The 128,888-nt window shown below is 41.7% G+C and overlaps 1 protein-coding gene and 1 non-coding gene across 3 annotated transcripts; one reads left to right on the forward strand and one right to left on the reverse strand.

The window, feature by feature from the left end:
* Nucleotides 1-1,816: 1,816 nt before the first annotated feature.
* Nucleotides 1,817-73,140, forward strand: KLHL14 (kelch like family member 14). Of its 2 annotated transcripts, XM_069960059.1 has the most exons (10): nt 1,817-2,073; nt 2,201-2,413; nt 5,129-6,050; nt 27,642-27,763; nt 59,209-59,298; nt 63,191-63,269; nt 65,303-65,493; nt 68,327-68,485; nt 70,198-70,355; nt 72,582-73,140. In XM_069960059.1, the coding sequence occupies exons 3-10, from the start codon at nt 5,161-5,163 to the stop codon at nt 72,720-72,722; spliced, it is 1,830 nt and encodes a 609-aa protein (XP_069816160.1). In that variant the 5' UTR covers nt 1,817-2,073; nt 2,201-2,413; nt 5,129-5,160; the 3' UTR covers nt 72,723-73,140. The 2 variants fall into 2 exon arrangements, with proteins under 2 accessions (XP_069816160.1, XP_069816159.1); XM_069960058.1 differs by having other exon boundaries at nt 1,817-2,413.
* On the reverse strand, nt 31,370-31,560 carry LOC138785078 (U2 spliceosomal RNA). The gene has a single exon (XR_011362053.1). It is a non-coding gene; the product is annotated as a U2 spliceosomal RNA (small nuclear RNA).
* Nucleotides 73,141-128,888: the final 55,748 nt, after the last annotated feature.

The raw sequence follows: 128,888 nt of genomic DNA on the forward strand, positions 1-128,888 counted from the left end.
TCCTATGTGTGAGATAGGCTTAAGCGATCGCAAAACGATTGCAAAACGAATTTTTCGTACAATATATCGTACCGTCTAAGCGCTGATCATTATGAAAGAAAAATCGTTACTCCGACATCGTTAATCGTACGATCGGGCCAATTATCGTTTCGTGTAAAGGCAGCATTAGAGAGTTGGATCAGCAAAGTATTCTTACAGAAAGTTTGCACAGTGTATTGGGATCATGACAGACATTGGGCTGTAATATCTCCTTAATGTGTGCAGAAGATCAGCAAAACTATAGATTCCCATAACAACTCTTCACAATGCATGGGGTGTTAATAAGGTGTCCTTATAAGTGTAGGAGGGCATTAGCAGATACTTCCAGGAAGTCTGCACAGTGCATGTGGTGCATGGCAGGGATGGGGTTAAAAGTCTTAAAGTGTAGAAGAGAAGATCAACACACAGCAAGTGTGTACGTTGCATGGGATAGATAGATAGATAGATAGATAGATAGATAGATAGATAGATAGATAGATAGATAGATAGATAGATAGATAGATAGATAGATAGAAAGTTTGCCCAGTGGCTGGGGTAGATAACAGGGATGGGGGCAGTAATAAGAAGCCTGTACTCTGTGCACTACTACACACCCCTCCAGAAAGTTTGCCCAGTGCCTGGGGTGGTTGACAGGGATGGGGGCAGTAATAAGAAGCCTGTACTCTGTGCACTACTACACATCCTTGCAGAAAGTTTACCCAGTGGCTGGGGTAGATAACAGGGATGGGGGCAGTAATAAGAAGCCTGTACTCTGTGCACTACTACACACCCCTCCAGAAGTTTGCCCAGTGGCTGGGGCAGATAACAGGGATGGGGGCAGTAATAAGAAGCCTGTACTCTGTGCACTACTACACATCCTTGCAGAAAGTTTGCCCAGTGGCTGGGGTAGATAACAGGGATGGGGGCAGTAATAAGAAGCCTGTACTCTGTGCACTACTACACACCCCTTCAGAAGTTTGCCCAGTGGCTGGGGCAGATAACAGGGATGGGGGCAGTAATAAGAAGCCTGTACTCTGTGCACTACTACACATCCTTGCAGAAAGTTTGCCCAGTGGCTGGGGTAGATAACAGGGATGGGGGCAGTAATAAGAAGCCTGTACTCTGTGCACTACTACACACCCCTTCAGAAGTTTGCCCAGTGGCTGGGGCAGATAACAGGGAAGGGGGCAGTAATAAGAAGCCTGTACTCTGTGCACTACTACACACCCCTCCAGAAAGTTTGCCCAGTGGCTGGGGTAGATAACAGGGAAGGGGGCAGTAATAAGAAGCCTGTACTCTGTGCACTACTACACACCCCTCCAGAAGTTTGCCCAGTGGCTGGGGTAGATAACAGGGATGGGGGCAGTAATAAGAAGCCTGTACTCTGTGCACTACTACACACCCCTCCAGAAAGTTTGCCCAGTGGCTGGGGCAGATAACAGGGATGGGGGCAGTAATAAGAAGCCTGTACTCTGTGCACTACTACACACCCCTCCAGAAGTTTGCCCAGTGCCTGGGGTGGCTGACAGGGATGGGGTGGTGGTAATATCTCCTCATCCTGTCAGGGGGGAGGAGGAGGGATAAGAGTTTATTTTTTGTCATAAGACAGCTACTCATTCATCCAGATCACAGCTAAAAAAAACTGGTGGCAGAAATGAGCAGTCTCGGCTCAGCAGCAGAGTCGCCCGCCTGTGAAGGCAGAGAGAAATTGACTAATTAGCAATGCGCACTAAAACTTGACGGTTCTTTATAGAGAGAGAGATGAGAGAGGGATGGGGAAAGGGAGGAGGAGGAGGAGGACAGGGGAGGGGAGGGCTTCGTTTCCCCCCTTTTCTTTCTTCCAAAGATGTTTGAAATCGCAGTCATTTACGCTCGACAATTTTTACAATAGCCTTGAGCCATAATTTTGCCCGGCTCCTCAGCATCCAGCCCCCTCGCATGGTCTCTCTCCACTGGCCATGCACGACCGTTTCTCTCCCCAACCGTGGATTTCCTATTACTCTCGTTACGACTCACTGAGCCCCAGGCCCAAGGATAATGATGTGTTGTTTCTTGGTAGCATAATTTGTCACACGTACATTTTTTTCCCTTCTTCTTCTTCTCCTTCTTCTCTTGCAGGAAGCTCTGCTCACTCTCCCTGTCTCCTCTTCTCCCTCTCTCCTTCTTCTGCCACTACTCCTAGGATTTCTCAGGCTCTCTTCTAATTCACCATGATCAAATGATGACCCACACCACCCACAGTGGACACTGAGTGCCTGGAGTTAGGGGACAGCAGGCTGCTGGGGTGTTTGGAGCTCAACCAGCTGCCTATCTTTGCCCAGGGAAGGAAGGAGTCTGATCCTTTTTGGGGTGGGAAGAGAAAGTCATCGTGTACTTTGGCATCCGGTGAAGGCAGGTAAGTTCCTGGCCTTGTGGTCTATGAGCATTTTCTATAGTGACACTATACAGGAGGTTTGCAATTGTTGATAGTAAACTCTGAATAGAGGGGTGAGAATAGGAGGATGGGAGGGGGAGAGTGACCAGGTCCAGCTGAAGAGGGAGATCCTCTTGCAAATGCAGCGTTTATCTCGCACATGCTGCTGAAGAGGGGGAAAGTAGCATGGGATACTATAAGTGCCCTTAACCCCTTCACTGCCAGGCTGGGGTAGCAGGGGGGCAGCACTGGCTTCTCCTGGGCAACATCTGCAAGGAGTTCTCATGCTTTCCCTTGTTTCCTCCAGGCACTGGGGCTCCTTAAAGGACACTAAGAAACATACTTATCATGTAGACTGGAGATAGGGAGCAATGTGAGTGATTTCTTTGTACACTGTTGTGGACTGTGTTGGTGCTATAAATGCTGATTTGTGTCTTGTGTAAGGAGCACAATGTTCCAGTAACAATGGTTAGTGGGAGCAAGGCTGCAATGTGGAGCACAGACTGGGATCTGCAGCGGGACCAGCCAGGCAGCTTCTCCAGAGGGTCTCTAAGATCCAGGGGATGATGGGATGATGGGGATCACTGCTGCTGCTGCTGCCCCTGACTCTTATCTTGGCTGCTGGCAATTATTGGAGTAATCCCTCTTTTCCTTTGGGAAATTAGCCCGACACTTTTTTATGTTTATTAAGTAAAATTTTGCAGATGGGTGTGTGATATGTGGGCTCTGGGCAAATCTGATAGAAGTGTGCCTGGCAAATCTCAGGATAGATGGGAAATCTCCGGATACATAAGATTGTGGCTTTCTGACTGTTGCAAACAACAATGTACAGCATGAAACAATGTAACAGTGTAATATAGAAACTATATGTATAGGACAAACAACATAAAATGTGCAACCTTTCTTTTCTGTGGTTGAATGTAGAATAAACTGGGAAAATTCATTGCTCTGGTCTAGTTACTGGGCCACTTTTGCAGTGACTGAGTGACTTCTGACAGGCGCGTATAGCTGAGGTGCGTACACTATCAGCAGGCACATGGTGTTCCAGCGAAAGTATCAAGGTGTCAGATGTGTCTCTGGGCAGCTCAGCATCATTCCTATGTGCTCAGACAGAATGGGAGGGACTGCCTCTGGGATGACTTCTAAAGTTAGCCCAGGATCTACAGTGACAGTACCTGAGATATCTGGTAAAACATCTCTGGTAGAGTCAGCATTGATGGATTTACATTATTACTAGCCCCAGGCTTTGGTCCTATTATAATTTAGTATGACATGTTTTGACAGCTCATCCATATTTTCCACAACAGGCAAGAAAAAAGTTTGACCAAGTTTAGAAACGTAATAACAATGCATAATAAGTTAATACTTACTGATAGAATCCCCATGGGTCTGTATATGCTGAATATTTCCTATGTGTATATTGTGCTTGTTGGTAAATTCACTATCCAGCCTGTAAAGTTAGGATCAGAGGATGCACAGCTGCAGTATACTATCTGTGCCTACCTGTAAAACCCATTTAAATTATCTGTATTGATTTTGCTTAGATGCAAATTACATAAAAAAAAAAGAAGCAGAATATGAAACATGAGCACTTTTTGTTGCTTTTTAAAGATTATTTTATACTGTACGTATAGTTGTGAACACACCTTTCCTCTGAAATAAACTAGGAGAAATTCTGCAATACAATTTATTATTGAAATTTAGGACAGTCCACAGGTGTTATAAAAAAAAAAAAAGGCATGGAGAAATAGAATCAGATCTGAAGAACCAATGTCCTGAGTATTATCATTACATGTAAGAATATGACAGATAGATAGATAGATAGATAGATAAGATGGATAGATAGATAGATAGATAGATAGATAGATAGATAGATAAGATGGATAGATAGATAGATAGATACTAGATAGATAAGAGATAGATAGATACTAGATAGATAAGAGATAGATAGATAGATAGATAGGAGATAGATTGATAGATAGATAGATAGATAGATATATGTAGAAATCCCCACAGCACTCCGGATTGGCAAAAACAAACGTGGTTTATTGCATGGTGAAACAGCACAAAATAGTCAGAAGCTTCTGACTATTTTGTGCTGTTTCACCATGCAATAAACCACGTTTGTTTTTGCCAATCCGGAGTGCTGTGGGGATTTCTACATATATTCAAGTTGAAGCCTTGGTCTCGGCCACCCGCTGGCACCCACTTCGGGACATCTGGTAGTGCTGCTCCTATATACAAGTTTTCTAGATAGATAGATAGATAGATAGATAGATAGATAGGAGATAGATTGATAGATATGATATAGATAGATGGTTGATAGATAATTGATAGATAATAGATAGATAGAGAGATAAGAGATAGAGAGATTGAGAGATTGAAGATAAGATAGAACCTTCCTATAATATGTTGTCTTAATATATGTCTTTGATCTCTCTCTTGGTTGCTATACAGCCCCTATGATACCATAACAGAAAGTAGGCATGGTAGTTAGGCATCTTGGAGCTATAGCATCTGCGTCAGCATCTACGATGTCTTTGGAACTTGGGTATTATTACTCTGTTCTCTGCTGAGATCCTGGTATACATGTGTCATAACATTTATTTATTAATTTTTTTACATTAGTCAATGCCATTCTTTACATAGTTTTCCCATGTAATGGGCAAGTTTTAAATGGTTTTTCATTTCTTGTAGGCTCCTGCAGAAATTTGCACTAGAGTCCCGCCATGTCCAGATCGGGGGACAGGACTTCCACCTTTGACCCGAGCCATAGTGATAATCTGCTCCATGGCCTGAACCTTCTGTGGAGGAAACAGCTCTTCTGTGATGTGACCTTGACTGCCCAAGGACAGCAGTTCCACTGCCACAAAGCTGTACTTGCATCCTGTTCTCAGTATTTTAGATCTCTGTTCTCCAGTCACCCTGGACAGGATGGCCTGTCGTCTGTTCCAAAGGACCAACAGCAACAATCAGATGAGCCTGGGACACCCTCCTCTTCTCCAGATGAGAAGATGCTGGTCAGCCCTAGGGCCATCAACAATCTGGTTTTGCAAGGATGCTCCTCAATAGGGCTTAGATTGGTCTTGGAGTACCTTTACACGGCCAATGTTACCTTGTCTCTAGACACAGTTGAGGAGGTCTTATCAGTCAGCAAGATCCTGCACATTCCTCAGGTGACAAAGCTTTGTGTACAGTTCCTCAATGATCAAATTTCTGTGCAGAACTATAAGCAGGTGTGCAAAATTGCAGCTCTTCATGGCCTGGAGGAGACAAAGAAGCTGGCCAATAAGTATCTGGTGGAGGATGTGTTGCTGCTCAACTTTGAAGAGATGCGTTCAATGCTGGACTCCTTACCACCTCCAGTGGAGTCTGAGCTAGCTCTCTTCCAGATGTCTGTACTTTGGCTGGAACACGACAGGGAAACACGCATGCAGTATGCCCCGGACTTGATGAAGAGACTTCGCTTTGCCCTTATCCCAGCTCCAGAGTTGGTAGAGCGGGTACAGTCAGTAGACTTCATGAGGTCTGACCCAGTATGCCAAAAGTTACTACTGGACGCTATGAATTATCACCTAATGCCTTTCAGACAGCATTGCAGGCAGAGCATGGCCAGCAGGTGAGCCAACACCATCCATAACTTCTCTTAGTTCTGTCATGTTCTCTTCTAGAGTTATCGCAGCTGACTTTCTTTTGATTTGCAGTGTATACCCAATAGGGTTAAACCTCATTGACAATCTACTTTTTCTAGAAGCTGATCACAAGGTATCCACCAGCTGTCATTTGTTATGGAAACTGGTGGCAATAGTTGAATTTCTCATCAGTAAGAAAGCATTCCATGGTGGTACTTATGCCTGTGTACCAGATGGACATGCTGGATCCTCCAAAGCTCTTTGCAGCTTTCTCCATCCATGCTAATTTATGGAGGTCCTAGATGATGGATCCCCCCTATCGGGACCTCTATCTTTGATTTTTGAAAATTTATTTTATAAATACAATGTCCCTTCAAAATGTAAGTTAAACCTTTTGTTATATACTAGTATATACTAGGGAACTACAACACCAGCTTCTAGCCAATGATTGATCACTTTACTTGGACCCATATCACATCCTCCAGGACTATATATGTCGTATTTGTAGAGGTTGCAATGTATTTAGTACCTTTAATTCATTACTTACCAGATGCTGATGTGCGGTCTGTACATGTTAATAGGAATTGTGCAATATTACTTTTCAAAAAGTAAAAGAACTAGCTCCAATAGCAAAAGTAGAGATAGATCCCCACCACCTACTTTACAGTAAAGTGAATTGTAGTACCATGTATGGGGGAGAGATTTTAAAAATTGTCAGGATTTTATGTACATGGAAATTGACCAGCAGTTGTGGATCTTTACAGTGAGTTTCACCTCTTACATTATAGAAGATAAAGCCCACCACAAATCTGTGGAATAAACCTCATGTTACTTACACATGCAGATTCTCCTTTAGATTTGCAAGTTTTTCCCCCCGCTATGCATGCACCTAGCCTAAAAGTTTGTTTTAAATAACTGCACAAGTTGCCAATCTATAAAATAATGTTATGATCATAAAGAATCCCTTTACAGGCAGGATCAATCTGATAATATCTTCGGGTTCTGTGGGGAATTTCGGGTTCCCTGAGCTCGCTCTGCAGCGCATAACAAAAGCCTGTGTCTGCAATGGATTGAGAGAATACAGGCTGCCGGCTGCTCCTTCCAGGCAAGTGGGGGAAACGTACAGCAGAAATGACAGATTATCCATTTCATCCTGCTTGGAAAGGAAGTGTTTCCAATATAAAAAATTACATTATGGTTAGCTTCAACTTACATTATTCTACAAATAGTTTACTTGTGACACGGGGAGCTTCCCTGACATGTATAGATGGCACATTGATGTAACCTATGAAGACAACCTCTGCCCATATGTCCTATTAGGGTTTATTGATATCATAATAGGGGGGTCCTACCGGTCAGGAGCTCCCGCAGTGGGCCAGGATATGAGTGTCCATGTGTTACATAGATGATGACCACTCATCTAAATGGCACCTATGCAATACTTTATTTTCTCTTCAACAGCTTCCTCCTTGCAGATCTCCATAGTAGCTTCCAAATAGAAAAAAGTTTTCTGTCTTGTCTGGAGAAACAACCTTTAACTTGTGATAAGAAACATGTTTGCTAATATACTAGTAGCTGGCTGCTAGCTTCTACATATATACGTGATTAAAAGAGAAGTCCGGTGAAAAAAGTTATTAAAGTATTGTATTGCCCCCCCCCCCCCCCCCAAAAAAAAAGAAATAAATAAAAAATTATACAAATCACCAATATACATTTATTACGGGAAATGCTTATAAAGTGCTTTTTTTCCTGCACTTACCACTGCATCAAGGCTTCACTTCCTGGATAACATGGTGATATCACGACCCGACTCCCAAAACTGTGTGGGCTGTGGCTGCTGGAGAGGATGATGGCAGGGGGACACTGAGGGACACAGGACACTGGAGGGACACTGAGCATCCCTCTGCCATCATCCTCTCCAGCAGCCACAGCCCGCACAGCTCTGGGAGTCGGGTCGTGACATCACCATTATATCCAGGAAGTGACATCACCATGTTATCCAGCAAATGAAGCCTTGATGCAGTAGTAAGTCCAGGGAAAAAAACACTTTATAAGCATTTCTCTTAATAAGTGTATATTGGTCATTTGTATAACTTTTGGGGGGCAGTACAATATTTCAATAAACATTTTTGCCTGACTTCTCCTTTGAGCATCTTTTCTTCGCTCTGCCAAAGCACAGAGTAATGGTGGTGGAATAATTCAGACTAAGTAGTATGCACTGGTTTCTTCTTCTATAAGTAGTACGCACTATTTTCTTCTTCTTTAAGTAGTATGCACTGGTTTATTCTTCTATACGTAGTAAGCACTGGTGTCTTCTTCTATAAGTATTATGCACTGGGTTCTTCTTCTTTACGTAGTATGCACTGGGTTCTTCTTCTATACGTAGTATGCACTGGGCTCTTCTTCTATAAGTAGTATGCACTGGTGTCTTCTTCTATAAGTAGTATTCACTGGTGTCTTCTTCTATAAGTAGTATACACTGGTGTCTTCTTCTATAAGTAGTATGCACTGGTGTCTCCTTCTATAAGTAGTATGCACTGGTGTCTTCTTCTATAAGTAGTATGCACTGGTGTCTTCTTCTATAAGTAGTATGCACTGGTGTCTTCTTCTCTAAGTAGTATGCACTGGTGTCTTCTTCTATACTTAGTATGCACTGGTTTCTTCTTCTACACGTAGTTTGCACTGGTTTCTTTTTCTATAAGTAGTATGCACTGGTTTCTTTTTCTATAAGTAGTATGCACTGGGTTCTTCTTCTATAAGTAGTATGCACTGGTGTCTTCTTCTATAAGTAGTATTCACTGGTGTCTTCTTCTATAAGTAGTATTCACTGGTGTCTTCTACACGTAGTATGCACTGGTGTCTTCTTCTATAAGTAGTATGCACTGGTTTCTTTTTCTATAAGTAGTATGCACTGGTTTCTACTTCTATAAGTAGTATGCACTGGTTTCTTTTTCTATAAGTAGTATGCACTGGTTTCTTTTTCTATAAGTAGTATGCACTGGTTTCTTTTTCTATAAGTACTATGCACTGGTTTCTTCTTCTATAAGTACTATGCACTGGTTTCTTCTTCTATACGTAGTATGCACTGGTTTCTTTTTCTATAAGTAGTATACACTGGTTTCTTTTTCTATAAGTAGTATACACTGTTTTTTTCCCTTTAAGTAGTATGCATTGGTTTCTTTTCCTTTAAAGGGGTACTTTAGCAGGGGGGCTATTTTGGGATCTGGCCGGGGTGGAGGTGGCTGAGAGAAAAGACGTCCACTCACCTCCCCGGATCCAGCGGCGGGTCTTGCATCTTGGCGCTCCAGTCCCCGGTTCCCGGCCGCTTCCTGGTGTCTGATGCGGGCTCGAGACGTGACAGAGCACAGAGGCGGGATCTGAGCGGACTTGAAACGAATCCCGCCTCTGTCACTGACTGGCTGAGCGGACTTAAGACGTCTCGAGCCCGCATCAGACACCAGGAATCGGCCAGGAACCGGGGACCGGAGCGCCACGATACGGGACACGCCGCTGCATCCGGGGAGGTGTTGCATTTGTTTCTTTTCCTTTAAGTAGTATGCACTGGTTTCTTTTCCTTTGAGTAGTATGCACTGGTTTCTTTTCCTTTAAGTAGTATACACTGGTTTCTTTTTCTCTGAGTAGTATACACTGGTTTCTTTTTCTCTGAGTAGTATACACTTGTTTCTTTTTCTCTGAGTAGTATACACTGGTTTCTTTTTCTCTGAGTAGTATGCACTGGTTTCTTTTTCTCTGAGTAGTATGCACTGGTTTCTTTTTCTCTGAGTAGTATACACTGGTTTCTTTTTCTCTGAGTAGTATACACTGGTTTCTTTTTCTCTGAGTAGTATACACTTGTTTCTTTTTCTCTGAGTAGTATGCACTGGTTTCTTTTTCTATAAGTACTATGCACTGGTTTCTTCTTCTATAAGTACTATGCACTGGTTTCTTTTCCTTTGAGTAGTATGCATTTGTTTCTTTTCCTTTAAGTAGTATGCACTGGTTTCTTTTCCTTTGAGTAGTATGCACTGGTTTCTTTTCCTTTAAGTAGTATGCACTGGTTTCTTTTTCTCTGAGTAGTATACACTGGTTTCTTTTTCTCTGAGTAGTATACACTGGTTTCTTTTTCTCTGAGTAGTATGCACTGGTTTCTTTTTCTCTGAGTAGTATACACTGGTTTCTTTTTCTCTGAGTAGTATGCACTGGTTTTTTTTTCTCTGAGTAGTATACACTGGTTTCTTTTTCTCTGAGTAGTATGCACTGGTTTCTTTTTCTCTGAGTAGTATACACTGGTTTCTTTTTCTCTGAGTAGTATGCACTGGTTTCTTTTTCTCTGAGTAGTATACACTGGTTTCTTTTTCTCTGAGTAGTATACACTGGTTTCTTTTTCTCTGTGTAGTATGCACTGGTTTCTTTTTCTCTGAGTAGTATGCACTGGTTTCTTTTTCTTTCTATCATATCTTTTCATTGCTTCCCATGGGAGAGACGTCTGTTTTGTATTTCTCCGCTAATGATGATAAACATACAACCACTTTACATGAGACTATGTGGCATTATATTGCTATTATCTACATTATATAACCAGGAACATCTAGCACTTACTATGTAAAAGGTTTGAGAAGGAAATTAGTGATAAAGTCAAAATGTATACATTTGGAGGAACTATGACAGCCAGCCCTCTCTGACACAGGATCATCTGCTTATCATACCAACAGGCCTTTAAGTGTTTAACTAATTAAATACATTATGCCACCTACTATAAAATGGTAAAAAATAGTAATTTTGATTATTTGCGATAATTAATGGGGAAGTCTGGCAAAAAAATATTTTTTAAATCAACTTGTACCAGAAAGGTAAATAGATTTGTAAATTACTTCATAAATAAAGTTTTCAAGTACTTAGCTGCTGTATGTCCTGTGTGATGTGGTGTATTCTTTCCAGACTGTCACAGGGCTCTTTGCTGCCACCTCTGTCCATGACAGGAACTGTTCAGGGCAGGAGAGGTTTTCTATAGGGATTTGCTACTACTCTGAACAGTTCCTGCTGGACATGCAGCAGCTGATAAGTACTGGAAGACTTACGATTTTCAAATAAAAGTAATTCACAAATCTGATTAACTTTCTACTACCAGATGATTTGAATTTTTTTTCCGCCAAAGTATCTCTTTAAGAGGTTTGTCCCAACTTCTCAACTTCTCTGCTTATTTCTTTACTTCTAGTAGGTCTCCTTTAATTGCTCTAAATGCTCATTAATATATAAATTTACAAATAGGAGGTACTTTCACTTTGTTACTCAGATTATATGAATTGTTATGTGTACCCTAACACTCAGGGCACTAAAAGGTTTATTAAGATCCATAAACAGCAGCTTGTTTACAGGTGCATGGTGACCGTGTACGGACATCAACACAAGATCTTATTTCTCCTAACCATGTCTAACTCCTTAGCGACCAGCTTCTTTCTTAAAGGGGAACTATCAGCAGGTGAGATCACAGGGAACACAACTTACTGCACCAGAACAGTGCTGAGGAGGAAGGTAAGACACATACCATCCTCCTCGGCGTCTCGTTTGCAGTAGGGACATATGAGCAGGTTGGATTCTTCTAACCTGCTGATAGTTTCCCCTTAAGAACTTTTGGTGATGTTTTTTTTCTAATTTTCCCTGCATAATCTATTTTTTAAAATAATCCTGAAAGTTTGCATTGTCCCTTTTCACTGCTGGACCTAAAACTAAGCTGAGACTTTCTGTTCAGCTATGTTATAATAAGAAGGCTGCTGGAAAGTGATCTGTACAGCACTAGGCTATGTTCACACAATGTATCTTTTCATTGAAATCAGCAACAACGGCCGTACTTTTTGCGAAAAGATACGCTGCCTATTTTTCTATGGGATCCCGACCGGAGCGTGTACACATAGTATACGCTCCGGCCGGGATCTCTCGCGGCGCCGCAAACAACTGACATGTCAGTTTTCTCTGGCAGCTATTCATTGAATAGCGGCCGTAGAAACCCTGTCAGTGCACACTATGGAGTGAGCGGATCCGGCTGCTCGCTCCATAGTGTGCTGTAGGGAGTTCTGATGCAGGCGCGCACGGATGCGCCCGCATCAGAACTCTTCAGCCCAAAAGATCATCCGGCAGGTACTGCAGTACCGGCCGGGATGATCTTTTCAGAGAACAGCCAGGCTCTTTCCGCTGTGGGAACATTGCCTTACCGTGAAAGATGACACTAGGAGACAATAGAGGAAGTTCACAGCTTAGCCTTCCTCTCCTTGTGGCATTACCTCTTCAAAGGTCACATAGTATGCCCAGTAACAATTCCTATTCACAATAATAGGACAGGCCCTGTCTATTGTAGCCTATTTCAATTGGGGCTTGCTGTAAAACATTAACAACAACCCAGACAGCATGGCTGTCACTATATCAATGCAAATAAAAAGTAAATAAAAAAACTAAAGAATTTAAACAAATTAGAAAAAAAGAACACGTTTTAGCACACAGTTCGAAACCGTAAAGAAAAATCTAGGGGATTGGCCAGTTATATAACAGTGATGCTAAATTGATTAGTTTTAGGTCTTTACCACTTTTGAACAATAAAATGTTTTTTTTTTTTGTCTATTATAATTTGTTTTTGTGTCTTCCTAACCTTTACATTTTTTTAACAGCTGAACTTTATTAGGGCTTGTTTTTTGCAGGATAGACTGAAGCTTTTATTGTCACCATTGGGGAGAAGATACAGCTTTTCCATCACTTTTTATTAAATTGCTTAGGAGGCAGATGACAAAAAAAACCCTGCTATTTATTCATTTTTTTTTTACTATGCAGTTGATAGCTTTGCTTTGTGTCCTAATTTTTTGCCAGATGTTGTATATAGATATACCTGGTGTTTATGTAACGCCTATATAACAGGCAGAGAGTGGTGAGCTCACAGCTTAAAACCAACGTGATAGAGTGGAGTAGAGATTCTGATTAACTATATTGGAGACACAAGCAAAATATCAGTAGAATGTGCTTTGAGCTACAAGACATTGCTACCATGCTAAGACTATTTTCTTGATCTATGGCACCTATTTTCTTGCTGTACAAAACAAAACCTTCTGTATTCCTGTGTACAGATTGAGCAGAAAACTTAGGGTATAACGTTATGGCTTTTATTTATCAAGTGGTAAGACTATTTTGCAGGCAGGCAAAATGCATCAATATCTCAGCTATCTGGTTGGGCTCAGTATTAAATTGAGCACTTTGAGAATATTTTTTTTCCGGGCGAAGTCGGGAAATAGCCATAGAGTTAAAACCCATGGCCTAGTAACGGCTGTGGCCTTCTATGCCGCATCACTGAGGATTTACCTGGTCAAAGTTTCCAAGGGCTTTATCTAATGATGTCTTCCAGCACCCTAGGGTGTCCCTAAAAACCACAAAGTTCAGATATCTTTGACTAGGAAAAACCTAATTCACAAACTCTGAAGAATGCATGCTTATGATATTATTATAGTAGCCAGAAACATACATATAATCTTCCTTTTCCAATAAGACAAATGCATACGGCAAGCTAGTTCACTTTAATGCAATCAACAATTTACACATGCCATCTGTATCCATAGATTTATCCCAGTATAGTAGTTCCAAGCCAATTTCAAATATAATGTAAGTTATTTATTAGCCATACATAAATCTAACCATAATTTCAATTTAAGAAGGGTAGTTCACAACAAAAAAATTCTTTCATATCAACTGGTGCCAGAAAGTGCCAAAAATTTCTTATTTATTTCGATTAAAAAATCTCAAGTCTTCCAGCACTTATAAGCTGCTGTATGTCCTGCAGGAAGTGGTAATATTTCCATTCTGGATAGCAGGAGAGCTTTTCTGTTTCAATATTTTTTTTATTAAAGATTTCTTATGTACTTAACAAATAATCATCCATAATACAATACTTATATTAACATAGGTCAAATGATTATTTGGTAGGAGAATAATAAATGAACTAGACAGTCCCAGATTTGCAGAATGCATTATGTCAGACTGGAAATAATATACCACTTTCTGAAGGGCAAATAGCAGCTGATAACTATGGGAAGACTTGAGATTTTTTAATAGAAGTAGATAACACTTTTTGGCTCTTTCTGGCACCAGTTGATTTGAAAGAAAAAAAAATTTGGTGAACAACTCTTTTACAGGACTGCTAGTGAAAGTATGAAAGTACTATAGTGCCATATTTCTGAATTATTATGTTATCTCAGGTTCCATGGAGACATTGTTTTGGGCTGGTTGAAGAACACTTTCCCTAAATATTCTGTATGCTGTTTTATGGCAGCTTGTACTTGCTGTTATGCGAAATATTCGAGTAGCATGTAAGGCTAAGTTTACACTGTGTTTTTGCATCCATTCCACTGTATCCATTTCAGTGCATTCAATTTTAATGTACAGAAAAACATGGCCAACAATGTTGTTGTGTATGTTAATTTAAAAGAAAAAAAAATAAAGCATCTGTTTTGATACCTTTTCCTTTTCATAATGTCAATGGAAAACGGATCCTGCAGAATGGCAAACAGCAGCATCCGTTTTTATAATCCGTTATTTTCCTTTAAAGTGACACTGTCACCCCCATTTTTCATTTTTCCATCTTTAAAAACGTTTAAATCACTAATTTTGCTCTATCCATACCTTATTTCACATGTTTAATCATGGTGCCAGTTGATGAGAAAACTGAACTTTGATGAGCTTGTTATTGCGGCACTGGGCGGGGCTTAGCCTCTGAAGCGCCACATCGCTGAATGTCTGAATGTCAGTTGGCATCCTGATGCCCCCTGAGCTCTCGCTGCGGCTGTGAAAGTTTCCTCACAGCCAGCAGCGAGGCGCTGAGTTAGTGCGCAGGCGCAGTGTGTGGCTGTCCTACTTGCGCCTGTGCACCAACTCAGTGCCTCGCTGCTGGCTGTGAGGAGACTTTCACAGCCGCAGCGAGATCTCAGGGGGCATCAGGACGCCGACTGACATTTAGACAGCCCCACCATGCCGGCGCCTGCTAAAATCCGCGGGCTGTGCGACCACACGCACAGCCCGGCTGTGGACAGACCCGACACTCACCCAGTGTGCCTGCGCGAGAAATGGCGGGGCCACACGCGCATTACGCTGGGTGATGTGGTTGCGCACGTCCCGACAGGCAGGTGAAGGCTGGGAGGGCCAAACAAGTAGGAGCAGTGGCCTGGAGAGATGATGTAGCCAAGGGGGCGTGGTCAACAGTGGTATAGTGGGCGGAGTGATGTAGCGCTTCAGAGGCTAAGCCCCGCCCAGTGGCGCAATAACAAGCTTGTCAAAGTTCAGTTTTCTCATCAACCAGCACCATGATTAAACATGTAAAATAAGGTATGGATAGATCAAAATTAGTGATTTACACATTTTTAAAGATGAAAAAATGAAAAATGGGGGTGACAGTGTCATTTTAACCCCTTAGCGACCCATGACGTATCTGATATGTCATGGTGCCGTGGGGGGGAGAACGGCGCCGCTTCTATTAGTCGACACGGGTCCCGTTGCCGTGCCGGCTAATTAAACCTCTAAATGCAGCTGTCAAACCTGACAGCTGCATTTAGAGGCTTTGCGCCGCACGTCCCTGGTCTCTAGTGGGTCAGATCTCCCCCCCGCGATGCGATTGCGGGGGGGGGGGGGGGGAGACCTGTCCTTCTGCCCGTGACGGGCCTCAGCGTTGCAATGACGCTGATCTCGGCTCGGCAATACATTACACTGGCCTGCAGCAGGCCAAAGCAATGTATCACCGATCTCACTGATCATTGCTGTGTATATACAAGTCCCCCAGGGGGACTTTTAGTTAATGTAAAAAAAAAGTAAAAATGTTTTTTTATTAATAAAAAATCCCCTACCATAATAAAAGCCCAAATCACCTTTTTTCCCATTTTATAAATATAAATAAATAAATAAATAAACAAATAAATAAACATGTTTGGTATTGCCTTGGGCGTAATCACCCGAACTATTAAATTATCATATTCCTGATCTCGCACGGTAAACGGCGTCAGCACAAAAAAAATTCAAAGTGCAAAATTGCGCATTTTTGGTCACATCAAATCCAGAAAAAATGTAATATAAAGCGATCAAAATGTCACATGTGCGCAATCAAGGTACCGATAAAAAGTACATGTCATGGCGCAAAAAATTACACCTGACACAGCCCCATAGACCAAAAGGATAAAAGCAGTATAAGCATGTTAATAGAGCGATTTTAAGGAACATATATTTGTTAACAATGGTTTGGATTTTTTAAAAGCCATCACATAAAATAAAAGTTATACATGTTACATATAGTCGTAATCGTAACAACTTCAGGAACATGCATAACAAGTCAGTTTTACCCCAGGGTGAACGGCGTAAACACGAAACTCCATGAAAACAAATTCCTTTTTTTTTTCAATTTGACAGCACAAATGATTTTTTTCCAGTTTTGCAGCATATTTTATGGGAAAATAAAGTCTGTCATTGCAAAGTACAATTGGTGTTGCAAAAAATAAGGGCTCATGTGGGTCTCTAGGTGAAAAAATGCAAGCGCTATGGCCTTTTAAACGTAAAGTGGAAAAAGCAAAAGCGCTTAAACGAAAATTGGCTTTGACCTGAAGGGGTTAAGCATATACTTTAAGTGGACAGAAAAATCCTAGTGTGAACCTAGCCTAACCGGTATAAAATATAAAATATATTCTCTTATATTTGACAGCAACATTACCAAAGAAAAATGCTTGACGTATGCATCTTTGCTAATGGATGAATTAATAAATGTTCATATCACCAACGGGAATTCCCAAAAGAGTGGAATTGTTATGTTTAAGACATCTATTCACATCTAAACAACATTACATCACTGTATGGCTATGTTTCCACTTGGGGTACATATCGGCAAATGCGCCATTTCGCTGAATAGACGGCTGATAATAAGGATCATGATGTTGCGAAATGGCTCCCAAAGTGGAAACATAGCCTATGCGTGCATCTCTTTGTATATTCAGTTTTGCTGCTATGACCAATACAGTATGTATAGTCTTTTCCATGATCCAGCTCAGCCATAACATCCTATGCTCCATGACCCCCCATCAGTATATTATCTATTGAAAGCACAGTACTCTCTGACTATATGTAAAAAGTTTGGACACACCTTTTTATTCATTGGTATTTGTAAATGTACATAATTATTTGCAGACTCTTGGTATTCTTTCAATCAGCTTCATGAGGTAACCACCCAGAATGTTTTTCCAACACTCTTAATGGGGTTCCCCAAGGTTCTAAGGTCAGGTGATTGTGGAGTCCAACACAAGCACTACACGTCCCAGCAGTATCTCAGTATTCAGACTCAATTCACATAAGGTGTCATGGTGCTCACCTGATTCCAAAAGACAGTCAATGCAATAAAAAATGCTTAAATCTCTAAAAGTAAATAGTCAGCAGGTTACACAAATCTCAAATATAAATATCGAATGTTACACAAATGTCCTTTTTGTGCATGGGGAGCTGAAGATGAAGGTAAGTTTCTTACCTTCCTTTTCTATTTGTTTTCTATAAGTTTTTTACCTTTATCCTCGGTGCTGTTTCAATGTAGTTTCTAGTTATATCCACAGGTTAATCGGTTGGATAGGAGCCCTGGGGGTGGGACTACCGCCCCCACAGCACCGATCCAGCTTGCCTCTGGCTGGCTTACTCTGTTAGTATACTGTTGGAGGGGCGGGCCGGCCGGGGGCGGATTGGTGCTCTAGGAGCAGTAGCCTAAGGATGTACAGTAACTACTAACTACACTTAAAAAACAGCGCTGAGGATGAAGGTAAGAAACTTACCTTCATCCTCAGTGCCTCGTGCACAAAAGGGACATATAAGCAGGTTAGATTCGGCTAACATGCTGATACTTTCCTTTTAATGGTTCAGGCGGTAAAGCTGCAAAAGTTTTACCTGTTTTTTTTCTGCAAATGACCAAAATTACTCTAAATATGATGTAAATGTTATAGCAGCTTGGTGACAAACAGTAAACAGAGCACTTTACCACACTATAGCCAATAGCAATCATAGAGTTCTCAGTTCTGTGTCCTATGGAGGCTGATACGGAACGTATCGCTTGACCAGTGAACTAACTCAACTGAGTGAACTACTGAACTACAATGCAGGGAGAAGGAATCAGGATAGTCTAGTTCAATCAGACAGATATGACTGAGCTCAACCGTGTGACACAGCTGAAAAGACCAAAAGAGTTGGCATATCTAGCAAGGTTGTGGGGGGGGGTAAAGAAAGTGTAAATAAAGGAGCAGAGCTGCTGCCAGTGCTAGTTTGAGAGAGCAGGTAGAGTCGGTGTGTTAGAGTGAGGGAAGCTGCTGCCAGTGTTAATGTGAGAGTGAGAGGAGCTTCTGCTAGCGTTGGTGTGAGAGTAAAGTGAGCCAAGCGGGTGTTAGCGTAATAGTGAGTGAACGGACCTGCTGCCAGTGTTAGTGTGAGAGTAAGCGATGCTATTGTGCTGTGTCACTACTCCTAACACTCACTTTAGATAAAGATAAAATAGTCTTTGCCAGGAATGTAAACTAGATGAGTTACTTCACTTAGAAGACTAGTTCATTTTGAACTGATTATTCCAGAACTACCCATCATTATTAGGATAACCCTTTCAGCAACCCCAAAATATATAGTAACAACACAGTGTCGCTGGTAGTTTATGTACCAACGTATTAAATATATGATATGTAGACTTTTCACATATACACATACTCACATACTTTTCCTGAAGGACTAAAGCTGAGAATTGGAAAGTGATCATATAATTTATTTTCAGTATAGATAATGCCTTGTATTTAGAGAGTTGTCTTATTATCATATGTAGGGCTGCTAAAAGTAGGAAATAGATGGCACAGACGTACAATGGTCTAAAAGCACAACTGTGTTCATGGTAGACAAGCACTTGCATTGTGATTCCCATGCTGCAAAAACTGCAGCAAGACTCCCCAAGGCCAGGTTCTGGCAGGCGGCTCTGCAGTGTGAGGCCAGACAACCCCCCCCCCCTTAAAACAACAAATATATTGCCGTTTCTGTGAAGCCGTATTCTCCTCATGGCTCTGTCTACATTGTCCTAATCTGTCCTTAACAAATGAAGCAGATCTAGACATTGTTATAAACTGTGAGTTTTGATGTAAAATCAAATCTCATTTTCTATCAAAATGTGAAAATAGTTGCAGGAGTAACAATGGAAAAAAAGAAGACATGCTCGGTTATAAACATGTCACACCTAATAAGCAATATTTTCTGCTCTGTTTTACTGACACTTTAGCCAATTTATTACTGCATTATTAAAAGTCCGATGCTCCCTCCAGTAAGGAACAGCATAAATATCAGTATAAATCTGACACCTTACTAACAGTGTAATAGAACACATGTTCCATGCCAGTGATTTTGAGGTTGTGAACCTCTTACCATAAAGCCATGAAGATTTTTTTCCCTCACGTATGCTATCTTTAATGGCTAATTGTAATGCAGCACGGTAAGAAGTAACACGCTCTGCCATTAAAAAAATAAAGATTTTAGTTATTTTTGCTAGGATGTGTACTGTGTGGTGACAGAGGTGGACGGACAGACAAAGATCTCATTCACAATGAACAGCGTACAGTATTGGAGGAATGAAATAATGCACATTTGTCCACTATTAAAAAAACCTTTTATTTGTGGTATTAGATGTATATACAACTCAAAATAGATATTTGTAGAACAACATTCTTTTCAGTCTGTGACATTTAAAATTTGAATTTACAAGCATAATGTTGTGTCTAGCATCATGCACACAATGGCCCATACAATACCACCTTGACTTGCACAGTATTGGACCTTCAATACTTTAATAGTTCCTCCTACTTTTGCCCCCTACACACACACACACACACACACACACACACACACACACTAAAGATGAACACAGTACAGATATTCTCTTAGTACCCCCTCCCACAGTAATAATACTCAGTGCCTACAACTGCATAACTGCATCATACCAGCCTGTGCCAGATAGTCCAGACAGTTTGTTAGCTACAGGACAATTTGGAGGCCTAGCTTACAAAACTCTTAGATGGGATTCCTGCCTAGGCTCAATGCAGTGATACCATTTTGACTTCCCATCTGGAGCCACCAGCAGCATAGGTCACAGAGTGAGTGGTAGAGCAGAGAAATGAAAGCTTCCTTTTCTACTGTTGTCAGCTAATCCTAAGACGCAGACACAGTTGAGGTCAGGACATGCGGCAGGTTGTGCAGGACCACTCCACTTTTTCTGGGATGGTTGGGAGGTATAATTATTACACAGTACAGGCATAGTGTACAAATTGGTGTCATATTGCAGTTACAGAGCAGGCAGGAGTGATGCAACAGTATTGACATAATGCACAGTGACATTTAGGTTACAAACCCACTTGGCGGGTCTGCAGCGAGTCTCCATGCTGCGTTTTTGCAGCGAGACTCGCTGCAGATCCCGGCCCTATGCTTTTAATGGCAGACAAACACGCAGCAGGGATGTACATCCCTGCTGCGAGTTTGTCTGCAGCCCTCCCCATTAACCCCCCGGCCGCCGGAGCTGATACTTCACCTGATCCCGGCTCCGGCAGTTCCCGATGTCTTCAGCAAGCCGGAGCGGGGACCAGGTGAAGTATATGCTTCAGCCAGCTGCCCGCAGCCCCGGCCGCCCGATCGCCCCCCCCCCCCCCCCCCCCCCGGCCGCCCGGCCGCCCCCCCCCCCCCCCCCGCAGCACCGATCGCACGCCCCCCCCGGAGCCCCGGCCGCCCGATCGCCCCCCCGCAGCCCCGGCTGCCCGATCGCCCCCCCCCCCGCAGCACCGATCGCACGCCCACCCGATCGAGCGGCCGCAGCTGCAGTGGGGCGTGTAAGCGATCGGTGCTGCGGGGGGGGCGTGCGATCAGTGCTGCGGGGGGGGCGATCGGGCGGCCGGGGCTGCGGGGGGGGGGCGATCGGGCGGCCGGGGCTGCAGGGGGGCGTGTAAGCGATCGGTGCTACGGGGGTGTGTGCGATCGGTGCTGCGGGGGGGCGATCGGGCGGCCGGGGCTGCGCGGGGGAGCGATCGGGCGGCCGGGGCTGCGCGGGGGGGGGCGATCGGGCGGCCGGGGCTGCGGGGGGGGCGATCGGGCGGCCGGGGCTGCGGGGGGGCGATCGGGCGGCCGGGACTGCGGGCGGCTGGCTGAAGCATATACTTCACCTGGTCCCCGCTCCGGCTTGCTGAAGACATCGGGAACCGCCGGAGCCGGGATCAGGTGAAGTATCAGCTCCGGCGGCTGGGGGGTTAATGGGGTGGGCTGCAGACAAACTCGCAGCAGGGATGTACATCCCTGCTGCGTGTTTGTCTGCCATTAAAAGCATAGGGCCGGGATCTGCAGCGAGTCTCGCTGCAAAAACGCAGCATGGAGACTCGCTGTAGACCCGCCAAGTGGGTTTGTAACCTAAAGCATATAAATGAAGTAAAATGTGATGTCATAGTGCTAGGATATGACACCATACAAAGGTTGGGCGCCCATTGAACTGCATTCAGTTATCTCTGTACCTGTCATTGTCTGTAGTCAACACTGACTGCAGAATTGGACCTCCATATGTGGTGTCCCACCACGGGTGTTGCTATTAGTTACATCCTTCGTAAAAGCCTGTACTTTTTCAGTGTAAGGGGTGATGTAGTAGTACCAGAGTTTTGCCACAAGATGTCGCTATTGCAAGTGTGTGTATTCAGTTATTGCACAGCTGTAGTATTTGGACCGTGGACCAGGAGAGACACAGTGCAGGACAGTATCCATAAGCAAGTAAAGGAACTGATCCGGGTAGAGAAAAGTTGCTAGAAGCCTATGAACTCTATCTCGCAGCGCTGGTGTAAGCAGGGAACCCTCAGCATTCCTCTATTTCTACCTCCGAAGTTCCAGGAGAGCACAGTACTACTTGGGTTGGGACTCTCACGACATCCTCCTCTCTGCTCTTCTGATCCTCTTTCGTACCTCTCAGCCCTCAACTCAGTCAGCATGACTGTACCACTCTCTATACTCTCACTACAGATCTGGATCCTAAAGTATCAAGTGTCTTATTAAGTGTAAAGCATTGTATCAATGCAAAGCTGTATGATCTGCTGCATACAAGTATTTCCAAAGTAAACAAGATTTTATTTATGGTTCCTCGTCAAGCACCGACGCAGTACACACAGACTCCTTGGGTCATCTTCCCTGTCTGTGGGTGGCAGTGCCAATAGTCCGGATGGGTCACTATTCCACTCCGGACCACTGTGATAAGTACCCAAGGAAGCCCGCAATGACCCGGCAGGTCACTGACCTTAGGGGAACAAGGTATAGGTGGCCCTTTAAAATAAAAGCAGGTGTGCCACCATACCTGTATGCCCAATTGGCACTGGCGTCACGACATAACATCACTGGGCCCGGCTATCTCGGCCAACCACCATAGAGCTGGCGTTACACTTCACCATCTGGCAAGTGACCGGCCATGTCACCTCTGCACGGTGGGAGGTATACCAGAGCGCAACTGCCACACATACATGCTGGGCAATTTCGGTTTACCTGGTAGTTAAGAACACTTAGGCAACACATTTTAGTGCTGTTGAACCTTAAATATTTTTGCTCCTGCCCTATATGCAAAAGATAGCACAATAGAGTGCTTTAACCCCTTAAAAACATAGCCCAAAATTACCCTAAGAACTGTGACAATTTACATCTTTGCATTTTCGTTTTTTCCTTCTCTTCCTCTAAAAGCTATAACTTTTATTTTTCCATCTACAGGGCCATGTGAGGTCTTGTTTTTTTTCAGGAAAAGGTGTACTTTGTAATGCAGCCTTTCAATCTACTTATCAAGTAATATTGTTTTGTTTTAATAGAGCGGACAATTACGCATGTTATGACATAAAATATGTTTATTTTATTACTTTTATGTGTTTTATTTATAAAATGGGAAAGGTGGGTGATTTAGACTTTTTTGGGGGGAGGGGCTTTGGGGCATTTTTAAAAACATTTATTTATTTATTTATTTTATTACACTTTTTAAGTCCCCCTATGGGACTTTTGCATACATATATTAGATTTCATACACTGATCACTGTCATAGCATAGCAGGAATTAGTGTTATCTGCGATCTTCTGGTAGAGCCTGCCTATGGCAGACTCTATCAGAAGACTGAAGACCTGACTGCACGGTCAGTAAGTGACCTGAGATGCTCCTGCCACTAACACTTAAACTTAAACGATTGCAGCATTTAAGGGGTTAATAGCGGACGGCCGCGCGATCGCTGCGGTCCGCCATTGAGGGTGAGGGTCTGGCTACTGATAGCAGCTGGTCCTCACCCGTTATGAAGTGAGCTCAGCTCCTGAGCTCGCTTCTCAGTGCAACCTCCGACAGGGCGTACATTTACGCCTTCCTGTGTTAAGGCACAGACTGCGGGGGCGGCAATTTATGCCCATGGTCGTTTAGGGGTTACGCTAATATTCTTTGTGTATTAACATTACAGAGGAAATTCTTTAGTTTAGTTAAACCATTTTTCTGTTTCTATTTTTTTATATATATATTTTCTCCTTAAGGCCCTTTTACATCTTATTTTGACCATACGTCTCTGGTATACATGTGCGTTTTTTTGCGGGTTTTGTCATGAAGAAAATTTGGTAAAATCGGATGTGAGAACAATTGTGCCATTTTAGTACAATAACCTACACCCCTGTGCTGCTTTTCTCCCCCATGGACCTGATCGCTTCCTGATTTCCTCTCCAAACTGTGTTCACATAATCCCCCTTGTTTATAGGCTCAGTGGAGACCAACTCCCAGTATTTCATGGAGATTGCAGTTGAACTGAGCATGTCTGGCCCACCTTAGTAGGTCATAGCCAGGGCAACAGTTTATGAAAACAATGCAGACACATGAAGGAGGGGTAGATTTATGTCTCTCAAACAGTACAGTTTCAGAAATGTTTGTCCATCAGAAATATATTTAATTTAACATAATGCATTAGACCCGGTCTTCTTGATGATACAATGATACAACCCCATTAATCGACTAAATGCCTACTATTGACTATGTTTGGTCTATTCCTTGCATGTATGCTATTTCTGGGGCAGGGCTGAGTAGCAGGCCACACATTTGAGTCCCACACAGAAACAGTATACCTTTAGGAAATTGACCTACAAAGTCACCAGTAGACTACACGGCCTCCCAGGAGTACCCAGCTGTAGATATCGGCAAGCCTTTTTGACAGGTTAAAGACATATACAGGCGACATCTTTGCAAAATGAGATGTGTATGAGCACTTATATTTCTATTATAATAATTGCATATACAATAGAAATAATTTCTCACACCTATAAAAATAAAACATTGAGACAAAAAGTCACTGGGTCATATTTATCAAAGCAGTTGTGCCAGAACAAGAAAGTGAACGCTGGCATAGGTCATGTCCAGGGGCGTAACTACCACTATAGCAGCCATAGCGGCTGCTATGGGGCCCGCCGCATCAGGGGGCCCCATGGCCTGCTCCTGCAATACACTGGGCCCCCTAAGCCGTCATCATTTGCAGCACCGGGTGGCCCTGCTGGTCTCCTGGGTTTTGCAAATGTCCCTTTAACTGCAAGCACTCCTGACCAGAGCTAGCAGTTATGTAGTTATGACTTCACTTGACCGTTTAGTGGTCAGTCAGGGGGGGGGGGGCAATCAAAAGTTTGCTATGGGGCCCAGCCATTTCTAGTTACGCCCCTGGTCATGTCATGAACTGTACTGATGAATACTGCATAGTAAAGCTGGCACTGGTGCTCCATCCAGTAGAACACACATATAAGTGAATATGCACCAACTATTCTCTGTATGTCTTTCTTGCTTCCCTCACCAGCTATATAATATAAGGGTGAAAGTTTAACCTTATATAATACCAGAGGGCAGACATGTTGGTTACTTTTTTTGCAGAATATATAGTATTTATTAGGGAAGGTCTCTACATCCCCATGACAAATACATACACTGTGGTTATTTCCATTAGCAGGTTATACTCTAAAGCTTTATAAACTATACAATCTATTGTAATATAGCAAGTCCTGCATTATAGAAAAAGCAAAAGGTACTCTATTTATATTTTGTAGCCATTCTTATTGTCTGTTATGGTCACCAAGGGGCACTTTTCCCCTTAGACAGGTTTGATACATGAGGCTCATTGAGTTTAATGTACTGTTATACTGCCATAACATGAGTGACTGGAGACTGGACACAAAGTTGACAACAGACGCTCAGTATTTGTTCTGTTGATCAGTGTACAAAAAAAAAAAACAACAACTTTACCATCATCAGTACATGAGAATGCATTGGTGATCTATCTAGTCTCTTACGAGAGGAAGAGACCAGCTGATCACCCAGGGCCCCATTCCTGGCACCCTGTCAAACAGCTGATTTTCCCAGGATAACAATTGGCTGGCCAGGCATTTACCTGTTGACTAAGGAACATAGAATTACATTATAGCCATAATGGCCATACCTATAATGCAGAGATGGTTTAAGATCACCAAAATAGGAACTCCTTGTACAGCGTTTACTCTTCCTTCTTACCACGATACGGATTTTTCTGGCTAACACGGTACCATACTATACATTTTTTTCTGCTTATAGAGGGAAATCTCGAGCAAGGGGACCCTCTCTATGAAATCCATATGCCCTCATAGCAGTCTCCTTAGACCTTGAATGTACAATCCCTGATTTACCTGAATAGTTCATTTTGGAGACTAATGATAACTCATTATTAGAGGGGAGGTTTACAGTACGTTATGGGCAACATCACATATTAGATCTTAACATCTTCCCTATGAGGGCAGTTACAATAGAAGATGCTACAGTGCTGGAAGAACTCTGCCTGAGTAAAGGACCTTGTGCAGAAACTTTGACCGGCTGCGTACCAGACATGCCTGAGCCACAGCTCACGTGGTGGGGTGGTGTTATCAACTGTGTCATTTCTGCACGCTACCATGTCTCGTATTAAAAGTAATGAGAGGTGTTTTTTAAAGTAAAACTGCATGGTTTTAAATGTGGAGTGTGGTACAGTGTCCATGTCAAAATCAGTGTGGTTTTTGCCCTTGTGAACAAGGCCTTACAGAGACATACAAAGTTAAATGGCAGTACAGTTGTTTTTCTTAACAGGTTTAGGCCACTGTTTAAGCTGTCTAAAGAAGCTGTTGTTTCCCACATTAAGATGTAACATGTGAAACATTGGGGGACATTTATCAAACTGGTGCAAATTAGAATTGTCTTAATTGCCCCTAGCAACCAATCAGATACCACCTTTCATTTTTCAAAGAATCTGTGAGAAATCAAAAGTGGAATCTGATTGGTTGCTAGGGGCAACTAAGACAATTCTACTTTACACTAGTTTGATAAATGCCCCCCCCCCCCTTGCTAATGTCTGGATGTACAAAAAAATGATTATATAGGGAACATTAAAGTTCTAAAAAATCCAAATATCTAACCCCACAAAATGCCCCATTAGATAGATAAATGGATGGATAATAATTAAAGGAACAGATTAGTCGTCAGGGTGTATAAAATCCAGTTATAATATTGTTCTTTTACCACAATCCTCAGATTTTGTCTAATAAGTCTACAGTTAAAAAAAACCAAACCCGGTCCGTAGCAGTGCATAGACTCTCAATTACCAGGCAGTCTTGAACCTTGAAGCTTGAGGGCATATTGGGAATCACAAGCATGGTTTGAAAAAAGAGAATTTCCTGCACTCAGTGGGTGGGTAGTCACACTGTTATATAGTTGCCCCCAAGGGAAGATGGCAGAACAAAATAGCAGAAGGATGGAATTAGAGTGACTTTAGCACAGATGAGCGGGTTTCTGCCGCTGGATCAGTGGAAATCACTGGCAGGGCCCGACTCCAGGGAGGCTTGCAGCTATATGACACATTCACCAGTCAATGTTTTAGCCACTAGTATGTGCCGGGGGGGGAAGGGGGGAGCAAAAACAGATATGATCAAGATCTATATGGTAAGAAGCCAAAATGTAGCCTGGAATGTACATGGTGGGACAATGCAATGAGCGGAGCCTGCTATCCTATCCTTGTATCCCTGCAGCTAATTACTCTGGAGGAACCTGTATATTCTAAGTGTTCTCAGAGCGGTGTCTCCCGTCTCCCAATATAACCTTTACCATTTTTCAAGGTTCTGTAGGTGTAAAACGACTTATAATAACGATCTGACTAATATGATTTTTGATGTGTAACTTTAATGCCTAACCTTATCACAACTGCAGGGCATTTCATGAGTGCTCAGCTGTAAAGAGCCATGATTTATAGGGATAACAGGAGAAAAAAAGATGTAATTCTGAAAGGAACCTTAAACAAATGGCATGAGAGGAGCTTTTTTTTTCCTTTTGACTAGTAAGGGATGTTCAGTTATTTTATGAGCACCATTCTGCGCAGGCCTCCCCTCCAACTTATTGTGACATGATTATGGGGAGATGCAAGATCCATTAAAGCAGATTACACCTGGATGCCGGCATGCTTGAAATATGACATGGTTCATTTTTCTTCTCTTCTGTTTTGGGTGAAGAATTCGATCCAACAAGAGGATGTTGTTATTAGTTGGAGGACTGCCTCCTGGACCAGACAGACTGCCCAGCAACCTGGTTCAGTACTATGATGACGAAAAGAAGACGTGGAAGATACTTACAAGTAAGTTATTTACTATCTTATACTTGTTGAATTTGTTCTGAAATCGATTACTGCATTATGATAACATAGATAAGATAATGCACAGGGTTTTACCTACAGTTCAATAACAAATCATATATTGTAGTTTGCTTATTTTTCTACTGTCAACCGTGCGGCAATTTGACAGCATAATTTTATTCTGTAAGTCATTACATTTGTAGGGTTTTCTATGGTTAGCTATTTGAAAACAATAAAAAATATATATTTTGGGGCAGAGTTATTTTTGTGAACCTTACTAAATTTAATTATGGCATTGGGCAGGACCTAATAAGCAAATTCTCATGGCAGACTTAAAGGCTTTTTGTTAGGCCCCAATTACCATAGTGCAGCATCATCTTATAACCACCCATCTAATGGTTCAAACAATCGACGATCAACTTTATAGGTCTCCAGTCAGTGCCTTTATGGTCAAGGCAATAGCACTGATTGGTTACCAATGATATGGCCTTTTTATATTGGCTATACAAACATTTATAAATTCTTAATTGTGTTATTTAAAGGGGTTGTCCAGAAAAAAAAACAAGTGTTAGCCTTTCCATAGGACACCTGCTGCAGATCAGCTGTCTGGTTAGCGTTGTTGCTTTGCACCTCTGGTTTCTTGAGTTCACATCCCACCAAGGACAAGGAGTTAGTATGTTTTCCCTGTGTGCATGCGTGGGATTCCTCTGTCTTCTCCGGTTTCTTCCCACAATCCCAAATCCTAAAACATACAGATAGGTGAATTTAGATTGTGGACCTTAAAGGGGACAGGAACCAATTGGAGGGATGACAAACTATTCACAGTGCTGCGGAAAAAGTTATTTGGGTATATTAATTATTTTTATAACAAGTTGAGATGGAAATACCCCTTTAACTCCCCCCGCCCCAATGATACTGAGATGATTCTCCTAATCTGGTGCCTGTATATTTTACAAAGTCACCTAGACATCAAGGGGGAGATCTGGTAAAAGAACAGAGGAGCTGTGATTGGTTGATGTGGCCAGTTTGCACCAGTCTAAATTTTACACTCTTTGATAAATCTCCCCCCAAGTCATCTAAAAACCAACAGACACCACGAAATATCAGCTTGTTGTGTCTGTCGGCCAGTATGAAATCTGCAATATTAAAAAAAAAATTTTCATAATCGCATTACAAGGTTGTAGAAGATACTAAAAAAATGTTTAGAAGAAAAAGTTGATCTGTCATTTACCATTTGATGGTATCCTCCCTTTAATTACAAACATATATGAATTTACAGGTTTTGCATTGTGTATATGCTGAGGTTTGGGCATATGTTGTACATGCAATAATATATGCTGTATAGGGTGGAATACAATGTTAAAAATACCTTTCTACTGTAAAATATGGAAGTGCTCGGGAATCCAGGTTTCAAGGTTGTAGTAGAAAAAAAAAATGCATGAAAATTCGCCTTTTTTTGTCTCCAATCTGCATGGATGTGCTTTGCTGGCTAGAAAGATGACACTTTCCCCTTGCTGCACACAGTGACATAGGAAAACCACAGAAACCAGGTGACTTTGAAATGTGAAATGTTACTTAAACCATAGGGACAACACTCACATTGACCACAGTGTTCTAGCAGTTGTTCTATAACTTGGAGCACTGGCCGCTCTTGTTCCCTGGGGATTAAATATCATCCTCCTTATGAGATCGGTAGAACACAGTGTCACTAGTAAGTGCTCCTTTTCTTGTAGGAAACAGAATAAATAATTGCAGCTCTCACTTTACACAGAAAAACTCTAAGCTAAAACACCCTTTGAACTTAGCCTAATTGAAGCAAATTCTATCTGTGTATAAGGAATAAATACAGATAGAATAAAGTATAAGGAATAAGTGCAGATAGTTATGTAAGGTTATTGTCCTCCATAAGTTTTTACCATGTATATGCAGGGCCGGATTTACAGCTGGTGCTGCCCTAGGCACTACACCTGAGGATGCCCTATCTTCACTCACCAATCAGCATCATGATTTTCTAGTTTCTGAACATCATATTGATATCTGATCAGTCTTAGGCTATGTTCACACAACGTATATTTTCGTAAAACCACGGCCGTGATTATTACGAGAATATATATTACCTTGCCTTCTATTGGATCCCGTAGTGTATGGGATATATACATGGTATACACTCCAAACGAGATCCCTAGCTGCGCCGCAAACAACTGACATGTCAGTTTTCTGCGGCTGCTATTCATTGAATATATTGGCCCCAGAAAACCATGTCAGTACACACTATGGAGTGAGCAGCCGGCATGATCTTTTCAGAGACCGTCCGTTCCGTGACCCGGCCGATCTCTTACTAAGTGGGAACATAGCCTTAGGCCGGGTTTCCACATTTACTGTACATCATCACATGCAGCAGATGCCTGACCCTCATGTGGTAATCAATAGGCGTATGGCCAATAACCCTGGTAACAGAACATGACTACTGAGGAAGAAATGGGAGCCTGGTTTCGGCCACATGCATTTCTCTACATGTAGAAACATTGGGGGAGATTTATCAAACTGATGTAAAGTAGAATTGTCTTAGTTGCCCCTAGCAACCAATCAGATTCCACTTTTCATTCCTCATAGATTCTTTGAAAAATGAAACGTGGAATCTGATTGGCTGCTAGGGGCAACTGAGACAATTCTACTTTACACCATTTACAAGCATTTTTCATGGTTTAAATGCTTGAAACAAACAAATTTCCACATTGAACCAATGATTAGAGCTGTCTGCAAATTGTCTGAAGGAATTCTCACCACAGGATTGGTAGATTGGTAGGTAATATCTCCAGATGTCACATTTAACACTGCTACACCAGACCTGAACAATACTGCCATACTGTGACTGGATAACACCGCCATACCAGACCTGAACAATACCGCCATACTGTGACTGGATAACACCGCCATACCAGACCTGACCAATACAACCATATTCTGACTGGATAACACTGCCATACCAGACCTGTCTCCCCCGAAAAGACACCAGATTAACTGGCAAGTCTGAACGGGAGGCAGGAGACAAAAAAAAAAAAAAGTTGTTTCCTACCCCTGCTTCCTGGTGCCACCCCCCTGCAAGGTGCTGCCCTATGCACCGGACCACAAGTGCCTATTGCTAAATATGGCCCTGTGTATATGTATTTTTTGCCCATGTTTAGGTAAATTTACAATTGCAAATGCACCAGAATTCTGGTGTACTTCGCACCATAGCCTGGCATACATTACTTGCACAAATATGTTTTCTTCTTTGGCTCCCAAGAAAGTTTAAAAACTGCAAGCTTTTTTTCCAACTGATGCACATCAATGTGCAAAAGACCCAAAAATATTTAAAAATTTAACGCGTTTTGAACTCAAAGTTCTTAATCATGTCACGCCAGCGTTCCACTTGTATTTTTATGTATTTTGCAAGTTGATGTACATCTTTTTTAAAAATAAAGAAATAAAGCTTGTAGTTTTTATAATTTCTTGGGAGCCAAAGAAGAAAACATATTTGTGCCAATTTTTTTGGGCAATACTATTTTTTACTGTGGACATGTGCAGTAAAGCACGGATGTACAGCATGTATACGATACCTCTCTTCTTTTTTTTTGCACTGAACCTGGAAGCACTGCAATACCAGGTCAATGCCTGGAGAGGACAGAGCAAGCTCTTTTTCCATCCCCCTGTTCTAAAAATCCATTTAATATATGGTCCCCAGATAGGGGACGTATCAGATATTAAACTGATAAGAACAGATACTACACTTGATCTTAGCCAAAAGGCCGAGAAGCAAAACGATACCTCTCTACTGCGCATGTCCTTCTGAATGAAGACTTCAGAGCTCTGATGCTAGGGAAGGCCTGCCTCTCTTAAAGATGTACTGGGGATAACAGCACTTTGAATCATGGCTAGAGGGACATGAGTACACACTGACTCTGCCTTGGACCGTGACTATTTGGAAGAATGACAGAGCCCGGATGACTAGTTGGGTTGCTCATTTACATACAGCGCAGGTCTTTATTAAAGTAAGTTTGCGGATTACTGCAGGCAGGGACAGAGGCTATAAGCATAAGTTAGGGAAGTGTGCTGGGTGATCTATCAGCATGTTTACTTAGCTTTTTATGCTTTTTTTTACTGATTGGTTCCCTTTAAATACCCGATCACCCAACACCTGACCCCTGTCTCCACCAACATTATTGGTCGGTGGACACCCTGTGGGTATACACCCTATATCGACGGCCACGGGTATGGGGACCTTTAGTACAGCTGATTATCTATGGTTTTTAAGACATCTCAGCCCCCTTGCCAATCACCAGAGGTGTTGTATTTCCTTTAATGCAGTCCACTCCATGCCCATTGTTAGCCTCCCCATGCTGTCTGATTCCCCTCCTGCTGAATACTACAAGTGTGCACCAGAAAACTTTTCCTTTAAAACAAATTCCATAGAGATTTGAGAAATTCAATAGCTTATGTATTTCTCAGCACATTTAAGAAATTTCCTTCTTACTATAGTGATAACTTTTCAGCTCTCAGGGGGTTCATGTAATAGTCATGAGCAGTATGATGAACTATCAGTGGGGCTTCTTATGAAGAACAGACGCTTGTTACCAGCCATGGAATATCCAGCTTTACACTTATTTTAACATAAAACCCAAGGGAATGGACAGAAAGAAAATATTGAGATACATCTGGGAATTATTTTCTGCCATTGAAGATTCCGATCTCATTACTCCTAAAATAAGAATATTTCTCATATCTATTTCATGGTAGGTCTTCCTGTCTAGTTGTTAAGAATTGGTTTTAATAGGTTTTCCTGGTGTATAAGGTCCCATTTTAATACTGAGCTTTTTTTTTTGTCTTTTCTGTTGTGAGTATTGTTTATCAAATTAAAAACATAGGCTATGTTTCCACAACGTCTTATTTGGCCGTTTGAGGCCAATAACGGCCGTTATTTGTACAAAAATGGATGTCATTATTAAATAACAGCTGTTATTTTGCCTTAAGTGTCCAAAAGACATTGTGAGAACATAGTCTAAGACTGCTTAAAATTTGGCAACTATGTAGCATTCACAGTATATGGAATATATCATTACCTAATCTTACAGTTTGGCAGTAAAGTTTATCTTAATCTCCTCAATTTAGAATAGGAACCAAATTGGGCGAGGGCCTAAACTAAATGGGTGGAGCTTATCTTGCCGATTCTTCCATTTTAAGCAGCAATAAGTGCGTAGATCTCAGAAATTACACATTTATATATGTGCACTTGGGAGGAAGCAGTTGAGACAGTATCAGCACTGCAGACACTCCAAATAATGGAGATCAGACATTACAGGGGTTATCTGGCACAAGCAGATTTTCTACATCTTGCTGCCATATAAGAAAACATAACAGAAATGAGCTTGTCTCGGGAGTGACAGCCCCTTCAGCCAATCACTGGCCACAGCACTGTCCCATTTCAGACAGTGATTGGCTGAGCAGGCAGTCACTTCCAAGACAAGCTTATCTCAGAAGAAACAGCAGCTACAGACAGAGGGGGGACAATGGTGAAACCATATCGGGGCACTGGGGCAGCGCAGAGAGGTAAGCATATAATGTTCGTTATACTTTCTTATATGGCAGCAAAATGTAAAAAATTTGGTAGCACTGGAAAACCCCTTTAGGAGGAATAAAGTTAGTCATTTATGTCTTACATTGACGGTCAGTTGTGGATATTGGATGATGCTTATAGTCATAGAGACAATTATCTCATATGTGAGATTTATAGCACTATGAAAAATATAGTATCTATAAACCTGTATATCCATATATTTTCATATTATATTCCTTCTACATAATTTATTTTAAAGGAATATAAAAGTAAGTTGCCTCTCAAGGTGCTCTCATATATTATTTTATTAGGCTTAAATGGTGGGACTGAAGATGACAAGACAAAGTATTCATATACAAGTAAATGCAGGGAAATGCCAATAGTAAACAACAACAAATAAATTGGCAATCTCTCACTATTATTGAATGCGACATGAAGAGAAAGGAGCTGCTGCACATCACACCTATGGCTGATACTAATGCTGCTTGGCTAATTTTAAAAACAAACACCAGGATGTTGGCATATAATTTGATCAAACCATACTTCCCCGTGTACCACGTGCAGGTATCCTGGTTTACACGGGTCCCTACGCTAACTCCACTCTGTGTCGGTCAGCGACCGCCAACCATGCAAAGCATGCACATGCAGGGAAGGGAGGCCATGAAATGGCCCTGCAACCCCAATGTCACAGGACCAAACCCAAAATGCCCCACCAATACCCAGCCGGCACCACCGGCGGAGAAGGCTGTTCCCAAACAACACAAGTATGAATATGGTATTACACTCACCACCACTGCTGCAGACAGAATGGGAAAAACATGAGGTACAGACAATCTTATGCATTTACTTGTATATGAATACTTTATGTCTTGTTATTTTCAGTCCCACCATTTTAGCCTAATAAAATGATATATGAGAGCACCTTACTCTTCTATGTAATTTCTTACACATCTTGTCAGGTTCCAGTTACAGTCGTGGACTCGGTTATCTTTATTACTCCATAACTGATCTGATTGAGCCTTTACATATTTATTATCTATGTTACCTAGTCTTTTGCTGGTATATTATTTTGTGTAGGTCCAGAATCACTTTATTTCCTGTCCTAACCCACCATGGTTCTTATTATACTCCATACTGCAGTTTACATTACTGAAAGCATGGCTGAACAATGCTAAGGAAGTAACAAGTTTGAAGAACCAAATTATGGCAAGGAACATGCATCCCAAATTGTCACTGTGGCCTATACATAAAAATGTGTCTATTATATGGATGTGTACATAAAACACATAATTAGGCAAATTATTATTTGCAACAAAAGCCTAAGGGCACCCCCTCTCACTGTCGTACTCCTCCCAGCAGGGGCCAGACAGCTGGGGACAAAGCTTCATGGGTTGGCTAGCTCTTTGGAGGATATCCCACCAGTCTAGTTTTCACACTCCATTTGCACTTAAAGCAGTTAATATTTGTGACACTTAGAGACATAAGGGCTAATTGAGCATTAGGATATTATCATGATGAAATGCATCCATTCCCTATACATTATCAACATATATGTAGATAGAAATATGTAGGATTTGTTTACTTAGTTATTTAAAAAAAAAAAAATAGGGCCAACATATTCAGCAGCACTATACAAATTGTTGCCATTCACATCAGTCCATTTTACCAGTCAGCAATCTAATTTGCCTATTTTAGACACATACAGGGTAGGGTCAATTTTAATGGGAATTCAGTTATTTTAATGCTGCCCGGACCATGAGCCATCTCAGTGGTCCTTGGTGACTTTTCCCCATCCCAAGAGCCTTGATTGGTTAATCTTTCCCTGTTTGGGTATTGGAAGAGATCTATAAATCAAGGCCAGCTAGACAGGTAGAAGACACCAAGAACCACCCAGTGGTTTGTAGTTCGGGCAGCATAAGGAATAACTTGTACCCTTTAGCCTATCATGTAGGTACTGTCCTTAATCAGATTAATCAGCATGGCATAGTGGCTCAGTTAGCGATGTGGCTTTGTAGGTCTTGGGTTCAAAACTGACCAAGGGCAATATCTGGAAGGTGTTTGGGATTTTGATTGAAAACCCTTATTAGGGTCAAAGAATCACACGAATTATGTCGATCCCTAGGCAATAACATAAGTTGAGGAGTTGGGGCTATCTAAGTGACTAATATCACTTTCATGCTGCCTGAAAGATTAGACATTGGGGTGGACCCTGGAGGCTTCTCTGCATCTCACCACTATTGGGAGAGACCTATTAATGAAGGCTGGCGTGCCAGGCAGAAGCAACCGGGGACCTCCCCTGTGACTTAACGTAGGTTTCAGGCATCATGAAAGTGATGACTGGTTCAACAAAAAACTGGTGCTTTCTTGGCAGACTATGGCCATAACTAAGAGAGCTCTAGAGGAACAGCTCTTCAAAGCAGCCAGAAATTCATAAAATATCTTTCAGATAACTTTGAAATCAGTATAAGAGAATTTCCAGCTTGCCATAATAAGATGCAGTATAGGTCACAGGATTCTGTGCTAAAACCAATATATCTTGCAAAGAAAGTTTCCGAATATTACATCATTACATCCAATGACAGCGGTTACTTCCCTCTCAGCTGTGGCTGGCTGCACAAAATAACTAATCCACTACTGTGGGAGTTGTTCTAGATACAGAGTATCAGGAAAACAGATAATATTGTTCACAGAGCCAGGGGTGTGTTAAAACACATTTCCCTTTATTTCCCTTATTATCTTTGTTGGCAAAGAGATAGTGTAACAGATAGTATAATATTCTGCAGAATTGTTGCTCAAGTTTTTAGTGGGAATACGTCCAAATAAATCAAACAATTTGGAAATTAAGAACAATGAATATATTTTTTCAGTAATTTTGTATAATTTTGTTGTGTGAACTAAGCCTAAAGGTGTTTTCCAGGCACATTTATTGATGACCTATCCTTGGGATAAGTCATCAATATCAGATGGGGGGGGTGCTGGTATACACATGATATAGAGCAGTACAAAGCAGACACCTCCATTCATTGTACAGTGACTGTGTTCTTGGGATAGGTCATTAATAATTTTTTTCTCCGGAAAAACCCCTTTACCATAGTAAAACATTCAAAGACATGATGTAAAAAACTGTTTTGTTTTTTTTTTGCCTAAAAAGTATTCTGCTCATTCTTATCTCTTTTATGCGGCCTGCCAGATTCTTATAGAATGCCACCAGCACTTCAGTGTTCCAATTTACTATAAGGGCCCTATCACACTAAGCACAAATCTACCGAATCAGGCAGATTTCGTGGAATAAAAACAGCGATCATCTGAGGTACCAAACGTTGTTTAAATTTGCTTAAAAATCACCAGTCGGTGGCTGCGCTTTGCTACGTGTAATAACGATGCACGGCCGATGGCTGATGAATGTGTAAAGAAATTAACTAACTGCCCACAGCTGATGACAGGTAAGTGTAAATCCTTACCTGTTCCATGCTCCCAAGTGTCCTTCTAGTTCATGCCCGCAGCCGCCGCTGCCAGTTTGGAGCCGGTCTCTGTAGTAACTGGCCGCTCAGCCAAGCACTGGCACTGTCCCCTCTTGATCAGTGATTGGTTGAGTAGTCTGTTACTGCAGATAACGGCTCAAAAGTGCCAGCGGTTGCTGTGGGGAGTGGACAGAAGACCTGAGGACACTGGGGAGTGTGGACAGGTATGTATAAAGTTTATTATTTTACACCTTTAAAGCAAGGGCTGCACAGATATTGCTTGTTGAACTATCTAATAGGCTAAGTAAGCAAATGCAGATCTAGCAGATTGGTGCTTGCTTACACTTGTCATTGGGCCATGTAACCCCTAACTATGATACCCATTAAGAAATTGAATGGCATCTTTAGAGGTATGCTGACATTTTTTTTGGGGGGGGGTGCTTGAATTTGAAGATTAGACATCACCGGGTCATAAACTCCTAGTAAGGATAAGTTTAAGTCAATGTGTTTTTAGGCAGTACTGGTTGGGAAGCCCTTGTTAACCTTGCGAGTACCATCATAGCCTTAAAGTTTAGGTAGGTGAAGGTCTGGACTGTTTGGAAGTGGTAACACAGGCAGAACAGGCAGAAGTACTAGTGCAGGTGGTATTAGTGGTGTTAATCAAGGCATATATCTGCTGTATAACTTTTTATTTATTTATTTTTAACCCAAAATATTGTTTTTAAATATATTTATCAAACATCATGTGAAGAGATGTGTAGATGTATCTATCGCTCATGCTAATTTTTTTTTTTTCCAAAATCTTTGTTGAAAATAGCAATGGTAAAACACCATTCATAGGGTTTGTGCACCACTTACCTGTCATCGGACATACCAAAAGTTATTATAATTCAGGGTCCATACACTTAACCTCCTAATGATTGCTGGTTGCCCCTTTTCTTCTTTTGGGCTTACTCAATTCTCTATGTAGATATCACAAAACTGGTCAATGGTCATTTTAAAAATAGGATGTTAGAAAAGGCTGGGTCGAAAATGAAACCTGCACCCAATTTGATATAACGTATCAGTCTAATGTATCTCCAGACTAGACAAGCTGGGCAAAACCATACAGGACTCTTGTCTACCCTAATTCGGACACCAATATTGGTATTTTTTATAGATGCAAAATGTAGACTTGCATCTTGTTTTGAATTAATTCAACTTGCATATGACTTGTAAACCCCCATTGCTAAGTCAATGATGTATCTCTTTCACTTTCATTATATGTCCTTAATCAGAGCGTGAATTCACACTAGACGTAGTGATGCTTTCCGCTTGATCTCACTTGTTTTTGCTAAAATCTTCTGACATGATTAATTCTTCTTTAATGCCTTTGTCTTGTTGTGGTTAAAATGACTGTAAGATAGGCCAAAGACGTGTGATTTCTTACCATCTGATTGAGCACTTACCATACCAATCTTTACACTTGATTTCTTTTACTAATGTCTGAATTTTAAAAAGAATGAAAATGGCTAAATATTAATATGAAGTCATAAAGAAAACAAAAATCTGCTTATTGGATTTTCTTATGTGTTTTACATCATATTCAAGGCAGGAGCACCAATAGTAGAGAGAGGTACAAATGCCTCTGCCTCCCATTTCCTGGTGTCAGGAAACTGGTAAACTAATAACTATATCGGGGGGAAAAATATTGTTTCTCATTGGTAATTCATATATCATGAGCTCTAATACAAGTGTAAATAAAATTGAAGAAAACAGCTCCATTTACTTCAATAGAGCTGAGCTTCAAAACCCCACCCAAACTGGAGACAACAGTAGGGGGAAAGTGGCCATGTTTTTGTAGCGCTGGATAACCCCTTTAAGACTGGCAATCCCAATGCTAGCCTAAGATAAAAGATTTTGGAGTGATTTGCATTAAAGGGTTTGTCCAAGGAGCAGAAAAAGTTTTACCTGCTGTTTGCCACCCGATGCTCATATTCTCTCATCGCTCCTCCCGAAAGTATACAAAACCTTATACAGGATTTGCACTAACATTTGCACGACCTTCTGGCTTTCTATTTTATAAATTAGCTTAAAACTTGGACATCACTCCCTGAAGACCATGGGGGAGATTTATCAAACATGGTGTAAAGTGAAACTGGCCTGTAGCAACCAATCAGATTCCACCTTTCTTTTTCCCAAGACTCTGTGAGGAATGAAAGGTGGAATCTGATTGGTTGCTAGGGGCAACTGAGCCAGTTTCACTTTACACCATGTTTGACAAATCTCCCCCCATGTCCATTCCTCGTAGTCCTTTTAAAAAATGGTGCTAAAAAAGTTGCACAACGTTGCATTCACCATCATTTGCCACAGTTTTGTTTCCACAACGTCTTATTTTTTGTCTTCTTTATTGTCATCTTTTTTATGCCAAAATACAATGAATATTATGGAAATTGCAAGTGTAATTTACATAACATGGACATATTGTGGCATAAAAAAGGCCAAAAAAGGACATTGTATGAACATAGCCTAAAACTGGTATAAGCTTGACCTTTCATTTTCTCAGCTTTTTCAAGTGATTTGAAAACATGTTTTCATATATAGAAGCTGTAAACTCATACAGTGATAGTACGTCTTTCAGCCACCGTTGTATCAAGACAAGTAAATCTCTGAGCTACGTTCATCAGATCCATGTAACCCTCTTCTGATGTACTGTATCTCTAATAAACCAGTGCATCAGTACCCACCAATATATATAGGTAATATATGCAGAATGCAAGGTGGTATAAGGGCTATACAATCTGGATAGTCTTATCTATGCACAACTAGACATGCATACACAAAGAAACTAATGTTGCTTCACCATAGAAATATAAAATATCTGAACAGTATTTTAATTCTTCACATACAATATCATACTGGATAAAAGATATTAAAAAATTGATGAGCCAGAACAATTGATGAACGACCTCCTATAGGACAAGGGGCATACATAGGATGAGAGCAGCTATTTATTACACAAGCAATGGGTATATACTTCCAAAGCTATATGCCTGCCTGCATAAATTGAATAAAATGGCCAGCCACAATACTTAACCAGGTAAAATGCTTTGTAGTGCATTGCAAAGGATTCCCAATGGGTAAGCGGGTAATTAGACTGGATTACCACAAATGGCTGAAGGCTTGGACTTTTTTTTTCAAAAGAGATGGGGAAGAGGTGGGTGAACATAACAACATGCACCAGCCTCCCCGACTCCAGTGCTGGGGTTTGCTGTCCTCCACTCTGGTTCCCAGTCCCCCAGACACTTGTAGGTCTGAACGGGGACCTGGGACGAGACGTTAGGCCTGCTCAGCCAATCAACGGCTGAGATGAGGAGGACGGGGAGGAAGACCCGAGAGGCGTCGTAGGCCTAGGGCATTGACACTGTAGGCCCCGTCTCATTGACACCGCTGCTGCTGAATAAAAGAGCGTTTTTTACCCCAAAGACGACACCAGGAGCATTTTGAAACAGACAGGGGTGGAGATCACAGATTTGCTTTAAAAGGCCTAAGGCCGCAATCACACGTTCCGTGAAGTTGTCCGAAATAATTTATACCCTGAAGCTTTGTTTTGTGCTATTCACATGTTCAGTGTTTTCACAGATCTACAATCAGATCTGTTTAAAAATAGGACATGTCATAACTCGGAACAGAAATCAATGAAATCTGTGTTTTTCACAGATGTACATGAATGTGACATCCGCATTCATCCATGGAAAACCCGTATGTGATGTGATCAGTGTCATTTAAAATACTTTAAACATCTGTAAAAAACATGGACACGGATGCAAAACAGATGACAACACGGACGGTTTTGCACAGGTCACAGAGGTAGACAACGATCAACAGACATCGTTCATGATGGCTGATTGTTATATTTTATTGCACGAGACTATGATCGGCCGTAACGGCCAATAATTGTTTTGAGTAATAAGGCCTTAAAGAGTCACTGTCGTTTTTTTTTTTTTTTTTTGCAGAAATCAATAGTCCAGGCCATTTTAAGAAGCTTTGTTATTGGGTTTATTAGCCAAATAGGCCATTATCTGCATTTAAAAAGCCTTTTCCCAGGTCCCCCCTCCTTCCTCTTTTCCATCCACTGCAAAAAATAAGGAAATTGTAACTTGTTGCATCAGACATACTCTGTCTGTTCTAGGGAGAGGGGAGGGGGGAGGAGGAAGGAGGGAGTAAGCCGACAGCAGAAAGCAGATAACAGAGGATTACAGACGCAGAGCTGGGTGAACTCTGTAATCAGAGCTCAGAGAGGTCAGTGGTGACTGTCAGAGGAGATAGAGGGTGAGATATTTGTAGATTAACTCTTTGTTGTCCTGTTTTGGTCTTTTATGTAGCTCTCTCCATAGGAGAACAATAAAGGCAGGGGGGAGATCTTTAAATTGCTTTTTCATAATAAAAAATGCATTTTTCGGCTAATAAACCCAATTACAAAGTTTCTTAAAATCGCCTGGATTTTTGATTTCTGCAAAAAAAAAAAAAATTCACGACAGTGACACTTTAAGTATTGGCTTGCAGGGATACTAATTTAAAAGAATTGTACCAGAGAGCATGCTCCCTTCTTTTTGGAGGAGAGTTCCTTTGCAGATATATATATATATATATATATATAGGATCTCCTCCATTTTTACTTAAAACACAAAGCTGGCAACAAAACCACGTCACATTGGCTCACATCGAAGTGGTTTCTTCATTTTATTTCATGTAGCTTTTTTTCCTGCCTGTCCTTAAGTTCAGCTTCGGGGATTATTTATGCATATTTTTATAACAGAAAGAAAAGAACTCAATTTTTTAGACTCTTGTACATCACTTGAGAAGACCTAATTTAGCTGTACTGTGCATTCAAAGGATGATCATACAGAACTGCTATATTCCTACTCAGTGATTAATGGTTCCAATAGTTCCCTTTTAGAATTGGCGATACGCTTTCTACTCTTGCATAACAGCAAAATGCCTTTCACCCATGGGTAATTACTCGTTTTTAATGTAATGTGTGCATGTAAGATTAAATATATAATACAAGTATTGACCGGACTGCAGGTTTGGAGACAAAAACAAATGTCTGAAGATGTGTTTGTCTGGAAATATGGCATTGTTTAAAATCGCCCACTGTGTGGTTTTTCTTAGGGAATTACATTAATGTCTGTGGACCAGATCAGCACATTGTTTGCCGAATACTATGTTATCTGTCATATTAATACAGGAGTAGTATATGCTAAGCAGATGTTCAGATAATGTCAGTCATTTATGTACTAAGAATATTATCACCGCTGTTGGGGCTTATGGGCCCCATAAACCAAGATTTACTCCTACAAAAGAGGCACAATGGGAACTGATGGCCATAGTAGCTAGAGTTCCCCTTTCATTTTAAAAATTGCATAAGAGAAAAAAATTTCCATTTTGCTATATGTATATACTACTAATATTACTTTACTACTAAGCTAAAAAACTACGCTGATTTTGTTTTATAAAGATCACTTCTCAGCAGTCTCCTCCCAGGCAGCATTACAGTGACAGGTGGCACCAATATACTAAGAAGACGGGATCAGGCCATTCAAAATATGTGATGGTCAGTGATTCCCCTCTCCCTGCACATTGACCTTCGCACAGGTCACAGAATATAGCTGAAAAGCTTTTCCCTGTGGCTGTATCCATGTTTTCCAAGCAGTCCTTGGGCTGCATCAACCTTCTCCAGTCAGTGGGATTCAAATTGGTTGGGTTCAAGATAACCCAAACTTACAGCAAGTTCGCTCATCTCTATCCTCCACCCCAGCAGCATCTTTTTTTTTATTTTTTTACGTTTGACTGGAAAAATCTTCTGGACCTTAATATAAAACTAGTTATAATACAATACCAGTTATAAAACCATTACATGGCATTTATTGTGTGGCCATTGGAATTGCAGAATTATGCCATACCCAAGTTATTATCTAAACCCTTGTTATTTGTATTGTCACCATTGTCCTCCAACCAGTCATTCTTTTCATTTTTATACACATTCCCTGTGCCCTTCAATGTGTAATAAAAAGTAAAAGAACAGAAGCTATGTCAATCCACTGCCATGACCTTTTGTATGTGTTGCCTTTATGTATTAGACATAGTGTGTTATGGTTTAGGGATCTGTATCAGTATTGTGCTTTATGTTAAAGGACTAAGGCCATGTTCTCTGGCCGGATCATCTCGGCCGGAACTTAAGTACCGGCTGAATGATCTTTCGGCTGCAGAGCTCTGATGCGGGCGCATTAGCGCGCGCCCGCATCAGAGCTTGCCATAGCACACAGTGAAGCAAGCGGCCTGAGCCGCTCGCTTCACTGTGTGAACTGACAGGTCTTTCTGCGGCCGGAATTCACTGAATTTCGGCCGCAGAAAACTGACCTGTCAGTTATTTGCGGCGCCGCATAGATCCCGGCCGGAGCGTATACGATGTGTGTACGCTCCGGCCGGGATCCCATTGAAAGTAAGATTATGTTCCACCCCGCAAAACTGCGGCCGTAGTTCTGCGGCGAGAACTACGGCCGTAGTTTTACGTAGTGTGAACATAGCCTAAATAAGGATTAAGAGGGAACTGTTTTTAGAGAAAACTGAACTCAAAAACAAGGGGACACAGTCAGAGGTTACAAGGAACATGAGAAAATATTACTTTACTGAAAGAGTAGTTGATGATTGGAACAAACTTCAAGCAGATGTGGTAGGTAAATCTATAATAAAGGAAGTTAAACCTGCCTGGTGTATACATATATCTATCCTAAGATAATAAGAATGGAAATACTAAAATGGCGGTCTAGATGGACCCAGTGGTCTTTTTCTGCCGACAATCTTCTATGTTTCTTTGTGCTAGTAAACCTGCAACTTTAGTCTAAGGAAACTCCCACTGACTGTAAGAATGCTTAGTTCCTATACACTTGTATTACATCCAATCCTGGCTGGCACTAGTGGGATACATTACTGGAACCTAAAGATTAAATGAAGGTTAAGGCCAAATACCACACTTTGAAAAAAAGAAAATTAAAAAAAGAGCCACCACCTGCCAACCTAACCCATTTAGCTGTATTCCACAATTACTTATTACACCATTTCTCTGGCTGTTTTAGATTTCCATCCCCATCAAGTTCACAGTTCTGCTGAACTACTGCCTATAATTCAAGAAAAAGGTTAGCAATACATCATTGTAGTTTGTTTGCACAGCCATCATGATTTATATATCTCATAACTAGGTGCCCTGTCCTAGTTGCCTTTAGGAACAGCCTAGAGCCATAGGTACATGATTCCAATATGAAGCAACATTAGACCAGATGTGAAAGGTTCATGTTTGAAGTTCTGTATTTTGAGACATGTTCATTCTTAGCCTGTTATATAGTTGTTTAGTTACCAGGTATTGTGCGTTTTACATATAGTTATTGTTATTGTAACTAGTTTGGAGCTTCCGCCTCTAGCAACCAATTAATTGATGTCAATATTCCAGTACATCTTAGATAAATGAAAACTGGACTGTATTCCATTAATAAAAGTCATAACAGGTAATAGTTCTATATTTTATAGGCTATAATGTAGTGGTTTATATCTCTATGATTATGTGGAAATTATCTGCGAGTATTATCTGTCAGATTCTTAGATAGGGTTGTTTCAGTAATGCTACATCAGTCACTGACATGGAAACACTACATTGTGCAGTAGAAATTAAAGGGTACCTTTGACCAACCCAGGACCATGCATAATATTCATTATAATATTGTTTTCAACTTTCAAATATACTGTATACTATATATATAAATATTAATGAGTTTGTTTAAAGCTGGCCATATACTTTAAGTACTGTGTTTAGCCAACAGCAATTCCATCTTACTCCACCGTAAATATATAAAATAATAATAAATTCTTGCTTAAATTGACAAATGTGACAGATAGTTCTTTGATAGGCTATGTTCACACAACGTCTTTTGAGCTCCGTTTATTTTGAATCTAAAATGACGTACGTCATTTAGCTGTCTGGCCTCCCCTTAGTGCAATGACTGGTGTTTGCACATTATTTTAGTTTGGGTTACTAATTGGCCTTTGGGTGTGTCTTAATTGAAAAGTCCATTAAATTTAATAGTAAAAAGAACAGTGGAAAAAGTAAAACTGTGTGTAAACAACTTATAAAAAACATCCGCTGTTTGCAAAAGACATCCGAAAATAATGATCATGTTTATTATTTTGACGCCCGCGGCAAAAACGTCCGGTATTCAGTGCATTGTGTGCATTGGACGTCTGTCTTCCCATTGACTTCAATGCATTGCCATTGGAGTCAGTTAATTCTTGTCAAAAACTGAAGTTTTTTAAAATATCAAAATCGGACTCCTTTTCTCTATTTTTGACATTGTGTGATCATAGCCATATATTGTAAGGACATTTATACTTACCTCTCCATGCTCCCTGGTGTTGTCTTAGCTTTTCCACGCTCATCGCAGCCGCCGCTGGCACATGTAAAGCCATGTGTGCAGTGTTAGGATGCCCAGCCAATCACTGGCCACTGCGCTGACCTGTCTCAGCCAGTTATAGGCTGAGTAGCCTGCCACTTCAGAGACAGCTTTAGACAAGCCAGCGGTGGCTGTTATGAGTGGGGAGAATCCAGGAGTACAGTACACTGGAGGAGCGTTGGGAGGTAAGTGGTAAGTAAAACTTTATAATTTTTGATATATGTAGCAAGGGCCTATTAAACATCACTAACAATGTCTATGCAATGATAGCTGCACGATCATCAAGCCACGCAATAGGCTCTGTGACTGTGCGCCAATCTAGCAGATCGGCGCTCTCTTACATAAAAATTAAGGACGTGCTGTTTCTTTGCTTTCTGCCCACTTGACTTTAAAAAGAAAAAACAGCCAAAGCTGTAGCCCTCTGATGCCAGCACTTCCCCATGCAAACAGAAAAGTGAAAAATTAATAAAATTTATTTTGTAATTGTTGTGTACTATGTAAATCATCAGCCCAGAACAATGCAACCCTGTTCAGTGCACTTCCACCAGCACTATGTCATGGCATAGCAGAGAGGAGTAGGTCCTGTGATGTGCTATGATTGGTGAGAAGTTCTTGTAAGTGTATTAGCAAACAGGCTAAAACTCTGATCAAGCCCCCTGAAATGAAGACAATGATAAATAACTGTGCACCATAGATGAAGCTCTCAGGGGCTCACTAACAGCTGTGGGAGCACTAAAAACACCTTGCCACCACTCCGAATGGTTAATGTTGCCAAACTATGCAGGTTTTTGTTACATCTTTTGAAACAATAGTTACAGTTTAAGGCCATGTTTACATGGCATAAGACACCGGCCGTTCTGTCATCCGGCCGTGTCACAGAAAGGCCGGTGTCAGAGAAGGTCATCCTGGCCGGTACTGTAGTACCAGCCGGATGATTTTCACTTGAGCTGAATTCGAATTCCCCGCTGCACACAATGGAGTGTGCAGCCGGAGCATATACACTCCGGCCGGGATTCCCTCTAGCTGCAGCACAATATAAGTAAAGTAGTAATCACGGCCGTGTTGCAAATCGGCAACAACGGCCTTGATTAATACTTTACTTACGTTGTGTGAACATGGCCTAAACAAGTGAACATTGTTAGACCTGTGTTTGAAGATCAGTTTTTTTGTCTTTCACAAACAGATTTGGACAAATTGTTACTGATACTGTCCTGTTCTAATCAGTTTCTTATACCTTTCCTGTCCATAAATATTCATTGGTAAAATTTAGGCCCCTGCCTGTGATTCATGTCTGCTATCTCTTTAGTTATACATTTCTCACAATTCCATTCCTGTTTTTGTGGCCGGTAAGAAAACACAAAAAACATTATAGATTTAAAAAAAACAAAAAACAAATATGAGTTGATGGTTTGCACTTATTTTTTGTATCTACATATCTGTATGAGACTAATCAGTTAAATACATGAATACATAACACGCTATAAAACAATATAATTGTTACATTGTTTGAGCAAAAAATTATTCCTATAGAATTATCCATTTTGTATACGAAAAGAACAAAGAAAACAAAGTTCTAATTGCATAGTAAATTTGTTCGTCCTTTGTTAAACGCAACAAAGCACAATTCATAAAATTTCACCATTCTCAGCATTAAGCGACGTAGCACCATTACGGTCTGTAAGCAAAATGCATCATTTAGTGTGCAAAATTTAATTTACATAGTCCATGCTAGCAAGATTCAGCAAATAGAAGCAAATTTGCCACTGACTGAGTACACAGCTTCTTATTTAAAGAAACAAGCACATACAAGCATGTTACCCACTATTATGTATACGTGAATAAAATACAAGTAACCCTTGAACAGTTTTACATAATTTATTCAAAAGGTATTTAAATCTATTCTGTAATTTATTAAACCTGGTGCAACGCGGCTGCAGCAGAGCACAGATTGTGCCCCAAAGCAGCTGCTTCAGAGCGTCACCATACCTACCTCCAGGGTCACTTTTTGTTTCTATAGAAAAATACGTTTTCTGTGATCACATCAAGGTAAGTAAGCTAACATAATAATAGGATTGGTTTTGTCCAAAATATTTAATTTTATACAAAGACCCTGTCCCAAGTCCCTATGAGTCCCTATGTATTTCCCACTCTTGCTCACCTCCCATATTATACTAGGAAAAACACATTAACTTCTTACTATCTCTTTAGCTCATTGTATGTGACAATTCTCCATGAGCTTTAAGAGTACAGATGATTGAACATCGGGAATTTTCAGTTTCATTCGAACCTAGGCTGGATCCCTTTTTTCCAGGCGGCACTCGGACTGTCTCCACCTTCCCCACGGAACTGGAAGGTATTGGCAATCAAATGGCGAAGGTTCCAGTTCGAATGAACCTGAAAATTCCTGATGTTCGATCATTTAAAGGGGTACTCCAGCGGGGTACTCCCACTTTTTTGCTGGGACAGGGGAGGAGGTGACTGAGGGAAAAGACGTCCACTCACCTCCCCGGTTCCAGCGGCGGGCCCCGCGTCTTTTCCCTCAGCCACCTCCTCCCCGGTCCCAGCAAAGAAGTGCCCCCCTGCTGGAGTATCCCTTTAAGAGTTAGAGGATTTTGATCCATCAGCCACTATTACAAAGCAGCAACCTCAGCGTACACATCTACTCTGTAGTTGGAAAACAGTGCGGCTAAGAAAAATTTGAGATTTAAAAGACTAAGGGGCAAATGTATCATTCTTTTATGCCATTTTTTTTGGCAAAAAAAGTTGTTTTTGCACAGGGCGTATACATTTTCATCGCATTTACTAAGCCCACTGTGCCTTTTTTCAAATTCTTTACTCCAAGGGGGCATGGTTAAAGTGGGGTTTCAAATGGACTGCTTTTATTGCCTGATTTATTATGTGCAAAATTTGAGGTTTTGTGAAAAAAAAAAAAAAAAAGATTGGCGCAGTGCTCCAGTCTTACCCTGGTGTAGTTTTTTTAGCCAAGCCGTTAGCCAAAAAAATACAAGCATACAAATTGCGCAAGATTTATCAAAGCCCATGCTCATAATGTAAATTTTGGTTATGGACTGGAGATTTTTGTGCAGCATGTGAAAAGTGCATGAGCGCAAAAAGTATTGCGCAATTGTTAATGAAAATGTCCCCCAAAATATATATACTTTCTTTTTTTTTTTTTCATAGTAAAGGTGTTCTCAGATAAATGATATCTGAATTGGACTCTCTCTTTTTTTTTTTTTTTTTTTTTATAAATATTTCTTTATTAAAAAAAATTACTTATCCCTATATTTGAATCACCATATACAAAGATAGGACCATTAAATTGTTCAAATTAACTATAACTCTAATACATCCAACATGCATAGGATTTTTTCAAGGACTTGCCCGAACCAGCCCAACACTATAGTTTTTCTATATTTATGAACACAAAATAGAGACAGGAGTCGGCACTACCTGGAAAACTGGCTATACTACGATGCACAGGGTATTGTTTTGATCCAACTAATATGACCACACTGACTGAAGCCGGGGTGCAAGGAACGAGGCTGTGACGATACAATGGCATAAACAAGGAGAAAAGAGTCCAAGCACTCAACGGTGATGGCATCTTCAGTGGATTTAATCACACAACATCACAGGGAGGGGTACAGGTGATAGAGGTGCGGGAGTGTCTCTGCAAACAACAGTTAGTACTCTAAACTTGAGAAATCGATGCAGCGCAAAACCGTTGTTTGCAATGACGCTCCCGCACCTCTATCACCTGTACCCCTCCCTGTGATGTTGTATGATTAAATCCACTGTAGACACCATTATCGGTGAGTGCTTGGACTCTTTTCTCTTTGCTTATGCCATTGTTTCCTATATCTATATTTCTACCCCTTATTATGTGGTATAAACCATCTTGTCTTTCCTCTCTTTACCCTCTCTATTTATTTGGATGTCCCTCTCTGTCCTTATACTTTAACCATTTATTCCTTTTCTCCTTTACCTCCTCTCCCTAGTCCTCCCCCAACACTAACAGGTATTTCCCCTTAGTTCTTCCAGGTTATTCCAAACTATAGAAGTGGGGCAAGTGTTTCCATTGTCTTTCTTCTACCCCCTGGGTAGAAACCTGTACACCTGACTCCTGGCCTCTGGAGATGATGGATACCTCTCTATGGAGTCCGGGAAAACATGGATACACCCAAAGGCCATGTTCATACGCTGTATAAGACCGGCTGTTCCGTGATCCGGCCGGGTCAGTGAATGGCCGGTCTCAGAAGAGATCATCACTGCAGTACCAGCCGGGTGATCTGTAGCGCTGCAGAGTTCGTTCCATAGTGTGCACTGACAGGGACATGTCAGGGATAATGTCCAATGACAGGCACAGTGTGTATACACTCCATCCGGGAGTCCCTCAGAAGGCAGCACTACGTAAGTTCCGTGGGAATCACGGCCGTCGTCACAACGGCCGTGATTCCCATGGAACTTACGTTGTGTGAACATAGCCAAAGGCTGTATCCTTATTTTTCCTAGCAGCCCTTGGGCAGCATTCAACTTCTCCAGACGCCGGGAGTCAAATGCTGAGTGTTCGGGTTTGAAGAACATTGTCGAACCCGAACAGTTCAGCAAGTTTGCTCAACACTAGTCCTGAATTTTACTCTGGAGCTTAGAAGCTTGAAAGAGATAAAAACGTGAAGCTATATTGTAGTTGTGATTCCTTTCAAAAATAAATAAATAAAGTAATTAACAAAAACTGTGAAATAAATACACAGGTGCATGCTGCAACACAAAACACAGAAATACAGCAGCACCCTGCAAACATTAAGATGTATATGAACATAGAGGGGGAGATTTATCAAAGGTTGTAGAATATACACAAGTGTAAACTACCCACAGCAACCAATCACAGCACAGCTTTCATCTCTGACAATAATGAAAGCTGAGCAGTGATTGGTCAGTGTGGGCAGTTTACATAAGTGTATATTTTACACCCTGATAAATCTGGGCCGGAATGTATAAACTAAGGACCTTCATGTGAAAAATGCTCTGACTTTTGACCATGGCTACTTCTGTCTGCAAATGTTTTTCTGTGCACACTGATATGTGATCAAGTAGACAATAGATCTCAACACACCCATCACCTCAGGTCTCAGCCCTTACCAGACGCACAACATTTCACACACCTAAAACAAATTTACTGATTCTTGGAACAGCACAAGTAATAAAGTTTATGGACAGTAATATAAGTTACATGACTGAGAACAAAGAGGTGTTACTAGTGATAGCAGGTGTGAGTAAGCAGGAAGAGTTCAACTACACTATGGGGGACATTTATTAAGTCCGACGTTTTCTGCGCCGGACTTAAAAATGTCCCCGCATCTTCGGCACTACGGAGATTTATGTAGAGGCGGACTGCCTCTACATAAATCCCATGCGCGCCGGTGCGCACGGCAGAAAACCTACGCCAGCTGAGAGCTGGAGTAGGTTTTCTGCGTATCTTTAGGCGGAAACAATAATGAATCGCGCGGACTCTGAGTCCGCACCCCCCATTTCTCCCCCTCCACACCCCCTCCCCAACGTACGCGGCGGAAAATGACGATTTGCAAATATTTTATTCGCAAATAGCCGTTTTGCTTATAAAATATTCGCAAATCGGCACTTTCCGCAAAAAAGTTTGCCTTTTCTTCTTGATACATGTCCCCCTATGTAGAAATAGGGGCCTTCTAGTTGCTTTTTTAACCTCTGTCGCAGGTTATTGTAGTGAAATGCCAATTTGTGCAGCAAGTAACCACATAAGATTTGCTTGAATCAATGACTATTCTAGTTGTATTGTTTCTGATAAAGGGATCTGAGTAAGATGTATAGTAGGTTTACATGAGCACCCCTCACCCATCAACCTACAGTTCCCTAAAAGTCTTCTTGGCATCTTATCCATACAGATGTGACTGACTTCTCTCACTCTTTTTAGACTTTGTGTATGTTAAATCTGTAGCTCATTGTGTAACTACTGCATCATGGAATACTGCATTACAATTGTCACAGAATTTCTCAGAATTCCAAATCCACATGTAAGTTATAACTGCAAGTAATTCTCTTCCCCACCTCTCACGTCCCATTATTATGTGATACCCTACATATCTCTACAAAAAAGGTTGTAATATTAGAAAATCACCCACAATATTTCCTAGTATTATACGAGGGCATTATTTACTAGTATTGTGACGGTTTTTCTATATTCATGCTGGTAGATTCTAGAGGCGAGAGTAAGGTATGTCATCTAGTGGTTACAAGCAGTATTGCTGCAGAAAGCCTGAAGACAAGTATAGACCTTATAGAGCAGATGAATAATGCAATTACACAGGTTGCTTATTCTGAAGATACTGAAGGTCCTAGAAAAGTTATTCAAGAAAGTTATTTATTTCTATTATTATACGTGAGTTATTATGGTAATATCATTATTAAAGATGTGCTGAGTGCAGAGCTTTAAGGAATAGAGTAATCCCTGTGCATTTGCTATGTTAGCTTGGGACCCCATCTAAAAGCCAGAATGGAGAGGTGTTCTTGCAGACCCAGCCTGTCCATGTGTTGCACGGTCCTCCATTTATTTGAATGTGATGCTTCCCTGCACCTAATAGATAAGGGTTAGAGGATCTGTCTTCCTGAGACAACCACTTTAAAGTGAAAGTTAACTTTAAAATATCTTCTGACAAGTCAGTGAGGTGTGTCACAAGATGCTAATGTGTGGGATCTGTGCCCTGTGACCCCCGCTGATTGCTGTACTAGAGGGGCTGCTGCTGTGCCTTCTGGTATGTTAGCAATTGGACTGGCATGTGCATTATTGCCCTACTGCAGTGATTGTAAAACATTCAATGGCCAATGATCCAAAGATCAATGCTACTGTGATCCGATTTATCTCAGAGAGTCACTCCAGTCATTTCAGATGCTGTATCTTGCAACTTAAAACTATAATTTGTATCATGTGACTTCTACATGGGCCTATATACCTTCAATAACTATTCTTCGGCCAACAATAGTCTCTCCTGTCCTCCCTATACACATGAATGTATGGCACATTTTTTTTCCAATAATGGCAGTACACTTATTCCACTACCCTGCATGCAATGAGAAAGGTGTTTGGAGTCATAGGGAATGTAGGGAATCAGAAAATGACCTGTTGCAAAGTCAAGTTTTTATGGTAAATGAATTTTGCAAGAATTTTTTGTCATGTTTTTTCCATTTAACTGTGGTCATTTTTATATTTTAAAATAATCCTGAAATCTTGTATTTTTCATTCTGGCCACTAAATTTAAAGCAAATGTACCACGTGAACACATAGATTTATACATATAGAGTGGTAACTTGGTGCTCTGAACTCAAACAATTCAGTTCTCAAACAGTATTTTCAAGAGAAGTTTGCCTCAGATCTCAAACTCTTGTTCGGTTCCCAAACACTTTTTCAGCACCCAGAGTTGAAGTACCTCAGTGTTTAAATGCTTCTGAGTTTGCACTGTTCGGTATTCAAATGAAAATTTACAGGAAAGTAACCTTCTGAATTTTAACTTTGCTCGGTATTTGAATGTTTTTACAAGTGTGGATGGTGGGTTGTACCTGGTGAGTTTAGCGCTGGTGAGGCTTCACATACAGTACAGCACTGTCTAAGACTGCTGGAGTGCATATACAGTACAGTAGTAGTACAGTCATAGCACCACAATCTCCCATCCTGTAAAGTACTGTCTAAGACTGCTGGAGTACATATACAGTACAGTAGTAGTACAGTCATAGCACCGCCATCTCCCATCCTGTACCGTATAAGACTGCTGGAGAACATATACAGTACAGTAGTAGTACAGTCTGCAGCAGGCCAGTGCAATGTATCACCGATCAAATGGATCTTTGCTGTGAGAGATCAGTGCTCTATGAGAGATCAGTGCTGTGTATATACAAGTCCCCCAGGGGGACTTCTAGTTAATGTAAAAAAAAAAGTAAAAAAGTGTTTTTATTAATAAAAAAAATCCCCTCCCCTAATAAAAGTCCAAATCACCCCCCTTTTCCCATTTTATAAATATAAATAAATAAACAAATAAACAAACATGTTTGGTTTCGCCATGCACATAATCGCCCTATTAAATTATCACATTCCTGATCTCGCACGGTAAATGGCGTAAGCTCCCAAAAATTTCAAAGTGCAAAATTGCGCATTTTTGGATGCATCAAATCCAGAAAAAATTTAATAAAAAGTGATCAAAAAGTCGCATATGTGCAAACAAGGTACCGAAGATCATGGCACAAAAAATGACACCTCACACAGCCCCATAGACCAAAGGATAAAAGCGCTATAAGCCTGGGAATGGAGCGATTTTAAGGAACATATATTTGTTAACAATGGTTTGAATTTTTTACAAGCCATCAGATAAAATAAAAGTTATACAAGTTACATATCTTTGTAATCGTAATCGTAATGATCAGTTTATGCAATCTAAAGATTGCATTTTAGAAAGTGTCAAAAATAAAAAGTAAAAATATTAAAAAAATACCCCCAAAGCCCCTCCCCCAATAAAAATTAATATCACCCCCTATTCCATTATACAAATAAAAGATGTAAAAATAATTAAACAAACATGTTCTTTACCGTAGCATGCGTAATTGTCCTATCTATTAAAATATAACATTATATAACAATGTTCCGATACTCCGGGATTGCTGATTTATTTGTTATATTATATATATATATATATATATATATATATATATATATATATATATATAAATATATATATATATATATATACATATATATTTTTTTTTTAATGAATAAAAAATAAGGTAAAAATATCCAATCAACACAATTATGGTATAAATAAAAACTAGAGATCATGGTGCAAAAAAGACACCCCATACAGTCCTATAGAAAAAAAAAAAAAAACATTAAAAGAGCCACATTACAAGGGCCATTTTAATAATTATTTGGAAGAAAAAAAAGCTTTTATCAAAAGAAAAATAAAACATAATAAAATCTAAGTAAACCTGCATATTGTTGTGTTCAGACTGACGTATAGAATAACATTATTGCATTTTGTTTTTCAATTTCACCAAGTTTTATTTTCCTAAATATTATTTTTGGGGGTTCTGTCATACATGTTATCGTAGCTTAAAAGGCGCCATAGCAAAGTACATTTGTTCCTGAAAAAAAAAGCCCTTACATGGCCCTATAGATAGAACAGTGAAAGTGCTAGAGCTCTTAGAAGGCTTAAAAGGCTATGTATTCTAAAATGCATTATTGTGATATATATCTTTGAATAAGGAGCCCCATATAGTGCCAGAATACAACTATTCTAGTGGGCCCACTACACTTCACCCTGAGGTGCCAAATGATGACCCACCTGTTGCTGGATAATAGAACACGGCCATGCACATTGTAGGGATCACACATTAAAGAGCTGGATTTTAAGAAGGTCTGTCACAGTGATAGGTTTTCATTTAATGCCAGAGTATATAATAAAACCATAGACAGTTACAAATCAGGCATAGTAAATAATCCTTGATTATATAATAAGGAGGCAATGGCTGTCTCGTGGCCTCGCTGCCAGTCATCAGATCACTGGGATTACATAAGCTCCCTATACAGCACCGCTGAGTCCCGAGTGATCTATGATAGAGAAGTGGCAGCAGAATTTAAATCTGTTTTGAAAGAGCCTCTCCCCTAGTCGTCTACTCCTTCCTGCTAAAGTGACCTTTTTAAATGGAGGGAAGTGGGCCTAGATGACAGTCTTGATGAATGCGGTCATGTTCACTCAATAAAATAGGGCCCAGTACATTTGAGGATAAATCAGTGGAATGTACAGCCCCACCTGTCTGTCTCCATCACTCATTTCCACTGTCACTTTCACAGTGCCTGATGGATCACAGTTGCTGTAAAATTAGACAGCCTTTAATCTCATTTCATCCTGATTAGCTTCTCTTTACCCTTTCCCTCTAACTCACTGACTGACACGCTAGAAACTCATACGGTGTGCTATGTTTCAGGACGGATTACAAAACTTGTCATTAACACCTTCCCTGCTGGAGAGTAACATGCCCACCAGCGTACGTTGTTTACATACACAATGGTCTAGCGTCATCATACTTTATGTCCTAGCCTTGTTTAATAGCACTGCATATATATTCTTAATACTAAATAAATCTAATATTGTCTTTTCATTGGACTGACTTTTCTTTGTTGCGGTAGGGGGCAATACTCAGTGTATTTGGCTATTCACAATCTGCAGCTCTATAATAAAAAGGACCAAGACCATACAGATTAATCCTCGGTGATGGATAGGTAATACTGACACATGGTATACAGTAGGTCAGGACAAAAACAGTCATTTATGTTATAACATGTAATATATATATACTGTACACACACACTTTATGGGACCACCCAAACTTTACACCTGTATGAGCTTTTAGTGTTTCTCAACTCCAGTCCTCAAGACCCACCAAAAGGTCATGTTTTGCAGATATCCCATACAACGAAAAGCTGTGGCAGTTATAAAAACTACATGGTGGCAATACGCCAGATCTAGTATGTAACCGAGTGGCTGCGTAAGAAGCTGATCATGTGACCAGGACACTTTCCTATTACAAAATGCAGCTTAGTTACTAGATCTTTGTCTGTCACCACGGTTACCCTATCACATTGAATACCATCTTGCCTCTAGTCTTAGCCAGCTCACTGGTCCGTTACCAGTTTTTTCTCTAATGGTTCGCTGTGTCCGCTTCAGCAATGAAGGATTTCAAGGCATTGTAGAGGTTTCCCTATGTGTACATATATCACGTTTGGCACCTAGGTAATGGGTTAAAGGCATTTTCCATAATTAATTAGATGTGTCACTGTCATGGTAGCATCACATTCTGCCTGTAGTGTCACTATGCTTCAGGTTCAGTCTGTGGCACTGGTATAATGACTCTGTAGCTGTCCAACAGCATCATAGACACATAGAAGATTGTCGGCAGAAAAAGACCACTGGGTCCATCTAGTCTGTCCTTTTAGTATTACCCTTCTTATTATCTTAGGATAGATATATGTTTATCCCAGGTGTGTTTAAATTATGTTGTTGTAGATTTACCAACCACATCTGCTGGAAGTTTGTTCCAAGCATCTACTACTCTTTCAGTAAAGTAATATTTTTTCATTTTGCTTGAGCTCTTTCCCCAAACTTACCTCTCACTGTGTCCTCTTGTTTTTGAGTTCAGTTTTTTTCTAAAAACACTTCCTGAACCTTATTTAGTCCTTTAACATACTTAAAGGTTTGATCATGTCCCCCCTTCCCCTTCTTTTCTTCAGACTATACAGATTAAAATCCTTAAGTCTTTCCTGATACGTTTTATGCCTCACACCCTCCACCATTTTTGTAGCCCGTCTTTGGAACTGTTATAGTTTATCAATAAAATACATCCTGTGTGGTCTGCCACAGACGTATACCCCGCCCCTCTTTGACAAGGCTGATTAGAATCAATGGAGCCTCCAGTGCTTCACCCCCGGTGTCCGGGAATAGAAAGGCGCCTTACGTGGGAATCGAGCCGCAGTTTAAAAAAAAGGACCACGGCAGCGGTTTCCCTGCATCGGCGCTGTTCCATCCATGGGTAAAACATAAAGCAAATATACTGATGGTACATTCTCTTTAAAGAGGACCTGTGGCCAACCCCCGAAAAATGACATGTTATAATCATAGATAACTTTTAACTCTATTCAATGGGGCTTTTTGGGGTCCTGCTTTTCTGATGGACATTCCTAAGGAATACATTCAGGAACTTATTCTAGCGTATTGAAAATGCACACTCCAAAAAATGCACCACAAATGGGTGCACACATTTTTTGGCACTTTTTTTTTGCTGTGTAATATGCGCCAAAAAAACGTATAACTTTAGGGTTTCATCCAAGCAGATATGCTGACCTTCAGGTGTCCTTGTATTTTTAGATGATTTGTGTTCCTACAACTTTAATTAGAGATGTTGCTTTTTCAGTTCTTAGCCTTATACACCATATTTCATAAACCTGGTTCTGTTTATCAGGTTCTACCCTCTCGGCGTAACACACTGTGTAATAAAACTAATCAGTACTGCTCACTCCATTATATGCTATGTTCCCACAATATATATTTTTTAAACGGCCGTAATTTTGACATCCAAATATGCCTATATTATGTAAATTAAATCTTATCTGTATTCTGGGGCTAAAATGACAGCCGCCCAAAAAGACACCAAAAAGACAGGTTATGGGACCATAGCCTATAGCTGAAAAGTACAGATCCGGATCCATTATATTCCCAGTGTGTAGCATGATGTCCACACTCTTCTTATATAGCAAACATCTCACTCATTATAATGAAGGTAATATGCTAATACCATTAGAATTAATAATGGAAATACTCATCAGCTTTAAAGCAAACCCTCCATATACTCCGTGCCTGAAACAATCCAGAAATTTCCCCTGTTATCAGTTAATAAGACAGTTTCATGCGATATCGATAATATCCTTGCTCTAAAAATGATAAAAACCTGTAATATACAATGGAAAATGTGTTTGAGCTAAAGTTTGATAAATCTTTCTGAAACTCTAGCCAAGTTTGGGAAGCCTGTAGCATCAGAATGATAAAAATTATCATTAAACATTCCATATTGCACTGCTGCATTTTGCAAGAAGGAGATAGTAAATCATGTGAAATGAGAGATATATAACTGAAAAAATTCACATGTGAGTTCGGCTGGCTTTTTTTTCCTCTTTGGCAGAAGTTTATAGAGAAAGAGCTGGCCCTGTGTCATATTGATTTCCCACTGCACTGGTTTTCTAAGTGCTCTGTTGATCCGTGTCCAGCAATAAATTCCCAGCCTCAACATGCACATCGCTTCCCTCTTTGTCCTCACCTAGATTTAAGGTGTCCATTTGATGAGATGAGCAAGGACATGATTTTCTGACTAATGCTCCAGCCACTTTACATGATATGATAGTGGTACATTTGTATGTTTTCCAAAGGGATGGGACATGACATTTATGGACAGGTATAACGTACGGCCCAGGACATGACACTTCTAGGTTGGTTAAACTAATCCAAATAAATTGAAGCATATATTAGCTTGCAGAATTGAAAAGAAATCAGTATGTACAAGATTCCCATGACAACTGGTGGAAGGGAATATGCTTTGTTTCAGGGAAGCGGGATCTCTATGTGAATATTTCCCAGAGCAATAAAATGGGGTCATTCTCTACGGGCTTTCCTTTACGGGCAAAAATAGACATACTTTATCTTGTGTAGGTGAAATAAACCAGTAAAATATTCTTAATATATAGGGTACAAGGGTCTCTTAGATAAGTAAAATGAATAAAGGGGTTGTATACAATTGGAACAACATGGCTGCTCTTGTCCATGAATAGCACCACCCTTATCAATGCACTGTATCGGGGATTGCAGTCATATTCAATTGAATACAGCTAAGCTGCAATACCAGACAAAGCCTCTGCACAAGAGTGGCGCTGTTTGTGAGCTCAAACAAACCCTTTTAATTATATTTAATATTATAATGGCTACAGCATGGGTTGTTTAGTGACCTTCACAGTTGCCGTGCTGAGGTTGTATATTTAATTTTAGCCTAAAGAAATAACCACATGAAGTTTTCATGTTCTTCTTTTGATATGTATGTGTTTTCTCCTTTTTCAAACCTTATAAACGGGGCCCCCAAATTTGACATGCCATGTATTGCACTAGTGGAAGCTTTTGTGACAGAGGCACCTTTCGGCCCCCTCAGGGGTGGGATCACTGCTTCTCCCATGGCATATGTTTTTTTTAGTAAGGTTATTAGATTGTGAGCCCTACTGTACTAAGTGATCACAATCAGCGTTAAATGTCTCAAGATTGCAAAGTTTACTTACAGGTATTATTGTATCTCTTTCAGTCATGCCCTACAACAGCGCTCACCATTGTGTGGTTGAAGTGGAAAACTTTTTGTTTGTGTTAGGAGGAGAAGACCAATGGAATCCAAATGGTAAGTTATACGATAACCTATGTACTGTATGTTTGAGATTGAACCTGTACCTGTCGTAAACATTTTAAAAAAAATCTACAGGGGTGATCGCAAGTAGTTTTATATAGACTTTATGTATACTTTATATATTTTTGCGTTTTCTATGTTTCAATCAACTTTATACATTCGGCCAAACTGTGGTCCATGCCGATATTTGGTCTTTTCTCTGTTCAAAAAAACAAACACTTCCAGTCCCACAGGAAGACACCTGTTCATTGTGCAGATTATACATCAACTGATGCAATTAAAGGGGTACTCCAGCGGGGGGGGGCACTTTTTTGCTGGGACCGGGGAGGACGTGGCTGAGGGAAAAGACGTCCACTCACCTCACCGGTTCCAGCGGCAGGTCCCGCATCGCGGCGCTTTGGTTCCCGGACGCTTCCGGGTGTCTGACGCGGGCCCGAGACGTGACATCTCAGGTCCACTCAGCTACTCAGTGAAGGAGGCGGGATCTGTTTCAAGTCCGCTCAGATCCCGCCTCTGTCACTGAGTGGCTGAGCGGACCTGAGACGTCACGTCTCGGGCCCGCGTCAGACACCCGGAAGCGGACGGGAATCGGGCACTGGAGCGATGCGGGACCCGCCGCTGGAACCGGGGAGGTGAGTGGACATCTTTTCCCTCAGCCACCTCCTCAGCAAAAAAGTGCCCCCCCCCCCGATGGAGTACCCCTTTAACTAAGGCTAATAATATTATTAACTTTTGCAAATTATATTATCAACCCTGCATGCTTACCAGGAGACAATGCTCTTTGCCATGCAACAATTCAGTCAGTATAATGTCACTGTGTGGTTACAGAGGTTTTGGTGCTGTGTGATAGGAGAGCTGACCACACAATGCAAGCACCCCCAGGATTCTTTGCTACTGAATGTGGATGTGCATCAGCTGTACACATTGCAGTGAAGGGAGACTCCTAGTGGCCATATATATAACATTGATTTAAACAAAGAAAACAAATTAAAAAAGTGTATGTAGCAGGCACAAGGTTTCCTACTGTAGAAGATGGGTTGTAACAGCATATGCATTTTGACAATAGAATCCCAACAGACTGTAGTCAATGTGCTGCCCAATATTAAAGAAATACAGATAGCAGACTGGAAGCCGATGCTTGATCATGCAGCTTACCTTCCATCTGTGGTATGCTCATCCTACAGGGTTAAACAGATTGTTGCACCATTGCTAAAGCATGCACTGATATTTTATTCATCTATTCTCCTTGTATAAGCTAGAATTATGGCAATACAGGGAAACATCAGCCCGAGATATTACATTTAAATAATCTTACTTTAATAAATGAAATCCGTCCAAAGACATGAAAAAGTCATCAGACCATGTTAAATTGCAGTGCATCCTAATGCTGGGCTGAGTAATTCTGAAAGTGCAAAATACATTAATATTTAAAAGTGTTGACTCAGAAAGAAAAAAGCCAAAAGAAATATGAACACTTAAAACACTTTAATCTGAGTGTAAAGGCAAAATGCAGAGTGCAACAGAATGTAGAACGTGACTTGGGACGGCATTTATACATAAAAGGGAATGACCTTTGGGGATGGTTAAAACAATTGTATAGATATAGATATAAGGGGGGGGGAGTATGCAAATGTTTACTTGTCCAGAAGAAATAAAACTCTTATATAAAAATCTTATACTAGCCATGGTTTCTTTCAAAAGGAAGGTAGGTAGTGTGGGTTTCCAAACCCTGGGGCATTCTAGAGACAGAATCTATTTTAAAAAAAAATCACATTGTTTTATTATTATTTTTTTTTTAATTGCATTTAATTTAATGAAATAAGTATTTGATACAGTAGAAAAATAGAACTTAATATTTGCCTGAGGTCAGACATTTCCTGTAGTTCTTGACTAAGTTTGCACAAACTGTACAAGGGATTTTGCCCCACACCTCCATACAGATCTTCTTCAGGTCTTTCAGGTTTTGGGATGTTGCTGGACAACATTTAGTTTCAGCTCCCTCCAAAGTTGCCCTGGCTGTGTGTATTGAGTCATTTTCATGCTGGAAGGCCCAGTCAAGACCCATCTTCAATGCTTTTACCGGGGGAAGGAGGTTTTTGGCCAAAATCTTGTGATACCTGTTCCTATCCTTACTCCCTTTAATACAGTGTAGTCCTTTTGTCCCCTTTGCAGAAAAGCCTTAAAGAATGTTTCCACCCCTATGTTTCATGGTTGGTACTTCTTTCTCCAAACATGGCAAGTGGAGTTGATACCAAAAAGTTGTATTTTGGTGTCATCTGACCACATGACCTTCTCCAATGCTTTCTTTGGATCATCCAGATGGTCTTTGAAGAACTGGACGTGTGCTGGCGTGAGCAGGAGGACCTTGCTTTCCCTGCAGGATTTTAATCCATGATGGTGTAGTGTGTTACTAACAGTAATCTTTGAGAATGTGGTCCCAGTTCTCTTCAGGTCATTGACCAGGTCCTCCCTTGTAGTTCTGGCCTGATTTCTGAACTTTTTGAGAATCAACCTAACCCCACGAGGTGAGATCTTCCATAAAGCCCCAGACTGTAGAGCGGTGACAGTCATCTTATGCTTCTTCCATTTTCTAATAATTATGCCAACACTTATTGCCTTCTCACCAAGCTGCTTTCCTTTTGGCCTATAGCCCATCCCAACTTTGTGCAGGTCTAAAATTTTGTCCCTGGTGTCCTTAGAGAGCTCTTTGACCAGGGTGAAGAAGTGGAAGTGTGATTGATTGTCTGGACAGGTGTTTTTTTATACAAGTAACAAGGTCAAACAGGTGCAATTAATACAGGTAATAAGTGCACAGTAGGAGGGCTTCTTATGCCGCGTTTACACGGAATGATTATCGTTCGAATTTGCAGAATAACGATCGAATTTGAACGATAATCGTACGTGTAAACGCAGCGAATGATCAAACGTCGAGCGAGAAATCGTTCATTTTGATCTTACAAAACCTTCTTAAATCGTTGTTCGTCGTTCGCAAAAAATTCGCAGATCGTTCCGTGTAAACAGTCGTTCACCGATTTAACCTATGTGCGCGATAGACTTAAGCGATCGCAAAACGACCGCTGAACGATTTTTCTGTACGATATATCGTTCCGTCTAAACGCTGATCGTTATTAAAAAAAAATTGTTACTTCGAAATCGTTAATCGTGCGATCGGGCGAATTATCGCTCCGTGTATACTCAGCATTAAAGATGGTATGTGAGAATTCTTGCTGGTAGGTTATCAAATACTTATTTCATGCAATGGAATGCAAATATGTGATTTTCTAGAATTTTTTTTTTTAAAGATTGTCTCTCACAGTTGAAGTGTATCTATGATAAAGTTACAGACCTATCCATTCTTTGTAGGTGGGAAAACTTTCAAATTTGGCAGTGTCTTAAAGGGGTTGTCCAGTGTGGGGGCTATTTTTTCATATGGCCGGGGAGGAGGTGGCTGAAAGAAAAGACGTCCACTCACCTCCCCGGTTCCAGTGGCGGGTCCCGCATCGCGTCGCTCCGGTGTCCGGTTCCTGGCCGCTTCCGGGTGTCTGAGGCGGTCCCGAGACGTGACGTCTCAGGTCCGCTCAGCCACTCAGTGAAGGAGGCGGGATCCCGCCTCCTTCACTGACCGGCTGAGCGGACCTAAGCGACGCGATGCGGGACCCGCCGCTGGAACCGGGGAGGTGAGTGGACGTCTTTTCTTTTAGCCACCTCCTCCCCGGCCATATGAAAAAATAGCCCCCACGCTGGACAACCCCTTTAAATATTTATTTTCCCCACTGTACATTTTCTACTGATGGGTAGCTCATATTTTCATCTAGATCCTTTTCTTATTATCTGTCATTTTATAGTGTAAGGGGTAGATTACCAATAGAGATCTGTTCTCTTGCAGGAAAACATAGTACAAATTTTGTCAGTCGCTATGATCCTCGATTTAACAGTTGGATACAGCTCCCACCTATGCAGGAAAGGTAAGAGCATGTCCCCCTGTCAGTACTGTTGTTTGATGTAGTCCTTGCTGATCTTACAGTCTGTCAGTCTTTACCATCAGAATCCTTTTCTGTGAATTTATTTTTTACTCTCTGCTTTCGGTGACCATCTAGTAATCTCTGAGCCATTTTTTATATGTGTACCTGTTATTTAGCTTACTTTTAGGGGGCTTTGGCTGTGGGAAGATGCATCTCTGATCATATTTTTAGACCGGACAAATGGTTGCCACTTTTCATGTAACTTTAGATCAGTAGAATCTTCTGGAACAAGCTGATTTATAGCTACCTAAAATCACCTCTAGAGGGAGCTTATGAGCTAGCAGCATACAGTGATAGTGTACTTTACAATTATAGGGATTATCCAGAAATACAGAAATAGGAAAAACACAGCTTGTGTGTAGTATTGCAACTCATCTCAATTCACTTCAATATGACTGAACTGCAATACTACTGAATAAGAATAGTGTAATTGTCAGAAGAAAGTGAACATATTTTAACCCTGCATAACCCCTTTAATATTACACAAAATGCAGTATGCTCCTTAGTGGTGTGTGCAGTGTGCAGGCATCCAGAATAGAATCTTATAAATGTGTCTATGTAAGGAATTGTTGAGCCGTGAATCAGAAAAACAGACCTCCAACCACCATATACAGTAGATACAGTTGAAGTCATACTGTATGTTTGTATACACCTTAGGTTGAAGTCATTTAAGCTCATATTCATGGGACTTGGTACTCATATTGATCAGTATTTATACCAAAACCAGGACTGAGTTCAAAATAGAAAATATGCAAATCAAGTTTTTCTAGGTGTTGGTTCCACTGCTGGTTTTGGTAAAAATTACTGTTCTGGTTCAGCAATGTTCTCCGAACCCGAAAGTTTGGCATTTGATCCCTCGTGGCTGCAGAAGTTGTATGCCGCCCTAGGGAGTCCTGAAAAACATGGCTACAGCAAAAGGTGGTATCCACATTTTTTTCTGGCACCCCTAGGGCTAAATCCAACTTTTGCAGTCGCAGGGTATCAAATGCAGAGCATTAGGGTTTGGAGAATATTGCCGAACCTGAACAGTTTGACAGGTTTGCTCAACACTGGTAAAATTACTAACAAACATGAGGGCCAAAAAGAGAACCAAAATACTGTTTGTGCATAGCGTAAGGCAGCGTTTCCACATATGCGTTCAGAGAGTGATCCAAACAGTTTTCATCACACACACTCTTTCTCCCGTAATAGCCCCCTGATGTTGCCAATAACCCTGGCAACATCACATGGATATTGGGGGGAATGTGTGGTCACTGCCCGACCCTGTTGTTCTTGGAGAAATAAGCCGTCACCAGAGTAGTCTAGCTGAGGTTTACCCCTCCCAATAGGGAACACAGAAATGTTTGGCTTTGCCTACACACCTTCAGTAATTGGAGGTGTATAGGCACCTTCAGGTTGTCTAGGCTAAGTTTGCACTGACTAGGATTTAGACAGTCTTATTAAATACTATTTTGATATTTCTTGAACTATAAAGGAAGGGATGTGTACTAGTAGATGTGAATTCAAGAATGTAACTAAGGTGTATGGAAAACTTTTTCAACTGTAGAGAAATAGATGACACAAACCTGTCACCAATAAATTACCACTGAAAACACAATAAAACGCATACCCATTAGAAAACAATAGTTCCCAATATTATCTGGAACAATCATGTCCGTCCACACACATAAATGTTGTATTTTTTACAACTTAACTGGAAGCTAAAAAAAAAAGCTAATTGAAGAATTTTTTGATGATGTGCTTCTTTAGTAAATTGGAAACAATGACCCTTGAAGGACCATAAGGATAGTGAATGTCAAAATAATTTATAATTGTTAAGACATCTTCTTGTCATTTAGTCTTTGGCAAAGTACAGAATTGTTCCTCAGGCAGTGAAAACATGTTAACGTCTGTGTTTACTGATTTACCATTACTATACAATATAAAGTCAATGTACATTCATGGCCCTTCTAACCGTTTCCACTTGTTTTCTCCAGGAGGGCCAGTTTTTATGCCTGCCGATTGGATAAGCATCTGTATGTTATTGGAGGAAGAAATGAAACCGGTTATCTGTCTAGTGTGGAATGCTACAACCTTGAGACAAATGAGTGGTGCTACGTGTCTTCTTTACCACAGCCGTTGGCTGCTCATGCGGGAGCTGTGCACAATGGGAAGATATATATATCAGGTATGATGGATACTATAAGTTATGTGCAGTCATTGTAGGTGACTAATAATCTCATGCACACTGACTCTTCATTTCACTCGTATTTACAATCTGTATATAAGCAGTATGCACACTGTATGCATGGCTACTCACCTTACATTGGCTTGGCCTGGTGATCTCATGCCCAGTCCAGTGAAGGTACTGTGCTATACAGGTGATCGGTGACATATACACGTAGCATTCATCACAACAGTACAGGAGCAGGTGGCCTTGTGATACACAGGAGTCCCTTCTCCTGTACACACTTCGCGTAGTGTGCTCAGCTAAAAAAAAAAAATAATGTGGCGCCAATCAAGTTGGTGGTTGCTACATAGGAAGATTATTTTTATTCAAGTTGCAGGATTGCTTTGCCTGCAACCCCAGCAATGTGGAAGGGTAAGTGTACTATCTGGCATACATTAGCCTTATGCATTAAAGGACAACTCCCGCGGGACCCCCCCCCCCAAAAAACAAAAACAAAAAACAAAACACAGACACACACAGACACCATACTCACCATCCCTCCGGTGACGATCGCCACTCGATTCGCCCGTCATCCGCCTCTCCGTCACCACCGTCCAGCGATGTCTCTTACTTCCGGGTCCATGGGAGAGAAAAGGCTGCCAGTGCGCTTGTGCACCGGCAGCCTTTTCATTGGCTGGAGCGCATCACATGGCTTCCAGCAAGCTCAGCCAATCAGGGCTGAGCAAGCTGGAAGCCATGTGATGCACTCCAGCCAATGAAAAGGCTGCTGGTGCGCATGTGCACCAGCAGCCTTTTCTATCCCATTCACTTTCCATGAAGACGCTGAGGAGAAAGAAGACCCGGACCGCCCCCCGGCTCTGACGTCGTCGTCTCAAGATGGTGCCCGGGAGAAGAAGACGGTGACGACTGTAATAGGTAATGTATAATTTCTTTAACTTCCGGAGGGGTCGGGGGTCCGAAAGTGGGGGAAGGGGGCCAGATCGGGTATTTAACCTCATTACAAAGTTATATAACTTTGTAATGTGTGTTAAATAAACAAAAAAAAATTTTCGTGGGAGTTGTTCTTTAATAACATGTGCAGTACTATAATACAAATGCAACAAAAATAGAAGATAGCACCAACTGTTACTCAAGCCTTTGTGGTTTCTGTTTCATATTTTACTACTTTCTACAGCCCATGGCATTCCTAAAGAAAAAACGGATGATTATACATTTCATAGAAAACAATAAGATCTATACAACACCTTCCAAAAACAAATTTGTATTGCTCTGTTGCATCTAAAAAGGATTTAAAAAAAACACAGAAAGTTTGGAAATGAAACATCCTGCCGTGTTATGTCTATCTATACATCTCCATGATTCCAGTCTGATCCTGGAATCATAGCCCCTTCCAGTGAAGTACTTCTAGTCATTTATGTACCTGAATATTATATTCTTATTCTAATAATAAGCAAACAATGTTAATAATAGTCTCCTAAGGGGGCTTCAAAAGTATAAAAAAGAATTTATGTTTAAAAAATATTTAAAAAAAACACTACCTTAATAAATGTTCACCTCCCTTTTTCCATTTTTCAGAATAAAAGATGTAATGGAAAAATAAATGTATTTGGTATCTCCATCTGAAGAATTGTACTGTATGCACCAATAAAATATAATGTTATGAATTCTGCAAGGTTGCAAGGATGCAAAGAGAAAATTCCAAATGCCAAAGTTGCTCATTTCTGGTCAAATTATTTATAAAACAAAAATAATAATAATAAAAAGCGATCAAAAAGTTCTATCTGAACCAAACTGGTAAAGTAATAACATAGCACAGTGCAAAAACAAACTCTAATACATCCCCAGAAACAGAAAAAATAAAAAAGCTATAGTGTTCAGACTAGTGCAATTGTAAAGAAATTTATTTTTTAAAGAAAAGTTTTATTTTAGTAAAATAAGAAAATCTAAATTGGGTATTGTGGTAATTGTACTGATCCACAGAATACAGATTACAATGCTATTTTACCAAAAAGTGCCCTGGATCAAAAAAAAAATTAAAAGAGTTATGGCTTTTAGAAGGTAAGGAGGAAAAAATAAAAAAATTAATGGACTTCATCATTGCGGGGTTATTGGGAGAAGACAAAATACAGTGCAATACATAAGTAGACTAACTTGGTGGTACTTACAAAATAACGCTATGTTTACACAACGTATATTTTTGTAAAAGTATGGCCGTTGTTGCCGATTGCAACAACAGCCGTGCTTAATACGAAAATATCCGTTATATTGCCTTGTATGGAATCCCGGACGGAGTGTATACACATAGTATACGCTCTTGCCGGGATCCCTAGCGGCGCCGTGTCAGTTTTCTGCGGACGCTATTCATTGAATAGCGGCCGCAGAAAACCCTGTCAATGCACACTATGGAGCGAGCGGCTCCGGCCGCATGCTCCATAGTGTGCAGTGGGGAGTTCTGATGCGGGCGCGCACGGATGCGCCCGCATCAGAACTCTGCAGCACTAAAGATCATCTGTCCGGTACTGCAGTAACGGCTGGGATGATCTTTAATAAGACCGGCCGTCAGCCGGTCTCATACAGCGTGTGAACATGGCCTAAATCATTAAAAAGTTTACTAAAAAGTAAAAACTTTCCCCAAAATGTTGATTATATAAAAAACATAAATATTTTAAATGAAAGTTTTTCAATACATGAATCCCTTGCTGCCCTCATATGGCCATGATAGAGATATTTACTGTATATGATGCAAAATTACTATACCTCGTACTACATGAATGGCAGAATATAGATTTATAATGGCGAGGCCTGTAGTAACAACATCTTCAATCCATAGGTGGTGTGCATAATGGTGAATATGTCCAGTGGCTGTATTGCTATGATCCGGTCATGGATGTTTGGGCTCGGAAGCAAGATATGAACACAAAGAGAGCAATTCATGCCTTAGCTGTAATGAATGATCGTCTATATGCAATTGGTGGAAACCATTTAAAAGGTCAGTGGTGACATAATTTATGTTTAATAGTATGCCTGCTTTACTGTTATTAACTTTGCATTATATTGTAATAGAAGGACATATGACTGTGCTATGGTATATATTTAGTATTACATTTTAATTAAAGCTTTCTTAGCATTGTGAATTGTGAAATGGTTTTGCTTTACAACAAATGTTAAACTCTGTAGATTTAAATGTAAGGTTAATATGCACTAATACTGTAGCAGTAAAAAGGGGTATTGCCATATCAACTATACAGTTAAACTATATATTTTGGCTAATATTTTTCATTTAGAAAAGCAACCACCACTCTACTCTAAAAGCAGTGGTCTGGATGCTGCATCCAATAGAATTCACTGGCTCCTATATGAAAATAGACTAACTAATAACCACTGTTAGGCCCCGTTCCCACTGAGCGTTGTCCGCCGCGGAATGCCGTTAGACTCCCTCTCAAAATGGGAGTCTATGGGAGGCGCGCTCTTTCCCTGTCCGCGCCTCCTGTAGACTCCCATTATGAGAGGGAGGCTAACGGCATTTCCGCTAGTTTTGCTCAGTGGAAATGGGGCCTTAGGGTAATCTGGCAGCATGGGCGGATCTATCCTGCTACTAGATTCTAATAGGGCAGGGGATGAGGAGTACCGCCATACCTTTATTTAAAGGGTCCGCTGTGCCATTGATGTCTTTGTAAGTTGAGACTTTATACCAAGTCATAACTACCAGGGCCAGAACTATTGTCGCTTCCTTTCTCCTCAACACAAATTTTGTACCTGTCCATAAAATGTAATATAATGTACACACATGGTATATCTCAAAAATATACCATATGTAAACATAGTACCACTATGCACACACATTAATATTACTGCTATATGATACACTCATGCATTCACTGCTTACACGCACACAACACATACATTACACACATATAGATACATACATACGTACGTATGTACGTTAAAACACATATATACAGAATACATACACTTGCATACAGGATACACATGCAGACTGTCTTCCCTGCCTCCCCTGACTGCCCCCACAGAGCTGAGGCCTGGATCATCTTACAGCAGCCAGTAGAAAGCTGCAGCTGTAGTAACTTAAAATAACTTAGACAACAGAGGGAGGTACAGAACATGACTTTCAGACATCTTTAGGCTATGTTCACACAACGTATCTTTTCTATTAATCATGGCCGTTGTTGCAAATTGCAACAATGGCCATGAGTAATAGAAAAGATACATTGCTTTGAAGTCAGAGGGAATCCCGGCCAGAGTGTATACACTCTGGCTGGGATTCCTAGCGGCCGCACAAAAAATTGATATTTCTGTCAACTGTAGAACTGTCAGTTCACACAGTGGAAAGTGCAGCTGCGGCCGCACGTTCCATTGTGTGCTATGGTGAATTGGGATGCGGGCGCACCCTAATGCACCCGAATCCTAATTCAACAGAAATGAAGTTCATCCAGCCGGTACTGCAGTATTGTCCGGGATGAACTTCACTGACACCGGCGGTTCTGTGACACGACCAGGTCACAGAAAGGTCGGTGTCATACAGTGTGTGAACATGGCCTTATTCTGCACTCCTCTCCACTTCCTTAACTAATTGAACCTGGGCAAGTGTTCTGTCTGTGGCTTCCTAGCTACAGAGCTGACCAAGGTGTTATGCTTCGGGATACTGTAACAGTCTGACAACCCATACCTGCTATTGTTTAGGTTTCTCACACCTGGATGTCATGCTGGTGGAGTGTTACGATCCAAAAGCTGACCAGTGGAATATTCTACAGACCCCAATTCTAGAGGGACGCAGTGGCCCGGGATGTGCAGTACTAGACGATCGGTTTTATCTTGTTGGCGGCTACAGCTGGAGTATGGTAAGCTGAGAAACTTACTGGCCTATTGACTTGTGCCATTTTATCTTAATCTTATCTTGAGCTTATATAATGTAGTGAATGTAGTACAAATAATTTATCTGTAATTTTTGGCAATTTTTTGTTACTAGGAAATAGGTGACCTGTTCATGTATGAGGTATACACTACACTGGTGTGACCAGTGGCATAGCTACCATAGAGGCAGGGTAGGTGGTTGCTATGGGGCCTGTGCAGGAGGGGGGACCCGGGGAGAAGATAAGAGCCTCCTGTGTCCTTTTGCTTAACACCTTTTGTACTGCAGTTTGTAAGTGACCCAATGTTTACTTACATGCTGCAAGACAAAAAAGGGTTAACAGTCAAAAGACAAAAAAAGCATGGCTTCTCTGCACTGACCCCTGTTCTCACTGCCTGCTGTGCAGAGGTCAGGGGTTATCAGTGCACCAGCAGTAGAGAAAAGATTTCCTTGTCTTCTAAACATTGGGTCACTTACACACTGGATTACATAAGGGGTTAAGCAGAAGGCAGTCTGCTCCTGCACCTATGTATTTATCCATAAGGGCTCCTAATGGACCCTTATATTTAAATACAGTGGACTGACTCTCATTGGCTCTCTGCTCTGCCTGTCAATTTTGTGGCTGCAGACAGGAGGGGAGGGGGGCCCTTACAGTTTTTTGCTATGGGGCCCCGTGACTCCTAGCTACGCCCCTGGGTGTGACATTAGGATGTACCGCCTATAGGGTGTACCAGTACTATGTAACAATAAATTGCTTATAAATAATAATGTTTTTCAGTTCATTTGTTAATTAACTTTTTATCTTGTAGTTTAATTGGAATAACTCTTGGTATAGGTAATTCAGTCCTATGCCCTATAGACTATAGATCCGTGTACAGCAGTGGTGGGGAACCTCCAGCCCTCCAGCTGTTGTTAGACAATTCCCATCAGATTTACATTTTTGGGGTATATTTTTATATAAAGTGAGATCATTTTTATTTCCTGACATATATTCTTGTAGTGATGCGTGTAGATTTCAGTACTGAAGCACCTGAAAGATAACATCATATGTACGGAGAACTTAGGCTGTGTCAGTTATGAAGCTCTGCAGTGGTAACTGCAGTGCTTGAACACATCCTAAACCTCATCTACTTAAAGGGATATTGTCACCCCCTTACTCTATGTGCTGTTCTCCGCACCATCCACAAGCTAGGATGCTGCACATTCAATATATACCTGTATAACACTTGTCTGCGTCCTCTTACTGCTCTTAAATCTCTTCATTTCATCTGTGGACAGTGTCACCTAGGCGGGGCATCACAGCAATTGGGTGCCCTCTCCCTGGGCCTAACTGCCATGAAGCCCCGCCTAGGTGACACTGTCCACAGATGCAATGAAGAGATTTAAGAGCAGTAAGAGGACGCAGACAAGTGTTATAGTGTTACAGATATATATGGAATGTGCAGCATCTAAGCTTATGGATGATGCAGAGAACTGCACATAGAGTAAGGAGGGGGCAGTGTCACTTTACTTTAAAAAGGGATAACAAACTGCTATTGCCCTTACAGCCAGTAGAAGTTGAGCTTATATTGGTGAACTCTCAGATGTTGCTTTTATAAGTAAAGCATACCTGTCATTAGAAAAATCTCCTAACATTTCAAAAGTTTGGATCAGTCGGGGTCTGAGTGTTTAGATCAGGAGAACCAGCGGGTAGACAATCGCATTGCTATATTTTCCTCTTTTAGCTCTGTGTCTGTGTGAGCAGCATCGCCCCATAGACTTACAATATGCAGCCGCCCAGGCCACTTAACACAACATATGCAGGAGTCCAACCTTAGGATAGATGTTCTCTAGTCCACAGCTAGGGATCCAAGGGGCTGACAAAATTACATCATAAAGCAGGCAGAGTCCGGCAGCATCCCTGAAGTTGTTCAAGGCTTTATCAGCACATCCAGATACAGACAGCCTGCAACATTTTGACCGGTTTAATTTTTATCAAGCGTGACCATAAGGGTCGAAACATTGTGCGCTGTCTGTATCTGGATGTGCTAATAATAATTATAATATGTATTCTAATAAAGGATATAATAAAGCCTTGAACAACTTCACAGTTGCTGTCGGACTCTGCCTGCTTTCTGATGTTTCTGTGACATGTCAAAAGTTTTTTTCTAATGACAGTTACGGCCAATTGATATACTGACTGTCAGATGTGTTAATGATGTTCTTTCTATTTTAGGGGGCCTACAAGTCATCAACTATTTGCTATAGTCCTGAGAAAGCCAGCTGGACAGAACTGGAGGGAGATGTTGCTGAGCCTCTTGCTGGTCCGGCATGCGCCACCGTCATACTGCCAGCCTGCGTCCCATACAACAAATAGAGGATGCATTGTAAAGGACACTGAAACAGTTCAGAGACTCATTTTCTTTGAGAATCATTTTCTTCCTTTTTAAGGGTTGTACAAATATTAGAGAGATGAACAATGTCTTAAAGATTTATCAGCACTAGGACTTGCTATAAAGCTGGCAAAGCTACAAAACAGGGAGATCTGTAATACAGCGGTGGGCACAGATATGTCTCTGCCACTGTAATAAAACCCTGCGGTGGACACCTGGTACATAGTGACCCTGTTATTGGCTCGAATACTACAAGATGTGTTATTATTCTGATGACGTAAACTGTATTATATGTTCTTAATAACAACTTGTCTACAAGAATAGCAGGGTCCTATGATTCCTAGATTATGCCCACCTTAAGCACTTCTAAATCAGTCCCTGTTATTTTATGCACTAAGAGGCAACAATGAATATATATATATATATATATATATATATATATATATATATATATATAAAATTAAACATGGGCAAAATCAGATTAGAAATAACAGTACCGTATCACCACAGGAGGTGGCACACTGTGTTTGGTGTCTTATATGTGAATACAGTGATAACAGCACCATGTATCAGACTGGTATAAACCATAGAATTATCACACTTAGAGGAGGTTCACTTTTTACTTCATAGTAAATACACCCATCACACATTGAACTCAATGGGAGGCTTGTTCCAGGCAGAAGGCAAAATTTTGATCCATTTTTCTATTGACTTCCATTATTTAAAAAAAAAAAAAACAGATCAATGCATTAATATTTTACAAAAAAAAACATGGTCAATCACATTTTTGTGTACGCTAATAAACTGATGCATTTTGATCCCTTCTTTTTCAATGGAAGTCGATTATATGGATAAAAATAGATGCACACGTGCATCTGTTTTTTCATCCGTTTTTCCTTTAAATTGACAGCAAAAGTGCAGTGTGAATACAGCCTTAGGGTCCTATTAGACTAAGCGTTTTTTAAGGATTAACAATAAACGATCTCAAATGAGAACGCTTATCCTTAACCTGAAATTGTTCACCATATTACACAGAACAATGGTTGTTAGTTACAATCATTTACTCCATCTGATCCCAGCAAATGAAAGAACGCTGTGGAATTAAACTGAACAATTAATAAACTATTAGTGAACGAATGCGGACTAAGGCTATGTTCACACAACGGTTTTTCAGCTCCATTTAAAATCGCGTCCGTCATTTTGATTCTAAAATAACAGATGTCAGTTAGCTGTTTGGCCGCCCATCAGTGCAATGACGGCTGTTGATAGATTATTCTAGTTTATGCTGCGTTAACACGTAGCGATAATTTGCCCGATTGTACGATGAACGATTTCGAAGTAACGAGTTTTTTTATAACGATCAGTGTTTAGACGGTACGGTATATTGTACGGAAAAATCGTTTTTCGATCGTTTTGTGATCGCTTAAGCCTATCTCGCACATAGGTTAAATCGGTGAACGACTGTTTACATGGAACGATCTGCAAGTTTTTTTGCGAACGACGATTTAAGAACATGTTGTAAGATCAAAATGAACGATTTCTCGCTCGTCGTTCGATCATTCGCTGCGTTTACACGTACGATTATCGTTCGAATTCGATCGTTATCGTGCAAATCCGCACGATAATCGGTCCGTGTAAACGCGCCATTAGGTGGACTAATTGGCCTTTGGGTGTGTCTTTGATTGAAAAGTCCATTGGATTTAATAGTAAAAATGGTGAAAGTACAGGGGGAAAAAAAACAACATCCACTGTTTGCAGTAGACGTCCGAAAATCATTGGCATGATCATTATTTTGACGTCCACACAGACAAGGTCCGTTAGTTAATACATTGTGTGCATTGGACATCCGTCATCCCATTGACTTCAATGCATTGCATTAAAGTCAATTAAATCGCGGCCGCCTTTTCTCTTTTTTTGACGTTGTGTGAACATAGCCTAACAGCGAGCAAATTGATTAATAAACAATTAGCGAAGGATTTACAATGATTTTGGTGTCAGCACCAAATGAACAATGAACGATTTCTTGTTGGTCATGTGACCATTGCCTGCATTTACACTAAACAATTATTGTTTAATTTGAACGATCTAACGATAATTCACACGATTATCGTCAGATCTGTTGGTGGAATAGGGCCTTTAGACTGGATAACCCCTTAATCGGTAGCAGCACTACAATAGTGATAAGCCACACAACAGCTCAACTTTTTTCTGGGTGCCACATGGTCAGATATTAACTATTATGAGCTACTCAAAACAAAAAAGTGGAGCTAGTAAGAGCTGTAGGATTCTAATAATAGGGAGGGGGTGCAGCATTCAGACCCCTCACCTTTTACACTTTGACAGCAAATGCCAACAACATCTAAAGTTAGGCAACCCCTTTAATTGTACCAACCTACCAAGTACATGAATGTAGAAAGGTGGGGTTTATGGTGCACAACTCAAGTCATATCATTTTGGGACTAGACTCTTTAGAATGCATCATTTCCGTTAAGTTTTTCTTACTTTGAGGCTATGTTCAGTAAAAATAAAACTGTATGAACAGATTAAAAAAAACTTCATTTTGTTATTACAAAACCATTATTTGGGCACAAAATGACAGCCATCCAATACAATGGCCGACACACAGCCAAAATCTGATGTTGTGTGGTTGAGGCCTTTGGATGGTTTAAATCAATTTATGCGTGTGCATTGCCGGCCAATTTCCTATTAACCTCACTGCCAGCCAATTTCCTATTGACCTAAGTCATTATATTGAAAATACGGCAGTATTTTTACCTTAAAATTACATCCGTATTTTACCTTTTGTGTGAACATAGACCGAGGCTCATGAATTTATTATCTTTGTTCCCAAGTTTATGTCTTATATGTAAAACAGCAAAACAAGTTATTGATAAAACTGAAATGCTGCTACCTGAGTTTTATATATCTGAAAATTTTGCATACAAATTTACAATCTTTAGAGATTCTCTTGATACGGTCTTTAATTTCATGGTATGAAGCTCTTGCCATTTAGAAGGATTCAGTTCAATAATTTGAGGAAGGATAGAAATGGAACATTGGAGAAGCTGGTGATTCATATGCGCTTATATATTTCACAGGGATATTTAGAAAGATTGGGAAACTCCTGGATTAAGAATTTGCTGCTAAAAACATATGCTGTAGATTAGGATAGTGTCTTAATAGCTGTATGGTAATGATATATATATATATATATATATATATATATATATATATATATATACTGTATGTCTGGCCTATTCCATATGTTTCTGCCATACTCTTATTCATAGAATCTTTTGCTAACTTACTGAATTCCTTTTGACTTTCATCTAAGACAAGATCTACCGGCATCTGTTTTTGATGTACTGCGTTTTATTATGTGCATAAAAGTGCAAAGGGCCCTTCCTTTTACAATTACAGAGTATAATCAGTTTTACCTACAGGGTTCTACATGCACTCACATTTTACAGGTTGAAGGAAAAATATAATTTAATAGGCAGACAACCATGAAGTATTAATAGGTTCAACATCAGGATGTAATCTGAATGTCAGCCGTGCATTCTACTGAATCAACCTCTATGTTCATTTTACTCCTTTGTGTGCCGAGAAGATCTGATTGTAAATTATCTTAAGGACACAGGTTCAACACACAATGAACCGGTGACTTACGTGGAGAAAAGGCCTTGTTACATGGACACATAACCACTTCTCAGACGCCTCTTTACTGCGGTCACAATGCGGCCCCTGCCTATTCAGCTACTACTATAAAAGGCGTTAGTAACCTGCACATTTTTAAGGAAAAAAAAACACAATCTGTAATCCATTCATATTATTCTTGTAAATAATGGAAATTATAATTTGTATTATTTCAGATAGCAATATGGCAGCTATATGCTACTTTATTTTACAGTGATACATTATAGTCTGGTCCTGTATGATGAAATGTGTGCACACTTTATAGGTGACAACAAATTCTTGACGAGCATATAAGGAATGTCTACTTGTATACCATGTAGCTTCTATGTCTAACATTATATACTGTAATATGTCTTTATTGGGTTCTTAATCCGACACAGGATTCCAGTTACCTTGCAAAGACTAATATGACAGTTTCTTGCAGCCTCCACATGGGGAAGCTTACTGCATACTATTTTATTATTGAGCTCAATGTGTACATAGTATGCAGTAAGCTTACCCTAGTAATAGTCTTTCAATTATGTCCTTTCAATGGCGACTCTTTTTATTCAACATGGCAGCAACCTTTTTCTGAGAATTCTCAATGATGCTGTGTCATATTTTTCCAGACCAAATAATGCTTATATTAGGGATGAGTAACTAGATACCTATTATAAAATCTAATAGGATGAAAACAAAGCACCTTCAAAAGTTAGTCCTGATTCACATATCCATAGTCCTGCCCATAGTGGCAGAACCGCAGCTACGGACAGGACTACACATGTGCACCCGCAACTGTCTTCAACCTGTCCGCATTTGCATGAACCTCTTCATTCAACCATCTGCCACCTGTGCGTGTTTGCAATCACCCATTCATTTAACTTCCCCTATTGGTATGGATCCTGTCCCCAATGTGGACCCATACCATGTACAGTTGTGTGTATGGGGCCATAGAAATTAACAGGTCCTTATTCTGTTCGCAAATGCGGACAGAATAAGCATATGTGTGGAAGGGGCCTGAGGTGCATAATAACTAGTATACTTTCTATATAAGACCTTAATTGATAAAAATATAATGCATTATATTATAGGGCAGACATCAGTACAGAGTGCCAGTCTCTCCTGAAGTATTGGGTGCTTCCACATTGCCTGTTGATGAATCTAGCATTAGTTAGATTTTGTGCCACCTTTGTAATTAGAAAGTGGTGTAAAATAATGGTAATATAGTTGTAAAAAAGAAAAAAATGGCAGCACATCTATGACTCTGTTCACACTGCAGGTTGCACGTTGCTTGTGGCTAAAGTACAGACAAAAAAAAAAAAAACACAGAAGGTGCAACAGCAACCCACAGGTGCAAGGGCTTACCATATATACTCCTCCCAATGTACACACGATAACCACCTGCTCTGCAGATATTAAAAAGTGAGGATTTTAGCAAACTATTTGATCAGTTTGCTAAGATCCTCATTTTTTAATATCTAAAGAGCAGGTGTTTATCATGTGTACACTGGGAGGAGTATATACGGTAAGACCTTGCACCTGTGGGTTGCTGTTGTACCTTCTGTTTTTTTTTTTTGTTGGCAATATAGTTGTGTCTGGCAGACCACAGAAGCCTTGCCTGGTTTTGGCAGAAGCATCATAAATTTACAACTTTTTGATGTATTTACATAAGAAAGCTACGTTGATAAATCTTCTTCAGTCTGCTGCAGAATCATAGGCAGCCCATGATACATTATGAACATGTCTGTCTTGTTTTCTTGTTTTTTGATAAAATATTGAAGGATTTTTTTTTACATAAAGTATTACATCTAGACCCCACATGGAACATTTGACAAAAACATTTTCTGTAATGTTGCTTTTTTTGCATAAAATAACATGGTTACGGGTATGTATTTTGGGTGGGCTAAAATATCTAGGGGCGATCCCTTCTAATATTATCGAATTGACTTCAAATTAGAGTCCACAGACGTAGTTAACCTCTATGAAGCGTATGTTACTTACTTTTATTTTCGGTAGAGAAGCTGCTTCGAGTGGCATACTAATAACAGCCCCGTAATAAGCATAAAATCTCAATATTTGGTGTGTTTAAATACCCCATTTATGGTTCATGTAAAGTGCAATCTTTGTTGTTTTTGTATTAAGTGGTGATACGGAAAAATTACTTTTTTATCCCAAGGACTCCAATTTCCTTGTAAAATAAGACATTGGGTAAGATAGATTATTTTTTTTCTCCATTGGAAGAGAACTGCAAAAGCAATTTGCACCGGCACAAAGTGAGGCATTCCTGCTTAGTATTAAAATTGTTGGAAGACTTGTTTCGGAACAATTTACGGCAGCTGTCACCTGACTTGTCTAATGAAATGTGCAATCTTCTGAATTCTAACTTTAAAAGGCTATTTGTTGTCCTTTGAATGGTTCCTTTTTTACCATGGTAATTTAAAGCTTTCTATCTTTCAAGAAGGCATGACCAAGGAAAGCGGTGTTATTGAACAAATCATAAAAAGGATGTAAATTTTGTACAGTATCAGAATGTATAAATTGAGCTTGCTTGTAGGAAGAAAACTTTAAATAAAACTTTATGTAAAAATTAATCTCTTGGTGTTTCATTTTCCTTCTTAGTGTCAAAATGTGTCCCTATTTTACAATTGTCTTGTACCCACAATTCCTAGGGGCAAAGTAAATCCACAGCAGTCCTGTGGCAGAAGTTTTTTATGCTAAGAAAGGGAAAGATGTGATTGTGTGTGAGGCATAAATACTAGTTCTTATCTGTATAAGACATGCACCATTCAGCCATAACATTAAAACCACTGACGGGTGAAGTGAACAGTATTGAATATCTGGTTACAATGAGACTTGTCAAGGGTGGGATATATCAGGCAGCAGGCAAAAAGTTCTTGAAGTTGATGTGTTAAAGATCTGAGTGACTTTGACAAGGGACAAATTGTGATCAAGAGATGACTGGGCTTGTAGAAATCAGTACCCACCAAGAGAGTTGCATCATGACAACCAGTGGACTGGTGCCCAAATCCTGTTCATGCATGTGGGCAGCAAATGCTAGCTCATCTGGTCTGACTCCACAGAAGGCTACTTACTGCACTTGAGAAGAGGCCAAGCTGGCAGGGGCAGGGTGATCTTCTGGGCAAAGTTTGCTGGGAAACTTTGGGTCCATGCTCCCTACGTAAGGGTCCTATTCCACGGAGCGATAATCGACCGAATCAGCCCGATTCGGCCGATTATTGCTCTGTGGAATAGAGCCAATGATCAGCCGATGATCGTATTATCGGCTAATCGTTTATTTAGGGTCAAACCTTAAATCATCTGGCACTGACCGCGCATCGCTGCGTAGAATAGTGATGCACGGCGGGTGCGCTCCTTCTTCTTTCCTATGGTGTTAAAACAAGGGCTGCAAGGACATTGGTAACAATGTCCCTGCAGCCCTAGCTAAATGACTATCGGGCCGTGTAATAGGCCCAGTAAACGAGCACCGATCTAGCAGATCAGTGCTCATTTACTTTATTGATTGGGCCCCCATCAGCCCGTGGAATAGAGCCCGAACTATTGCTAAGTCAGATTTATGTAGGTTCCATCATTCAACTTACAGGACTTAGGCTGCATTCACACGTCTCTATATTGTGAAAGGATAAAATTTGTGATGAGCATTTTTCTCTACAAACCGCATAATATCATCCATAGTGCATCCGTAGTGTGCCCTGTATTGTGCTCCGTAAAGGGGGGGGGGGCATAAAATGATGTGACCAGTTGTCTCAACCAGCCAGGAGAAGCTTAAAAGGTGATGTCACTGAATTGCGAAACGCAATTGTGAATGGTTTTGCGGAGTGCTTAGATGTTCTCTGCAAAATGCGGAGACTCCAATAGACTTCTAATTGTAGTGTCCATACCGCAATTGCAGCCCGCATTACAACCTGACTTTATTTTTTTTGTGTCACGGATTGCGAACCTGCAAATTTACAGGATGTATGAATAGCACCATAGAAATTAATGGGTTGCAAAGGATTTAGTATTTACTGATCGGCAAATACTGATGAAATACTGATGGATTCCTGGAATCCACTTAGATTGTGGTCAACATTATTGGCATTTATAAACTGAATATACTAAATTTAATATTCAGCATTAAATACACTTAAATATATCCAGAAAGCATATAAATAATGCCAGGATGAGCGAACCTCGAGCATGCTCGAGTCAATCCGAACCCAAACTTTCGGCATTTGATTAGCGGTGGCTGCTGAACTTGGATAAAGCCCTAAGGCTATGTGGAAAACATGGATATAGTCATTGGCTGTATTCATGTTTTCCAGACAACCTTAGAGCTTTATCCAAGTTCTGCAGCCCCCGCTAATCAAAAACCGAACGTCCGGGTTCGGATCAACTCGAACCCTAACCCGGTTCGCTCATCTTTATTTGTTACCCTTACTACCTACATGCAGCAGCTGGCACCAACCCGGTTTGACACAGGTCTGGCTCTTGAGCCTGCATCATACCTCCTTACCTGACCCATGACATAAGTGTATGTCAAAGACCAACAAACAAAGAAAAAAATGTGACATGGCTTTTTTTTTCTTTTTTTTTTTTCTTTGTTGGTCTATATGCTTTTCTCATGTTATATTAGGTTGAGCACCCCATTTTATTTGTATAGTAGTGCCTTGTCCTTTTTTTTTTTTTTTTTTATAAGTGTATGTCATAGTAATATGTAAGCTTGTAAATATCCCAATACACAAATTCAAAAACTTTGGAAGAACAACACTCAGCATAAGTAAATACAGTAAAGGTAGAGTACCATATAATATACCATAAATGGAAAAGAAAGAAAAAAAAAAACATTTAAATTAAACCTGTGGTCAGTGTGAAAAAAGTTTTTGTTTTTCTTTGCATAAATCTTGTAGCCTTGGGTGGGCCAAGAACAGAAACAAACAGGCCTTCTGGTGCAGTATTACTCACTCAGCCTTAGTATTCTCATGAAATAGTGCACACAAACTCACCTTAGGTGGTTGTATGAATCTACAGTATAGGCACAACTCTACTACAGGCCAAGAGATATTATGACACCGCTGCTCACCAAGGACCCCCAGCAGCAGAATCTGAGGTGCCAATAGTAATGAAACAAACCAGCCAGGACCAAACTGGTAGATAGATTCCTCCAAAAATGGCATGCGCAGATGACTTATGAAACATCAAAAACTCAACAATACCGCTGTTTGGTCTACCAGTTTGGTCCTGGCTGGTTTATTTAATAAATTTACATAGTAAAACCCCTATATCTCAGGTATGGAAAGGCATAGCAACTAAATAAAAAAAAAACAGCATTGGAAGCAATTTTTACTGATCACAGGTCACATTTTTAAAGGGTTTTCCAATTTAAACTTACAAGTGTGAGATTGCAGGGGTTCCGTGGGTGTCTATAGATCGGCGCAGCGGCTCCTTTTCTATGAACAGAACTGCAGGTTGGCATGTGACCCGCAGCTCCATTTATTTTCTATGGAGCCACCAGAGAGAGCCGAGGAGAGCACTCAGGTCTTCCCAGTGGCTCCATAGAGAATAAAAGGAGCTGCGGGTAATGTACCAATCCGGGGCTACATTCATAACAAGGGGGCCGGGGTGCCAATGTAGAGATCCCTGGGGGACACAGAGGGTGCATCCACCGCAATCTTAAACTTGTACCTCTCTTAAAGACCTCTGTCAGCTTATCAGCTGGCTGCCTTTGGCATCCATGTTGCTCTGCTCTGGGTGCCTGGAAAAGCTGGAACCAGTCCTGGAAAACTTCTCCCAGTTTCCCAGAACTGGATCTAGCTTTTACCAGCACCCGCAGAAGCACAGAGCGACAGAGACTTCAAAGGTAGCTGGCTGATAAGCTGACTGTCAAGCTGACACAGCGAACCAACTTCGCTCATCTCTAATAACAACATTCCAGGTCTTAAATCCCTGTTCCTAAGAGTCTAACAGCATAAAAAGGGACTTTCTACAGGTGTGACAATAAAATGTCCAGCAATACACTTCCACTTTTAGTGGAGAGCACATTTAAAGGAGAAGTTCGGCCTTTTTAAAATCTGGCAGCCGGCAGGGGCAGTGGGGAATTTGATCAGAAGTATGAACTTGCCACTCCCCGTGCCCACGGTAAGCGGCGGGACCAGCCTTGGGACCCCCCACCAGGCTCCGGCACTGACACGTAATGACCTGGCTGACTGCCTGGCCACTTAGTCAGTGAGTGACTGGGGCGGAACACCACTCTACGCACTTATTGGCTGAGCAGCCAATCCATCAGCCAGGACAGGCATTTTCTCCCGAGTCGTGACGTCATTACATCTCAGGGGAAAATGCCTTCCAGTGGGGGTCCGCTGGCTGGTCCGAGCGCTCACCACGGGCACAGGAAAAGGTAATTTCATACTCCTGATCAAATTCCCCCCTGTCGGCTTTTAAAAATAGACGGACTTCTTTAAGGTAAAGAATGGATAATAATGTATCAAATGTTTTCAGCATACATTATCATTACACATTTGAGTTAATGTTACCAAGTTTTACTTCTGATACTGACTTTGCCATTGTTCCTGATTAATGCAAAGGTTATATTTCTCCAGCTAATACACTATAGTTTGTATCTGCAATAAAGATTCTGCTAATCTCCAGCTGAGATGCTGAACTGTGGAACCAAACCTCATTTCTTGGACCTTGTCAGATGTATTCTGTGTATGTCACTGTTCCACACCAATTACATTTTTCACAAGGCGCTTCCATGCACAGCTTTGGACCCTTATGCATAAGCCATTTCAGATGAAACTAAAATTAAAATCTGACTGACGGAAATCTCAGTAATCCTGAAAATGGAAACTCAAATAGTTTACAGAAATGGGAAAGAAAGAACTTGTTTTAAAATTACTTATGCAGGATTAATCCCCTCCTCCCTGGTTGAATGAATATGCCATACTTTGCTTAATAAAGCTTACATGAATTGCAAAGTGAACTCTGCTAACTTCTGGAATTGCTGTCTTAGTCCTTCACCGCTGCACAAAGCACTGAGCACACTTACAAGACACTAAGACCAAAAAAATAAAAGGTTTCTATCTCATTGTATATATGAAAATAGATAACTGTTTTTACAGATGGAATTTTAAGTGATTTATTGATAAGTATTTATTATTATACATTATAGAACCAACAATAGTATATAACTAGTGACCACACTCCACAACCAGCTATTTCAATTACTATTGCTTCCTACAATATAATTGCCACTCAATGTAAGTATTGGGGTTCTGTTCATACGTCAAGTTCTGTTCAGCCATTTCTTGGTTATAACCAAGTGCCTAAAAATTCTGAGTTATTACTAATATGGCCACCATAGTCTAGGCACTATGAGCGGTAAACAGTCCTAGAATAGTACATCTCTTGTTCTCAAATTGCTGAATTATTCGATTATTCGATTTAAGAATATGTTCACACTAAGCGAATGGAGTGGAATCCCACCTGCTTCAGTGTCAGACGGCATCTTAATGGGAGGGCTTGCGCGTCTCCACTCTCTGCTCAAAGAATTGACATGTCAATTCTTTGAGCGGAGAGGTGCGCGAGCCCTCCCATAGAGATGCCATCTGACACTGAAGCAGGCCGGATTCTCTCCACTGCAGAATTCCGCCCGATTTTCTCAGTGTAAACATACCCTTAGAGTCATAGGAAGCTAGTTATAAACCTCTGCAGGACCTGTGGCCATATTATAATTCTTGTCAAAGTCTCTTGTGGGTTGAAAAGTTGAACAACTGGTTACATAATAATGGATTGAAGATTGCTTTATCAGCTTGGATGCTGTTGGACTTCTTCTGTATTGGATTTCTAAGTCTGCATTTTTGATTGCAGTCAGAGTGCATCCACCAGATATTATCATATTGGACTCTATTTGTCGCAGTGCTGTTGGACTCCATTTACTTCTTGGTATGTCCTAGAGACATGTCAGAAGGTTTGTTTTGTCAGCGTCTGGGAAGAAGTGCTTCTGTCTCTTTCTCTCTCCTCGGTGCAGGAGACGGGATTCATTGACTTACTTTAGAATCTAAACAACGAAAGAAGTCCAACAGCACCAAGAAACACACGATCCAGTACATGCGGGTAGTAGTGTAAGGATGCACACTGGTGGGCCTACAATTCCCTATCTTGGCAAATGATCACATTTGAAAAAAAGGAAAACCCAACAGCATCTGTGCTGAAAACTAAATCCAATTCTTAATTCACATGACCTGTTACAAAATGCATTGTTTCGACCCTGTGGGTCTTTGTTAAGCATACTTGACAAAAACCATGCTTCACAAAGACCTACAGGGTGCATTGTATACCGGATAACATAAATAAAGAATTGGATTTTGTTTTTACCACGGATGTTGTTGGACTATAGAATGAATATCCTGCAGTGATAAGAGAGATGCTTATCATCTGACTTAGGCTGGGTTCACACTACGTTTTTGCAATCCATTTTTCATTTGCATTTGTGTGCATCCATTTTGATCCTTTTTCCCATTGACTTCCATTATAAAAAAAAAATCAAAACGCACCTTTTTTTAACATACACAAAAACGTAGATGACCTTATTTTTGCATGTGTTTAAAAACGGATGTGTTTTTTTTTTTTAATAATGGAAGTCAATGGAAAAACGGATTAAAATGGATGCACACAAATGCAAAAATGGATTGCAAAAACGTAGTGTGAACCCAGCCTTATTCGGACGATCTTGATCTATGACTTAGGCCTTTAGACAAAATGCGTCAGATCACTATGTCAGTATTTGGATGTATCGGGATTGTAAATTTATGGACTGAAAGTGAAGTTTTATTGGAATCCACTGTTGCTGGAACAATGTCTTCTATTTGTTGTGACTACTACCATGGAAGTTTGGGCGATCGGTTGGGGACTAAACCAGAATGCAACACACCAAAAAATTTTTTAGAATTATACTAATGCTTCATGTTGTATTATATAGTGAATAGGCAACCAGTAGGCAATAGGCCGGGTCACGGAACAGCCAGTCTCAGAAAAGATCTTCCCGGCCGGTACTGCCGCTGAGTTCTGATGTAGGCACATCAGTGCGCACCCGCATCAGAACTCCCCACAGCACACAATATAAACACTCGCGCCATTATGTGAACTGACAGGGTTTTCTGCAGCCGCTATTCACTGAATAACGGCTGCAGAAAACTGACATGTCAGTTTTCTACGACGCGCTAGGGATCCCGGCCTGAGTGTATACAGAGTGTATACCGAGATTTCCTCAGCCTGCAGCACTACATAAGTACTGCAGAAATCACGGCCATTGTAACAACAGCCGTGATTTCTGCAGAACTTACGTAATGTGAATATAGCCGTAAACTGTATATTTTGCTTGTGAGACTCAAAAGTGTAGTCCATGCTGTATACATTTTATGAGTACATTACTAGGGATGGTCCGAACGGAGTTCGGTTCGGGTTCGTACGAACCCGAGCGCTCGCCAATGATTCCCACTGTCTGCCCTCTCCGTGGAGAGGGTGGATACAGCGGGAGGACCGACTGGAAAACTGGGATACAGCCATAGTCATAAGCTGTATCCCAGTTTTCCAGGCGGTCCCCCGCTATATCCACCCGCTGCACGGAGCGGGCAGAAAGCGGGAATCTGATGCCGAACGTTTGGGTTCATACAAACCCGAACCTCGGAGGGTTCGGACCATCCCTACAATACAATTTACTCATCAGTTAAAAAACTCTTAGAAAACCAAGTTCAAGGAACAGTGGAGTAGTTGCTTAGCAACCAATCAAATTCCAGCTTAAATTTTTCAGAAGCCGTTTAAAAAATGAAAGAAGCTATGGGCAACTGCTCCACTAGAATAAGAGGTTTGGTAAATCTCCCTATTAGTCAGTTGTTAACTTAGCTAGTAAAAGTATAGAACCCCTTTAAATATGTTTTCTACTCCTAATAAATAGTCGCCACTTATGCATCATGCATGGTTTCGCACCCCTTCTCCGTTCCTCAGATCTTTCAGCTCTCTGTAAGAGCAGGAGGTGATGGTAACGTGATAAGATGTTGTTTGCTTCAGGTTGTAAGGAGATGAGATAATCAGTTAAATGCCTGTGATGGATAATGCAAGAGATCAAAAGATAATAAGGGTATCTCTTCAAAATGAATTTGGTTCTTTAATGAGAATAGTTGTAAGGATTTCGAAACAAAGCCTCAATGCCTGACTGCATTTAATTGTTCTTAGAGGCCATATCCACCAAATAAAAATGGTTTGGGGTGAAGTTCGACGATTATAATAATATAACAAAATATTACTCAGTTCCATTCCAGGAACCTCTGTTTTGATGGTTGCCTTGTTAAGGGGATCTCGAAATTGAGCAACAGAGGATTTGTTTGGGTCAGGATATTCTTTAATTATACATTTATAGGCTTAGAGATCAGAATGTTGAACAAGATCAAATTTCTATGCAGGAATACAGCAATAGGGGAGGGCCTATGACAACCTCTTGTATTAAGGGAGAATGGTGGTCCGGCATAAGAGAGGCTGTACAGAGCTGGAAAAACATGGCTACTTCTTCTGAAAACAGTGCACAATCCTTCCACAGGCTGTGTGTGGAATTACAGCTTAGTGACCTTCACGTCACTGGAACTAAGCTGCAAAACCATACACAAGTTATGAACTAGTTTAGTGGTGTTACAACTATTTTAAAGGGGTTATAACAATTTCTAAAGTTATGCTGATAGGTGGGGGTCCTACTGCTGATATTCCTGCTGATCCTGAGCACTGAGCTTGGCAATGTTCAGAAGTCCTATAGAGAATGAATGAAGCACTGGCTGCATGTAGCCACTCACTTTACTCTGAGGACAACTGACCTCCGTTCTTGGCATCAGTGGGAATTCCAGTGGTTGGACCTCCACTGTCTATTTAGTTATAACCTATCCTGTAGATAGGGAATTACTTTAGATCTTAGGATAAAACCTTTAGGCTGGGTTCACACTACGTATATTTCAGTCAGTATTGTGGTCCTCATATTGCAACCAAAACCAGGAGTGGATTGAAAACACAGAAAGGATCTGTTCACACAATGATGAAATTGAGTGGATGGCCGCCATTTAATGGCAAATATTTGCTGTTATTTTAAAACAACGCCCGTTGTATTGAAATAATGTCAGTTCTTTACCGTTATATGGCCGCTATCCACTCAATTTCAACATTGTGTGAACAGAGCCTTTCTGTTTTCAATCCACTCCTGGTTGAGGTTGCAAAATACTGACCAAATACTGACTGAAATATACTGTGTATGAACCCAGCCTTAAAATGTGGAACAACTTAAATATAAGCCTGGAGATGAGAATCTTATTTTATTCTTGATTTGTATTTATTATGGTAAAAAAAAAAAATCCTCATAGCTCTTTATAAAAAGTTTGCTTGCTTTTGCTTCTGCAGATTCTGCAATGAGCTCTATTTTCACTCTATGTCTATATGAGTCTTCGCACCCTTTGTGGGCTGCCCACCAGGGTTTCCTTGCCCCTATCTACTGTGCTGGTCTTTAAGCTCCTTCCTGCTGTTTTCCTTAACACAGAGAGCACAGAAAGTCAGTTAAGCCTCTATTGCACGGGGCTGATGTCAGGTCAGTGCTCGCGTGCTCCTTGTTCCCCGTTCGCTGACAGCACGCGGGTACTACGCATGCTGGTAAGTGTGGGGGGCACGGGGAGCTGCGGGGGGATCTAAAGATCGTCCAGGGAACCCATAGGACATAGCGGCAGTCTGCTGCCTGCTATCTAGATGCTCTTTTATGTTGAAAGACAACAATCAGCCAACATCGTGTATGTTGGATGATTGTTGCCTTTCATTACACAAAGCCATTATCGGCTGTATTGGCCGATAATAAGCCAAATACGGCTGATAACCTCTTTGTGTAATAGGGCCTTTAGAGTTTTGCAGACCTCTTTTCCTTCTCCAGCAAAACCTTGATGTGAACTGCCCTTTAGATGGATTCCATTTAGTAGTCTGTATGTAGCTCCAAGATATCCACCAAGCATGGAAAGATATCAACATTGTATTCTGTATATTACACTTATTCTAGGCATCAATGATAATATGGTTCTTTTCTGCAGAAGCCTGAGTACGCACCATACAAATATTCTCTCTGGGAATGGGAAGGGTGCCAAGCTGGGCCACCTGGGCAAACATTTGCTTTTCAAGCTTGTTAAACAACTGATAAAACCTAAAGTAGTTAATTGCTTTGAGATTGAAAAACGGCCTATTTCATTTCACATTCTTTTATGTTACTTATTTGCCTGTTTCGGAGCTGTAGCCTTTAAGGGTAAGGCCCACAGTGGATAGGCATCCTACTATTACAACCCTCTGTTCCTGCATTGTATATCACTGTCAGTAGGGATGGGATACCAGTAGAGTATACTTAGCATTGCCAGCTTCTTTGCACTTCTAAAGTTTCTAGACATCTTTCTATTGCTTGAAAGAACCATCTGACTGGATCACTTGACTTCCCAAAGAGAATCAACATTTTCCCCAAGAACAGTCCCAACATAAAGATGCCTAGACATTGTACCTTGTCAACCTGAAAGGTGCCATAAATGAACGCAGTACAAGCTATACTTCTGCGATAACATCACTTTTATTCTGAAACATGATTCTTTGCTTTATTCTTGTGTGCAAGAGAATAGTGTAAAGAAGGTAGCTGATGTGTAGGTGTCCATTAGGTAATTGGGGCAACTACCTACCTAAAAGTAGCCAAAGACCTCATAATGTCTTCCTGAAGTTAGCAAAAAAGGCAAATCAACTGACAGAGTTTTTATTCATTCATTCAGCTAAGTTGATAGCAAATCTTGTCAAACTACTGTACACTATAATATGTGCATACACTGTCTTTTTTAGTTAAATAACATCCGCCATCTTGTACAGCATACCTGAAATCCTGCAAAGCTAAAAGGGAACTACAGTGGATAGAGAAAGCCTGCCTCTCTAGAGCTATGGGTAAGGTTCTAGTGATGAGCAAACTGGAAAATATACGAGTTTGAGTCGAACTTCGAACAGTAGTGGTGTTTGGTTCGAGGTTTGATTCTAACTCGAACCCCATTAAAGTCAATGGGAGATGTTCGGGTTAATTTTCATACCGGGGGTGGGGTCAGTCTGGCAGGGTTGCAGACGGCTGTGGGTGAGCAATCATGTGCTGCAATCAAAGTAGCGGGTGAGCTCTGGGGTGGGGGGCAGTCGGGGAGGGCTGCTGTCAGACAGGGAGAAAGTGCAATATAGTCAGGGCCAGCGTCAGCACCCAGCTTACTCAGTCAAGTGCCAGGGCCCACAGTGCCTCCACCCATTCCCGGCACTGGCTTGCCCCGGAAGGCAGGGCCACCGGACACCCATGAAGAGTTGTCACAGCCTTCCCTTCCTTCACAGTTCCCAATTTTGTACCGGCAAATTAATCCTCTGGGGATATGTCCTGGTAAGGCCCATCCTGACAAGCCCTGCCCACGGTTCCAATAGTGGAAAGAGAGGCTGTACTGCAGGAAGGATGGTAACTATATCACTGCCAGTTGTAGGTCACTAAGCTTTTCTAGCATCTTTATAGTAGTCAGTATAATGGAGGTCACTCAGCTTTTCTAGCATCTTTATAGTAGTCAGTATAATGGAGGTCACTCAGCTTTCCTAGCATCTTTATAGTAGTCAGTATAATGGAGGTCACTTAGCTTAAAATGAACTTTTACCCACTCAAGATAAATTTCACTAAGCAACTCCTATGCATGATTGATTGATTCGTATAACAGATGCGGAGACTTTTTTTATACTATTATTCAGCAATGGAAACTGACAAAAATGGACTTTTGGGCGCTGAGTATGAATTGGTAAATCCAAGATGCAGCCAGCAATACCGAACCTCAGTATTGCTGTCTGTTCAGCACAGTGAGTGAGCAGAAAATGGAATTCACAGTGACATATATATGAGATGGTCATGTGATTTTAGCAGCCAATGAGACCCCTACACCTCAGCAATGACGTTTTTGAAACTTCTATCTGCTCTGCACTGATTGGCTGCCAGAAAGGCGCTCAAACTTAATCTTGAACTCAAATGCTAACTCGAGCAAACAGTAAAATGTTTGGTTCGATTTCAAGAAAATCGAGACCTTTGACTCAAACTTAACTTTTCTCGAACAGTTTGATCAACACTATAAGCTACGTCTCTCTCATTTCCATTCTCAACTTTTACTGGAAGTTGCTCTCCACACTCCATCTTTCCTTACCTTCTGGGAGATTTAACTATTGGATACTGATAAGAAAGTGATCCTGGGGAATGTTCATGGCTTCTCCCACTGTGTGAAGCTTCAAGAAAACCATTACAAACTCCTAACTCCCTAAAACTCCTAACAAGATTTATAGCTTGGAGGAGCTAACAAGTTGGGTAGACGGTGGACATGACCTCTTCCTAAAAATATGGTTAACATGCTGTGCAGCCGACAAGACGCTGATTTCTTGTATTCTGTTTTTGTGGCCTTCGCACCCCTCGTTTTCATGTTTCCCACTCTGTCATTAGAGTATTCTGTGTCGGTGTTCTGCTTCGAACCCCTGTGATGGACATGTCTGTTTCCCTTGTAAGTGGCTTATATTTCCCTCCTCTGGTCGCCTTGGACTAGTATTCTAAAGGACTGTTGTTCTACTTTCTCAAAGAACTTTGGGACATTTGTCCACCGACGGCAGTAGCGAAATTTGATGGGGGGCAGGGGCCCACCCAGATCGCTATTGATTTTTTTACGCCGCCCGCCGCCCGGCATGCTGCCGCAGCTCCCCCGGCCGCCGCCATCTTAATCTGGTGCGTACGGCCTCAGCGCACCGCTGCTGGTGCGTGCGCCGCCCTGGCCCGCCCACCTGCCAATCATCTCTGGCGCCGCGCTGTTCCGTCTCCCGCGCGCGCGCACAAGGTCAGTGCCGGACTGCTGCAGCAGCAGCAGCACACAGACAACCCAGCTGGTAAGCGGGGGAAGCTGGACATCTGGACATGTGGATGGACACAGGGGGGGGGAGCTGGACATGTGGATGGACACAGGGGGGGGGAGCTGGACATGTGGATGGACACAGGGGGGGGGAGCTGGACATGTGGATGGACACAGGGGGGGGGAGCTGGACATGTGGATGGACACAGGGGGGGGGAGCTGGACATGTGGACACAGGGGGGGGAGCTGGACATGTGGACACAGGGGGGGGGAGCTGGACATGTGGACACAGGGGGGGGGAGCTGGACATGTGGACACAGGGGGGGGGGAGCTGGACATGTGGACACAGGGGGGGGGAGCTGGACATGTGGACACAGGGGGGGGGAGCTGGACATGTGGACACAGGGGGGGGGGAGCTAGACATGTGGACACAGGGGGGGGCAGCTGGACATGTGGACACAAGGGGGGGGAGCTGGACATGTGGACACAGGGGGGGGGAGCTGGACATGTGGACACGGGGGGGAGCTGGACATGTGGACGCAGGGGGAGCTGGACATGTGGAAACAGGGGGAGCTGGACATGTGGACATAGGGGGAGCTGGACATGTGGACACAGGGGGAGCTGGACATGTAGAAACGGGGAGCTGGACATGTAGAAACAGGGGGAGCTGGACATGTGGACGCAGGGGGAGCTGGACATGTGGACACAGGGGGAGCTGGTAAAGAGGGGGAGCTGGACATGTAGAAACGGGGAGCTGGACATGTAGAAACAGGGGGAGCTGGACATGTGGACGCAGGGGGAGCTGGACATGTGGACACAGGGGGAGCTGGTAAAGAGGGGGAGCTGGACATGTAGAAACGGGGAGCTGGACATGTAGAAACAGGGGGAGCTGGACATGTGGACACAGGGGGAGCTGGACATGTGGAAACAGGGGGAGCTGGACATGTGGACGCAGGGGGAGCTGGACATGTGGACACAGGGGGAGCTGGACATGTGGAAACGGGGAGCTGGACATGTGGAAACAGGGGGAGCTGGACATGTGGAAACAGGGGGAGCTGGACATGTGGACATAGGGGGAGCTGGACATGTGGACACGGGGAGCTGGTAAAGAGGGGGAGCTGGACATGTAGAAACGGGGAGCTGGACATGTAGAAACAGGGGGAGCTGGACATGTGGACACAGGGGGAGCTGGTAAACAGGGGGAGCTGGACATGTGGACACAGGGGGAGCTGGACATGTAGAAACGGGGAGCTGGACATGTAGAAACAGGGGGAGCTGGACATGTGGACACAGGGGGAGCTGGTAAACAGGGGGAGCTGGACATGTGGACACAGGGGGAGCTGGACATGTGGACACAGGGGGAGCGGGACATGTGGAAACAGGGGGAGCTGGACATGTGGAAACAGGGGGAGCTGGACATGTGGACGCAGGGGGAGCTGGACATGTGGACGCAGGGGGAGCTGGACATGTGGACGCAGGGGGAGCTGGACATGTGGACGCAGGGGGAGCTGGACATGTGGACGCAGGGGGAGCTGGACATGTGGACGCAGGGGGAGCTGGACATGTGGACGCAGGGGGAGCTGGACATGTGGAAACAGGGGGAGCTGGACATGTGGAAACAGGGGGAGCTGGACATGTAGAAACAGGGGGAGCTGGACATGTGGAAACAGGGGGAGCTGGAAATGTGGAAACAGAGGGAGCTGGTAAACAGGGGGAGCTGGACATGTGGAAACAGGGGGAGCTGGACATGTGGACACAGGGGGAGCTGGACATGTGGAAACAGGGGGAGCTGGACATGTGGACGCAGGGGGAGCTGGACATGTGGACACAGGGGGAGCTGGACATGTGGAAACGGGGAGCTGGACATGTGGAAACAGGGGGAGCTGGACATGTGGAAACAGGGGGAGCTGGACATGTGGACATAGGGGGAGCTGGACATGTGGACACGGGGAGCTGGTAAAGAGGGGGAGCTGGACATGTAGAAACGGGGAGCTGGACATGTAGAAACAGGGGGAGCTGGACATGTGGACACAGGGGGAGCTGGTAAACAGGGGGAGCTGGACATGTGGACACAGGGGGAGCTGGACATGTAGAAACGGGGAGCTGGACATGTAGAAACAGGGGGAGCTGGACATGTGGACACAGGGGGAGCTGGTAAACAGGGGGAGCTGGACATGTGGACACAGGGGGAGCTGGACATGTGGACACAGGGGGAGCGGGACATGTGGAAACAGGGGGAGCTGGACATGTGGAAACAGGGGGAGCTGGACATGTGGACGCAGGGGGAGCTGGACATGTGGACGCAGGGGGAGCTGGACATGTGGACGCAGGGGGAGCTGGACATGTGGACGCAGGGGGAGCTGGACATGTGGACGCAGGGGGAGCTGGACATGTGGACGCAGGGGGAGCTGGACATGTGGAAACAGGGGGAGCTGGACATGTGGAAACAGGGGGAGCTGGACATGTAGAAACAGGGGGAGCTGGACATGTGGAAACAGGGGGAGCTGGAAATGTGGAAACAGAGGGAGCTGGTAAACAGGGGGAGCTGGACATGTGGAAACCAGGGGGAGCTGGACATGTGGAAACCAGGGGGAGCTGGACATGTGGAAACCAGGGGGAGCTGGACATGTGGAAACCATGGGGAGCTGGACATGTGGAAACAGGGGGAGCTGGACATGTGGAAACAGGGGGAGCTGGACATGTGGAAACCAGGGGGAGCTGGACATGTGGAAACAGGGGGAGCTGGACATGTAGAAACAGGGGGAGCTGGTAAACAGGGGGAGCTGGACATGTGGAAACCAGGGGGAGCTGGACATGTGGAAACCAGGGGGAGCTGGACATGTGGAAACCAGGGGGAGCTGGACATGTGGAAACCAGGAGGAGCTGGACATGTGGAAACCAGGGGGAGCTGGACATGTGGAAACCAGGGGGAGCTGGACATGTGGAAAACAGTGGTTTTCTGATTTAACCCTATTTGGCCCAGTTCTCTCTGGCAGCTTCATAGAGGAGCTGGGGGCTGATCTGGAGATCCTGGGGGAATGGGGGCAGAGGTCCGACCCCCCCCCCCCAGTCTCTTACAGGATAAGGGACAAGTATGTTTAAATCAGAAAGCTGTGATTCGGATCACAGAGAGCAGGGTGCAGCAGCCTGTAGTGGCTGCCCGAGTTAGCTAGTGATTGAGCCTGCGGTACCTCCCTGTGAGTGATGCACCTGTCTTAGGCAGAATGCAAATTATCTACCTCTATGGTATATGGGTCAGTCAGTGTATAGGGAAAATAATAGTCTTTGCATAATGGATTTAACTTTTTTTTACAGTTTTAACTACAGATCTCAGGTGAACCTGTTATACTGCCCATACATCCATGACATTGGGATAGTGAGTGACTCCGATGAGAAGACACCCCTTGTAAGTCACTGTTTCATTTTATGTGTCTATATATGTAAATGTAGAAGCCTCTAACACTGCTCTTAATTCACTATGAGTAATGGAGCAGAATATACCCTTTATTATTTAGAAAGCATTGTTGTCAAGCGAGGTTCCCTTTGGGTAACATAATCGGTTGGGGGCCCACTCAGACTTGCTCGCCCCCCCTAGGCTGAACCCCTAGCTACGCCCCTGACCGACGACCATTAGTTCACAAAATGCATTGAATAATGGCCGTTAAATTACTGTTTGTTTCATTAATTTGTGGCCTTTTTTTTACATTGTTCACACATAGATTTTTTTTTCACTGTCCTTTCACGTCCTTTCAATTAAATTAAATGGACATTTTAAAATTAGCCACACCTGAAATGGCCACCTCGAACCTAAACTAGGATAATGTACCAATGGCCTTCATTTTAAAGTGAACCCATCGTTTTAAAAAAGCCTGGACCAATCAAAACGTTTGACATCTCTTTATGACATATCATACAGCAAAAAGTCCAACAGCGCCTGGGTTAGTAGAAAATGCCTCTTACATTGTAGAAGTAGGACGCGCGCCAGAGGGTCTCCAATCCCAGTTAGAGACCATGAAACATCAAGGAAGAATTGTTCCGACAGCATCCAATAGTGAAGAAGTGGTGGTAGTTTATTCAAGCAACAAACACCATAGCAACGTTTCGACCCAGCAGGGTCTTTGTCAAGCCAGGCTTGACAAAGACCCTGCTGGTTCGAAACGTTGCTATGGTGTTTGTTGCTTGAATAAACTACCACCACTTCTTCACTATTGGATGCTGTCGGAACATCTCTTTATGACATGTCAAAAGTTTTTTGAAACATCAGGTACACTTTAATGACGGCCACTACAGTATATTAAACAATGGCCGTTATTTGATACTATTATGCTGCGTTTACACAGAGCGATAATTTGCCAAATCGAACGACTAGCTATTTCCAAGGAAAAATGTGTTTTTCATAACGATCAGCATTTAGACGGAGCGATATATCATTTGGAAAAATCGTTATTGCGATTGTTTTAAGATCGCTTAAGCCCATCTGACACATAGGGTGAATCGGTAAAAGACCAACAATGATTGAAAGATTAAAATGAACCATTTCTCGCTCGTTGCTTGATTGTTTGCTGTGTTTACGCGGAACAATTACTGCTCAAATGCGATTGTTATCGCGAAAATTCGAACAATAATCATTCTGTGTAAACGCACCATTAACAGCGACCATTATTTTGAGTATCATTATTTTGAATATAATCTAAAAGTAAACCAAACCATTCCATGATTTTGAGTCCAAAATAGTCATACTCTAGTGAAGAAAATGTTCTGTAATGTATCCATAGCCAATAAATCTATACCTCCTAGAGGTGAATCCGATATCCCTATTTATGGCAGTATCCAATCTTTGTCTCCCTTTCTAATAAGATCTCTATTAAGGCCAGGTTTACACTATGAGAGAACAACAGCCGTATTTCATAGCAACGGCCGTTGTTATGAAATACGGTCGTTGTTTTTACGTAGTGTAAACCTAGCCTAAAAAGGAATAGCATTTTTGAAAGTTTCCCATTGTAAGGCTATGTTCACGCTACGTAAAAACCAAGGCCATATTTCATAACAAAGGCCGTAGTTGCACAAATAACGTTCGTTATTTTACGTAGTGTGAACTCGGCCTAAATATGACGTTCATAATAAAACAGAGGCTCCAAATTTTTTTTTGTTATGTACTTGCGTCATATAACAATAAGCTGCTGGACTGAGAGGGAAGCTGAAGGTAACTAATGTTCCCATTGCCTCCTGACTCTGTTAGCAGATTGTAGGGTAGCATGTATATGCACATACCAGAGGTATACAGCATTAGGAAACTGCTGTACATGATATTTAATAATAAGAAAGTATAGATGTGCAGTGACAAATCTAAGGTTTGACGTATTACATGCACATTCTCCACAAATGGGATATCCATAATCCCAGGGCAAAGTCTGCCCTGTGATTTCTATGTATATTCTTTGTCCATACAGAGCCCCTGTCCTGTTGGTGCAGTATTTTCTATGGCATTGTGTGGCGTATCTATTCATTCTCAGATGTACTATGAAATGTACTGGAATTCCCTCCAGGATTAAAAGAATTAAATTAAGTTGATTAGGACATTTAGATCTTTGTCACAGTAAGTAAATTAAGCAATGGACATGATGTCGGTATAGAGAAGATACTTCCTCAGTGCATAGATCATACATCCCTGTGATGCTGGTACTGATGCCATTCTGCACCTCTGCAGGAGTGCAATAAGTGGTGCGATAAACCAGGAAATTAGAAGAATGTAAATTCTCGCAAAGGAATTGCACGCTGGGGGAAAAATTGCTTCCTCATGCTTATATATTTTTCATGGAAATAATTCACCTACCTCCTAAAATCAAATTGTTAAATGGCTTGGTGGGAGAGCATAACCTGAAAATGATATGCTGCCGGACTCGGAATTATCAGCTGAGTAATCTCAGCCCTATCTGTACAGAAAATACATGCTGTCTCCTTGACAGACAGATAGCCGATGTAGAGCATCTGCCTGCACTGACCATGTCATTGCCCTTGTACTCTGCACAGCAGAAAACACCAGCACATTGATGGTTAAAAGAACATATTAGAGCAAAGGAGATATTTAGAAATGACTATATACCTTATCTTCTGCCCTAGGAAATAGGGGAGAAGGAAAATATATGTATACAATTTCACATAGCAGTATATATAGTAATAAAAAAGAGCAGTTATCTGGCATGTGCAGAATATTTCATATAATATTCCAACCTAATATAAAATAGCTAGAAATCTTATCAATAAGTGAAACATTTTATCTATGTTTTTTTAATAAGCCAACGATTTATGACTTTGTATCACTGGTTGTACCTCTCCTTCTTGGCTTCAGCCAATGGAAAACCTACCATAAGGATAGGGGCCACCTTCATATAGAAGAGATACATTGATTTACTGATGCATTGAAGCATTCTCTACCGCACTAAGGAGGCTGTCGGTGCAGATGGGCAGTTGGGTAGCAGCCATCCATCTAGGTTGACAATGGTATGGATTAGGAAGGGCATCTTTTTTTTGCTATGGGGCCCTCCCTTCACGCCATGCATCATCTGAAGGACGGCAGCTGCGGCTTCTCGTAGTTTCTCATTGTTTTGCATGGATGTAGAAATCTATTGAGAATTGTGAGATGGATAAGGAAATGAAGGAGTAGTAGAGAGGGGTAATGGAGAGATGATACGGAATTGAAAGCATATACAGCACGGCACAATAAGATAAATGAATACGCAGAAAAGGATGAGTGCACAATAACTAAAAGAAAAGCATTTGTTTCAGGATTGGTAATTACATCCTATTAATGCCGCATCATACAATGGCACAGAGGAGACAACAATTTTGCAACATAATAAATAATTGTTTCATATTCATGAAGTTCCGATGCCAAGTGGGTAGAGGACGGGTTAATCCCTTTCTCGGTATATGTTGTATATTTTCAGTCAGACTCGCTCAACATGAGATCCTCATTTTTTTTATTTTGCACTTGACTGAGCAAGCTTCATTATGATACTTATTCTAGCATTCACAAACGCAGTCAACTAGCTGAGCTACACCTCTCATGTTACACTATTGATGGATTTTTCCATATTGTAAGGCTAAACATTCTCTTATCATCTAATTCGGCTGTAAAGATGCAGTTTAGGGGCAAATAATCATATTATCTGTTAAAAGGAATAACAAAGAAAACAACCGACAGCTGTGGGGCTTCGAGGGAACACAGGTATTTGCAAAACTAGATATAAGGCAAGCATTGTATGTATATTATATATATATTTCCTTATATTCAGGCATATCTGTTAAAGTCTTTAAATGATTATAACATTTGTGATCATTTAATATAACAAATAAATATAACAGTAGCCACTTAGTAATTTCACATACCCAAAGGGTAAAATATACTGTGTAATAAATGGCATAAATTCACAGTGTGGCCTCAGATTTCTGCCTCATGCATTTTTAATTGAGGTCAAGGACGTCTCATATCCCCATTCGATCTGTAGTTCACATTCTGAATTCAATGTGTTAAAGGGGTTTTCCGATATATTATTACTTGTCCTCTATCCACAGCGGCATGACAGAGATAGCCAAGTGCTGTACTGCTCCACTGAAAACAATGGATCCGGGGTGCTGCTCTGGGGGCCCAGAGGTCGAACCCCTCACAATCTCATACTTGTGGATAGGAGACAAGTAATAATAAAACAGAAAACCCCTTTAATGTGACCATCTCTAAACTTTTAATATATGTTCAATGTTTGCCCAACTTGCTGTTCTCTAAGAAGGCACTGGTTAGGTGGTGCTTGGTGATGGTGTTACAGTGTGGGCAGGTGTGTCTAGTCAATACAGAACTGCCATACACTCTGTGAATGGTACAAGGACAAGTCCATACTACTTGATATCATTGATCCAGTCCTTGTGCCTCTATATGTACAACACAGGTCTAATTTCATCTTTACGGATGACAATGCTCCAGCTCACAGAGGTCGCATCATAAGGAAACGGCTGCTGGAGATGGGGGACCTCAAATAGAGTGGTCTGCACTTTCTCTAGACCTGAATCCCTGAAAACCTTTGGGGTCATCTAAGTTACTGTGTAGAGGCTCATAACTCTGTACCCCAGAATCTCAAGGGCCACCCTTCAAGAAGAGGGGGTTACCATGTCTCATCAGACAAGTTGACTTTTGAACAGCATAAGACTTTGTTGTTAAGCTGTAAGTGATGCTCAAGGGCACATGACCAGTGACTGAGACATTGACATTTTTTGTTAGGGGTTTGTTTCAATAAATTGTTTGAGATGAGGAAATCACCATGGAGTGCGTCTACTTAAATGTGCTACTTTCCTGATCTAATATCTCTGGAGTGCAAACTTTCTACATTTTCCATAAATTTAATCTGCAAGCTAAATAGTGTATTTTCCTGGAACCCCCCTTTAAAGGGACTCTGTCACCTCCAACCCACCCTCCTCAAAACCCTTAACTAAAGTTATCTGTAAGTAGGATAAAGGATACTGATTCCAAATCTGTAATTTGTATGCATAGAGGGGACTACTTAGCTCAAAAATATAATGGAGAGGACTACTTAAACCCCTTCATTTGTGGACTTATACCAAAGGAATGCAAGAACATAGAAAGATAAAAAATGCAGATATAGAATCAGCTTTGTACACTCTACTGATGTATAACCTACTGATAACTTAAGTTTAGCAGGTGTTTTGGAGGTGACAGAGTCCCTATGAGCAAACAGGGCAATGCTGGAGTTCCTCATAAGGACAAGTAAACATTGAAGATGCTTTGGCAGTACTAGCGTGAGTGCCTTGGTCTCTTCAAACAGCTGATAGGTGGGGCGCTAGTAGTTAGACCACCACTTATGTAATATTGATGGCTTACTAAGAAGATAAGCTATCAGCTTTTACAGGCTAGATTACCCATATAAAAAAAACTTACTAGCAATACATCGTAGTCTAAAAGGTCTCAGCAAGTAACATTCCGAGCAATCTTGTATTTTTTTCAAAAAAAGCATCACTGGCATCATATGCCTTACATAATGTTGGCATCCATGTTTCCCCTATTAGAAAAAAAATACAATACAAAAGTCATATCCTTATTAGAGATAAGCGAACCTTCAGCACGTTTGACTTAATCTGAACCCCAGAGTGCAGCATTTGATTACCAATGGATGCAGCCCTGTCTGGAAAATTGGATATAGCTATAGGCTATGCTCGCACATAGTATTTTGGCCAATATTTCTGTCAGTTTGTTGGTCAGTATTTGTATCCAAAATCAGGAGTGAACTAATGGGGCAAAATTATAATGGAAAGATTTGCTCAGTTTCTGTATTTTTTAAACACTGACCAAAAGACTGAGGGAAATACCATGTGTGAACAAAGCCATAGACTGTATCAATGTTTTCCAGGACTCCCTAGGTCTGCATCCAACTTCTTCAGCCCAAGTTAATTAAATGCTGCACACTCGGGTTCAGATGCACCTGAACGTTCTTGAGGTTCACTCATCTCTAATCATTATGTAATATTAAGGGTATATTCACACGAACGTGTGAATATACCCTAAAGATAAATATCACATACAGTTAAAAAGACGCTCCACTGTGAAGATAGACATTGTTTAAAATCCTGCTTAAAGCCCAATTTTAGAGATGGTATTTATGAAGAAATATGTGATTCCCAGGGTGGAAATAAGTGCAAGGAAAATAAGGATTTAACAAATTTTTTTTTATAAATCTCAAAGCTTTCAGATTTTTTGACAGCAGTTTTTTCTGCTTTCATCTTTTTTTTTCAGTTTCTCATTTAATTAGTGTATAAAAATAGGCATTTTATTTTGTTCTGGCATTTATCTGCTGTGTTTTATTGATTGCAAGTCGAGTGATTCTTTTGTCAAGTGATTTCAGGTCTTCTTTTGAAGATAAACACCAAAACCTCCATCAATTTGCATAGACATGCCTCCCCCCCCCCCCCCCCATAGAAGTCTATTGGAGGGCAAAACCCACTATTTAGTGGGGAAAAAAACAAGTAGCCTCCTTCGATGCATTGCATAGTTATAGCTCTTCCTATTTCTCTATTGAATTTCAGGTAACATCTGGCTGCACCAGTTTTGTCTTTTTTTATTTACTTTTTTTTTTCAAAAATGCCTAGTGGGACAGTATCCTTACACAATTTTATGCAGTTTGATCTCATTGACATGAATAGTGGAAGCTGCACATGCAGTGGAAACCATTTTTTGTTATTAAATATAATTTTTTCTTTGCAGTTACACAATAAAATAAAAAAATAGAAAAAATCTAACTGCAAAAACTGAATGGAACTCAACAAAAACACATTCAGTAACGTGTGACAGTATGGATCCACAGGTTCTTGTAAACCTTTTTCTTTATTTTTTTCTACTACAACATGTAAATGTAGACATAGAGAAAAGATTGTCAGCTCACCCAAGCATGCCATGATTAAGAGAGTCCACCCAGAAAAACATCAGCGTGTCTCTTAACTGTAATTTTTGTTCATAATTTTTATATGCTACAATAGTGTTTTTGGAATTTTATCTGGAGCTGTAGTCTTCTACGTACCATGTAAATGTACAGTATCTTAAGTAGAAATAAGCGAACCTCGAGCCCTCGGGTTTGTCTAAACTCGAACGCTCTGCATTTGATGCGGCGCGCTTACTGCTCATCTCTAATCCTAAAACTTCATACACAGTGACTAGAGATGAGCGAACCTCGAGCATGATCGAGTTCATCCATACCCGAGCGTTCGGTATTTGATTAGCGGGAGCTGCTGAAGTTGGATAAAGCTCTAAGGTTGTCTGGAAAACATGGATACAGCCAATGACTATATCCATGTTTTCCACATAGCCTTAGGGCTTTATCCAACTTCAGCAGCCACCACTAATCAAATGCCGAATGCTCGGGTATGGATGAACTCGATCATGCTCCAGGTTCGCTTATCTCTAACAGTGACACTTAATCTAGATTTTGCATTTAATTTTTGGGCTGAAATTAGGAGTGAATGCAATAAATAAATAAATATAATATAATTTATTATACTTTCTCAATTATTATTTGTTGTGCATCCTGATGTTGGCTTTAGGCTACATTCATACACTCCTTTTTTGCGAAGTGTACATTATGGGAGACATTTATGAAGTCCAGCGTTTTTTACACCAGGCTTACAAATGTCCCCGCAGCTCCGGAGCTCAGGGAATTTATGTAGAGGCGCATTGCCTCTACATAAATCCCAATCGCACGGAGCCCGTTCATGCAAAAACTTTGAAACCTACGCCAGCTCAGAGCTGGTGTAGGTTTCAGTATCATTTTTCCAACGGAAAAATGATAAATAGGGCACACGCAGAGACCGCTCCCCTTCTGTGTGCTGCTGCACCCCTGTAATGCCCCCTCTCCGCCCCACTGGCGAAGGTGGCGCAGATGGGGCAGATGCGAAAAAAATATTCGCAAAAAAAAAATTTTGCAAATATTTTTACGCCGATTTGTGCCTAAAAAAGGCATTTACGCCTTTTCACATCTAGCATAAGAAACACACTCCGACAACAATTTTCACTGCTTAATACTTCATTTCTTTTTCATCAAACATATACATGTTTATAGTTGCTGAAATTGAAAATATATCCCCCAGTGGATTGTATACAAAAACTAGAATAGCCAGAATAAACAGCTAAATGGGGAAAACACCAATAAAATATAACTTTTAATAATAATCTTAAAAATAAATAACACCCCACCCACATACAATACCACAGCCGTGGTCCTTATTATAAATCTTTTGCCAAACACCAATGTCCTGGTACTCTTTGGACTCAATTCACACTGAAACTATTAACAAGTGGATAGGAAGAAAGAATGGTACAATCTCACCCACTCCATGATCAGTCTCAGAGTTCCTTTCATCGGAGTCCAATACGATATGATGCAGGGGTACACAATCCTTCCGGGCAGTCAGGATAACTCACCCTAAAACGCCCCTACTTCGTATGTGTGTAATGTCTACCCCTACTCGCACAGGGTCTGTCGGGGCACTCGCCCTAATAAGGGCGACCCCTGCCCCGAGCTACCCCTTTGGGATACAATCCCTATATACACCCTATATCCACATCCCGACGTGGCCCGTTTCTATTGGTCTTACCAAATATCATCAGGGGATATATTGGAAACAACAAAAGGTAAGTATATGTAAAGATCAAACTATGCAATACAAAGAGAGTACCTCCTAGTTATAGATCACAGTGGCGATCCTAAAGTGACTCATGCAGGAAAATCATGCAAGGTTTAAAGTGCTATAAATAATACCTATGCCAGTGGGCAAAGAATATTGCACTACCCTGTAGCTAAAGTGCTATGTGCTGTATCAAAACCAGTAAAACACCACTAAAATGATACTTCAGCTACTACACTTGCTATGATACTAATCCGCTGAGACACAGTCTGGTGCAGTGGCTAACTACAGACTATCCTAGTGGTCCCTGGTATCGTCTGATGTGGGGCTATTTTTATAATTACCTGCTCCTGAACTCCATGCTCCACGCTTCCTGAACGCCGGCTGGAGTTCCGGTCGACAATGACGTCACATCTGGAAAGCCGCGCGCATCAAGCTGGCGGCGTCAGGCGTTGCCTAGGGTACGTGTGACCTCATCAACTCCGCCCCTCGCAACACATATACAATCAATAAACAAATGGGCTGTTACCTGGTTCTTCTATACATGGCCTCCCGCAACTCAAATTACTGACACAAGTAAACAAAGGCACTTAGAAGTTTATGTGAGAAGTTATTAAACTAAGAAAAGATGGAAATTGTGAAAATTACGTCTGTTACATAGTAGACCCGTGACCCACGGTACGAGACTGGTACCAGTGCATGTCTATATCTATATTGTATGGATCGATGGAGTGAATTAAAATTGAGTGAGGACCTAACTGTTTATAAGGACACCCATAATTAAGAATAGACATTACAACCATTGCTTAAAGGATAAATACAATATGAATGAAAGCTGTAAATACTAAATAGGGGATACCTATAGACTACCCAAGGTAGCGCCGGGGGTCATAAATCATAAAAAACATGCAAAGCTCAATTGCTCATTTAAGCCTTTTGGTACAGTGGTTTGTAACCTAAATATCCATTGGGCCTCTCTCTGCAAGATGATCCTGTCCCAATCACCACCTCTTGGATTTGGTTTAACCAACTCAATGCCAACAAATTTTATTTCCTTGGTATCCCCCCCATGCGTTCCGTTAACGTGTCTCGCTAATGGTTTGTCTGCTTGTACCCTAATATCTCTGAGGTGTTCCCCCACCCTCCTCCTCAGCTCTCTACGGGTCTTGCCCACATACTCAAGTCCGCAGGAGCAGGTCACCTTGTACACTACCCCCTTAGAACGGCAATTTATAAAGTCCCTGATTTCATATCGTTTACCAGTCACTCTACTCTCAAAGTGTTTGCACTTCTCTATGTGGGCACAAGCTATGCAGCCACTACATCTGAAACAACCCTGCACCTGTCTATCAAGCCAGGTGCCGGGTCTCCCAGGGCTCTCAAAATGACTATTGATTAGTCGATCCTTGAGGCTTTTCCCCCTCCTGAATGTCACCTGTGGTCTTTGAGCCACAGTACCCTGAAGATCAGGATCCAGGAGGAGGATATCCCAGTGTTTTTCTAGGATTCTCTTCACTTGATCAGTTGCTCCGTCAAAAGTAGCAATGAGTCTGGTTGTATTCCCATTCTCAGATTTCTGGCGTGGTATCAACAATTGGGTACGATCCGCTGCTTTCGCATCCTGGTAAGCTTTACGTAGGACGTCATCAGGGTAACCCCTACTGGCAAACCGGTTGCGCAAATCATCAGATTGTTTCTTAAATTCTGAGTGGGTAGAACAATTCCTCTTCATCCTCAGGTATTGTCCCCTTGGTATGCCAGCCTTAAGGGCCCGAGGATGATGGCTCTGCCAAGAGAGTAGTGCATTGGTTGAGGTCGGTTTTCTATAGATTGTGGTATCAAGTCCTCCCATATCGTTTTTGGTTATCAAAATGTCCAGAAAGGGCAACTTTGTCTCATGCACCTCGTAAGTAAATCTAAGGCCCACCTCATTACTGTTAAGTCTCGCCACAAAGTCTACAAATTCTTTCTTGGACTTTCTTGAATTTGTAGACTTTGTGGCGAGACTTAACAGTAATGAGGTGGGCCTTAGATTTACTTACGAGGTGCATGAGACAAAGTTGCCCTTTCTGGACATTTTGATAACCAAAAACGATATGGGAGGACTTGATACCACAATCTATAGAAAACCGACCTCAACCAATGCACTACTCTCTTGGCAGAGCCATCATCCTCGGGCCCTTAAGGCTGGCATACCAAGGGGACAATACCTGAGGATGAAGAGGAATTGTTCTACCCACTCAGAATTTAAGAAACAATCTGATGATTTGCGCAACCGGTTTGCCAGTAGGGGTTACCCTGATGACGTCCTACGTAAAGCTTACCAGGATGCGAAAGCAGCGGATCGTACCCAATTGTTGATACCACGCCAGAAATCTGAGAATGGGAATACAACCAGACTCATTGCTACTTTTGACGGAGCAACTGATCAAGTGAAGAGAATCCTAGAAAAACACTGGGATATCCTCCTCCTGGATCCTGATCTTCAGGGTACTGTGGCTCAAAGACCACAGGTGACATTCAGGAGGGGGAAAAGCCTCAAGGATCGACTAATCAATAGTCATTTTGAGAGCCCTGGGAGACCCGGCACCTGGCTTGATAGACAGGTGCAGGGTTGTTTCAGATGTAGTGGCTGCATAGCTTGTGCCCACATAGAGAAGTGCAAACACTTTGAGAGTAGAGTGACTGGTAAACGATATGAAATCAGGGACTTTATAAATTGCCGTTCTAAGGGGGTAGTGTACAAGGTGACCTGCTCCTGCGGACTTGAGTATGTGGGCAAGACCCGTAGAGAGCTGAGGAGGAGGGTGGGGGAACACCTCAGAGATATTAGGGTACAAGCAGACAAACCATTAGCGAGACACGTTAACGGAACGCATGGGGGGGATACCAAGGAAATAAAATTTGTTGGCATTGAGTTGGTTAAACCAAATCCAAGAGGTGGTGATTGGGACAGGATCATCTTGCAGAGAGAGGCCCAATGGATATTTAGGTTACAAACCACTGTACCAAAAGGCTTAAATGAGCAATTGAGCTTTGCATGTTTTTTATGATTTATGACCCCCGGCGCTACCTTGGGTAGTCTATAGGTATCCCCTATTTAGTATTTACAGCTTTCATTCATATTGTATTTATCCTTTAAGCAATGGTTGTAATGTCTATTCTTAATTATGGGTGTCCTTATAAACAGTTAGGTCCTCACTCAATTTTAATTCACTCCATCGATCCATACAATATAGATATAGACATGCACTGGTACCAGTCTCGTACCGTGGGTCACGGGTCTACTATGTAACAGACGTAATTTTCACAATTTCCATCTTTTCTTAGTTTAATAACTTCTCACATAAACTTCTAAGTGCCTTTGTTTACTTGTGTCAGTAATTTGAGTTGCGGGAGGCCATGTATAGAAGAACCAGGTAACAGCCCATTTGTTTATTGATTGTATATGTGTTGCGAGGGGCGGAGTTGATGAGGTCACACGTACCCTAGGCAACGCCTGACGCCGCCAGCTTGATGCGCGCGGCTTTCCGGATGTGACGTCATTGTCGACCGGAACTCCAGCCGGCGTTCAGGAAGCGTGGAGCATGGCGTTCAGGAGCAGGTAATTATAAAAATAGCCCCACATCAGACGATACCAGGGACCACTAGGATAGTCTGTAGTTAGCCACTGCACCAGACTGTGTCTCAGCGGATTAGTATCATAGCAAGTGTAGTAGCTGAAGTATCATTTTAGTGGTGTTTTACTGGTTTTGATACAGCACATAGCACTTTAGCTACAGGGTAGTGCAATATTCTTTGCCCACTGGCATAGGTATTATTTATAGCACTTTAAACCTTGCATGATTTTCCTGCATGAGTCACTTTAGGATCGCCACTGTGATCTATAACTAGGAGGTACTCTCTTTGTATTGCATAGTTTGATCTTTACATATACTTACCTTTTGTTGTTTCCAATATATCCCCTGATGATATTTGGTAAGACCAATAGAAACGGGCCACGTCGGGATGTGGATATAGGGTGTATATAGGGATTGTATCCCAAAGGGGTAGCTCGGGGCAGGGGTCGCCCTTATTAGGGCGAGTGCCCCGACAGACCCTGTGCGAGTAGGGGTAGACATTACACACATACGAAGTAGGGGCGTTTTAGGGTGAGTTATCCTGACTGCCCGGAAGGATTGTGTACCCCTGCATCATATCGTATTGGACTCCGATGAAAGGAACTCTGAGACTGATCATGGAGTGGGTGAGATTGTACCATTCTTTCTTCCTATCCACTTGTTAATAGTTTCAGTGTGAATTGAGTCCAAAGAGTACCAGGACATTGGTGTTTGGCAAAAGATTTATAATAAGGACCACGGCTGTGGTATTGTATGTGGGTGGGGTGTTATTTATTTTTAAGATTATTATTAAAAGTTATATTTTATTGGTGTTTTCCCCATTTAGCTGTTTATTCTGGCTATTCTAGTTTTTGTATATGATTTACCGTGAGGGGATTAGTTTGGTCATTTGACTAAAATTGGATTATCCCAGTGGATTGTAGCAGCAGAGTCTTTTGTATACGTCCTAATTCAGCTCATGGCTCTTCAGACGCTGATCACAGAAGGGGTAAAGTCCATTAGATCCATGAAAAAAATGTGCAATGTTTCAGGAGCAGACGCTCCCTTTGTCAAGCCTACTACAAGTGCATCCCATCACCATTAAATACACACCGACCTCTCGCAAGATCACATATCTGTTAAGAGCAATGTAGACAATAAAATCATGGAAAAATCTTAATATTCTAACGGAACATATAATAAACAGCGTATAGATATCTCATTGCTCATATCTCAATTTTCGTTTAACCCTTAAGGGCTAAGTGCTTATATTTTTTGTATCCAATATACCTCGCGTTGTAATAGCCTTCTCTCTATCTGTCCACTATCTTGCCCTTCTACCTCCTCCAGAATCATCCATCTAAGATTGCTAACTTGATGGTTACATTGATGGAAATGTCTGGCAACACTAGTTTCACCAAAATTCTGTTTTTTCTCACTTGCATTGTCTTTTTCCTTTCTTATCTTTTGTACATAATTCCTTATTGCACTGCGATGTTCGTTTAGTCTCACTTTTATGGATCTAGTTGTTTGATCATGACAATTCTAAACCCATGTTTATCACATATCATAATGCATCCGTAATTTTTGCAGACCCCTAAAAATGAAAATTAAAAAAGTAAGGAATGGTCAAAATGATGACGCTATCCATGTTTTTTGTAAATGTCCATAACAAATACAGATCTCATAGACTTCTATTGGCGTGTCAGTGCTGCCATTATGGTCCGCACTTGGGGTATGTCAGTATTTTTTGCAGCACGGATCACTTCCAAATCACGGATCTGTAAAGTTACGGACGTGCAAATGAGGCCTTAAAGCGTCAGTGAAAAATACTGATCAAGGACACAACTGTGCATGAGGTCTTTTCAAAATGTTCAGATCACCTATACATACTGTATACCTCATGCATCAAATCCAGCAGAAAATATGCTGCTGTGTAGTAGTGGATTACATCTAAGAGTAATGCAGAAGATAAAAAGGAAAGTCTTGTGATGGTCTTTTCACCCACCCCTGCTGCTTTTACATCACTAAATAATTGCCTTATCTCCAGGCTAGGAAAGTCTTAAACTGGTTAACTCACTTTACTCATTCGACCTAATAATTCATTACTTTATGGTTAAGTGCTTGGGGCTGTAGGAATAACTTTGTGAAAAGAAGCATTGCTGAGGGGTCTGATATTCCTAGTATTAGAATTCTTACGCATTTCCTTGTCCATGGAAATAGATAAATGTTAATATGGAAAATAAGGAGAAAAACCTTGGAGCTTGAAGAGTTTATTGATTTTTTTTTTGTTTGAAGTATATAGTGTTAATTATACAGAATGTTTAGGCTGTGTATACATTTGCACCTACTTTCGTCACATATGATAAAAGAACAGCGCTGCATACAATGCTATTCTTGCCAGCAAAACAACAGGAACCACAATGGAGCCCTAAGGGACCTGATTAAAGGACGATGGAGTCTGAGAGGTGTCAGGTGACAGATCCGGCAATGAGTTATTAATGGAAGCCACAACTCACATGTAAACAGAGTCTAACTTTATCTTTGCAATGCAGTTTCCTAAACCAAAAATTATATAATAAAGAACAATTCTATCATGATGTATTGTTATTAGTAGTTCTATATAGAAAATAATACCACAGGTTATAAGGCCAACACAAAACCTCATTGTCAGGACCATATGTGGAATACAGAAGGGCACAGACAGTGAGCCTGGTCCCATCCAGCTGGCCCTGCCTACTTGCCTTAACGGTCCTAGGCATAACCACAGGCAAATACAAGAAAGTGCAACAGCAACTTGCAAGTGCCAGGATATACCAATAACGGTTCTTTGAGACATCTATTATGGAATTTGGAACAATTACAGGGCATGTCCTATAATTTCTAAGCCTATTTTCCGGCACAGACACCCTTTAAGAAAAATCCTGAAGGGTGTCCGTGACCAATAGAACCATATGGGTCAGGAAATGTTTCTGAATTTCCTGGTAAGAAATCAGGAAAGATTTTCCTGATGTGTGCATTGGGCCTTAGAGGGCATGTCACTCAGGCCGTAGGTAGAGACAAGAGCAGATACAAGGCAGTCTGCAGGGGGAAATTTCACAGACTGCGTACTAGTACAGACATAACGCGAAGCACCCACAGCAAACTATAGAGACTTTGAAAGAAACTAGTGTGGTGTCCAGCTAGGGCGTTGCTACTTTGAACACCCCTCGCAAAAGCCTGTAACTCAAGTTTAAGTGGTAATGAAGTCATGTATAAGTTTTGCCACAAGATGTCACTATTATGTATATGTATGTCTGTACATTGCACAGCTGTGATGAATCAAGGGTTAATGTTTTGTTTAGGATCTGCACCACCAGATCTGCTCTTTCCTTTTTCCTATCTATATCTTCCATTCTCTTTGCACTCTCTTCTTCACTACTCACAGGACCTGTTACACACCCTGTAGGAAGTTGTCACATGAGGAGAGGAAGTGTAGTTACACACTTAGTCAGTCATGTCTAAGTTTCTGTAGAGAGAGGACTCAAGACAAGACAGTCCCTTCTGTAGTCCAGCTGGTCCCTGGCTCTGCCAGGTCCCCCTAATAAGCCCAGTGTAGTCTAGTCTAGAGTGTGGTAGTGGACAGATGTATGGGAGGCGCAGAGACTTTCTTCTTTGAAGCAACTCTTATTCTTACTATGCAGTGCTAAACACCTAACATAGAGGACAAGTCAGGGATCAGCCCAGCCCATGCCATGAACATCTCTAAAAGTGCAGGATGGTATCCTATGGTATCCTTTAGCAGAGAAACTCATCCAGATAGAGCAAAGTTGCTACAAGTCTAAGTACTCCATTTTGCAATGCAGGTGAAACTAGGACACCCTCAGACACTTCGCTCAACTCAGTTAACATGCACTGGGGCTTGTGTCACCTTAGTTGGACGGGTCACCCGACACTGTAGGGCAACAGGTGGTACAGCGATAACAAAGGTCGAAACACGGGTACAAGTATTCCTTTTCTCTCAAGTATTTTTAAGTATTCTTCTTCTACTTCTTCTAAAGATCCGGCAGAGCACAGTACTAAATTGGGTTGGGACTCTCAAGACAAACTCCTCTCCACTACTCGGAACTCTTTCTACTCTTCTCAGCACACAACCAAGTCAGCACTATTTTTCTACTTTTTACCTCAACAGCTCTCAGTACAGATCTGGTGAAGTCAAGTCTGTATCAGTCACATATTCTATTATTCACTTGTATCACAGAAGATTTTTAAGTAAAAAGGAAGTTTATTTATTCTACTGGGACCATCCTTGGGTCATCTCCCCTTTTCTGTGGGTTGCAGTACCGACAGTCTGGGTGGGTTATAACTCCACTCTGGACCACCGTGATAAGCGCCCAAGGGACCCATCACAGCCTGGCAGGTCAAAAACCATTGGGGAAAGGGTGTAGCCAGCCACTAAAAAACTAAAAGCAAGTGTGCCTCATACCTTTTTGCTGATTCAGCACTGGCCTCACGCCAACCTACCATCTGGCTGAGCTATATTCCACCAACCAACCACCACAGTAGTGGCGCCACACTGTATCATCTAGCAAGTGACTGGTCGAGCACATACCACACTAGTCAATATTTTTAATTTGTCCATAGGCTTTACTATTTCATCTGTGTAAACTGAACAACCCTTTTCCTTGTATTTCATTAGGTTTAGTGCAATTCAAACATTATAACCACGCTGGCACCTGCAGCTTTCCTCCTCTTTGATCCCTCTGGATTTCAGCAGCCAAAAGGGGCAAATCCTTTTTTTTGTACTTCTTAACTCAAATAAATATAAGAGTTTTAATTTGTTGCCCATTTGGTAACAGAAGCTTGGAATGATTGGGGTTAATGAGACTCTGCTGTCATGATCCTCTATAACAATGCGGCACTCCAGGATGTAGATTAAAGAATCTTGATGCACATAGCAGTTGGTAAAGATACTTCGCCTTTGGCCTCGTGCCTTCTAATAGATTTCATTCACACCCTGTTGTGTCAGTTACGTACGTACTTGTAGCATGAATGGCTCAGCTTCAGTACAAACTGCTGCATATTCTAGATTATCCGACTAGCTATATTACCAGCCTGGTTTATACCTCTCTCATCCTTCAAGAACTATATGCCTGACTGCATTTATGTCCTCATTTAGCATCTCAAAATGGGCACTTGCTTTCAAAAAGGGTTACTGCATGAGTCACCCGCTTTGTTAATCTGGTTAATTAGCATACTGTCTGCCATTAACAACTATAAAACAACAATGCTTCTGACTGCTCTTCACATCCAAAAGAACCACGGTGAAACAAGAAGGCACACATAACACTGTATCTCCTTCCAAGGAAACTTAATTCATGTATGTTAAGATTAGGCTTTAAAATTAGAATTTATTTGTAAAATTTGAAGTTTGTAGAAATATGAGTTATTTGTCCTTTCCTATAGGCCCCAGAGAAAGTATTGAGCCTGCAACCTCTTCCCCTTCTTGCCGGATTCTATCAGATCCAGTGACTGTTCCGCCCTTGTGACACCTGGTGTAAGATCCATCCATCAGAAAGATCCGTACCATCCGTCAGAAGTTAACCCTATCAGATGTCACACCAAGAGCTCGGAAGCTGTGATTTTACATTCTAACCACTAGGTGTCTCACTCTCCCCTGTGCACAGCTGCAATATGTAAAGGTTTAGATCACAGGTGCAGACACTTTACACCTTCTCTTTCTCCACTTTCTAGGATAAGGGTTTCCTGTTCTGCTCAGTTAAGGTTGGAGTCTAGGTTCTGAACTAGTTGAGTTCAGATCAGTGTGGCGTCTAAGACCACTAGTATGCAGTGCTAAGCTTCAAAAGTGGGGGACACCCTTGTCTACACTGCCAGGACATTTACTCCATAGAAGAGAGGAAGAGGAGGAAGAGGGGCTGATCTCCAGTAAGACAAAGCTGCTAAGTGCCGACGTATTGACCACTTGGGGGAATTTTAAGTGGGAGCTCGACCTAGAGAAAGAGACCTAGGACTCGTACTACCTTACCTGGCTGTCTCCGAGCTGGCGGGGCAGAAGGTCATATATGTAAAGCCCCTATATATACGTGAGTATGAAACGCTCTTTTTTGAAGTATCTACACTACAGTCCCAGCAGAGTATTACACTAATTAGACAAGGATTCCTGCAGGTCCCTACACTACCCTCGCTACACCAAGTCTTTCTTTTTTTCTTTTACCTCTGAAATCTACCTCAAGAGTTGTATTGTTTTTCTGCACTAGCACCTAGGAGCAGTTTTCCCTACTGTATACATTTTGTAAAGTAATAATAATAAAGTAAAGTATTAACTACTGGTTAAGTGCTGGACTCTTTCACCTTCCTTGCGGCGCAGCTGCACCTGCACCCTCACACCACACTACCGTTGTAACAAAGGACTGGTGCCCGTGTATCTGGGGTGGGTACTGCCACTCCTGGCTACTGTAACAAAACCAACTTCAAACACCAAAAGCCCACCAGCAGCAACCCCAAACACCAGCAGTTGCCCAGGCCACGGCAGATGTTGTTAGCAACATCCATAAAACAGCAGGGCAGATTATGTGTTTGTGTCTAGAACTTGTTGTACAATGTGACTAAATTTGGCACTTCTGGTGCAGTTTGCCACTTGTCGTTGAAGACACATTTGTACTGCATTTATTATGCATTTATTCATAGATGGATTTTACATTTCAGTCAGCAAGGGAATATGGCTTAGGCCCCATTCACACAGAGCAAAAATGCCGCCAGCCTCCATGTCATAATGACAGTCTATGGGAGGCTTGCGCGCTGCATCTCTCGGTGCTGAAGAAGGAACATGTTCATTCTTCAGCGTGGGGAGAGGACCCGCGCGAGCCTCCCATAGAGTGTCACTATGACACGGAGACTGGCGGCATTCCGTGGCGGACAATGCCGCCGCGGAATTCATCCGTTCTTTCTCTGTGTAAACGGGGCCTTAGAGGGGAAATGGTGTTGACTGCCTAAGGTGACATACAGTATGTGCACAACCCAGTGCTGCGCTTAGTTCAGGGTTCTTGATAACAATTTTTATTTATTAATGTAGCATGTGGACAAATTAACATTTTAGGTTCACCTTGCTCTGTAATGAGGAGAGGAAAATCCTCAAAACATGGGCATTCCTTCCTTCTGGAGAGGCTCCTGGTTTGGCATATATGCCTAGTCATGTTCTAATGTTCTAAGACTTCTAGATGAAGTGAAAATGCGGACCCTCCCAGCGCCTTCCTAGCCCAGGCCCATGCGATTTATAGCAGCTTTACATTAGGAATGCCCTTAATTGCCCATAGCAACCAATCACAGCTCAACTTTCATTTTACTAGAGCTCATAAATATTTGAAAGCTGAGCTGTGATTGGTTGCTATGGGCAACAAAGGACATTCCTACTGTGAGAAAAATCAAAACAAGACAAAAAGTGTGATAAATCTCCCCTAAATGTTCTATATCCAGTCTGTATAGAGCCGCACAATCTGTCATTGAGGAGGCTGCAGACAACCCCATATTACTAATATAACCCTACACTTTACTGACTACTGTGTGGTATCCCACCACAGGTGTTGCTATTGGTTACACCCTTCTTAAAAGCCTGTACTTTTAAGAGTAAGTGGTAATGTTGTATTACCAGAGTTTTGCCACAAGATGTCGCTGTTATAACTATGTGTATTCAGATATTGCACAGCTGTAGGAACCAAAGGGTTATTGTTTGTTTATATTCCACATGGGTCTGTACACCAATGAGAGTTTTTTCTTCTCACCTATCATCTCTCTCTTTACTTTTACATACGCACTCCTCACCCACTCACAGTACACTTTACATGCGCTGTAGGAAGAAAGTCACATGGGTAGAGGAAGTGTAGGGTCTTTTGTCTTTGTATTCTGTAGAGAAAGGACGCAAGCTAGAACTCTCTCTACAGCAGCCAAGTTGGGCCCTGGCTCCAGCCAGGTCCCCAGTCTCAGTGTGCAGTATAGACGTAGACCAGAGCACATGCAGCTAGACACAGTTTCTCCTCAAGCAACCTCACAACACACTATGCAGTGTTAGACTGGGTTCACATACAGCATATTTCAGTCAGTAGTGTGGTCCTCATATTGCAACCTCAACCAGAAGTGGATTGAAAACACAGAAAGCCTCTATTTAAACAATGTTGAAATTGAGTGGATGGCCGCCATATAACAGTAAATAACAGCCGTTGTTTTAAAATAACAGCAAATACTTGCCATTAACCCATTCAACATTGTGTGAACATAGCCTTTCTGTTTTCAATCTACTCCTGGTTTTGGTTGCAATATGAGGACCACAATACTGACTGAAATATACTGTGTGTGAACCCAGCCTAAAGCTACAACTAGAGAGAACAAGTCAGGGATCATCCTAACCCATGCCATTGACCAGGACGAACACAGTGCAGGAAAGTTTCCATAAAGAAGTAAGGAACTGATCCGGAAAGAGAAAAGTTGCTAGAAGCCTATGAACTCTATCTCACAGCGCTTGTGTAAGTAGGGAACCCTCAGCATACCGCTCTTCCCAGGTAAAAAGGTCTGGGGCTTGTGTCACCCTCTAGGAGGGGTCACTCCACACTGGTGGGCAATAGGTGGTGCAAAGACCAAAGAGTCAAAACACAGGCACAAGTGTTCTCTCTATTCTCAAGTATTCTTCTATTTCTCCCTCCGAAGATCCGGCAGAGCACAGTACTACTTGGGTTGGGACTCTCTCAACATCCTTCTCTGTCAAGCACCGACACAACATACACATCTTCCTTGGCTCATCTCCCCTTTCTGTGGGTGGCAGTGACAATAGTCCGGGTGGGTCACTACTCCACTCCGGACCACCCCGATAAGTACCCAAAAGACCCCGCAACAGCCCGGCAGGTCACTATCCACAGGGGAACAAGTTATAGCCAGCCCATTAAAATAAAAGCAGGTGTGCCACCATAACTGTGTGCCCAATCGGCACTGGAGTCACAACAAATTACCACCGGGCAAGGCTATATTTCGGCCAACCACCATAGGACTGGCATCATGCTTAACCATCTGGCAAGTGACCGGCCGCACCTCCATACCAGGGGTCACCACAGCTGTGTCTTGGAGATGACAGTTTTGTCCTTAAAAATGTCCATTGGCACCATCTCTAATGTCATCGGTGTCCTGTACAGATCAGTCTCATGGTGGCATGGTGGCCATCCTCACCAGCCAGTTCAATTCATAACATTCCATGATTGTACAATTACTTTTTTTTTTTTATTACTGAAGTAGCTTTATTAACAACCAGTTTTTTTTACCAAACATACAATGTACTGTAGAGCAGCTCCAGCTTAGAAGCAGCACGCTATAAATTATTTGAAATACCATACATAGCACAACAATATAACACAGGTACCTCTGTACTATTCATCATACCACGTTATATAGCCAGGATTTGAATTTTTCCCCAGGGATACTTCAACTTGTCCCCACCCCTTTTTTTTAAATGAGTAGGGTCCCCCCTCTTTTCCATAACCAACATAACCTGTATCTTGGCCCTGTGTAAAGACATATATGTTTCCCAGTGAAATGCACAGATCACATTTTGTAATAGATTTGTTGTGCCCATGATGTTCTTTGAAAATGCAGCATGCTGTAGGCATATGGTATATTGTGTGTGTTATTTACTATTTATAAGCCTATGGGGGGGGTTCCAGGAAAAAAAACAGCAGGGCATAACTCCATCTACAGCAGGGCTACATCCAACTTCTTCAGCCACCGGTATTTAAATGCCGGGAAATCACACTCAAGCATGCCCAAGTTGGGCTCATCTCTAATTGTGACCTGTAACCATTTCAAAAAACTTCTGAGGTGTCATAGAGGCACCTCAGTATTCAGACCTGCACCAATAGGAAGAACGCGTCGGAAAAAGAACACTTTGGGGGACATTTATTAAGTCCGGCGTTTTTTACGCCGGACTTAAAAATGTCCCCGCATCTCCAGTGCTACGGGGATTTATGTAGAGGCGGACTGCCTCTACATAAATTCCGTGCGCTCGGCCGAAAACCTACGCCAGCTGAGGACTGGAGTAGGTTTTCGGCGTATATTTTGGCGGAACGGATGGTGAATCGCGCGGACTCTGAGTCCGCGCCCTCCGTTCCGCCCCCTTCACACCCCCTCCCCGCCCCCCGGCGTACTCGGCGGAAAGTGCAGATTTGCGACTAAAATAATGCGCAAATCGGCACTTTCCGACGAAAATCATCCTGTACACCGGATGATACATGTCCCCCTTTGTGTTTAAGAAGAGTCAGGCTTATAATGGAGCTCTTTGGAGTCAGACTCTTTCCTTCTTAGGGTGGGTTCATACTGAGGAATTCTCGCAGATAATGTCAGCGGAATTCCGCTGTCTGTCGTGCGCACGGCCGCACGCTTTTCCGCCGGCTCCATAGACACCATTCTATGGACCGGCGTATTCCGCTATCCGCCAAAAGAAGTGACCTATCCTGTGGATATCTCATCAGTCTTTTTTGCCCTTTAAGGCTGGCTTCACACTGCCTTAAAATCTAAGAAAAACGCCAATAAAAATGGCAGTGGCCAGATGTTAGCTGTAAGACAATGGGAGATTATGATCTGCCTTACACACATAGGTTTTTTGGGGGGAGTGCTTTTCTCTCCTTCCTGTCGTTTTTGAGACTATGTGGCAATTTTTCAAAAAACACAGCATGCTAAGGTTGTGGCCTTTTTTCAGCAAACTGTGTTTTTTTTCTCCCATAGACTTCAATGGAATTGTTCTGGCTGTCTCAAAAACACCATTACTGTGTGTATGGTGTTTTTTTTTCCCTGGCGTTTTTGTCACCTTTTGTGGTCCAGCAGCTAGGCCATCTGATGGCAGAGAAAAATAGATTTCAGCACCCAAAAACGCCTCTACCACAAAAAAGATCATTTACACATGAAGTCAAAAACGCCCCAAAAAAATGTCAGAAAAGGAAAACGCAAATAAATAAAAAACCGCCATGTGCTGCATTGACATTTTTCTGCCTTTTTTTTTCCTTTGGCCTGAAAAGCATAAGACAAAAAGTGTGTGTAAGGGCACCATTAACCCCTTAGCATCCCATGACGTACCTGTAGCCGGGGAGCGCCTCTATTAGTGCTATCTGTAGCCGGGGAGCGCCTCTATTAGCCAGCGCGGGTCCCATTGCCGTGCCGGCTAATTAAGCATTTCAATGCAGCTGTCAAACAGAGCATTGTATCACCGATGTGACTGATTATTGCTGTGTATATACACAGCATTGATCTCTAATAGAGATTCTCTATGAGAGATCAGTGCTGTGTATATACAATCCCCCCAAGGGGGACTTCTAGTTAATGTAAAAAAGTGTTTTTATTAATAAAAAAAAAATCCCCTCCCCTAATAAAAGTCCAAATCACCCCCCTATTCCCATTTTATAAATATAAATAAATATATAAACAAATAAACAAACATATTTGGTATCACTGAGTGTGTAATCGCCCGAACTATTAAATCATCACATTCCTGATCTCACATGGTAAACGGCGTAAGTGCAAAAAAATTCCAAAGTGCAAAATTGCGCATTTTTGATCGCATCAAAACCAGAAAAAAATGTAATATAAAGTGATCAAAAAGTCGCATATGTGCAAACAAGGTACCGATGGAAAGCACAGATCATGACGCAAAAAATTACATCTCAAAGAGCCCCACAGACCAAAAAATAAAAGCGTTATAAGGATGGAAATAGAGCAATTTTAAACACATTTAGTTTTTTTTTTAAGTTTAAATTTCTTAAAAGCCGTCAAATAATATAAAAGTTATGCAAGTTGCATTTCGTTGTAATTTTACTGATGTTAGGAACATAGATAACATGTCAGTTTTACCGAACGGGCGAACGGCGTGAACGTGAAACTCCCTGAAATCAAAGCAGATTCCTTTTTTTTTTTCAATTTGACAGCACAAATGATTTTTTACCAGTTTCGCAGCATATTTTATGGAAAAATAATGCCTGTCATTGGAAACTACAATTGGTTTAGCAAAAAATAAGGGCATATATGGGTCTCTAGGTGAAAAAATGCAAGCGCTATGGACTTTTAAACATAAAGTGGAAAAAGCAAAAGTGCAAAAATGAAAATTGGCTTTGACCTTAAGGGGTTAAAATAGTGTAAAAACACACAAAAAAAATACAATAAACATGCCTAACATAAACCAGACAGCAAGTGGGCATCTGTGCTCTCCAATGCCAGGGCTGGATTTTATTCCCATTTATACACTGTCAGACCAACCTGTAACTATCTGTAAACCACAAAGGATATTACATATTTTTATTTTATTTTTATTGTCTCATTAACCAGTTTTAGAAGTCGTAGTAATTCCAAAACAAAGCGGAGATTCTGCTAAAGAAAAGTAAAGGATCTTTCTCCCTGAAGAAAGTAAAAAAAATAATGCAACTATGGGAATGAAATCTAAACAATGGCCACAAGGTGGCGATGACGATACAGGAGAAGCAGTGAGATCTTGCCTGCCCTTTATAAGTTTTCTGTCAGTGCTCAGTTACTATTATAATATTGTTTAACGCTTCTTTGTACATGTAACTAGTTCTCCTGTTTCTATCCTAGCCCTACTGACAATAATGATAACACCAGTTATGACGCTTCCAATGAACTCTGCTACCAAAACTCTCACAACATTTGGATCAGACGTGTTAAGAGTACTAGGTGCGGCTCCAACGGCCGAGACCCCTGATGACAATTATTATTGCGGAGTGGTTGTTTGCTTATTCTACCAACAAAGCTGTGCAAGCAGGAGGAACTCATATGCTCTTCTCCAGTACAACCACCCTCTGATTCTGAAAGAAAAGGGAAAAATACAATCTTCTTCAAATCATTTAGGATCACACCATAAACTTATTGGGCCAATAGAGGACATAATGCTAATTTGGGGCAGTGCATTTACACCAATAAGGGTTACCATGGGAACCAGATTAGCACATCATTACATATTGGACAAAGAGCTCTTATGTAAGAAACTTTGAAACTTTCTAGCTACAATGCAGCAACTAATGGTATATAGGTGAGGGCAGCACTCTAGTCACTTTGGGCCCATTATTTTTATGGGTTCCTGATGGTAGTACTATCAGTACTACTATCAGGCACCCATAAAAATAATGGGCCCAAAGGATGACATCTCTGGGGAAAGTGTATCCTCAATAACAGCTATGTAAAACAGTACAAGAATAAAGAGAAGATAACCCCCACCGCTGACAGGTAAGTCTCCATAGGTCTCTCAGGTTTAGGGACACAAAAAGCTTAAAGAGAACCTGTCCGATCTGTGTTCAGCATGCTATAGAGCAGGAGGAGCTGAGCTGACTGATATAGTTTTAAGAGAAAAGTTCCAGGATCACTTGTCATTAGTCATGTACTATAAATAGCTACGTTCCACAATGTTTATTTGTCCGTTTTAGGACAAATAACAGCCGATATTTCATAATGATGTCTGTTAGAGATGAGCGAGTAGTGAAATCTTCGACTTTCGAGAATTCGAATCGAATAGGCACCGAGATTCGACTATTCGAACGAATATTTGATTCCATTTTAGTCTATGGGGAAAAAAATTCACGCCGGGGGCAGGGAGGGGGTGTGAAGGGGGCGGGACGGGGGGCGCGGACACATAGTCCGCGCAATTCATCATTTTTTAAACTGAAAGATACGCCGAAAACCTACTCCACCTTTCAGGTGGCGTAGGTTTTCGGCTGTGTGCACCGATGCGCATGGGATTTATGTAGAGGCAGTCCGCCTCTACATAAATCTCTGTAGCGCCGGAGATGCTGGGACATTTATAAGTCCAGCGTAAAAAACGTCGGACTTAATAAATGTCCCCCATAGTCTTTTAAATACGCCAGCTGACCATTTTGGGTTTGACACTAAAACTCTTAATAGATGACCCAGTAACACAGGTTATAGCCTGCACTGTAGGTAACAGATTGGGTTAAGGGATCCCTATATGACACCTACATTGCCTGTATAGTGTGTCAGGCACCTTTGTCCAAAGCAGTGTCAAATCACCACAGAAACCTCTCCTGCTCTGGACAGTCCCAGACAGAGGTGGCAGCAAGGAGCATTGTGTGAGACTGACCACTTCCTGCAGGACATACAGTAGCTGATAAGTACTGGAAGGGTTGAGTTTTTTTTTAAATAGAAGTAATTTACAAAACTGTACAACTTTTTGATACCAGTTGATTTGAACATTTTTTTTCCTCCGTAGTACCCCTTGTTAGAAGGAGACATGCCAATAAACTGCCTGACCTATGCCACCCGGTCTGTACTAGACACGTAACAATAAACCTGCGCTTGTCTGGCAGCATGTCTAACAAATTGCGAGTCCACAAATAATGAAGCTGGGCTATACATACACACATCAGCAAAATCCCAATAACGTGTTAATGGCTATTGTGAGCTTCAAGCAATCATGAAAATATCAGCATCACGGAGCTAAGTTTCCCATTTAGAAAAGATTTCCATTCATCTGTAACATGCAATACTGTAACAAAATGCCTTCCCGAAGCCGCTACCAGCAGTCGGATGCTAATGCTTTTACCATACTATGATGAGTTTTTCATGATTCATGGTGTTTAAAATATACAAGAGTGCCTTTTTCAATTGGAAGTTTCGCCTAGATTGAATGCATCATCAAGGCGATTGTTCATGCATGGAAGAACAACAAGCAAAATGATATGAACCATTTTTAAGCTCTACACTTAAGCAAAGGAAAACAGTTGTAATACAAACTATTAAATGTAGTTTTCAGTCTCAGAACATCTCCTATGGAAAAATCCCAGCAAAATAGATGGCATTATTCAACTGTACCATATCATTTACTGATTTACATACAACGGCAAAGGCTAGTGCCCACCCTTCCTGACTGGGTTATTCAAGCTCTCATATACAATGTACGCTAATAAGTTATGCTTATACTACCGTGTTTCCCTGAAAATAAGACACCCCACCTACTCTACCCTCTAGCCTAAAGTAAGGCCCCCCCCAAGAAAGTAAGGCACCCCCTACTCTACACTGGGGCACCCCCTGAAAGTAAGACACCCCACATTCCCCCCCGCCCCGGTACCCAGGACTCACCTAATCCCCTGGAGGACCTCCGAAACCGGCACAGCAGGTAGCCTGGTCCATGGCCCCCATGTCATCCACACGTCCCGCATGGCTGATGCAACGCCTACGCAAGTCTGACCAGAGAGTCTACGTATCCTATCTCGCAGTGCAGGTAACCGGGAAACTTAGCTTTACACAGGTAACCAAGTGTGGGGCTTGTATCACGCTAGTAGGACGGGTCACTCGACACTGTAGGGCAGAAGGTGGTCATACTTTAGTATATACACAGGTAACAAGTAACTTCTCACTCTCAAGTATTCTCTCAAGTTCCAGCAGAGTACATTGCAACATTGGGTTAGGACTCCCTTGACAAACTCCTCTACTCTACTTCCACCTCTTTTCAAGCACAGCTTCAACTACCTCTACTCTACTCTACATCTTCAAGCATCTCCTCTGCACAAACGAGTTTGAGCACTATAGTCCGTGTAAAGATTTATCTGCTTGCTGTCAAAGTGTTTTGTACTATTGAGAGACTGTACAGTAAAGCTGTTATATTTTTACATCACTGGGACGCAGTCCTCCTTTCCTCTGCACCAGCACCTATACACACTAGCCGCACACCTTGGGTTATTTTTCCTCTTTCTGTGGGTAGCTGTCTAGGTGGGTCAATTGCCACTCAGGACTACCATCACAAGAGCCCAAGGGACCCATCACAACCCGGCAGGTCACCAGCCATTTGGGGAACCACACAGCCAGCCACTACACAAAGCAGGTACCAACATCACACCTGTGTGCTGGACTAGAACTGGCGACTATACCATCTCTGGCTTAGCTGTGTCACAACACCAACCAATCACCATAGAAGTGGCATCCACAATTCCACCACACTTATCACCTGCTGTATGTCCTGCAGAAAGTGGTATATTCTTTCTAGTCTGAAGAGCAGGAGAGGTTTTCTATGGGAATTTGCTACGGCTCTGAATAGTTCCTGACATGGACAGAGGGGGAGAGAGCAGAGAGCACTGTGTCAGGCTGGAGAGAATACACTACTTCCTACGGGACATACAGCAGCTGATAAGTGAAAGACTTGAGATTTTTTTTTTATAGAAGTAAATTACAAATCTCTGGAACATTCTAGCACCAGTTGATTTGAAAGAAGAAAAAAAATTGGTAAACTGCCCATTTAAGTTGTCCCATCAGACATACTCTCCCATGTGATCTTCAGATCAGACATTGCCTATCCTGTTAATAAAAGGCAGCATGACTAAAAATTGTTGAGTGTACACAAATAGACACTTAAAGGGGCTATCCGGCACATTTTTTATTTGTTCCTGCCACATAAGAAAACATAACAAACATTATGAAAGTGAAACTGTCTCAGTTGCCCCTAGCAACCAATCAGATTCCACCTTTCATTTTCCAAAGAATCTGTGAGGAATGAAAAGTGGAATCTGATTGGTTGCTAGGGGCAATTGAGCCAGTTTTACTTTACACCATGTTTAATAAATCTCCACCCTGCTTTACTTCTCCACACTCCCCTAGTGTCTTCATGTGGTCGCCGGTGTCGCCTGTGTAGGTGAGCAGGAGTGACGGATAGTTGTAAATAATACTAATTCACCACCGTGTCTAAGACTGACAGAAGTGAAATATTAGTTAAATGACAACGTGGTTGACAGGTCGTTTGGATAAAACTTGGCTTTTATTAGAAATTCTAAAATCAATTTAAAGAGTGAATGGACATACAATTCCACAGCCTTCTCTGTGGATCATATAATGGTTGAAACTAAGTCCTAGTAAGTCCCTGCTTGCAACTACTGCGGACCGCCGTGTGTGGGCGTCCCCTAAGCCAGGCGGGGCTTACCCTACATACTCTGAATTGGTGACATGTTGTCATAGGTGTAGGATATGCAGTGGGGTGTGACCTCCAATGTTATGGTATACAGTTAGTCAGTGAGATAGGATTCCTAGTTTGTAGACAACAATAGAAAACTCTTAGAGGCTATAGTAGCTTCTGTAGTCAACCCAATGGTCTGTGGGGTTGCTCTTGACCCTGTTTCCAAATGATTTTAGAATTTCTAATAAAAGCCATTAGAGATGAGCGAGTAGTGAAATATTCGACGTTCGAGAATTCAAATCGAGTAGGCACCGAGATTAGACTATTCGAACGAATATTCAATCCCATTATAGTCTATGGGGAAAAAATTCTCTGCACTTGGAAATCCAAATTCGACCACTTGGAGGTCACCAAGTCCCCCATGAAACCTACCTAAATGATGCCAACATGCAAAAGTGGGTTGGAGTCAGCTCACCCATCACTCCCGTGCGCTCGGACGGGCCCAATTCTCGGCTCCAAACTAAATAAAGTCTTAGTGTGAATCCAGCACAATAGGATCAGGTTACGTTTCTTGTCCAAAATCTTTATTATAGTTCCATAAAACCAGAGATAGACAGCTTAGTTGACGCGTTTCGGCGTAGGCACACGCCTTGTTCCCAACTTAGTCTAATGCTGCGTTTACACGGAACGATTATCGCTCAAATTTTCGCAATAACGATTGCATTTGAGCGATAATCGTTTCGTGTAAACACAGCAAACGATCAAGCGATGAGCGAAAAATCGTTCATTTTGATCTTTCAACATGTTCTCAAATCGTCGTTCGTCGTTCAAGAAAAATTCGCAGATCGCAATAACGATTTTTCTTACGAATCTTCCAACGATTTTTCTACATATAAATGCTGATCGTTATAAAAACCAAATCGTTGCTTCAAAATCGTTAATCGTTCAATTGGGCGAATTATCGTTCTGTGTAAACCCAGCATAACAAAGACTATTCCCCTTCCATATTTATGGGGTGTAAAACACTGCATCACATGATCACGTATCACGCATCATGCTGTACGAACGTTACTGGAACAGTATGTATGACGTCCCTTTTACTAGGCTACTGGAACAATAGCTACACGTGCCTTTTACTGGGCTACTAGAACAATAGGTATCACGTGCCTTTTACTGGGCAACTGGCACAATAGGTATCACATGCCTTTTACTGGGCAACTGGCACAATATGTATAACGTTTATGTGCCCTTAGTGGGCTAAACCTGGGACACTATACGTAAGTCACTTGTACACACAGGGTACAGGAATAAATACAGCTGCTGATGCTGCTGCTGTTATATCATCTATTTCTTAGCACTAAGAAGAGCTTTGGATTCAAAGATAACCTATTTCGCTGGATATTAGCCCTGAAAAGGACTTTTGGGTGCTGAAGTATTCCTGCCTAACCAAAACGCTACTAAAACCTATCTCTCCCTGCTCCAAGATTTTTCCCTGGCTAGGTTGAAAGCGCATCTGCGGTCGAGAGGTGGAAGTCAATTATTAAATATTCAAGGTCATGTGGTCAAGCCATCCAATGAGAGTAGACGCTATTTTTGCGCTGTGTGCGTACTCCCAGGGTCCCTCACGGCCTCCCTGCATGGTGATTGGATTAAAAAAAGCGCCAAGTGCAATCGGAGGGCTTTCGAATGTTTCCCGCGTATTCGTCACACTAGTCGATTGAATTCTAATCTTTCGAATACCGTAATATTCGATCGAATACCATCTCGATCAAATCGTATTCGCTCCTCTCTAAAAGCCAAGTTTTATCCTACCTGTCAACCACGTTGTCATTTATCTAATATTTCACTTCTTATATGGCAGCAAGATGTAAAAAATGTGGGAGCGCCTGATAACCCCTTCAACCATAAAAGATGCCCCACTTGTAACCAATGTATCATTTTTTTATGGATCTGTTTGAGGCTATGTTCACACCTAGTATTTTTGTAAGTCTTTTACTCAGTCTTGTTTCATTATAATTTTGCCATGTCAGGTCCACTCCTGGTTTTAGTTACAAAAAGCCTGACTAAAAGACTGATGGAAATACTATGGTGGACATTTATCATGACTGGCATACATGTACACCAGTCTTCAATAAAGCCCCATTTTCCCCAGCATATGCTTGTTAGTAAAGCGGGTGGTCTTGCTCCTGGCACAGACATTGTTGAACAAACTGGGGAGCAGGTGTAGATTTGTATCATCTACTGGGGAGTAGGTGTCAATTTGTATCATGATTTCCGCCTGTGAGAAGGAAGGAGTCTGCACTGTCTCCCTGGTGTCCTCCGGGGGCCCACCCCCGATAAATCCTATAAAGTCAAGTAAACTCTTCAGGATCACCAATGGTGTGTGAACAGTGTCCAAGCTAATGAGCACATCTAGTAGTGTAATAGATAGTCAGGGAAGCTGCATAGAAGCCATCACAACATCTAGCATACAGTGGAATAGGTGATGTTTTAGACTGTCCTTTATTGAAGATCATCAGTAATCCCAGCCTAGAGATCTATAAGGACACTAAAATATTGGACCTGCCCAGTAGCGAAATTAGGTGGGGGCAGAGGGGGCGGCCGCCCCTGGGCCCACCCTGGCAGGGGCCCACTGGGATCCCCAGAAAATATTGGCTGTATTGGGCCCCCTAGCATCCAGCAAGTGCAGGGCCCCGCTGGGTGCTGATCCTGGCCATTTAATCATTCCTGTGGCCGAAGGCAGAACAATTCTGCCTCCAGCCACAAGAGGACGCTCAGCTGCAGTTACTGGCGGCTTCCGGCCTGAGCGGGGCCTGGAGCGGCAAGCTGCTTCTCTGCAGGTCGGAGCGCGACCTGCTGGGCCGCCCGACCGGACCAATGAAATCGCTGCTGGGCCGCGATCTTCAAAAAGCAGCGCAGGGGACACACTACCGAAGTCTGGGGGACACCTCTCCAGGCTGCCGTTGCACAGCCTCTGGCCCTAAGCGCTGCCCGCTACACCTGCACCTGTCATACAGGGAGGCACGTCTGTCTGGCTTCCGGGAGTCTGGAGGAGGTCTCTCTAGGCCGCCGCTGCAGAGCCTGTGGCCCTAGCTACACACTCTGGTGTCAGCCTGCCGGGACTCCAGGGACAACTGTCCAGGCCACCGCACAGCCCCCGTTCTCATCTCTATGGTGTGCTCTGTGTGTGTGTCTGTGTGTCTGCACTGTGGTCTTTCTCTATAAGGTGTGTGCACTGTGCATATACACATATACACATACAGTGCACACTCTCTCTCTATATACTCATATGTAAAGTCCTCCATGTATGGAAAAGACTGTCACAGTATATTCACACTCTGTATTGTCTCCTCCATGAACACTGTGCTGGTACTGTGTACATGGAGGACTATATATATATATATATATATATATATATATATTTATACAGTGGTGCCTTGGTTTACGAGCATAATTCGTTCCGGGACCGCGCTTGTAATCCAAATCCACTCTTATACCAAAGCAAATTTTCCCATAAGAAATTATAGAAATCCAGACAATTGGTTCCAAACCCCAAAAATAATGATTTATTATTCTGAATAACATGTAAAACAGATGAAACAAACATTCAGAAACAGCAGAATATGTGATATTATACGTTACTGTACAGTAATGGAGAGGATGGGAAACACAAGGGCTGACAGAGACTGCAGGGAGCATGAAGGAATGAGCAGGACAGATGTGGGCACATACATGCAGCAGTCTCTGTCCGGGGAGAGAGAGGTTACAGCTATGGGGAGATTACCTCCACAGTACTGTCTCCTGATGTAAGCCCCAGCCTGAAATGTATCCGCTATGATTTGCAAGTTAAGGGAGACTTCCTGGGTCAGAGTTTAGTGCTGTAGATTACGCTATGAAGACCATACCCCTCCTCCGCTCGCGCTCCCACCCAGTACACGGAGCTCTCAAACCAAAGCAATGCTCTTAAACCAAGTCACAATTTTGAAAAACTGTGAGCTCTTAAACCAAAATGCTCTTAAACCAAGTTACTCTTAAACCAAGGTACCACTGTATATATAGAGAGAAAGACCACAGTGCACACTCTACCTCACTCTATACAGTATATACACACACTCATATGTATAGTCCTCCATGTACACAGTACCAGCACAGTGTACATGGAGGAGACAATACAGAGTGTGAATATACTGTGACAGTCTCTTCCATACATAGAGGACTATACATATGAGTATATAGAGAAAGAGTGTGCACTATATGTGTATATGCACAGTGCAGACACCTTATAGAGAGAAAGACCACAGTGCAGACACCTTATAGAGAGAGATCACAGTGGTACTGTGCATATGCACAATGCAGAGAGAGTGCACTGTGATCTCTCTCTATAAGGTGTCTGCACTGTGGTCTTACTCTCTATAAGGTGTGTGCACTGTCCATATACACATATACACACACAGTGCACACTCTCTCTATATACTCATATGTATAGTCCTCCATGTACACAGTACCAGCACAGTGTACATGGAGGAGACAATACAGAGTGTGAATATACTGTGACAGTCTCCTCCATACATAGAGGACTATACATATGAGTATATAGAGAAAGAGTGTGCACTGTATGTGTATATGGACAGTGCACACACCTTATAGAGAGTAAGACCACAGTGCACACACCTTATAGAGAGAGATCACAGTGGTACTGTGCATATGCACAATGCAGAGAGAGTGCACTGTGATCTCTCTCTATAAGGTGTGTGCACTGTGGTCTTACTCTCTATAAGGTGTGTGCACTGTCCATATACACATATACACACACACTGTGCACACTCTCTC

Source organism: Dendropsophus ebraccatus, chromosome 2, assembly GCF_027789765.1.
Source record: "Dendropsophus ebraccatus isolate aDenEbr1 chromosome 2, aDenEbr1.pat, whole genome shotgun sequence".
NCBI lineage: Eukaryota > Metazoa > Chordata > Amphibia > Anura > Hylidae > Dendropsophus > Dendropsophus ebraccatus.

Coding starts and splice junctions, on each gene's coding strand:
- KLHL14 (XM_069960058.1), top strand. CDS start 5,161: ATGTCCAGATCGGGGGACAGGACTTCCACCTTTGACCCGAGCCATAGT. Junction 59,299..63,190: donor AGACCAATGGAATCCAAATG/GTAAGTTATACG, acceptor GTTCTCTTGCAG/GAAAACATAGTACAAATTTT. Junction 65,494..68,326: donor TGGGAAGATATATATATCAG/GTATGATGGATA, acceptor TTCAATCCATAG/GTGGTGTGCATAATGGTGAA.